Genomic DNA, 111,000 nt, shown 5'->3' on the forward strand with positions numbered 1-111,000 from the left:
ATAAGGTAAAGTTTTGGCTGATGCAGCTCTTCTACCTGTTACCTAGTTACATGGAGCTCAGCTCAGCATCAGCTCGCCTCTCCTCTCAACATCAGAAGAATGAACCAATCAGCCTTTTGAACTGAAACTTTCTGAAACCTTGACATCTTCCCAAAAAATTAATAATTTGAAGCTTGGCGCAAGGTTCAGGGTCAACGAGATATACATATGAAACAGGAGAAAGATTTCCTGACCATTTGGTCAGCACCTGGTTGACTGGAGGCGCAAGGATATGCAACTAGTCTCAATGTTATTTAAACATTTAAATAAATCAGTGGAAGCGAAAGTTGACTGTGCTTATTACTCTGTGTCCCAAATCAGTCATTCCTTTAATAAAAATATGAAGCAAACTTTGCTCATTGTTGGTAAAACGAGAAAAACTGGGCGGCAGGGTAGGGGGAGGGGGGAACAGAAAACTAAACATCAAAACACTGACATGCCATACTTTGTCGGAGATGTCTGTGACAGATGAAAGAAATTAAAATGAACAAAGTTCATTTTATTAGGACAGTTATTAGGAAGTGTGCTCAAGCTTTTACTGTTTGCAGGGTTTTTGTTATGTGACATATATTTTGGTTTTGAGCATTTTTAAAAGGGAAGCTTTTCTTTAAAAAATATTAAACAAGATTCTTAGTTTTGCACAAAATGATTGCATTTCTACAAACACATGAGACAGAAACACTTTTTAACATCTTGCAAAACTAAAGTTCTGTTGATGCCTATGAAAAGAACCTCCCTGGTGCCAGCATCCACAAGGCTGAGCCCACACCACATACTGTATGCCTCTGTGATGCATTTAACTATTAGAGCCAAAGGCCATTGGTAGGTTGGACAGTTCCAAAATGATCAGATTAACAGACACACATACTCTTAAGCAGATTCCCTTTGACCTAAACAAGATGGAACTGAAGGACTTTCTTGACAAAGCTACATGACACGTTAATTTTTTAGTGATTTGAACTTTGCACATAGATTTATCCTTACTATTTGAATTTCTGCTTCCTATAGATAGTCAGAGGTTTACAAGCTACACAAAACTGAATCCCAATTATATGTTCTTGCTACAGTGATTTGAAGTCAAAGTTTGGCAAATACTTGTCACACAACTTGTTAGAAGTTTCCAGTAAAATTCTTCTAGGATGGGATCATTCGGTTGTGTGTGGGTGTGCTGGACCTGTTTATCCTCTTTGTGGTATCTGAGTTTCCAGAGAACAAGTCAAAATTTTAAACAGAAACTTGGCATAAACAACAATGTGAACGTTCAACAAAGGTGAATCATCAACTGTCAGCACAAGAACAAATTCCAGTTTGTTCAGATATTATTTTCAACACTTTAATGAATGTTTCCTCATAAGTAAACAGGGCATGTCACTCCAGGACCATGCAAACCAAATCTTAAAGCAATGTCATTTTAAATGATTTTATTGTATATTCATACTCTAATAAAAAAATGTCAAAACTAAATCTAACATACAGCATTTATATCTTTATTATTATTTTTTTAAATTTATTTCGAACATGATAGTAGTATAAATCATGCACAAGAACAAGGAATGCAAAAGACATATTTTTGTATGACAATAATGTTAACATGCTCGAAAAGGAGAAGGAAGAAGTAAGAAACTCATGAACTCCGACCCCTAAACTCATACAATATTTTCAGATGGACCCTCATTAATGAATCCAATCAAAAACAAAAATAAACAGGTTAATTAATTTTCCATTTTATCTGGGTTTACATATGTCTAAATATATACATCCATACGCACACACTCATGTGCATTAGCCTCAATTAACATAAACACATTAGTGCTAATTCTCACTCATATTTCTATATCTTGTGAAAATTACCTCTTTATATTTCCTTTTAAATTGCATTAAATTTTGACTTTGTTTTAACTCCTCATTTTTACTAGTTCTGTAACTTTACCCCATGAATTGAAATACAAAAGCTCTTTCTAGTTTGTAAACTACGAATCTGTAAGTTTGAGTAACCCTTGAGTTAAATCTCCCTTCTCTTTCACAAAACATGCTCTGTATCTGCTCAGGTAGCAGTTTATTAGATGCCTTAAATATAATTTGAGCTATTTTAAATTCCACCAGCTCTTCAAATTTAAAAATGGTAGATTTTAAGAATAATGGGTTTGTGTGCTCATAATAACCAACATTATGGATGATTCTAACGGCTTGTTTCTGTATGATACTTAGTGGCTGTAAAGAGCTTTTGTAATTAGGCCCGAGCAGCAAAGCGCTGCGAAGGCCTATTGTATCTGTACTGTTTATTATTAGGCCCGAGCAGCAAAGCGCTGCGAAGGCCTATTGTATCTGTACTGTTTCTTATTAGGCCCGAGCAGCAAAGCGCTGCGAAGGCCTATTGTATCTGTACTGTTTCTTATTAGGCCCGAGCAGCAAAGCGCTGCGAAGGCCTATTGTATCTGTACTGTTTTATTATTATTCTTCCACCCATTTCGTGGGCCCATTTGGGGGCTTTATCATATTCAAAAACTCACCAAACTTGGCGGAAGCGACTAGGCGGTTTAAAAATTTTGAATTTTAAGGTCGCCGCAAAAATCGCAAAAAAAATTGCTCAACGGCGGCAACTAGCAATTTTCAAAAGACCCATTGCTATTCACTTACTTCATCGTAGAGACTTGAAATTCGGTACAGTTGTAGAGCTCACTAAGACGCTCAGAATTTACAAGTAATGTCATAGTGCAAGTATCGCAGGAAGTCGGCCATTTTGTATTGAAGGTCCATTTTTTACCTCGATATTGACGTTTACAGCCTTCGTATTTGATCGAACTCCTCCTAGGGATTTCGATTGATTGGCTTCAAACTCGGTCAGTCTGATCATAAGGCATGTCTGATTTAAAGTTATCAAATTGGTGAGTTTTGGAGCATGTTGAAGGGGGGTTAGCAGGGGTCAAAGTTCACCTACACGCCATGAAACAGAAAACTCTTATATTTCCTATACAAAAACACATAGAGGGACCAAACTTTCAGTGATTGGTCGTCATCGGGTGTCCTAAGATACCCTGTGGTGAAATTTTTTTTTTACGTAGGCCACGCCCCCTGAGAGCAGGAAGTGTAATGTTTTACTGTGAACGGTCGCTATCTTAGCCCTTTGACCTAATCAACATGAAACTGTGTCCAGAGACAGAAGACATGTTGGTGTGTTGTGGATTCCAACCCCGACCGGCTGCGATGAAGCAGGTGGGCGTGGCGGCGTTGCGAACGCCATCGAATTTCGTTTGGCTCTAAATTCCACAGTTTCGGGGTGAGCTGCTCCAAACTCACTAGGATGGATCCTTATCCATCCCCGAACAGGAATCCATAGCGATATTTGGTGGGCGTGGCCTAATTTTTCTATAGCGACCCCTAGAGTATTTTAAATGAACAGCCCCAAGCCATGCTTAAACCTAGAATTACGAAACTTGGTACACATGTGTATCTTGTCAGGACGTACAAAAAAGTCTCTTAGAGCCATGCTCTAAACCCAACAGGAAGTCGGCCATTTTGTATTGAAGGTCCATTTTGGACCTCGAGTTTGACGTTTACAGCCTTTGCATTTGATCGAACTCCTCCTAGGGATTTCGATTGATCGACTTCAAACTCGGTCAGTCTGATCATAAGGCATGTCTGATTTAAAGTTATCAAATTGGTGACTGTATGAGCTTGCTGAAGGGGGGTTACCAGGAGTCAAAGTTCACCTACACGCCATGAAACAGAAAACTCTTATATTTCCTATACAAAAACACATAGAGGGACCAAACTTTCAGTGATTGGTCGTCATCGGGTGTCCTAAGATACCCTGTGGTGAAATTTTTTTTTTACGTAGGCCACGCCCCCTGAGAGCAGGAAGTGTCATGTTTTACTGTGAACGGTCGTTATCTTAGCCCTTTGACCTAATCAACATGAAACTGTGTCCAGAGACAATAGACATGTTGGTGTGTTGAGGATTCCAACCCCGGCCGGCTTTGACATAGCAGGTGGGCGTGGCGGCGTGGCGAAGTGACCTGTAACGCCGTTGCCATACGTTTGGCTCTGAATTCCACAATTTCGGGCCCAGCTGCTCCAAACTCAGTAGGATGGATCCTTATGCACCCACCGACAGGAATTCATAACAAAATTTGGTGGGCGTGGCCTAATTTCTCTATAGCGACCCCTAGAGTATTTTAAATGAACAGCCCCAAGCCATGCTTTATCCTAGAATTACGAAACTTGGTACACATGTGTATCTTGTCAGGACGTACAAAAAAGTCTCTTAGAGCCATGCTCTAAACCCAACAGGAAGTCGGCCATTTTAGATTGAAGTTCATTTGACCTCGATTTTGACGTTTACAGCCTTCGTATTTGATCGAACTCCTCCTAGGGATTTCGATTGATCGACTTCAAACTTGGTCAGTCTGATCACAAGGCATGTTTGATTTAAAGTGATCAAATTGGTGAGTTTTGGAGCATGTTGAAGGGGGGTTAGCAAGGCTCAAAGATCCCCTGTGATTGACATATTACACAGTCAATTACAAAGGGGATATTTAGTCATTCCGTAGGGCAATGCTGCCCTCTGGTGTCGAATTACTGAAATAATGAAACTATTTCAGTAATTTCAGTAATTCGACACCAGAGGGCAGCATTGCCCTACGGAATGACAGAGTTCATTCCGTAGACAGAAGACATGTTGGTGTGTTGTGGATTCATTAGAGAATCAAGGTTCTCTAATCAAGAGAACCTTGATTAGGCTCTCTTGACCTAATCAAGGTGATTCTGTGTTGGATGACAGATAGGAAGTTGATCTTGCTTGCTTTAAAGTGCCAAGAGTTTTCAATGGCGGCAACGCCGTTCGTATACGTTTGCCTCTACATTCCACATATTTTGACCGAGCTGCATCAAACTTGGCCTGAGTGATCCTGGAGGCTTGCCCGTCAATCCTACGTCATCACATTATGACGTCATCTAAGCCCCGCCCCCTCGGAACCGGAAGTGCCGTTTTTTTCCTTGGAAAGCTCTGTTTATGGCTCTCTTGACCTAATCAAGTTGATTCTGTGTTGGATGACAGATAGGAAGTTGATCTCGCTTGCTTTAAAGTGCCAAGAGTTTTCAATGGCGGCAACGCCGTTCGTATACGTTTGCCTCTACATTCCACATATTTTGACCGAGCTGCATCAAACTTGGCCTGAGTGATCCTGGAGGCTTGCCCGTCAATCCTACGTCATCACATTATGACGTCATCTAAGCCCCGCCCCCTCGGAACCGGAAGTGCCGTTTTTTTCCTTGGAAAGCTCTGTTTATGGCTCTCTTGACCTAATCAAGGTGATTCGAATGATAAACTCTGTCAATGCTCGCTGCTGGCTGAACCGTGTAGGCGTGGCCAAATGGCGAATATCAGTCCCTCGCCATATGCATACGTTTGGCTCTTATTCACGCATAGATCATCCGATTGGCGCCAAACTGGATATGTATGACCTTTGTTCACCTCTAAAGAGCCCAACGAGGTTGAAATGTAATTTGGCTCCACTGTGCCCCCTAAGTTAATACATCGGCTGTATATCCTCGATGCATCGACCGATCTGCGCCAGATTTTTTGACAGTCGTCGGGGAGCGCTGCCGAACGCATTCACGCGTGTCGCCTGGTGGACTGGCGGGGAAAATGCGCGACAGCTTCTGCGGTGGCTGGCGGGCGGCGGTGCTGAAAACTGCGGCGGAGCTTCTGCGGTGGGGAGCGGGCTGCGGCTCTGGAAATCGTGCGAGAGCTTCTGCGGTGGCCGGAACCCCCGCGGTGGCCAACAGGCCGGAGCGGCGCTTGCTGCGAGGGCCGCCCGAGGCTGCTTGCAGCTTTAATTAGGCCCGAGCAGCAAAGCGCTGCGAAGGCCTATTGTATCTGTACTGTTTATTAGGCCCGAGCAGCAAAGCGCTGCGAAGGCCTATTGTTTTCATACTGTTTATTATTCTTATTATTCTTCCACCCAAATGAATTGCCTTTTTGGGGGCTTTATCATATTCAAAAACTCACCAAACTTGGCGGTCGCATAAAACGAGTTTTAAATTTAAGTACTGTAAGGTCGTCGCAAAAATCGCAAAAAAAATTGCTCAACGGCAGCAACTAGCAATTTTCAAAAGACCCATTGCTATTCACTTACTTCATCGTAGAGACTTGAAATTCGGTACAGTTGTAGGGCTCACTAAGACGCTCAGAATTTACAAGTAATGTCATAGTGCAACTATCACAGAAAGTCGGCCATGTTGGATTGAAGGTCCATTTCGGACCCTATTTTGGCCGTTTACAGCCTTCGTATTTGATCGAACTCCTCCTAGGGATTTCGATTGATCGGCTTCAAACTCGGTCAGTCTGATCATAAGGCATGTCTGATTTAAAGTTATCAAATTGGTGAGTTTTGGAGCATGTTGAAGGGGGGTTAGCAGGGGTCAAAGTTCACCTACACGCCAGGAAACAAAAACCTCTTATATTTCCTATACAAAAACACATAGAGGGACCAAACTTTCAGTGATTGATCGTCATCGGGTGTCCTATAATACCCTGCAGTGAAATTTTTTTTTTACGTAGGCCACGCCCCCTGAGAGCAGGAAGTGTAATGTTTTACTGTGAACGGTCGCTATCTTAGCCCTTTGACCTAATCAACATGAAACTGTGTCCAGAGACAGAAGACATGTTGGTGTGTTGTGGATTCCAACCCCGACCGGCTGCGATGAAGCAGGTGGGCGTGGCGGCGTTGCGAACGCCATCGAATTTCGTTTGGCTCTGAATTCCACAGTTTCGGGGTGAGCTGCTCCAAACTCACTAGGATGGATCCTTATACACCCGCCAACAGGAATCCATAGCGAAATTTGGTGGGCGTGGCCTAATTTCTCTACATCTCCCCCTAGAATATTTAGAAAAATCAGCCCCAAGCCATGCTTAATCCTAGAATTACGAAACTTGGTACACATGTGTATCTTGTCAGGACGTACAAAAAAGTCTCTTGGAGCCATGCTCTAAACCCAACAGGAAGTCGGCCATTTTGGATTGAAGGTCCATTTTGGACCTCGAGTTTGACATTTACAGCCTTTGCATTTGATCGAACTCCTCCTAGGGATTTCGATTGATCGGCTTCAAACTCGGTCAGTCTGATCATAAGGCATGTCTGATTTAAAGTTATCAAATTGGTGACTGTATGAGCTTGCTGAAGGGGGGTTACCAGGGGTCAAAGTTCAGCTACTCGCCATGAAACACGAAACTCTTATATTTCCTATACAAAAACACAGAGAGGGACCAAACTTTCATTGATTGATCGTCATCGGGTGTCCTAAAATACCCTGTGGTGAAATTATTTTTTTAAGTAGGCCACGCCCCCTGAGAACAGGAAGTGTCATGTTTTACTGTGAACGGTCGCTATCTTAGCCCTTTGACCTAATCAACATGAAACTGTGTCCAGAGACAGAAGACATGTTGGTGTGTTGTGGATTAAAGCCTTGACCAGCTGCGATGAAGCAGCTGGGTGTGGCGGCATGGCGAAGTGACCTGTAACGCCGATGCCATACGTTTGCTTCTAGATTCCACATGTTTCGACCGAGCTGCACCAAACTTGGCCTGACTCATCCTGGTGTGATACCTGACAATGCTATGTCATCATATTATGACGTCATCTAAGCCCCGCCCCCTCAGAATGAATTAGAGAGATCTTCTGTGTAATTACATAATAAACAGTCCATGTTCGTTGTTTGTAGGGCAATGCTGCCCTCTGCTGCCCACTGAAATAGTTTCATTATTTCAGTAATTCGACACCAGAGGGCAGCATTGCCCTACGGAATGACAGTTCACTGTTGTAATGGAGGAAAAAATTAAATAATTAGTAATTCTAACACAAAAACTCACAGAGACACCAAACGTTCAGTGATTGATCATAATCGAGTGTCCAATAATATCCAATGGTCAAATGATGACATCACTTAGGCCCCGCCCCCTCGGAACAGGAAGTGCTATTTTTTTACTTGGAAAGCTCTGTTTATGGCTCTCTTGACCTAATCAAGATGATTCGGATGATAAACTCTGTCAATGCTCGCTGCTGGCTGAACCGTGTGGGCGTGGCCAAATGGCGAATATCAGTCCCTCGCCATATACATACGTTTGGCTCTTATTCAGGCATAGATCATCCGATTGGCGCCAAACTGGATATGTATGACCTTTGTTCACCTCTAAAGAGCCCGACGGGTTTGAAATGTAATTTGGCTCCACTGCGCCCCCTAAGTTAATACATGGGCTGTATCTCCTCGACGCATCGACCGATCTGCACCAGATTTTTTGACAGTCGTCGGGGAGCGCTGCCGAACGCATTCACGCGTGTCGCCTGGTGGATGGGTGTGGAAAATGCGCGACAGCTTCTGCGGTGGCTAGCGGGCGGCGGTGCTGGAAACTGCGGCGGAGCTTCTGCGGTGGGGAGTTGGCTGCGGCTCTGGAAATCGTGCGAGAGCTTCTGCGGTGGCTGGAACCCCCGCGGTGGCCAATAGGCCGGAGCGGCGCTTGCTGCGAGGGCCGCCCGAGGCTGCTTGCAGCTTTAATTATTATTCTTATTTTTCTGCCCCCCCAAAGAGGCGCCTTTTTGGGGGCTTTATCATATTCAAAAACTCACCAAACTTGGCGGAAGCGACTAGGCGGTTTAAAAATTTTGAATTTTAAGGTCGCCGCAAAAATCGCAAAAAAAATTGCTCAACGGCGGCAACTAGCAATTTTCAACAGACCCATTGCTATTCACTTACTTCATCGTAGAGACTTGAAATTCGGTACAGTTGTAGAGCGCACTAAGACGCTCAGAATTTACAAGTAATGTCATAGTGCAAGTATCACAGGAAGTCGGCCATTTTGTATTGAAGGTCCATTTTTTACCTCGAGTTTGACGTTTACAGCCTTTGTATTTGATCGAACTCCTCCTAGGGATTTCGATTGATCGGCTTCAAACTCGGTCAGTCTGATCATAAGGCATGTCTGATTTAAAGTTATCAAATTGGTGAGTTTTGGAGCATGTTGAAGGGGGGTTACCAGGGGTCAAAGTTCACCTACACGCCATGAAACAAAAACCTCTTATATTTCCTATACAAAAACACATAGAGGGACCAAACTTTCAGTGATTGATCGGCATCGGGTGTCCTATAATACCCTGCAGTGAAATTTTTTTTTTACGTATGCCACGCCCCCTGAGAGCCGGAAGTGTAATGTTTTACTGTGAACGGTCGCTATCTTAGCCCTTTGACCTAATCAACATGAAACTGTGTCCAGAGACAGAAGACATGTTGGTGTGTTGTGGATTCCAACCCCGACCGGCTGCGATGAAGCAGGTGGGCGTGGCGGCGTTGCGAACGCCATCGAATTTCGTTTGGCTCTGAATTCCACAGTTTCGGGGAGAGCTGCTCCAAACTCACTAGGATGGATCCTTATACACCCGCCAACAGGAATCCATAGCAAAATTTGGTGGGCGTGGCCTAATTTCTCTACATCTCCCCCTAGAATATTTTAAAAAATCAGCCCCAAGCCTTGCTTTATCCTAGAATTACGAAACTTGGTACACATGTGTATCTTGTCAGGACGTACAAAAAAGTCTCTTAGAGCCATGCTCTAAACCCAACAGGAAGTCGGCCATTTTGTATTGAAGGTCCATTTTGGACCTCGAGTTTGACGTTTACAGCCTTTGCATTTGATCGAACTCCTCCTAGGGATTTCGATTGATCGACTTCAAACTCGGTCAGTCTGATCATAAGGCATGTCTGATTTAAAGTTATCAAATTGGTGACTGTATGAGCTTGCTGAAGGGGGGTTACCAGGAGTCAAAGTTCACCTACACGCCATGAAACAGAAAACTCTTATATTTCCTATACAAAAACACATAGAGGGACCAAACTTTCAGTGATTGGTCGTCATCGGGTGTCCTAAGATACCCTGTGGTGAAATTTTTTTTTTACGTAGGCCACGCCCCCTGAGAGCAGGAAGTGTCATGTTTTACTGTGAACGGTCGTTATCTTAGCCCTTTGACCTAATCAACATGAAACTGTGTCCAGAGACAATAGACATGTTGGTGTGTTGAGGATTCCAACCCCGGCCGGCTTTGACATAGCAGGTGGGCGTGGCGGCGTGGCGAAGTGACCTGTAACGCCGTTGCCATACGTTTGGCTCTGAATTCCACAATTTCGGGCCCAGCTGCTCCAAACTCAGTAGGATGGATCCTTATGCACCCACCGACAGGAATTCATAACAAAATTTGGTGGGCGTGGCCTAATTTCTCTATAGCGACCCCTAGAGTATTTTAAATGAACAGCCCCAAGCCATGCTTTATCCTAGAATTACGAAACTTGGTACACATGTGTATCTTGTCAGGACGTACAAAAAAGTCTCTTAGAGCCATGCTCTAAACCCAACAGGAAGTCGGCCATTTTAGATTGAAGTTCATTTGACCTCGATTTTGACGTTTACAGCCTTCGTATTTGATCGAACTCCTCCTAGGGATTTCGATTGATCGACTTCAAACTTGGTCAGTCTGATCACAAGGCATGTTTGATTTAAAGTGATCAAATTGGTGAGTTTTGGAGCATGTTGAAGGGGGGTTAGCAAGGCTCAAAGATCCCCTGTGATTGACATATTACACAGTCAATTACAAAGGGGATATTTAGTCATTCCGTAGGGCAATGCTGCCCTCTGGTGTCGAATTACTGAAATAATGAAACTATTTCAGTAATTTCAGTAATTCGACACCAGAGGGCAGCATTGCCCTACGGAATGACAGAGTTCATTCCGTAGACAGAAGACATGTTGGTGTGTTGTGGATTCATTAGAGAATCAAGGTTCTCTAATCAAGAGAACCTTGATTAGGCTCTCTTGACCTAATCAAGGTGATTCTGTGTTGGATGACAGATAGGAAGTTGATCTTGCTTGCTTTAAAGTGCCAAGAGTTTTCAATGGCGGCAACGCCGTTCGTATACGTTTGCCTCTACATTCCACATATTTTGACCGAGCTGCATCAAACTTGGCCTGAGTGATCCTGGAGGCTTGCCCGTCAATCCTACGTCATCACATTATGACGTCATCTAAGCCCCGCCCCCTCGGAACCGGAAGTGCCGTTTTTTTCCTTGGAAAGCTCTGTTTATGGCTCTCTTGACCTAATCAAGTTGATTCTGTGTTGGATGACAGATAGGAAGTTGATCTCGCTTGCTTTAAAGTGCCAAGAGTTTTCAATGGCGGCAACGCCGTTCGTATACGTTTGCCTCTACATTCCACATATTTTGACCGAGCTGCATCAAACTTGGCCTGAGTGATCCTGGAGGCTTGCCCGTCAATCCTACGTCATCACATTATGACGTCATCTAAGCCCCGCCCCCTCGGAACCGGAAGTGCCGTTTTTTTCCTTGGAAAGCTCTGTTTATGGCTCTCTTGACCTAATCAAGGTGATTCGAATGATAAACTCTGTCAATGCTCGCTGCTGGCTGAACCGTGTAGGCGTGGCCAAATGGCGAATATCAGTCCCTCGCCATATGCATACGTTTGGCTCTTATTCACGCATAGATCATCCGATTGGCGCCAAACTGGATATGTATGACCTTTGTTCACCTCTAAAGAGCCCAACGAGGTTGAAATGTAATTTGGCTCCACTGTGCCCCCTAAGTTAATACATCGGCTGTATATCCTCGATGCATCGACCGATCTGCGCCAGATTTTTTGACAGTCGTCGGGGAGCGCTGCCGAACGCATTCACGCGTGTCGCCTGGTGGACTGGCGGGGAAAATGCGCGACAGCTTCTGCGGTGGCTGGCGGGCGGCGGTGCTGAAAACTGCGGCGGAGCTTCTGCGGTGGGGAGCGGGCTGCGGCTCTGGAAATCGTGCGAGAGCTTCTGCGGTGGCCGGAACCCCCGCGGTGGCCAACAGGCCGGAGCGGCGCTTGCTGCGAGGGCCGCCCGAGGCTGCTTGCAGCTTTAATTAGGCCCGAGCAGCAAAGCGCTGCGAAGGCCTATTGTATCTGTACTGTTTATTATTATTCTTATTTTTCTGCCCCCCCAAAGAGGCGCCTTTTTGGGGGCTTTATCATATTCAAAAACTCACCAAACTTGGCGGAAGCGACTAGGCGGTTTAAAAATTTTGAATTTTAAGGTCGCCGCAAAAATCGCAAAAAAAATTGCTCAACGGCGGCAACTAGCAATTTTCAACAGACCCATTGCTATTCACTTACTTCATCGTAGAGACTTGAAATTCGGTACAGTTGTAGAGCGCACTAAGACGCTCAGAATTTACAAGTAATGTCATAGTGCAAGTATCACAGGAAGTCGGCCATTTTGTATTGAAGGTCCATTTTTTACCTCGAGTTTGACGTTTACAGCCTTTGTATTTGATCGAACTCCTCCTAGGGATTTCGATTGATCGGCTTCAAACTCGGTCAGTCTGATCATAAGGCATGTCTGATTTAAAGTTATCAAATTGGTGAGTTTTGGAGCATGTTGAAGGGGGGTTACCAGGGGTCAAAGTTCACCTACACGCCATGAAACAAAAACCTCTTATATTTCCTATACAAAAACACATAGAGGGACCAAACTTTCAGTGATTGATCGGCATCGGGTGTCCTATAATACCCTGCAGTGAAATTTTTTTTTTACGTATGCCACGCCCCCTGAGAGCCGGAAGTGTAATGTTTTACTGTGAACGGTCGCTATCTTAGCCCTTTGACCTAATCAACATGAAACTGTGTCCAGAGACAGAAGACATGTTGGTGTGTTGTGGATTCCAACCCCGACCGGCTGCGATGAAGCAGGTGGGCGTGGCGGCGTTGCGAACGCCATCGAATTTCGTTTGGCTCTGAATTCCACAGTTTCGGGGAGAGCTGCTCCAAACTCACTAGGATGGATCCTTATACACCCGCCAACAGGAATCCATAGCAAAATTTGGTGGGCGTGGCCTAATTTCTCTACATCTCCCCCTAGAATATTTTAAAAAATCAGCCCCAAGCCTTGCTTTATCCTAGAATTACGAAACTTGGTACACATGTGTATCTTGTCAGGACGTACAAAAAAGTCTCTTGGAGCCATGCTCTAAACCCAACAGGAAGTCGGCCATTTTGGATTGAAGGTCCATTTTGGACCTCGAGTTTGACGTTTACAGCCTTTGCATTTGATCGAACTCCTCCTAGGGATTTCGATTGATCGGCTTCAAACTCGGTCAGTCTGATCATAAGGCATGTCTGATTTAAAGTTATCAAATTGGTGAGTTTTGGAGCATGTTGAAGGGGGGTTACCAGGGGTCAAAGTTCACCTACACGCCATGAAACAAAAACCTCTTATATTTCCTATACAAAAACACATAGAGGGACCAAACTTTCAGTGATTGATCGGCATCGGGTGTCCTATAATACCCTGCAGTGAAATTTTTTTTTTACGTATGCCACGCCCCCTGAGAGCCGGAAGTGTAATGTTTTACTGTGAACGGTCGCTATCTTAGCCCTTTGACCTAATCAACATGAAACTGTGTCCAGAGACAGAAGACATGTTGGTGTGTTGTGGATTCCAACCCCGACCGGCTGCGATGAAGCAGGTGGGCGTGGCGGCGTTGCGAACGCCATCGAATTTCGTTTGGCTCTGAATTCCACAGTTTCGGGGAGAGCTGCTCCAAACTCACTAGGATGGATCCTTATACACCCGCCAACAGGAATCCATAGCAAAATTTGGTGGGCGTGGCCTAATTTCTCTACATCTCCCCCTAGAATATTTTAAAAAATCAGCCCCAAGCCTTGCTTTATCCTAGAATTACGAAACTTGGTACACATGTGTATCTTGTCAGGACGTACAAAAAAGTCTCTTGGAGCCATGCTCTAAACCCAACAGGAAGTCGGCCATTTTGGATTGAAGGTCCATTTTGGACCTCGAGTTTGACGTTTACAGCCTTTGCATTTGATCGAACTCCTCCTAGGGATTTCGATTGATCGGCTTCAAACTCGGTCAGTCTGATCATAAGGCATGTCTGATTTAAAGTTATCAAATTGGTGACTGTATGAGCTTGCTGAAGGGGGGTTACCAGGGGTCAAAGTTCAGCTACTCGCCATGAAACACGAAACTCTTATATTTCCTATACAAAAACACAGAGAGGGACCAAACGTTCATTGATTGATCGTCATCGGGTGTCCTAAAATACCCTGTGGTGAAATTATTTTTTTAAGTAGGCCACGCCCCCTGAGAACAGGAAGTGTCATGTTTTACTGTGAACGGTCGCTATCTTAGCCCTTTGACCTAATCAACATGAAACTGTGTCCAGAGACAGAAGACATGTTGGTGTGTTGTGGATCCAAGCCCTGACTGGCTGCGATGAAGCAGCTGGGTGTGGCGGCGTGGCGAAGTGACCTGTAACGCCGATGCCATACGTTTGCTTCTAGATTCCACATGTTTCGACCGAGCTGCACCAAACTTGGCCTGACTCATCCTGGTCTGATGCCTGACAATGCTATGTCATCATATTATGACGTCATCTAAGCCCCGCCCCCTCAGAATGAATTAGAGAGATCTTCTGTGTAATTACATAATAAACAGTCCATGTTCGTTGTTTGTAGGGCAATGCTGCCCTCTGCTGCCCACTGAAATAGTTTCATTATTTCAGTAATTCGACACCAAAGGGCAGCATTGCCCTACGGAATGAAAGTTCAATGTTGTAATGGAGGAAAAAATTAAATAATTAGTAATTCTAACACAAAAACTCACAGAGACACCAAACGTTCAGTGATTGATCATAATCGAGTGTCCAATAATATCCAATGGTCAAATGATGACATCACTTAGGCCCCGCCCCCTCGGAACAGGAAGTGCTATTTTTTTACTTGGAAAGCTCTGTTTATGGCTCTCTTGACCTAATCAAGATGATTCGGATGATAAACTCTGTCAATGCTCGCTGCTGGCTGAACCGTGTGGGCGTGGCCAAATGGCGAATATCAGTCCCTCGCCATATACATACGTTTGGCTCTTATTCACGCATAGATCATCCGATTGGCACCAAACTGGATATGTATGACCTTTGTTCACCTCTAAAGAGCCCAACGGGTTTGAGATGTAATTTGACTCCACTGCGCCCCCTAAGTTGATACATCGGCCGTATCTCCTCGACGCATCGACCGATCTGCGCCAGATTTTTCGACAGTCGTCGGGGAGCGCCGCCGAACGCGTTCACGCCTGTCGCCCGGTGGACGGGCGGGGAAAATGCGCGACAGCTTCTGCGGCGGCTGGCGGGCGGCGGTGCTGGAAACTGCGGCGGAGCTTCCGCGGTGGGGAGCGGGCTGCGGCTCTGGAAAACGCGCGAGAGCTTCTGCGGTGGCCGGAACCCCCGCGGTGGCCAATAGGCCGGAGCGGCGCTTGCTGCGAGGGCCGCCCGAGGCTGCTTGCAGCTTTAATTCTTCTTACGATTCTGCCCCCCTCTTCGTGCGCCTTTTTGGGGGCTTTATCATATTCAAAAACTCACCAAACTTGGCGGAAGCGACTAGGCGGTTTAAAAATTTTGAATTTTAAGGTCGTCGCAAAAATCGCAAAAAAAATTGCTCAACGGCAGCAACTAGCAATTTTCAAAAGACCCATTGCTATTCACTTACTTCATCGTAGAGACTTGAAATTCGGTACAGTTGTAGAGCTCACTAAGACGCTCAGAATTTACAAGTAATGTCATAGTGCAACTATCACAGAAAGTCGGCCATTTTGTATTGAACGTCCATTTTTTTCCTCGATTTTGACGTTTACAGCCTTCGTATTTGATCGAACTCCTCCTAGGGATTTCGATTGATCGGCTTCAAACTCGGTCAGTCTGATCATAAGGCATGTCTGATTTAAAGTTATCAAATTGGTGAGTTTTGGAGCATGTTGAAGGGGGGTTACCAGGGGTCAAAGTTCACCTACACGCCATGAAACAAAAACCTCTTATATTTCATATACAAAAGCACATAGAGGGACCAAACTTTCAGTGATTGATCGGCATCGGGTGTCCTATAATACCCTGCAGTGAAATTTTTTTTTTACGTAGGCCACGCCCCCTGAGAGCCGGAAGTGTAATGTTTTACTGTGAACGGTCGCTATCTTAGCCCTTTGACCTAATCAACATGAAACTGTGTCCAGAGACAGAAGACATGTTGGTGTGTTGTGGATTCCAACCCCGACTGGCTGCGATGAAGCAGGTGGGCGTGGCGGCGTTGCGAACGCCATCGAATTTCGTTTGGCTCTGAATTCCACAGTTTCGGGGTGAGCTGCTCCAAACTCACTAGGATGGATCCTTATCCATCCCCGAACAGGAATCCATAGCGATATTTGGTGGGCGTGGCCTAATTTTTCTATAGCGACCCCTAGAGTATTTTAAATGAACAGCCCCAAGCCATGCTTAAACCTAGAATTACGAAACTTGGTACACATGTGTATCTTGTCGGGACGTACAAAAAAGTCTCTTAGAGCCATGCTCTAAACCCAACAGGAAGTCGGCCATTTTAGATTGAAGTTCATTTGACCTCGATTTTGACGTTTACATCCTTTGCATTTGATCGAACTCCTCCTAGGGTTTTCGATTGATCGGCTTCAAACTCGGTCAGTCTGATCATAAGGCATGTCTAATTCAAAGTTATCAAAACGGTGACATTTGAACAGGTGGAAGGGGAGTTAGCAAGGCTCAAAGTTCCCCTGTGATCGACTGTGTAATACAAAGGGTATCCTTTGTCATGTGTAGGGCAATGCTGCCCTCTGGTGTCGAATTACTGAAATAATGAAACTATTTCAGTAATTTCAGTAATTCGACACCAGAGGGCAGCATTGCCCTACGGAATGAGAGTTCAATGTTGAATTGAACAGGAAAAAATTAAATAATTTGTAATTCTAACACAAAAACTCACAGAGACACCAAAGTTTGAGTTATTGATCATTATCTTGTGTCCAATAATATCCAATGGTCAAATGATGACATCACGTAGGCCACGCCCCCTGACAACAGGAAGTCTTGTATTTTACTGTGAACGGTCGATAGCTTCTGCACCAAATTTTGCACGAGTGACCCTGGTGGGATCCTTGACGACCCTATGTCATCATATTATGACGTCATCTAAGCCCCGCCCCCTCAGAACAGGAAGTGCCGTTTTTTTACTTGGAAAGCTCCGTTTATGGATCTCTTGACCTAATCAAGATGATTCGGATGATAAACTCTGTCAATGCTCGCTGCTGGCTGAACCGTGTGGGCGTGGCCAAATGGCGAATATCAGTCCCTCGCCATATGCATACGTTTGGCTCTTATTCACGCATAGATCATCCGATTGGCGCCAAACTGGATATGTATGACCTTTGTTCACCTCTAAAGAGCCCAACGGGTTTGAAATGTAATTTGACTCCACTGCGCCCCCTAAGTTAATACATGGGCTGTATCTCCTCGACGCATCGACCGATCTGCGCCAGATTTTTCGACAGTCGTCGGGGAGCGCCGCCGAACGCATTCATGCGTGTCGCCCGGTGGACGGGCGGGGAAAATGCGCGACAGCTTCTGTGGCGGCTGGCGGGCGGCGGTGCTGGAAACTGCGGCGGAGCTTCCGCGGTGGGGAGCGGGCTGCGGCTCTGGAAAACGCGCGAGAGCTTCTGCGGTGGCCGGAACCCCCGCGGTGGCCAATAGGCCGGAGCGGCGCTTGCTGCGAGGGCCGCCCGAGGCTGCTTGCAGCTTTAATTAGGCCCGAGCAGCAAAGCGCTGCGAAGGCCTATTGTATCTGTACTGTTTTATTATTATTCTTCCACCCATTTCGTGGGCCCATTTGGGGGCTTTATCATATTCAAAAACTCACCAAACTTGGCGGAAGCGACTAGGCGGTTTAAAAATTTTGAATTTTAAGGTCGCCGCAAAAATCGCAATAAAAATTGCTCAACGGCGCCAACTAGCAATTTTCAAAAGACCCATTGCTATTCACTTACTTCATCGTAGAGACTTGAAATTCGGTACAGTTGTAGAGCTCACTAAGACGCTCAGAATTTACAAGTAATGTCATAGTGCAAGTATCGCAGGAAGTCGGCCATTTTGTATTGAAGGTCCATTTTGGACCTCGATTTTGACGTTTACAGCCTTCGTATTTGATCGAACTCCTCCTAGGGATTTCGATTGATCGACTTCAAACTTGGTCAGTCTGATCATAAGGCATGTCTGATTTAAAGTTATCAAATTGGTGAGTTTTGGAGCATGTTGAAGGGGGGTTAGCAGGGGTCAAAGTTCACCTACACGCCATGAAACAAAAACCTCTTATATTTCCTATACAAAAACACATAGAGGGACCAAACTTTCAGTGATTGATCGACATCAGGTGTCCTAAAATACCCTGCAGTGAAATTTTTTTTTTATGTAGGCCACGCCCCCTGAGAGCAGGAAGTGTAATGTTTTACTGTGAACGGTCGCTATCTTAGCCCTTTGACCTAATCAACATGAAACTGTGTCCAGAGACAGAAGACATGTTGGTGTGTTGTGGATTCAAGCCCTGACCGGCTGCGATGAAGCAGCTGTGTGCGGCGGCATGGCGAAGTGACCTGTAACGCCGATGCCATACGTTTGCTTCTAGATTCCACATGTTTCGACCGAGCTGCACTAAACTTGGCTTGAGTGATGCTGGTGTGATACCTGAAAATTCTATGTCATCAGATTATGACGTCATCTAAGCCCCGCCCCCTCAGAACAGGAAGTGCTATTTTTTTCCTTGGAAACATTCATCTATGGCTCTCTTGACCTAATCAAGGTGATTCTGTGTTGGATGACAGATAGGAAGTTGATCTCGCTTGCTTTAAAGTGCCAACAGTTTTCAATGGCGGCAACGCCGTTCGTATACGTTTGCCTCTACATTCCACATATTTTGACCGAGCCGCATCAAACTTGGCCTGAGTGATCCTGGTGGGAGGCCCGTCGATCCTACGTCATCATATTATGACGTCATCTAAGCCCCGCCCCCTCGGAACAGGAAGTGCCGTTTTTTTCCTTGGAAAGCTCGCCCTAAACCATGCGAGAGCTTCTGCGGTGGCCGGAACCCCCGCGGTGGCCAATAGGCCGGAGCGGCGCTTGCTGCGAGGGCCGCCCGAGGCTGCTTGCAGCTTTAATTCTTCTTACGATTCTGCCCCCCTCTTCGTGCGCCTTTTTGGGGGCTTTATCATATTCAAAAACTCACCAAACTTGGCGGAAGCGACTAGGCGGTTTAAAAATTTTGAATTTTAAGGTCGCCGCAAAAATCGCAAAAAAAATTGCTCAACGGCAGCAACTAGCAATTTTCAACAGACCCATTGCTATTCACTTACTTCATCGTAGAGACTTGAAATTCGGTACAGTTGTAGAGCTCACTAAGACGCTCAGAATTTACAAGTAATGTCATAGTGCAACTATCACAGTAAGTCGGCCATTTTGTATTGAAGGTCCATTTTTTACCTCGATTTTGCCGTTTACAGCCTTCGTATTTGATCGAACTCCTCCTAGGGATTTCGATTGATCGGCTTCAAACTCGGTCAGTCTGATCATAAGGCATGTCTGATTTAAAGTTATCAAATTGGTGAGTTTTGGAGCATGTTGAAGGGAGGTTACCAGGGGTCAAAGTTCACCTACACGCCATGAAACAAAAACCTCTTATATTTCCTATACAAAAACACATAGAGGGACCAAACTTTCAGTGATTGATCGGCATCGGGTGTCCTATAATACCCTGCAGTGAAATTTTTTTTTTACGTAGGCCACGCCCACTGAGAGCAGGAAGTGTAATGTTTTACTCTGAACGGTCGCTATCTTAGCCCTTTGACCTAATCAACATGAAACTGTGTCCAGAGACAGAAGACACGTTGGTGTGTTGTGGATTCCAACCCCGACCGGCTGCGATGAAGCAGGTGGGCGTGGCGGCGTTGCGAACGCCATCGAATTTCGTTTGGCTCTGAATTCCACAGTTTCGGGGTGAGCTGCTCCAAACTCACTAGGATGGATCCTTATCCATCCCCGAACAGGAATCCATAGCGATATTTGGTGGGCGTGGCCTAATTTTTCTATAGCGACCCCTAGAGTATTTTAAATGAACAGCCCCAAGCCATGCTTAAACCTAGAATTACGAAACTTGGTACACATGTGTATCTTGTCGGGACGTACAAAAAAGTCTCTTAGAGCCATGCTCTAAACCCAACAGGAAGTCGGCCATTTTAGATTGAAGTTCATTTGACCTCGATTTTGACGTTTACAGCCTTTGCATTTGATCGAACTCCTCCTAGGGTTTTCGATTGATCGGCTTCAAACTCGGTCAGTCTGATCATAAGGCATGTCTGATTTAAAGTTATCAAATTGGTGACTGTGTGAGCTTGCTGAAGGGGGGTTACCAGGGGTCAAATTTCACCTACTCGCCATGAAACACGAAACTCTTATATATCCTGCACAGAAACTCACAGAGATACCAAACTTTAAATTATTGATCATCATTAGGTGTCCAAAAATACCCTGTGGTCAAATGATGACATCACTTAGGCCACGCCCCCTGAGAACAGGAAGTGTCATGTTTTACTGTGAACGGTCGCTATCTTAGCCCTTTGACATAATCAATATTAAACTGTGTCCAGAGACAGAAGACATGTTGGTGTGTTGTGGATTCAAGCCCTGACCGGCTGCGATGAAGCAGCTGGCTGTGGCGGCGTGGCGAAGTGACCTGTAACGCCGATGCCATACGTTTGCTTCTAGATTCCACATGTTTCGACCGAGCTGCACCAAACTTGGCCTGACTCATCCTGGTGTGATGACTGACAATGCTATGTCATCATATTATGACGTCATCTAAGCCCCGCCCCCTCAGAATGAATTAGAGAGATCTTCTGTGTAATTACATAATAAACAGTCCATGTTCTTTGTTTGTAGGGCAATGCTGCCCTCTGCTGCCCACTGAAATAGTTTCATTATTTCAGTAATTCGACACCAGAGGGCAGCATTGCCCTATGGAATGACAGTTCAATGTTGAATTAAAGAGGAAAAAATTAAATAATTTGTAATTCTAACTCAAAAACTGACAGAGACACCAAACCTGCAGTTATTGATCATTATCTTGTGTCCAATAATATCCAATGGTTAAATGATGACATCACTTAGGCCCCGCCCCCTCGGAACAGGAAGTGCTATTTTTTTACTTGGAAAGCTCTGTTTATGGCTCTCTTGACCTAATCAAGATGATTCGGATGATAAACTCTGTCAATGCTCGCTGCTGGCTGAACCGTGTGGGCGTGGCCAAATGGCGAATATCAGTCCCTCGCCATATACATACGTTTGGCTCTTATTCAGGCATAGATCATCCGATTGGCGCCAAACTGGATATGTATGACCTTTGTTCACCTCTAAAGAGCCCGACGGGTTTGAAATGTAATTTGGCTCCACTGCGCCCCCTAAGTTAATACATGGGCTGTATCTCCTCGACGCATAGACCGATCTGCGCCAGATTTTTCGACAGTCGTCGGGGAGCGCCGCCGAACGCATTCACGCCTGTCGCCCGGTGGACGGGTGGGGAAAATGCGCGACAGATTCTGCGGCGGCTAGCGGGCGGCGATGCTGGAAACTGCGGCAGAGCTTCCGCGGTGGGGAGCGGGCTGCGACTCTGGAAAACGCGCGAGAGCTTCTGCGGTGGCCGGAACCCCCGCGGTGGCCAATAGGCCGGAGCGGCGCTTGCTGCGAGGGCCGCCCGAGGCTGCTTGCAGCTTTAATTAGGCCCGAGCAGCAAAGCGCTGCGAAGGCCTATTGTATCTGTACTGTTTATTATTATTCTTATTATTCTTACCCCCCAAAGAGGTGCCTTTTTGGGGGCTTTATCATATTCAAAAACGCACCAAACTTGGCGGTCGCGACTAGGCAGTTTAAAAATTTTGAATTTTAAGGTCGATGCAAAAATCGCAAAAAAATTGGCTCAACGGCGCCAACTAGCAATTTTCAAAGGAAATTTTGCTATTCATTTACTTTATCGTAGAGACATGAAATTTGGTACACATGTAGAGCTCACCAAGATGCTCAGAATAAGGTATAGATTTAGAAGTGCAAATATCACAGGAAGTCAGCCATTTTGTCTTGAACGTCCATTTTTTTCCTCGAGTTTGACGTTTACAGCCTTCGTATTTGATCGAACTCCTCCTAGGGATTTCGATTGATCGGCTTCAAACTTGGTCAGTCTGATCATAAGGCATGTTTGATTTAAAGTTATCAAATTGGTGAGTTTTGGAGTATGTTGAAGGGGGGTTAGCAGGGGTCAAAGTTCACCTACTCGCCATGAAACACGAAACTCTTATATTTCCTATACAAAAACACAGAGAGGGACCAAACTTTCAGAGATTGGTTGTCATCGGGTGTCCTAAAATACCCTGTGGTGAAATTATTTTTTTAAGTAGGCCACGCCCCCTGAGAACAGGAAGTGTCATGTTTTACTGTGAACGGTCGCTATCTTAGCCCTTTGACCTAATCAACATGAAACTGTGTCCAGAGACAGAAGACATGTTGGTGTGTTGAGTAATCCAACCCCGACCGGCTGCGATGAAGCAGGTGGGCGTGGCGGCGTTGCGAACGCCGTCGAATTTCGTTTGGCTCTGAATTCCACAATTTCGGGCCCAGCTGCTCCAAACTCACTAGGATGGATCCTTATCCACCCACCGACAGGAATTCATAACAAAATTTGGTGGGCGTGGCCTAATTTCTCTATAGCGACCCCTAGAGTATTTTAAATGAACAGCCCCAGGCCATGCTTTATCCTAGAATTACGAAACTTGGTACATATGTGTATCTTTTCAGGATGTACAAAAAAGTCTCTTGGAGCCATGCTCTAAACCCAACAGGAAGTCGGCCATTTTGTATTGAAGGTCCATTTTGGACCTCGAGTTTGACGTTTACAGCCTTCGTATTTGATCGAACTCCTCCTAGGGATTTCGATTGATCGGCTTCAAACTCGGTCAGTCTGATCATAAGGCATGTTTGATTTAAAGTTATCAAATTGGTGAGTTTTGGAGTATGTTGAAGGGGGGTTAGCAGGGGTCAAAGTTCACCTACTCGCCATGAAACACGAAACTCTTATATTTCCTATATAAAAACACATAGAGGGACCAAACGTTCAGTGATTGATTGTCATAAGATGTCCTAAAATACCCTGTGGTGAAATGATGACATCACTTAAGCCACGCCCCCTGAGAACAGGAAGTGTCATGTTTTACTGTGAACGGTCGCTATCTTAGCCCTTTGACCTAATCAACATGAAACTGTGTCCAGAGACAGAAGACATGTTGGTGTGTTGTGGATTCAAGCCCTGACCGGCTTTGACATAGCAGGTGGGTGTGGCGGCGTGGCGAAGTGACCTGTGACGCCGTTGCCATACGTTTGGCTCTGAATTCCACAATTTCGGGCCCAGCTGCTCCAAACTCACTAGGATGGATCATTATCCACCCACCGACAGGAATTCATAACAAAATTTGGTGGGCGTGGCCTAATTTCTCTATAGCGACCCCTAGAGTATTTTAAATGAACAGCCCCAAGCCATGCTGAAACCTAGAATTACGAAACTTGGTACACATGTGTATCTTGTCGGGACGTACAAAAAAGTCTCTTAGAGCCATGCTCTAAACCCAACAGGAAGTCGGCCATTTTAGATTGAAGTTCATTTGACCTCGATTTTGACGTTTACAGCCTTCGTATTTGATCGAACTCCTCCTAGGGATTTCGATTGATCGGCTTCAAACTTGGTCAGTCTGATCATAAGGCATGTTTGATTTAAAGTTATCAAATTGGTGAGTTTTGGAGCATGTTGAAGGGGGGTTAGCAGGGCTCAAAGATCCCCTGTGATTGACTGTGTAATATGTTACACAGTCAATTACAAAGGGGATTATTTTGTCATGTGTAAGGCAATGCTGCCCTCTGGTGTCGAATTACTGAAATAATGAAACTATTTCAGTAATTTCAGTAATTCGACACCAGAGGGCAGCATTGCCCTACGGAATGACAGTTCAATGTTGAATTGAAAAGGAAAAAATTAAATAATTTGTAATTCTAACACAAAAACTGACAGAGACACCAAAGTTTGAGTTATTGATCATTATCTTGTGTCCAATAATATCCAATGGTCAAATGATGACATCACGTAGGCCACGCCCCCTGAGAACAGGAAGTGTCATGTTTTACTGTGAACGGTCGCTCTCTTAGCCCTTTGACCTAATCAACATGAACCTGTGTCCAGAGACAGAAGACATGTTGGTGTGTTGAGGTTTCCAACCCTGACCGGCTTTGAGATAGCAGCTGGGCGTGGCGGCGTGGCGAAGTGACCTGTAACGCCGATGCCATACTTTTGCTTCTAGATTCCACATGTTTCGACCGAGCTGCACCAAACTTGGCTTGAGTGATGCTGGTGTGATGTCTGAAAATTCTATGTCATCAGATTATGACGTCATCTAAGCCCCGCCCCCTCAGAACAGGAAGTGCTATTTTTTTCCTTGGAAACTTTCATCTATGGCTCTCTTGACCTAATCAAGGTGATTCTGTGTTGGATGACAGATAGGAAGTTGATCTCGCTTGCTTTAAAGTGCCAAGAGTTTTCAATGGCGGCAACGCCATTCGTATACGTTTGCCTCTACATTCCACATATTTTGACCGAGCTGCATCAAACTTGGCCTGAGTGATCCTGGAGGCTTGCCCGTCAATCCTACATCATCACATTATGACGTCATCTAAGCCCCGCCCCCTCGGAACAGGAAGTGCCGTTTTTTTTCCTTGGAAAGCTCTGTTTATGGCTCTCTTGACCTAATCAAGGTGATTCTGTGTTGGATGACAGATAGGAAGTTGGTCTCGCTTGCTTTAAAGTGCCAAGAGTTTTCAATGGCGGCAACGCCGTTCGTATACGTTTGCCTCTACATTCCACATATTTTGACCGAGCTGCATCAAACTTTGCCTGAGTAATCCTGGTGGTATGCCCGTCGACCCTATGTCATCATATTATGACGTCATCTAAGCCCCGCCCCCTCGGAACAGGAAGTGCCGTTTTTTTCCTTGGAAAGCTCCGTTTATGGCTCTCTTGACCTAATCAAGGTAACTCGGATGATAAACTCTGTCAATGCTCGCTTCTGGCTGAACCGTGTGGGCGTGGCAAAATGGCGAATATCAGTCCCTCGCCATATACATACGTTTGGCTCTAATTCACACATGGATCATCCGATTGGCGCCAAACTGGATATGTATGAACTTTGTTCACCTCTAAAGAGCCCGACGGGTTTGAGATGTAATTTGACTCCACTGCGCCCCCTAAGTTGATACATCGGCCGTATCTCCTCGACGCATCGACCGATCTGCACCAGATTTTTCGACAGTCGTCGGGGAGCGCCGCCGAACGCATTCACGCGTGTCGCCCGGTGGACGGGCGGGGAAAATGCGCGACAGCTTCAGCGGCGGCTGACGGGCGGCGGTGCTGGAAACTGCGGCAGAGCTTCCGCGGTGGGGAGCGGGCTGCGGCTCTGGAAAACGCGCGAGAGCTTCTGCGGTGGCCGGAACCCCCGCGGTGGCCAATAGGCCGGAGCGGCGCTTGCTGCGAGGGCCGCCCGAGGCTGCTTGCAGCTTTAATTATTAGGCCCGAGCAGCAAAGCGCTGCGAAGGCCTATTGTATCTGTACTGTTTATTATTATTTTTCTTCCCTACAAATGAATTGCCCTTTTGGGGGCTTTATCATATTCAAAAACTCACCAAACTTGGCGGACGCATACAGCGACGCTCAAATTTACGTATTTTAAGGTCGTCGCAAAAATCGCAAAAAAAATTGCTCAACGGCGGCAACTAGCAATTTTCAACAGACCCATTGCTATTCACTTACTTCATCGTAGAGACTTGAAATTCGGTACAGTTGTAGAGCTCACCAAGACGCTCAGAATTTACAAGTAATGTCATAGTGCAAGTATCACAGGAAGTCGGCCATTTTGTATTGAAGGTCCATTTTTTACCTCGAGTTTGACGTTTACAGCCTTCGCATTTGATCGAACTCCTCCTAGGGATTTCGATTGATCGGCTTCAAACTCGGTCAGTCTGATCATAAGGCATGTCTGATTTAAAGTTATCAAATTGGTGAGTTTTGGAGCATGGTGAAGGGGGGTTACCAGGGGTCAAAGTTCACCTACACGCCATGAAACAAAAACCTCTTATATTTCATATACAAAAACACATAGAGGGACCAAACTTTCAGTGATTGATCGGCATCGGGTGTCCTATAATACCCTGCAGTGAAATTTTTTTTTTACGTAGGCCACGCCCCCTGAGAGCCGGAAGTGTAATGTTTTACTGTGAACGGTCGCTATCTTAGCCCTTTGACCTAATCAACATGAAACTGTGTCCAGAGACAGAAGACATGTTGGTGTGTTGTGGATTCCAACCCCGACCGGCTGCGATGAAGCAGGTGGGCGTGGCGGCGTTGCGAACGCCATCGAATTTCGTTTGGCTCTGAATTCCACAGTTTCGGGGAGAGCTGCTCCAAACTCACTAGGATGGATCCTTATACACCCGCCAACAGGAATCCATAGCGAAATTTGGTGGGCGTGGCCTAACTTCTCTACATCTCCCCCTAGAATATTTTAAAAAATCAGCCCCAAGCCATGCTTTATCCTAGAATTACGAAACTTGGTACACATGTGTATCTTGTCAGGACGTACAAAAAAGTCTCTTGGAGCCATGCTCTAAACCCAACAGGAAGTCGGCCATTTTGGATTGAAGGTCCATTTTGGACCTCGAGTTTGACGTTTACAGCCTTTGCATTTGATCGAACTCCTCCTAGGGATTTCGATTGATCGGCTTCAAAGTCGGTCAGTCTGATCATAAGGCATGTCTGATTTAAAGTTATCAAATTGGTGACTGTATGAGCTTGCTGAAGGGGGGTTACCAGGGGTCAAAGTTCAGCTACTCGCCATGAAACACGAAACTCTTATATTTCCTATATAAAAACACATAGAGGGACCAAACGTTCAGTCATTGATCGTCATCGGGTGTCCTAAAATACCCTGTGGTGAAATTATTTTTTTAAGTAGGCCATGCCCCCTGAGAACAGGAAGTGTCATGTTTTACTGTGAACGGTCGCTATCTTAGCCCTTTGACCTAATCAACATGAAACTGTGTCCAGAGACAGAAGACATGTTGGTGTGTTGTGGATTCCAACCCCGACCGGCTGCGATGAAGCAGGTGGGCGTGGCGGCGTTGCGAACGCCATCGAATTTCGTTTGGCTCTGAATTCCACAGTTTCGGGGTGAGCTGCTCCAAACTCACTAGGATGGATCCTTATCGACCCGCCAACAGGAATCCATAGCGAAATTTGGGGGGCGTGGCCTAATTTCTCTATACGGTCCCCTAGAATATTTTAAAAAATCAGCCCCAAGCGATGCTTTAACTTAGAATTACGAAACTTGGTACACATGTGTATCTTGTCAGGAAGTACAAAAAAGTCTCTTGGAGCCATGCTCTAAACCCAACAGGAAGTCGGCCATTTTAGATTGAAGTTCATTTGACCTCGATTTTGACATTTAGAGCCTTCGTATTTGATCGAACTCCTCCTTGGGATTTCGATTGATCGGCTTCAAAGTCGGTCAGTCTGATCATAAGGCATGTCTGATTTAAAGTTATCAATATGGTGAGTTTTGGAGCATGTTGAAGCGGGGTTAGCAGGGCTCAAAGTTCCCCTGTGATCGACTGTGTAATATGTATTACAAAGGGGATCCTTTGTCATTCCGTAGGGCAATGCTGCCCTCTGGTGTCGAATTACTGAAATTACTGAAATAGTTTCATTATTTCAGTAATTCGACACCAGAGGGCAGCATTGCCCTACGGAATGACAGTTCAATGTTGAATTGAAAAGGAAAAAATTAAATAATTTGTAATTCTAACACAAAAACTGACAGAGACACCAAAGTTTGAGTTATTGATCATTATCTTGTGTCCAATAATATCCGATGGTCAAATGATGACATCACGTAGGCCACGCCCTCTGACAACAGGAAGTCTTGTATTTTACTGTGAACGGTCGATAGCTTCTGCACCAAACTTTGCACGAGTGACCCTGGTGGGATCCTTGACGACCCTATGTCATCATATTATGACGTCATCTAAGCCCCGCCCCCTCAGAACAGGAAGTGCCGTTTTTTTACTTGGAAAGCTCCGTTTATGGCTCTCTTGACCTAATCAAGATGATTCGGATGATAAACTCTGTCAATGCTCGCTGCTGGCTGAACCGTGTGGGCGTGGCCAAATGGCGAATATCATTCCCTCGCCATATGCATACGTTTGGCTCTTATTCAGGCATAGATCATCCGATTGGCGCCAAACTGGATCTGTATGACCTTTGTTCACCTCTAAAGAGCCCAACGGGTTTGAAATGTAATTTGGCTCCACTGCGCCCCCTAAGTTAATACATGGGTTGTATCTCCTCGACGCATCGACCGATCTGCGCCAGATTTTTCGACAGTCGTCGGGGAGCGCCGCCGAACGCATTCACGCGTGTCGCCCGGTGGACGGGCGGGGAAAATGCGCGACAGCTTCTGCGGCGGCTGGCGGGCGGCGGTGCTGGAAACTGCGGCGGAGCTTCCGCGGTGGGGAGCGGGCTGCGGCTCTGGAAAACGCGCGAGAGCTTCTGCGGTGGCCGGAACCCCCGCGGTGGCCAATTGGCCGGAGCGGCGCTTGCTGCGAGGGCCGCCCGAGGCTGCTTGCAGCTTTAATTATTATTATTATTCTTACCCCCTCTTCGTGCGCCTTTTTGGGGGCTTTATCATATTCAAAAACTCACCAAACTTGGCGGAAGCGACTAGGCGGTTTAAAAATTTTGAATTTTAAGGTCGCCGCAAAAATCGCAAAAAAAATTGCTCAACGGCGGCAACTAGCAATTTTCAAAAGACCCATTGCTATTCACTTACTTCATCGTAGAGACTTGAAATTCGGTACAGTTGTAGAGCTCACTAAGACGCTCAGAATTTACAAGTAATGTCATAGTGCAAGTATCACAGGAAGTCGGCCATTTTGTATTGAAGGTCCATTTTTTACCTCGAGTTTGACGTTTACAGCCTTCGTATTTGATCGAACTCCTCCTAGGGATTTCGATTGATCGGCTTCAAACTCGGTCAGTCTGATCATAAGGCATGTCTGATTTAAAGTTATCAAATTGGTGAGTTTTGGAGCATGTTGAAGGGGGGTTAGCAGGGGTCAAAGTTCACCTACACGCCATGAAACAAAAACCTCTTATATTTCCTATACAAAAACACATAGAGGGACCAAACTTTCAGTGATTGATCGTCATCGGGTGTCCTAAAATACCCTACAGTGAAATTTTTTTTTTATGTAGGCCACGCCCCCTGAGAGCAGGAAGTGTAATGTTTTACTGTGAACGGTCGCTATCTTAGCCCTTTGACCTAATCAACATGAAACTGTGTCCAGAGACAGAAGACATGTTGGTGTGTTCTGGATTCCAACCCCGACCGGCTGCGATGAAGCAGGTGGGCGTGGCGGCGTTGCGAACGCCATCGAATTTCGTTTGGCTCTGAATTCCACAGTTTCGGGGTGAGCTGCTCCAAACTCACTAGGATGGATTCTTATCCATCCCCAAACAGGAATCCATAGCGAAATTTGGTGGGCGTGGCCTAATTTTTCTATAGCGACCCCTAGAGTATTTTAAATGAACAGCCCCAAGCCATGCTTAAACCTAGAATTACGAAACTTGGTACACATGTGTATCTTGTCGGGACGTACAAAAAAGTCTCTTAGAGCCATGCTCTAAACCCAACAGGAAGTCGGCCATTTTAGATTGAAGTTCATTTGACCTCGATTTTGACGTTTACAGCCTTTGCATTTGATCGAACTCCTCCTAGGGTTTTCGATTGATCGGCTTCAAACTCGGTCAGTCTGATCATAAGGCATGTCTGATTTAAAGTTATCAAATTGGTGACTGTATGAGCTTGCTGAAGGGGGGTTACCAGGGGTCAAAGTTCACCTACTCGCCATGAAACACGAAACTCTTATATTTCCTATACAAAAACACATAGAGGGACCAAACTTTCTGGGATTGATCGTTATGGGGTTACCTAAAATACCCTGTGGTGAAATTATTTTTTTACGTAGGTCACGCCCCCTGAGAACAGGAAGTGTCATGTTTTACTGTGAACGGTCGTTATCTTAGCCCTTTGACCTAATCAACATGAAACTGTGTCCAGAGACAGAAGACATGTTGGTGTGTTGTGGATTCCAACCCCGACCGGCTGCGATGAAGCAGGTGGGCGTGGCGGCGTTGCGAACGCCATCGAATTTCGTTTGGCTCTGAATTCCACAGTTTCGGGGTGAGCTGCTCCAAACTCACTAGGATGGATCCTTATCCATCCCCGAACAGGAATCCATAGCGAAATTTGGTGGGCGTGGCCTAATTTCTCTACATCTCCCCCTGGAATATTTTAAAAAATCAGCCCCAAGCCATGCTTTATCCTAGAATTACGAAACTTGGTACACATGTGTATCTTGTCAGGACGTACAAAAAAGTCTCTTAGAGCCATGCTCTAAACCCAACAGGAAGTCGGCCATTTTAGATTGAAGTTCATTTGACCTCGATTTTGACATTTAGAGCCTTCGTATTTGATCGAACTCCTCCTAGGGATTTCGATTGATCGGCTTCAAACTCGGTCAGTCTGATCATAAGGCATGTCTGATTTAAAGTTATCAATATGGTGAGTTTTGGAGCATGTTGAAGCGGGGTTAGCAGGGCTCAAAGTTCCCCTGTGATCGATTGTGTAATATGTAATTACAAAGGGGATCCTTTATCATTCCGTAGTGCAATGCTGCCCTCTGGTGTCGAATTACTGAAATTACTGAAATAGTTTCATTATTTCAGTAATTCGACACCAGAGGGCAGCATTGCCCTACGGAATGACAGAGTTCAGTTTTGTGAGGAAGGGAAAAAATTAAATAATTTGTAATTCTAACACAAAAAATCACAGAGACACCAAAGTTTGAGATATTGATCATCCTCGGGTGTAGAATAATATCCAATGGTCAAATGATGACATCACGTAGGCCACGCCCTCTGACAACAGGAAGTCTTGTATTTTACTGTGAACGGTCGATAGCTTCTGCACCAAACTTTGCATGAGTGACCCTGGGGGATCCTTGACGACCCTATGTCATCATATTATGACGTCATCTAAGCCCCGCCCCCTCAGAACAGGAAGTGCCGTTTTTTACTTGGAAAGCTCCGTTTATGGCTCTCTTGACCTAATCAAGATGATTCGGATGATAAACTCTGTCAATGCTCGCTGCTGGCTGAACCGTGTGGGCGTGGCCAAATGGCGAATATCAGTCCCTCGCCATATGCATACGTTTGGCTCTAATTCACGCATGGATCATCCGATTGGCGCCAAACTGGATATGTATGACCTTTGTTCACCTCTAAAGAGCCCGACGGGTTTGAGATGTAATTTGGCTCCACTGCGCCCCCTAAGGTAATACATCGGCCGTGTCTCCTCGACGCATCGACCGATCTGCGCCAGATTTTTTGACAGTCGTCGGGGAGCGCCGCCGAACGCATTCACGCGTGTCGCCCGGTGGACGGGCGGGGAAAATGCGCGACAGCTACTGCGGCGGCTAGCGGGCGGCGGTGCTGGAAACTGCGGCGGAGCTTCTGCGGTGGGGAGTTGGCTGCGGCTCTGGAAAACGCGCGAGAGCTTCTGCGGTGGCCGGAACCCCCGCGGTGGCCAATAGGCCGGAGCGGCGCTTGCTGCGAGGGCCGCCCGAGGCTGCTTGCAGCTTTAATTAATATTATTCTCAACATAATTTAGATGAGTTGCTGTTTTTATTGCAGGTATTTCCTATATTCACAAAATAACCACTGGATTTACTTAAAACACTCTTTATATATTATATTAGAAGTTTTCCTTATAACATTATTTAAAATGTTATCATGTTGCCTTAATATTATTTTTACTACTATCCAATAATTTATTATAATATTCCTTTTTACATGCCTTTATAATATCACTTAACTCATTTTTATATTTCTGATATTTGTTTTATGATTCAGAAGTTCTACGTTTTATATAAATTCCCTAAAAACTTTGTTTTTCTTTCTATATGCATTTTGTATTCCTTTTGTAATCCACTGCGCATACACACACTTTTTATCTTATTTTCCTTAACTGTGCAGTTCTTATTCTATAGTAATTTAAATATTCTTATAAATTCTTCATATGCTGAATTCACATAATTTATTCTATAAATTACTCTCCAATCATGTCATCAAATCGGCTTTTAGTGCCTTCAATGACTCTTCTGACCCGTCTGTATTGTGATCTGATGTTTTGATTGGTTTCTCTTGCCGTTAGTCATTGACTGTAACTGCTCTAAGGTTATTTATTAAAAAATAAATTTAGAGCAGAATATTTCCACATATTGTATACTTTTCCCTAAGCTGATGAAGAGTAAGCTCAATGTTTTCAAATAATAGTACTGAGCAACATGTGAGAGCAGAGAGAAACGTTGTTTTTATAGGAGAAAACATCCAACAGAGATTAAATTACGTGCCTTTAAATGACATGAGTTGGAGCTATATATTGTTAGTAAACTAAATTGCAAGGAGTATGAAGGACAGAAAGGGAATTTAAAAAGCATACACACACTGGGATGCTAGAAGTGCCAGTCACTGGACAGCAGTTTTTTCTGTGAAAAACCTTTCAACAAAGACTAAGTATATAATAAAAAAGACTGAACCTTTAAATTCCTCACAAGCCACATTATACATGTAATAACCATGTTCAAATTTAAAAAACATTTTTGATATAATTTTTTTTTTACACTGCATTACATAGTACAGTAGAAACCTCCATATGAATATCTATAGGAGCTTAACTGGCAGAGAAGCAGCAAAGTGAAGGAAATCTAAACTGTCAGCATGAAAGCTGCCAAGCTGGTTTATGCACATTCTAACAGCCGCTCCCTTCACAACAGTCACAGCAACAAAAATTAAACACCTCTGTGAGGTTGGTACTTGGAAAAAGTTATGTTCTTCATAACCAGAGAAAAACGTAGTGGTTGGATTTTCAAGAATATAATGATCCTTGTGATTTTCCTACAAGGTAAGAAATGATTCTCTTAAAGGTCAACGGGTTGGGATAATTTTTAACCTTTTCTATTTAATACCCTCTAACAGATTGGTCATTTTGTACCTGGCAATTCACTGACGTACAAGAACATTAAAAAATTATCAGATTGTATTTTTCAGCTTGGCGCTAACAAGGCATGAAACTGTTAAACTTGGTTGTTCAGCTATGTCATTTCTTAATAAAACAACAGTATCAACCAGCATAGCTGGAAACTGTTTTATACCTTTAGAAGCTTAATAATAATAACATATAAATTTATTAAATGCATGACTAAAACAGACAGTGTTGCATCATGATGACTTTAGATAGTAATAATTTAATTTAAAATAAATTTTTGAGAAAATGCATTAACTAATTAAGTTAAAGGTATTTAAAAATAATTAAATCAAGCAATAAGCATTATTACTCCATGATGGTAATAAGTGTTCAGTAAGTGTTATTACTCCATGATGGTCTACAACAGGTTTTGTGCCATTGGGTAATAGACTCAGCAGATCCAGTGTAAAAAGCAATAATCAATCAAACAATGATCAATAAATTATAAAATCATTTATTAAATTTCTCAAAATTTTCAGCTAAAGATGAAAGAAGATAAATTAGTTGAGGGAGAGCTAGAAAATTCCTGATGCTTGGAATAGTAAGCACAATCAAACAGATTCAATTAATATTTTACTATATTAGAAATATTTTACTATATTTAAAATATAGTAAAATATTCAATTCAATATTTTACTATATCTATAATATAGTAAAATATTTCTAACATTTTACTATATTTTAATATAGTAAAATATAAACTTTAAGGTTTCAATCTCAGTGTTCCAGAAATTACCATATTATAACATAACACGGAGCTATGAGGAGTACCAGTTAAATTTGATGTAACTGATACCCCACCTCATGCTGAAAGCCACAGTTTCTGCCCAATCATATTCTACTTTTGAAGAGCTTGCAATGCCACAGTTGTTAAGTATGCTGACCTCTTGTTTGAACAACTTGGGTTCACAAAACATTTTAAATACCCGTGCCCATGGAGAATTAGTTACTGACTAATTCTGGTATGAAGGGCTGAAGGTGCCCAGAAAATACATAACTGGTGATTTATATACTGATGTAACCAAATGTCAGATAATTTGGCTTTGTTAATTTTTTGCTTTATTACGCTTGCTAAACTAAGTTTTAAGTTTTGGCAATATATTGCAATATAATAAGATTCTTGTACAATTAAACAATATTAAATATAGGTTATTTTGTAATGTAGAGCAGGGAAACTGGTACATGTTTACTGTTGATAGACCTTGCTAAAAGAATGTCACAAACATTAGCAATTAGGTGGATTGGCAGAGCTATAAAACAGCTTCAGCTATAAAACATCCACTACACCACTTTTCTAACCAAACCATTCCTGTATATCAACACTTTACGCTGCACTCTCTGAGGCTATAACTTAAACTTTTACTTAAATGATATTTGGAGAGCATGAAACCCAAAAAATATATTTTATGTTTCTCTCTACATCCCACAACATGCCATCCCATCTCATCCATGCACAGTAGCACAAATATAAGTTAAAAATAATTACATTTCACAGTTTAATACTGAGCTAAAGACTAACTTGACTATGTAACTAATGCTTTCATAGACTTGTTAACTGTCTGTGTTTTCTTCTCTTTAAGCCTCCCTGTATTCTTTTGCAATGGGAGAAAATGTTTTGGAGGGAGCAGAATCAGTTGTGCTGCCATGCCACTACTCAGGTATTTTACCAGAGCGAAACCCCACAGTGATCTGGAGACGCTATGATCTCAAACCACAAACTATCCATGTGCGCCGAGAAGATGATGATCTTCGTGGACAAAATCAACGTTTCAGTGGGCGAACGTCAATGAAATCTAATGCTTTAGATTCTCTTGACTTCAGCCTCACTCTGAGAAAACCTCACTTCTCTGACAGTGGTACCTACACCTGCAGCCTCAGGGACGACAGAGAAGATATCACACTAACAGATGTTCAACTGCAGGTTGAAGGTCGGTGCCTAATTTAAATGCAATACCTGTTGATGTGTTATGTTTACTGGCCATTGAGATAATGTTAGTGGCAGCACTGAATGGGGCTCATGAAAATTATGCAACTTATAAGTGCGTCCACCTCAAAAATAAATGGCTCAGCAATACTACACTGGAAATTTCACCAAGGGAATAGCAGCCCAACTAAAAGAGTGAGAGTTGAGCAGCCAAAGAGAAAAAAAGTGGATCCATGGCTCTCTGTTTCTTTCTCTGCCCATGCCTCTCATATGGTGTGGTCACTGCGCTGCTGTGTTTGTAGATCTTCCCTTGTACTGTAATGAAGTATGGCTCTCAGTGAGGAGTTGGCTCTATGAGTCGAAACATTTGTGACTGACCCATTGCTATAAAGCACAGATATACAAATAGTTTTTATCATGATTTGTGAAGGTGAGTAATGGATCAAGGTAGTTGCAACAATGGTTTCATTAAACTCTAAATCAGGGGTGCAACTTTTAGATGTATCTCTACTTCAACACACCTGAGTCAAATAATGAGGTCATTAGCAGGACTCTGGAGAACTTGACTGCACTTAGGAGGTGATTCAACTATTGGATTCAAGTGTGTTGGATCAGGGAGACATCTAAGAGTTGCAGGACACCGGCCCTCGAGGACCAGGATTGCCCACCCCTGCTCTAAATGCTACAGGATTCAAAGTCACAAGAGGAAGAGGAAGAAGGAGTAGAGACAGGGAGACAACGTAAGATCCAGGGAAAAACAATGACACATGGGAGACTATATACACACCGGGGCAATCAAGGAAATGACAAACAGTTAGAACCAATTACCAGAGAAACAATAACAAAAACGTTCAAGGTCAGTCTGGTGGCCTGATGTGCAGCCGGTGGAAACCACAAAGAGAATGTGGCAGTCGGCCAAATGGCCGGGGGCACCAATGGAGAACCTATGCAGGAGGCCGGAAGCATTGATGCAGGAAGCCACTGGAAGACTTGGGAACACTGGAAGGTTCGGAAAGAGCTGGAACACTTGGTGGATCACTGGAAAAAACAGAACCATGACAGTTCTGACATTTGAGACAGGATTCCGGAATTAGAAAATGTATTAAATTCTAGGTTAAAAATACTTTTTATAAAAAAAATTCCTCCTGCACTGAAAAAAAGTAAATAGTTAAACCAACTTAATTGAATTGTTTCAACTGGTAACAAGTAATTCAATTAAGTTTATCCAACTTAATTCATTAATTTGGTTTAACTTGACAAATTTAAGTCAGTCTTATGAAAATAACTTAGTTTACTTCAAATAAAGAAGCAAACTAATAAAATGTTTTTATAAAAAAAAATAGGTGGGGGGCATGAAAGGGGTTCTCAGGCAGCCTTTATTTGAGACTAGTTAGACAGAAACATGGATAATTAAAGAGTGGGAACACGTGCAGCAAAGGTATTCAGGCCAGGAATTGAACCTGTGACGGCCACATCGAGGACTAAGACCTCCTTATGTGAGTTGTGTTCTCTCAGCAAATTAGATGGGCTGTAGACAAATAAGAAAATGAATGTCTGAAGGGGCCGAATGGAGGTTTGGGCTCAGTCAGTTTTAAATTTTACCCACTCTCTAATTCTTGGCCACGACATATGTAATGCGCCAGTTCGACGCACTGAAGCTTACCGGAAATTGCCTGCACTGTAAACAACCAAGTGAGAAGCTCAGTCATCGGGGACGGACACAAAGTAGAGCAGCTGCTCCTTCATGTCAAGAGGAGTGAGTTGAGGTGGCTTGGGCATCTGGTTAGGACGCCTCCCTGGTGAGGTGTTCAAGGCGCATCCCATCGGGAAGAGGCCCCAGGGAAGACCCAGGACCGGAGGGACTACGTCTCTCGGCTGGCCTGGGAACACCTTAGGATTAGGTTTTTAAATAAACTGAACTGATTTGAAAAGCACCATGAGAAGTTAACTAAAACATGAACTGCTAAAGTCTGAACATTGGAAGAATATAATGGACAAAAATTTGCTCCACAGAATAAACTGCCTTTTTCTTTTATGAATAAGCCATGGCTCTACTTTAAAAAGTGAGAGAAGTGGGCAATAAAAATTGAGTCAGTTTCATTCTAAAATATCTAAGGAATCTTTAGGTTTGCAGTGAAAATGGACTCCTATTTACCTGTTACTTTTATGTTTTGTAGAGCTATATCTTTAACAATAATGTCTAGATAGAGATTTTATAGACATATCTATGTACTTTTATGTTGGGGTGCCAATAAAGAGATTGTGAAGAGGCCTGTAAATGTCCATACCTGAAAGTCATTCTTTGGTAAAAGTCAAGAAATGGTCAACTTCATTTTCCTTTATATTCCTGTTGCACTCAAAAAATCCAAGCTTTCAAATGACCAGATACCCTGACAGTGTTTTGTAAAGCTCACTTTAAAGAAGAATTTAAGTATTAGTAATACTTGTCATACCCATTGCAACTAGCAGTATGAATTATAGTCATGTAAAATTTAAATTAGCATTTTGTTTTCTCAGTTCAACAGGTAGAAGTAAAGGTGCAGGAGGGAGAAGAGTCTGGAGTTCTGCCCTGTAAAACAACAGCTCATGTGGAGGAGGATGACACTGTGGAGTGGACCCGTACTGAACCAGAATTCATGATTGCCTATGTGTATCAGAATGGCAGCAACAAAGCTAAAGAACAAGACAAGTTTTACTGTGAACGTACAATAATGAATAAAGAGCAAGTAAAAAGTGGAGACCTCAGTCTGACCCTCAAATACCCCACAGAGAGAGATAGTGGAGTCTACATCTGCACCTTCTACAAGAAAAGTGACGTCGTCAGACAGAAAGTGATTCTTCATCTTGTCAAAGGTCAGTGGTGCAGATGTACTGTACATGAAGCTTATCTTTGCAAGCTGGGAAACATTTCAGATGGAATCTATAGTTTTGAATGACTGAAGAGCTACAGTACCTGTACAGCACTCTGGTTTTTAAACCACTTTATTAATAAATTTTGATGATGATGATGATGATGATGATGATGATGATGATGATGATGATGATGATGAGGTAGGTTGCTAGAAAGAATATTTTTATGAACTTACAATGGAGTCAGTGTTTTTTTCCAGTTTTTATCCAGTCTTTTCAACATGTATTATCGTGAAGACAAACTTATTCCTTACTGTATTCTTATTAAACAAAGATCAAGAACAAGTCTTCTCTTTTATGCAAAAGCTCGTAGAAGCAGTTAAAGCTACAATAACTCTGTTGTTGTGTCCTGCTTGAATAGATGCGGAAGGAATTTGTAGAACTCCCATAAGAACCCATTATAGCATTTCACTACCTATACTTTGATTAGTGTTAGAACATATTGATTTTTTAGTTTAGTGGTTAATTTGCTGCTACACCATGATTGGGATTATTGTTATATTGATCACCCAGGACAGTTATATTGTTCTATTACATCATTAAGTGTTGTCATTTGATTAGAAAGGAGTTGTTCTTATTTGAATGTGCTAAGAGACATTTTTTGCTTTTTTACTTGCATATACGGTATATATGAAATTAACTGCCTCCCGGTCCTTGAATGCACCCTTACCTCCACCCCTCACACTATCCCCTCTTACCCCCTTCCCAGAGGTAGATAAAAATGTCTTTCTATCTTACTCTGGGACTTTGCATTGAATTTGTTCACATTCCACCCGTGAACAAATCAATTGTTGAAGTTATTTGCTTCAGTTCATTCACTCAAATGATTTATTCATTCGAACAAATTGCTCATGAATGACACAACACTAGTGTGTATGTAAAGGTAGGCTTACCAGTAAGCAGGCTGCTGGACGAAGCAAGTACACCAGATGGCAGACCAGTAATTTGGGGTTACCTTCCACAGAAACTTTAGCAAATAAGTTAATCTACAAATAGCTTATTAATGTGCAATCATTACAGAGATCTTACAAGTTTTTTGTTTGTCAACAGAAAAATTTCCACCATGGGCCAAAGCTTTCCTGGTTCTTTTTGTCGTTCTTCTTGTTTTTGGAGGCCTTTTCTTTCCCTTCCGCCAATATTTCAAGTCAGGTAAGATTTATTTTATAATGCTAACAGGTTCCTGTTAAGGTTTTGTGAGTGTTTTATTTTTTTTAGAAATTTCTTTTAGTATCAGAAATGATTTGTTAAGATATAGAATAAGAGACGCATGTTTGATAGTGAAAAAACCAGCAAGTCACCTCTCACACTCTAGGCAAGATGCCAGAGAGAACCAAACAACTGGTGTTTTGAGGTATTTAAATTAGGTATTTTATCACAGTTGTGTATTGCTGTGTATTGTCCATAGGTGCTCATGGAATAAATTATAACCACACAAATATTATAGAAAATGTATCTGATGCAACTATGTTGTCAAAGCAGCCGACTCTTTGGTTTGTGTTTTTTCAGTCTACAAGGTGGAGGTGGATTCAGGAATGAAGTCTGTTACGCTGCCCTGTAAAACCATAGTTCGTCTGCCCAAAGATGTAACAGTAACATGGAAAAATAACACCAGCCGATTAGTCCACCTGCATGAGGGCTGTGGTAAAAAGCTTGAAGAACAGCACAAGCAGTACAAAGACCGAACTGAGATGAAGGGAAATTTAAAATTTGGAGATTTTAGTTTGATCCTGAAGAACCCGACAGACAGAGATACAGACACCTACACCTGCACCATCTCCAACAGATGGGGGAAGATCTTGATCAAGAAACAAGTGCTGCTCTATGTCAAAGGTAAGAGCTGCACATGTAGGTTTCACAATTTACTTATTACTGTAGGTTGAATTCCAGCTTTCACCTACTAAGTGATAATGTGTCCGTGACCAAGGCACTTCCTAATTAGTTAATAATCTGTGTATCATATTTAAATGTCAGTGTGAATGGGTGAGCACATCGTTACGCCACTTTGAGTGGTCAATATAACAAGAAAAGCAATTTATAATTTTAGTCCACCTCCTGTTTTAGCTTTTTTGTCACATTTATTTCATTCATTTAAAAAAGCTATTCTGCAATAATAGGAAAATTGCCCAAACAGAACTTAGGAGAAGAGATTTTAAAAATCAATAGATTATCTACCAATCAAAAAAAATAAAAAATTAAGAACAAAAAGAGAAACAATGTAATTGGCATCTATAGTTTATCCCAGAATATTTACAACCCCTGGAAGATTTGGATTCAAATGATCCTCATTAAACCTGTTTTTTCCTGATAGGAAAGACAGAAAAATTGTACGCAATACAATATTATTCCCCTTTTACAACAACTTTTTTTGTGAGCATATTTTCACTTATCTTTTGACTGCCTTATGTGATGAGACAAATCTTTAAAGTTGGACCCACAATAAAATTATTGTTTGAAAATACAAATTATCATTTGGATTATTAGGTTAACTTTTTCTGATATTAAAATGTGTTTGCTCATTTGAAACATTTAACTGTGACAACAAAGAAAAAACAGGATATATATGTAATTCTTTCCCAGTTCAACTTGTGTAATTTGTTCAAATTTCAATGTGTGGTCTCCATTGTCTGGTTTTATGCAAGCAGGTTATGTATACTACCATGGATTGTCTTAAGTTTGATTATGCCATAATTAATTGTGATCAAAACAGTTCAGTCAGATCAACAGTCACTGTTTTTTTTCAGATTCTAACTTTCTTCTCATTTTCAACCAGCTGGAGCTGACTCTTTCATAATAGCCATAGACATTGGTTCAGGATACAGCAGCTATGCTTTCAATGTTAAACCCAGAGAGGAAGGAAGTGAGACCCAGATAAAGAGATGGGGTAAGGAACTTGGACTAGACACCCCAAAGACTTCTTCGTGCATCCTACTTGATGAACATGGAGGTTTCGTACATTTTGGTTATAAAGCCAAAACAGCATACACCAATATGACAAGAGAAGAAGCTGAGAAACATCATTTCTTTGAACATTTCAAGACGGCTCTTGATTGCGATGTAAGTTGAAAAAAGATCAGGGGCCTAATGTATAAATAGATGCGTACACACAAAAAATGTGCAGTGCCATATTATATGCACAAGTTGGCAGGTATAAAAATGAACGTTGAGTAAATCTATGCAAACCTCTTACCTGCCATGAAAATGTGCGGCAGCCATGCAAACTTTTTTTAGATGATAAAAAACTATGCAACTCCAAAACTCACCTAAATCCTGTGAAGCATGTCTTCAGTCATTGTTATTTAGACCAAGATGCATCAAACCCGATGTTATTCCATGATGTTATGGAGCCATATTTATATATGTAGGATCTACAACATGAGTCTATTAGAAGTATACTTATTAGGATTAACACAAACACTGGTTGGTGATTGTTTTTTGAATAATGTGCCACTTTATTACATTTTAATTTATGGATGGGCATAGCTGAGTATCAACAGCATAACCATTAAAATGTTTCCCATGCTACCTGATAATTTTACCAGTCAGAAGATCTTAATAGGTGTGTAATTCTATATAGGGCTGCTAGTGCAGGCTTCTATAAATCTGACAACGTAATCTATGTGTGAATACAATCTAATTTACTACTAAAATATATTCCCAGGACCTCAGGAATCAGAAAATTAAAGCAGCCAATAATAAGTCTCTTAAGGCCTTGAAGGTCTTCACAGAAGTTCTTGGATATCTAAAGGATGACGCTTTGGAAACCATCAAAGCCCAGGCCAAGGAGGGCGAGTTTACAGCCTCTGACTTCACCTGGGTGCTAACTATTCCTGCCTTCTGGGGTCATCCAGCTAAACGGTTTATGACAGATTCTGCAACCCAGGTAATATACTTTCAGAGAGCAGTTTAGGTCTGAAAAGCTGGGAACAATGACACTTTTAATATTTTTTTCAGGCTGGTCTTGTAACAAAAGGAACAAAAGGCAAACTGATGGTTGTTTTGGAGTCAGAAGCAGCTTTGACTTGGTGTTTGAAGCTTCAATCTGATGGTTTCATCACACAGAACCACAGCAGAGACTCACAGGATCAACCTGCAGGAGCAGCAGAACCTGATACCAGCTGTAACGGTACTGTGTGGATCTATAACATTAAGCATACAAACATTCAACATTTAACAGGTTTTAGTCTGTTTGATAGGACAAATGTAATAAATGAATGGATTCTTTATGTGATCTGTTTGAATTCATCCGATTGATAAACAATACCAATATATTTGTATTTGTTTTATATTTGTTCTGAAATGTTTTTGACCATCAACAGAATTTAATCAGGTAAATATAACCTGAGTAAGTACAAATAATAATTTTATCTTCATTGCCAAATCACTGGTTATGTCGCACGTAGCAGCTAAAACGTCTTTCTGGTTTTTATAAATCCAAAGCCTGCAATGCTTTATATGTTGTTTGGGTATGTTCTGTGAAAATCTAAATTTTTCATTTGTCTTTGAGTAAATTTTGTAGACCAGCAACTCCTAAGAAGGTTTAACCATTGGTTCATGCTTTCTCCAAGGCAATTCATTCATGTTAAGATAGAAACCAGAAATGTTTTACCTAAAATTAAAAGGAAGTAATTCTATGTTCACTTTGCATTTTTGCTTAAAGACAACCAGGAGAAACAAATACAACAATTATTTTAAAATGAACAATATCCAAAAATCAGTGTGCCATGTGAACACAAACAGTTTGTGGCTTTATTAAATTCAAACCCCTTTTAGTTTATCCACTAAAAAAATATTTTTATTTCAAACCCTTTAAGTGGAAACTTTGCTTCACTTGTTTTCCTTTAAATAACCCTAAATAGGAAAACATGGTATTAATTTCTTCACTACCTTTAAGATGAACATTCAGTAAAAGAATGAACCTGTGTGAAGGTAGATTGTTGCCTGTGTGTTCCAAAATGGCTGCCATGACAGAAAAAACCTACTTATACAATCTATGTCGTGTAACATACTGGAAAGTTTTAATACACAATGTTCTACATCCATCTTTCTCTCTGAAACAAATTTAATTGCAAAACTAAACAATACTTTTATTCTTCCTCCATTTTTAAGTAACTATTTTAATAGTATCATTCACAAAATTTGTTCAATTACCTTTATGAAATCTCTACAGAAAAATTTCACCACCATGAACGTTTGGTAAAAAAAAAATAAAAAAGAATTATCCATTTTAAAAATGCTTTAACAATCAACTCCTTAAACTTCACATTCATCAAATTCAAATAAAATTCATATGTAAACTTTGAAATTACTTGAGGTTGAGGAAATTGACCTCCCTTTTTCTCTTAAATTCAAATACACATAATGTTTACATAAATGAAAGAGGCTAAACAAAAACAACAACAAAATTTTTGAGGTAAATAAAATACTTGTTGTAAATGACTTGCTTTAGAACTGTTTTAGGCATCTTAAGTCAATTCTACCCAAGGTTTGGTGGAAGAATAGTCATGCCATTTATAAACATCATCTATTTTATGCTGTAAAACATCTGGAAGTGGTTTAACTTGAACAATGAAAGTCCATCTGCTGAATTGAAAATGCAAAATAAGTCAACAAGAAAACTGTATTGGTTTTAATTCAGAAATTAAAGTTCATGAAGTTGATTTAACAACAAGAGACAAGATGTCCAAACATAGATTATTTCTTTTCAAATTTATTTTGAATCATGAGTTTTAACTTAATGCTGCAATTTAAACCAAATAATTATTTTGCATTATGCAACAACCTTCACCTAGTTAAAGAGCACACATTTCTCTATTACTTTGCTCACATTATCAAGTTAAAACAACTACTTATTTTACTTCAGAATAATATAAATAATATAAACTGTTTCAAATTGCATGAACTTCATTTCTGACCTGATGAGGAATTTTATTAAACATCACAGTGATTTCTACTCAGAAACATTTTGTGTGAACAGAACATTATCCTTAAGCTTTAAAATAAACATTTGCTGTACAAAAGTCAGATCAATATAACACACTTCCATCTCACGGTGCAACACAGGATACAAAAATATGCCTCTAACTACTCGGAGATAGTTCCCACTTTTGTCTTTTACTTCTTTGAGTTTTTAAGTGCTAATCCAAAAAGCCAAGTTTATTCAACTCTTGTAGATTTGACTAAATTAATAAAAGGTTAACACAACTTAATGTGTAAGTTTATGTTTCACAAACACACATTTAGATTATAAATAAATAAATAAAAGATAGTTGGTAACTAAATGCAGCTTAAATCTTTTACACTGTAGGTGACACAGGAAAGACACACATTAACTGAGGCCTACTCAAAACAATCATGATCTGTCTAATATTTTAACATGCGCTAAAGTTAAACATAATTGAAACTAGCATAATTAAACTAATATTTAACCAACATACTGAAAAGAAATTACAAAATATCCAAAGATCTCACTATCTAGCTCAAATTTTTTCCTTAAGAAATTTATTTTTACACATTTGGTGAGGATGAAAATTTTCACTCTAAAGATGTGAAATTTTTAATGTACAAACTCTTCAAGTAATGCTCATCTGGGAAATTTGAAGAAATTATGTCTTAGAAAACTGGTGGGGCAACTGTGGAAGTCTATATCATAAAATGCCAATAGAGTGGAGAAAATATTTTACTAACAGACGTCTGACTAACACCCCTATCAGCACTTATCTAATTGTTTAATGGAGCTTCAGATGCATATTCTTTGTTTTTACAGGCTTACCCAAAAGTCAGGTGGCAGTAGATATGGTAATGAAACAAGAAGAAACCAAAGACCTGCTGAACAACCATCACAGAAACGGAAAAGGATATGTTGTTGTCGACTGTGGAGGTAACTGTTACTCATGATTATTCAAACAATTGACAAGTTAAACACTAACTGACATTTTGATGTGTTATGATGACACTTGGCATCTTTACACTGTGTTGTGTCTTCTATGACTTTGTATTTTTGTGTTTTTATTATGAAAACACTTTGAACTGGCTTGTTACTGAAATGTACTTTACAAATAAGCCTGATTGATTGAATTTTAGAAGGTTGGAACCAACAGGATCCCATTTCAAAGAGCGGATAAGTGAAAATCAGCTCAGCTCCACAGTCACATGGATGATAATTGGAGGGCGTGAGGTGGGAAGGAGCGTTATGTTTACATATCTTCAAGGAGATTGGACATATGCAGCCCAGGCAACACGGGAAAAGCCAATTCAGATACAAAATGTCTTAGGGCAGGTAGATAATAAATTTCACTCTTCCCTAAAGTCTCTCTGATGCATCTCAGTTGCATAATTATCCAAATTAGTTTGGTTGTTCCACTGAGCGGAAACTAGCAACTTCTCCAAGATCAATTCCATTCCGTTAGTGAGTGTTGGAGTCATCAGCTGGGCTGCAAGTCTCGCATCCAACTTGAGTCTCTGTACATACCAACAGCCTGAGTGTTGAGAGATCAGTTGACCGGCTCCATGATTTGTAGATTTGAAGGATGTGCAAAGAAAGGCAACAAAAATATAAAAAAAGACAAAAACAGAGCAAGCAGGGCAGGCAAGGGCAGTGAGGGAGCAGAGCAAAAAAGCGTTTGCCTTCATTGAGAGCAAGACAAAAAGAAGACCTGAGAGATCTGGAAGGTTGATGCAGCAACAGCTAGTGTTGTAGTCAAAACCATCTAACACGAGACCGAGACAAGACCAAGACCATTAGGGTCCGAGACCAAGTCGAGACCAAGACCGGTGTCCGGTCTTATTACATGACACAATAAAATGTGAAATATAATCAAAACTGTTTCCGAATGTGATTTGGAAAGATCCACATTCTCATTAAAACACCTAGATATTAAATGTTTAGAAGTGAAATAAATTGAACCAATATCACTATCAATTCAAACTCTTCATTCTGCTTTGCTTCCATCTCTGTGCCACAATCTGTGGAGGTCTCCTGCCATCCCTATAAAGATAACAACCTGAGCATTTGCCCATATCACCCATGTGAGAAACCGCCACTGTCTGCACTATAAAACATAGCGATTAATGTAATACAACTAACAGTAAACAACACTCAACTATGAACACTAACCAAGGGGCAACAAGCAAGAAGTAACCAAGCACAATGTGCGCACCATGACTGTTCTCACTCTGTCTCCTGCTGCATGAAGCCAGGCGGCGCACAGTGCTGTAATACCTGCCACCATGACAGGTGACGAAAACAATCAAAGAACTATGAGGATGCTCTTACGTTCTTGGGTTTTATTTATTTGCTTTTAAAATAAATATAAATGTATATAATTAAATAAAACAATAATGGCTACCGCAGTGTACGCAGAGCATTACAAGAACAAAGAACGGCTCTCAGTGAGGCTCCAGTTCTATCTTCTTAAGTAAAGAGAAGTTCAGAAGACTCGGATCGTTTGTGAATGTCACATCACTATATAGCAGACTTTTGGACACAATGTTGTCCCATATATGCGACACCTCAGTCAACACCGCCGCACAATAATTCAGTGCAGTGAGTGACAACATTTTTTCATAGCAAATGTAATTTGTCCCTGCACAGCTAGCTTTGCAGGGACATTAATAGGGATTTTAATATGTGTGTTTTGCATCCAGTGAAAACAAGGATGTTAACAAATTACCTGGACAAGATGCTGGTAATTTATTGACATTTCCATAGTTGTGGTCTTGACCAGTCTCGAAATAAAATCCCGAGTCCTCATCGCCCGAGACCAAGACAAAACTGAGACCAAATGCAGTCGAGTCCGAGACGAGACCCAGACCATGAAAAATGGTCTCAAGACTACAACACCAGCAATAGCAGATCTTTAATGTATTGTGCTATGCTGTTCAGTGATTTTTAAATAACAGTATTTTAAAGTCTACTCTGTGAGCTACAGGGAGCCAGTGTAGGGACTTTGGAACTGGGATGATGTGCTCTATCTTTCTGGTTTTAGTCAGAATGCTCAAACAGAGGATTTTTCAAACAGAGGAAGAAAAGATTGAATAATTGTATAGGAGACAAATCTAAAAAACCTTTGCATTGACACTAAAAATACTACGACATGTATTGATTATAACTTTTTGAGTGTTTGTTGAATGTGTAACTCCTTTTTTATTGAGGTTTATCCATTAATCAATTCTCTTACTGTTTGTAAACAGATGAAACAATTGACTTCACTGTTCACAAAGTTATGGAAGGAGGATCCCTCAAGAAGCTGTATGAGGCCCCTAAAAACGAACTGGGAGGACAAACTGTGGACAAAAAATTTAAATTGTTTCTGAAAGAAATTTTCTCTAATGGAGTCTGGGATGAATACGAACAAAGCTTCCCCAGTGAGGTTCAGAAAATCATGTATGATTTTATTTGTCTTAAACAGCTGGATGAAGATGTTCAGATCAACTGTCCATTTAACTTGGGAATGTTGGCTGAGGAACATAAAGAGATTGAAACGTTCTTTGATTCAGTGGAAGGAGCTTCCTGGGATGATGGATCTATCAGAATCTCCAGAAAGAAACTGAAATCTTTCTATGATGAGAGTCTGCAGGGAATCACCAAGAGCCTTGGAGAAATATTAAAAAAAGATCTCAACATTGGTTATATTGTGTTGGTGGGGGGTTTGGCTGAGAACCAGATTCTACGTCAGCACATCGCTGATCAGTTCGAACATCAGTATAAAGTCCTGTGTCCTCTTAGACCCCAGGAAGCGATCCTGAAAGGAGCCGTAGAGTTGGGGAGAAACCCAAAGTTGGTGGAGTCTCAGAAAAAATATCCAGCTTGGTTGAATTTCTTTTTTGAGAATTTTAAAGAGTAAAAAAAATGTGTTTCTTACTGTACTTTAACCGTGTACTGTACTGATAACAGTGTTCAGTATCTAGGAAACCAGGTGTAAAGAAGTTTGTTTTTTTTTGGTCAGCCTCTTTATTAACACATGTATCATCACCATACTACATGTGCATGTGTCATTGAATTTAATCAAATTAAGGAAATAAGAGGCATACTTTCAGAATTAACAGTCATCTGCTGCTGGAAAATTCTCCAAACAATACATTCTGTACAGTTACTATTTTCTGCTGTCAATTTATGTATCACTCTTTAACCTTTTTTGTTATGTTTGAGGAGAGTCTGCAAGCCTCAGTAACTGATGTTTGAACTTCTTTTTGAACTTGATGTGACATGCTAAGATTGGATCTATTTGTGTAAAGTGATATTTAAATCCATCATTTGTACATGACTGCTATAACTATCCAATAAAAATTTTGCAAAAAAAATTGTTTGGAATTGAAGACGGAGATGATCTGGGAATTTTTTGATTTTGTCTCTGTTCTCTGATTTTCTCTCTCAACTGTTCTTTCTGTATAATTAGGCCTTCCACTGATCCACTTTCAGTAGTATGTATTCCACTTTGAGTGTCAGTAATTAGTTTCAATCAAGAAACAGATTCTTCAATCAAGACGGCGGCTCGGATGTCTTTTCCTGAACACTTCTGTTCAGTTTTTTATTGAGGAGAAAACGGAGATAGCTGTTCGTTACCTAGCAACCAAATCAACAGAACCAGTTCCTGTTAAGTATTCTTTAAAAAAAAAAATTTCCTCAATCCAAATAAATTATAACTTGCACTTAAATATGTTTCACTTCAGCTTTTGTAATTATATACAATCATGCTAAATTCAAATAATAATCATCATCATATAAATTATGCTTAACATATAAATGTAAATCAGTCACTTATCATTCAAATTATACTTAACAACAAATAAGTGTAAAGAAGTCAAAACAGGTGCTTCATCTTTTGTTTGTCATCTATCATTTCTTGCCTACTTTCTGTTTCAGGTTCAAAATTGGCTTTTGGGGGGATTCGTGTCTGTGTTTTAGTAAGTTTTGTTTTATTAAATCAGCCTGACTCCATCCTTTAACTGCATTTGACTCCAACAATTTCTACAATATCACTAAAGTTTGCCATTTGGAAACAATTGTTCCTTCACGATCTGAAAAGTCAGATCTTCCACCTCAAAGATCTCCCCTGCAACTCAACCTTAATAAAAAGATAGTATATTATGTTTTCCATGCACGTAGTGCAACAGTATAGTACAATCAATTAACTACGTTACCTTTAATTGTTATAAAAATGCCTTATATATTAAATATGACTAAAATGAAATTTTACTTACTGATTTTATGCCTTTAAGTTGGGCCTCTGTCTATTTAAAAACTCCTGTTCTTTTGAAACTCTGCTTTCAGAAAGTCATCACATGTCTCCTCTATTAAGCCTTGAACAACATTGTTTCCTGTGTTGCACTGAGAAGTAGCTCGCTTTTTTAAATTCGCAGTTGTTCAGCTCCACCAGATGTTTGCTAATATCTGCTGGCTAGTCTGAAGGAGCTGAATGTGAGACTTGCAGGGGAGATTTGCTCTTTGAGGTGGAAGATTGGAAACTGCAGCTCTGAGGAGGAGCTACACCTCGAAGGTGTTGCTAGATTAATCCAGGTGTTTTGCACAGCTGAATGGTTGCCATGGAGATTAAAGGATTTCTCACACATCTGTGAATTAATCAAATTAACACTTCAGGTATGTTTTGGATGAGGAAGCAACATCGTAACATGATATAAAGCTCAATAAAGTCGTTTTTTCACAATGCTGCCCCTTTAAATCCAAAAACTAGTACAGAGGAAATAACAGCTTAAACTTACCAGACCTGCAACCACATTTTGGTCTGGCATATTCAAAACTTTATCAGATACGTTCCGCACAGAGTTGAGGCTGGACCCACTTCTGATTGTACTCGGAGTTTCTGTTCAGCTTTCTCAATTTAATAAATACCAACGACAATTATTATCTTATGCCTTTAACATAGGAAAAAAGCTAGTATTGAGAGGTTCCATCGGTTAAATTGTGGCTGGAGGAACTGGTAGGGCTCTCTCATCTGGAAAGAATACATTTCTCATTAGCAAATAACTTAAAGCGATTCAATAGAACTTGGCAACCCCTTCGGCAATATATTGATAACTCTATTTGTAGAGAATTTGATTTGATTCTCGGTGTGATAAGATCTAAGTCCTAGGGAAAGGGGAGGAGGGTCTAGAGAATGTCCTTGTTTATTTATGTCATTTTTGTTTTGATTTTGTATTGTCTTTATGTTTTATGCTCACATCAAAAAGAGGACAAATTTGTATTGTTGATGTTTCAATTTTTATGTCTGATTCCTCAATAAAACAGTTTGAAAACTGAACTTACCAGACCTGCTGAATTATTCCACCTAAACAGAAGAGGCCCAGCAGGTGACAAAAACCTTTTGATCTTCATCTTTTATTTAAAGTAACAAATGCTAGAACTTTTAAAAAGAACCCTGTTAAATTATTTTATCACATTAAGGGTTATAATTATACATTTGCACATGCAATTGTACATCCATAAATTATTTACTACTAATGTTGTGTAGCTGTTGATGTCATAATTAATGTAAATAATGTTTTTATGAGGAAAAGTAGGAAAATTGCTAACAAAGATCAAATTACACAACTTGGTAATTTGAGCCTGCAAGCTGCCCAAGTCAGAATGGCCTAGATCTATCTAAAGTCTAGATCTACTAACACAGAGAGCAGCTCAACTTGTATGGTCACAGTGAGTTTTGTTTTCGCTGTGGAACTTTAATGATGTTCGATCTCCAAACAAAAATCTCACAATATCACAAGTCTATAAGTGATATTTATACACAACTATATGAGTGGTAGAAATAAAAGACATACATTAATCTGAGTATATAAATCTCTTTTAAAACTTAAACTGAAGTTTCTGCATGTGAAACCAACCTTTCCTGTCTGAGCAGATAAACGGCTCCAGGGAGGAGGAGCTGACAGATAAAAAAAGAGTTGTTAACGTTCCCACTGGTATTCTGGTTTTCATCCTGACTTGCAGAACACGATCCTACAATGGGTGACTCCTATGTTATAGCCTTAGACTTTGGTACTGCTTACAGTGGATATGCCTTCAATATCACAACCAGCGAGCAAGAAAGTGATCCCAGAATAAAGAGTTGGGGAGCAGACCACGGACTGGACACCCCAAAGACTTCAACCTGCATCCTGTTTGATCAAAATGAAGAATTTCTGAAGTTTGGATATGAAGCCAAAACCACATATATCAAAATGAGAGGAGAAGAAGCAAAGAAACATTATTTCTTTGAAGGATTCAAGATGGCTCTCTATGGCAAAGTAAGTAAAGATTTAAATATTTATTCTTAATATTTTCTAATTACTGCTCAAGGTAACTGAGGAAGGGGTGGAGTCTATCCCAACCGACACTGAGTAAGATGCCTGTGTAGGACCTAAATGAAAATGTATGTTACACAGTATATTTAGTACATTAAGTAAGGTCTAAACTCCTGTCTTTTCCACACACTAAAACAGAAGCTTATGGTGAGTTGAGTAAAATCACAGGAAACATAATATGTGATATTTTATTACTTGCAGTTAATTGTTAGCAGAGCAGATGAACTGAAAACATGTAGGCTGCTGAAAATTACAGTTATTAAATTAAAGTATTTGTTATATTGTTCCCAGTGTAAAGCCAAAATTTGTTCACAGAAGGAATAAGATTAGAAAAATGTTTTCTGTGGAAAATCTGCCTATTTCACAAACCTGGAAGTAAAAGCAGTGTGTTTGTTAGTGTTGTGTACACAAAAAAAAACACTGCAATGGATGATTTTACACATTTTCAATGAAGTTGAAAATAACTAAATTTCATATGTTTAATAAATTTTCTCATAATTGTGATTTTCTAGGATCTTAACAAGAACTTTAAGATTAAAGCAGCAAATAATAAGGAAATGACAGCTCTGAAGGTTTTCTCTGAGTCCCTGAGATTCCTGAAGGATGACGCACTGAAAACAATCAACTCCAAGGCACCAGGACAGAATTTCACTCCCTCTGACTTCACCTGGGTTCTGACGGTTCCTGCCATCTGGGATGAGTCAGCAAAACAGTTCATGAGAGAAGCTGCAACTCAGGTAACATCAGGTTTTACAGAAACCAATAAAGTTCTGAAATGTTCAGCATTGATTAGATTATATTTCTCTTCCAGGCAGGAATTGTAACTGAAGGAACTGAAGACAAACTGATGATTGCACTGGAACCAGAAGCTGCTTCAGTCTGGTGTAAGAAGCTTCCATCAGATGGTTTCATCACAGAGAACCACAATAGTAACTCACTGGATCAGACTAAAGGATTTCAGACTATTATTGTTGATTGTGGAGGTAAGTGTGTGTAAATCTGATACAGTCTATAGTAACACTTTTAATAATAGTGACAGTATTGTTGTGGAAAACTAACAATTATCTACAATATGGAAAGTTTTATCACATTTTGTGGGTTTCAGGAGGAACTATTGACATCACTGTTCACAAAATCCTGAACAACGGAGCCTTAAAGGAGAAGCACAGAGCCTCTGGGAATAACCTGGGAGGACAAACTGTGGACAGAAAGTTCCAAGAGTTTCTGAGAGAGATATTCACTGATGGAGTCTGGGATGAATATGAAGAAACATATCCCAGTGAAGTTCAGAAAATGATATTTGAATTTAGTCGTCTCAAACAGGTAGATGAGGATATTGAGATCCCATGTCCATTTAATCTGGGGAAACTGGCGCGGAGAAAGAAAGACATAGAAAAGTTCTTTGAGTCAGTACAAGGAGCTTCCTGGAATAAAGGAGTCATCAAAATCTCCAGAGAGAAACTGAGATCTTTCTATGATGAGAGTCTTCAGGGCATGACCAAGAGTCTCAAAGAAATATTAGAAAAAGATCTCAAAATTGACTTCATTCTCTTAGTGGGGGGGTTCGCAGAAAGTAAAATACTGCGGCAGCACATTATTGAACAGTTTGTAGGAAAATATAAAATATTGTGTCCTGCTAGACCTCAGGAAGCGATCCTTAGAGGAGCTGTAGAGTTTGGAAGAAACCCAAAGATAGTGACATGTCGGAGAAGTCGCTTTACTTATGGGGTGGCCGTGTTAAAAAAGTTTGATGAGTCTGAACATAAACAAGAGAAGAAACTCTTAGCTGATGGAAAAGAGTGGTGTAAGGACATTTTTAAAAAACTGCTGGAAGTAGGTCAAGATGTAGCCTGGGATGAAACCAGAGAGCATCTCCTTAATGCAGCAGATCCAAAACAGACACAGATGAGTGTTAGATTGTTTAGGACTGAAAAAAAAAATCCAGAATATGTAGATGATAGTGGGGTGGAAGAAATAGGTTCATTTGTAGTTAAACTATGTAATTCTAAAACAAATCAAGAACGTAAAGTGAAAATAGAACTAAATTTTGGCTCAGCGATTAGAGCAACAGGGACTGACTTGAATACTGGAAAGAAAAGCACACTTAAATTTGAGTTCAAGAATGTCTGAAACATTTATAATATCACACTGCAGTGGTTTACAGTTGAAGGTTGATGTCATACCACAGGCCATAATGGTTTTATCTTATTTGTAATGACTATCAGCTTGTTTTGTGTTCAGGTTCACATTTTTACTTTTCACTTTTAGAAAACAAAGAACACATTGATTTGAGTATATTATATAGCAGAAACCTGTTTTCTGTGTTCTGTAAATTTGCTTTAATCTTTGTCTTTTCTTTGCTGCAATGTATTACTAAACCTTGTGTCATAAAATGGTTAGTTGGGTGGTCAGGATTAGATGCGGTGGACCCAGGTTGTAGTGGAAAATTATGGTTTTAATGAACAAAAAGTGAACAGAAATCCAGACACGGGTAGCACTAGAAGAGATGACACAGGGACAACGCAGCGAGGACAATGACACAAGAAAACTATAACGTACGATAATACTCGACAAGGATCCGATGAGAAAACACAGACACAGGTGAGTATGAGGAGAGGAGATAATCAAGGGAACGAGACACAGCTGAAAACAATAACATGGGGTCAGGGGCGCAACTACATACTTTCTGAGGAGTATGCGAACATGTCATGGGCTTCACTGTAATTGTTTAGCCTGGAATGTGTGTCTTCCCACTACCATCTGTATTTATGCCAGAGGTTTTGCTTCTAAGGACGGTGTAGCATCGGGTGGACATTTTAAAAAGACGTGGGTTGATAGCAGCTCACCGCGGCTCCGTCTCTAAGCAACCATGACAACAGGGTCAGTTCGTGGGGTTTGGGGAGGGGGGTTCTATTTAGGTCCTGCAATTTATTTGACCTTAATATTTCCTGTGTTTTGTTTGGGTGGTTATTATTACAATTATTATTGAGATGTGTGTGATAGGTGTGTCTACCAGACACTCTCTTGTTGATACACTGACATTACTTACCTACTGTCTTTCAGTCACTTTGAAAAGCTTTTCTTCGTCTCTCCAACATCTTTATCCCTCCCCCTCTTCCATTTTCTATTTTGTGCCCCAGAGTTTTTTTTTTTTTGCCGCCCCATCTTTAGCTCCCTGTTGTCGAGGCATTACTACAATTAAAATTTAAAAGAAAACAAATACGCCTCAGTGCGTTCTCAATGGGACGTGTGCCCAAGCTACCTGAATAGGAGGGGAGAGTGGCTGGTAGGAGGGCCTAATCAGTGCTGTTCCTCTGTTATTGATCATTTCATACACAAACAGCTGTTAAGTATATAAAATGCTGATTAGAAAAAAAATTCCCCACATCGTTTTTGTGCCCCCTCTAGTGCAAGTATCCGTTGCAAACGGTGCATACTCACTTTTTGCGCCACTGCATGGGGTCTAAATTAACCAAAAACACACATATCCTCACACCTTGTTCCAACCATGATATTTGGAAAACGTTTGCCCCCTTGTCTTTTGCCTCCATCCCAATTATGCCAATGGCGCATTGGTGACAAGTTGTTTCTTTTAGAAGTTTGGTTTTGACAAAGGGATTATCCACGTCTTTATTACATTTACATACATTTATTGATTATTAGCTATTATGTTTTACTAGTCAATGATTCACATGAGAGGCTACCTTGTAATGTGTGTGCATGTATTTGTGTGTTTTAAGTCTTGTATTCCTTCAGTGGTTCCCAAAGTGTGGGGCGCGCCCCCTAGGGGGGCACAGTGCCATTGCAGGGGGTGGGGGGCAATGGAAGCGGTATGGATGAGTGAAAAAAAAAAAAACAGTTAAGTGTTTCACTGTAAAAAATGGTTTGTATTGTGTTTTGTTGCAACCTGAAGTGTGAAATAAACTTCATTGGTGTAGTGATTTGAGTTTTTCGTTTTTCTGTGTGTTTATTTTAGGTTTCTGTGTCTGTGGAGTCTCTATGTTGTTCTCTCTACCCCTTAATTAATAACACCTGTTCCTTGTTTCTCCTGATTGTTTCCCTGTGTATTTAAACCCACCTGTGTTCCTTGTTCCTCGTCCTTTGACTCCTTCCAGTCTTGTTTCCATTGTCACCACAGCACAGAGACTGCCTTGTAAAAATGTTCAATAATATCCATGTACATAGGTGTAACTTCCTGAAGGACTGGTGTAGGCATGTCCCCACCAATATTTCCTGCACCTTTTTTTCTTTATGTGGCTGCATCTATGTAACTCGACAGCAGTTGCACGTTGTATTCAAAGTATTAACAGCTAGGTAATGCTTTTTAAAATTCACATAAAATGGTGCCATTCAGACAACTTGTCAAAATAATGAACGAGTAAATATACATGCAAAATATACATGCAACACTCTGCTGCATTAACTGATGTAAGTTATATGTGGTATTTTCATTAATACACAGCTGGTCTTTGGTAAGAACGTGATTTATCATCAATCACAATGACCTCAATCCTCTAGCTATTCTATAGTACCTTATTTTTCGGATTATAAGGCGCACTGGATTATAAGGCGCATAAAGCGAAACAAAATACAGTAGTCGGATAGGTCAGACTTTATTCAAATCATTAACAATAACTGTCAATATTACACAAAAAGTACACTCGCTTTTTCAATCATTCATCTTCTAAGATTCCATCAAATTCCTCGTCTTCAGTGTCAGAATTTAACAGGTCATCATCTTGTTTCCTCCACATCTGTACCATTGATTCATTAATGTTGAATTGTTTCGCAGCTGCTCTATTCCCATGTTGTACTGAGTGGCTGATGGCCTTGAGTTTGAAATCCAGGTCGTAAGCATGACTCTTAACAGGTGCCATTTTTCATATCAGAAAAAGTGGTTTGCCAACCCAAAACAAGTCTGTCTAGACAGCATAGAAAGCTGACTCCACGAGGTCTCTGGCCAGCAGCGATTATGCTTAGACAATCAAAGGGAGTGGCTTCGCCGCTTACCAAAGTCGTAATAAAACACACGATATACTGTTAAGACGCACCAGAATATAAGGCGCATTCCCGATTTTTTGGCAAATATAGGGATTTTATGTGTGCCTTATAGTCCAAAAAATACAGTAAGTGCCATGAAATATCAGCAAACAGGCCACTATCAAGACCACAGGTGTCAAACTCCAGTCCTGAAGGGCCACTGCCCTGCAACTTTTAGATGTGCCTCTCCTGCACCACATCTGAATAGAGTAATTAGGTCATTAGCAAGGCTCTAGAGAACTTATCTACACAAGGAGGAGGTAATTAAGCCATTTTATTCCAGTGTTTTGTACCTTTGGCACATGTAAAAACTGCAGGACAGCGGCCCTTGAGGACTGGAATTTGACACCTCTGATCAAGACAGTTCACAACTGAATTTGTTTTGAGGAGAAATTATTTTTAAAAATGTCTCTGACTGATTAAAAATAATAACCTAAACTAATTTTTGATATGTAGAGCCTGTATTTTCTACAGTCATGCATCAGTGTTAAACATATTTCATTCTGTTATCAAAAGGAGTCTCTTTTTTATGGATTTAAAGAAATTTTGTTCCAGAAATGTGTTACCCTCTTTGATCACATTTAAAAAAATAATCTTAGCTAAAGACTAGTTTCATGGAGAAACTTTAGAGCTGATATCAGGTTTGGCAAAGATGAGAAGGAAACAGCAGAGTGTGGATGTGTTGGACCTGCTGATCCGGTTTCTGGCTTTCTTTCCTTGTTCTTTGCGTTTCCAGAGAACTCACCTGAGGGTAAAAAGTGTTTTTCAGAACAGTGACAAAGGAGAGTCATCAAACTGATATTTGTTTTCTTAACTTTAACAGTTTTATCTGTAGACAAAATTCACCCCGTATGTTTTAGGAAACACCTTTAGTTCCCAAATTCTGCAACCATCTTATTTTATCTTCATTGTCTTTAGTGCCTTTCAATATACTGTAATTATTCTGTGACAGTTTTTCTCTTGTGATCCAGTGGTGTTTGATTTCCATTTATTCTATTCTGATCATTTTAGGTTGTGCATTATTGTTGTCAAGGTCTTTCCATCTAGGTTAATTTCTTTGTTTCAAGGTTGTTGCTTTTTTTTTTTTACTTTTTTCTTGTTCTCTGTTAATTTTGGTTTATATTTTTTTATCTTTAGGTTTGTGGAGTCTTTATATTTTGTTTAGTTCTCTCCCTAATAAATACTAATCTTTAGTATGTATTAGTCCTTCACTCAGTTTTGCGGTTCTACGTTGTCATTCTGCATTCCTTGATTAGACTCACCTGGTTTCCATGTCACACTTTCTCAGTATTTACGTTCCTTGGTTTCTGTTGTTTAGTGCTGGTTTCTTCCATTGCGCCCATCTTAGTTTTATGTCCAGATCTTTCTTATTATAAGTTTTATTTGTTGTCATTATTACTCCCTATTATTAAATTTCTCTGTTTGTGGTCCTCCTACAAACTTCCCTTAACATATTCACCTGATCTCTTAACCCTCTGAAGTCTGGGTTCTAATTAGCTGCTTTTGACTAATTTTGATTTTGCCCTTATATTTTCATTTTAAAAATGTGGCTCTTTAGTTAATTTCAAATGAATGAAACTGTAGGTAGCAGTTAGACTAATTGCAAAAAGTGTCAGATGTGTCATTATCAATTAGTTTAAATGTGATCAGCTTATTTGTAGACTCTTTGCATATTTTGACAAAACTCCATAAGATTACAATGTGGGCTGCAAGGAGACCAACAAACCCTGCTGCAAGTAGGCCATCAATTTTCTGAAAGGAAAAGGACGAACAACAAGTGACAGTAAACTTAGTACACTTTAAATTGTGCTTTTCTACAATTGAATTACTATTAAAATACACTAAGTACAAACTTAGTTGTTTCAAAATAACACACTTCAAGTATACTGATGATTAGTCTGGCTTCAAGTGCTCAAGTATGCTAAACTTTAACATGCTTAGTATATTTATTTTTCACCAGGGTTTGTCAAAGATGAGAAGGAAATATCTGTGTGTGGGTGTGTTGGATCTGCTGAACTGGTTTCTGCCACTCCTGTTTTATTAATCTTTGTGTGTCCTGAGAAGTCACTGTCAATCAAACCAGAAACTTCCTTGAGGGAAATTTGTTTGTTTTACAGCACAGTAATAAAGAAGAGTTATCAAACTGATCTTTGTTTCCTAAACTTTAAAAGTTTTGACAACATTCACCATGTAAGGATTCTGCAACTATCTTATTTTATCTTCATTGGATTTAATGACAATCAGTATCCTATAATTATTCTGTGACAATTGTGTCATAATCTGCTGGTTGTTTGTTTTCTATTGGTTTCCATTCTGATCACTTCTGGATTATTCATTACTTTTGTTATGATCTTGCCGACTGTGCTATTCTTTTGTTTTTAAACTTATTTCTTGTGCTCTGTTTTCTGTTCATTAATGTTGCTTCCTGAAGATTGTGTCCAATGGTGAGGCAACATGTGAGGCCTTCAGAACCTCAATGTTAAGCATTTTGTTGCTGTTGTATCTTTTTTCCTTTAAAAATATAATGAAATCAAAACTCTGGGAAAAATATCCAGTTAAAATTGATGAAAACGTATCATCCATCCATCCATCCATCTTCTTCCGCTGATCTGGAGTCGATTTGTGAGGGTAGCAGCCTAAGAACCGAGGCCCAGACTTCCCTCTGCCCAGCCACTTGTTCCAGCTCCTCCGGGGGAATCCAGAGTCTCCCCAACACACATCTAAATGCGTCTCTGTCCCACAGTATGTCATTCTGAGTGTTCGGTAGTTCATCAAAGTCCATCACAAATTTGTCAATATGTCAGGTACACGCAAGCTCCAAACAGCAGAAATTCTGTTATCATGAATAAATAAATGTACCTCGCTGGGTAAGTCCCCGCAATTGACATGACGCCGGCTTCGAGCAGTCCTCCGACAACCACACTGTTATTAAGGCAGACTAACGGACCTGAATGTGTTACCCTAGACATTTTTTAAGTCAATTTTGCCTTATAAACCAATGCTGAGGCAAAGACGGCGGGCAAGAAAATTCTGTAACTAGTCCTACGTCCGATCTGTAATGTTATTAGCGGGAAATAATGGAGAAATCAACAATAAAGACCAAGAGGACAAATGAGGGAGAAAAAGTCTGATTGGATGTAAGTGTGAACGCTGCGGGACAAAATGGGTGAGTAATTACTGAAATAATACCGGCTTGTGAAAATCTGCCTTCAGGAAAATGCTTAGAAATAAACAATAGTAAGAAACGGTGTTTAAATGCCAATATAGCAGTTAGCGCAGTCTGTTCTCATGATGCCATAGAGGTATCGTTGGAATCTACACGCATAAAATCCAGTATAACTACCTTCACTTATTGATCTGGAAATGATTAGATGTTAATATTGCTGTTTTAATTTAACTGAGTTGTGAGTCGATAGCACAGAGTTATTAGTAAGAATCGTTACTGAAGGTAATTACTACCAGTTACCTTCGTGGTGCTGACTAACGATGTAGTTCCCATCCATCAGTTTCATTCAAATGGACGTGAGGTCGGCTGCAGTCCATGATCCATTTCTTGCGTTATTCCAGACTCCTTTTTGATTTTGGAAATGTAATAAATTGTATTGGGCCCTCTGTATGTTCTGGGTGACGGCTGTTGGGATTGTATATTACCCACTGTCAAGTTGGACCGTGATTATCTATTATTTTCCTCAAAATCTCTCTGACCCCACCGTGTTTTCTATGGTAGATACTGTCAATATTGTCGGAGTACTGTACTTGGAACGCTGATTGGTCAGTTGCTGACAAATGCCCTGGAATGATTGGGGGAGGATTGCTCTATGTCAGCATGGGGGCAGAGCCGGCGTCATGTCAATTGTATTGAGTGACTAGTTAACCAGATCCATAATTTGTAGATTTGTAAGATGTGCAAAGAAAGGCTCCAAAAAAAGAGTAAAAGACAACAGAAAAACAAATCCAGCAGGGCAGGAAAGGGAGGAGAGAAAAAAAGCGTCCGCCTTCACAGAGAGCTAGAGGAAAAAATAAAAAAATAATTAAAATACCATTTATAATTTCAAAGTATATTGCATTTCCTCCACCTACTTCATAAGTTTATGGGTAAGTCAGCTCATCTTTTTATATATGATGATTTTTATGTCTCCAAATAAAATTAAAACTATTTATTAAAAGCATTAATCATCTTGGTCAATACAGGAAAAAAACAAACCGAGTAGAATCCAACCAAAGATTGAGCTGTTCCTCTGTAGTCACTTATTAGAATCAAATTTGGGTTCTCAGTACTGAGCATTGCAGGCCCTTGATCTACTAACAAAACAGTGCAAAATATATATTTTCTGTTGTATCATGATCCCCTGGGGACGAGTTTCAAACTTCACATTCCAGCACTAACAGTAGATGCAACAGACAGGATACTTTAAAGTGCAGTAAACAAGGTGTATTAAGTAAACTTGTATAAAGACAGTGAAAGTTTTATTCTTCAACAATTCTGGACTTATCTAATCTCTTAATAACTGTCTCACAATATCACAAGTGATATTTATAAAAACATAGTGTGACCAATACAAATGTCAAATTAACCTGAGCATATAAACCTCTTTTAAAAGTTAGACTGACGCTTTTGTACGTGAAACCAACCTTTCCTGTCTGAGCAGATAAACGGCTCCAGGGAGGAGGAGTTCAGAGTAAAAAAAAGAGTTGTTAGCGTTCCCACTGGTATTTTGGTTTTCATCCTGACTTGCAGAACATGATTCTACAATGAGTGACTCCTATGTTATAGCCATAGACTTTGGTACTGCTTACAGTGGATATGCCTACAATATCTCAACCGGAGAGAAAGAAAGTGATCCCATTTTAAAGAGATGGGGAGCAGAACAACGACTGGACACCCCAAAGACTCCAACCTGCATCTTGTTTGATCAAAATGGAGAATTTCTGAAGTTTGGTTATGAAGCCAAAACAGCATACATCAAAATGAGAGGAGAAGAAGCAAAGAAACATTATTTCTTTGGAGAATTCAAGATGGCCCTGAACAATAAAGTAAGTGAAGATTTAAATATTGTTAATGATTGTTTTTCCTGTTCAGAGTAACTGAGGTAGGAGTGGAGCCTATCCCAACAGACATTGGGTAAAATATATATGCAAGTACTAAATGGGAAGGTATGATATTTAGTGTATCAACACACATATGTGGGATCAATTTCCCAGGTAGATTTTCTATCTGGGTAAACCCAGGTAGGGCCACCATGGAAACCACCAACCAAACCTTTTGGGACTCATATTGTTTTCCCTCATTTATCTCATTTGGGGCCCTCGTATGCATGCTGACTGAAGGTCTTCACTCTTAAATTTTCCACATACTAAAAAGAATCTCATGGTGACTTAAGTAAAATAATAAGTATATATAAAATGTAATTACTTGCTACTGATTGTTAGTAGAGTAGATGAAGTGAAAACATTTTTGCAGCTGAAAATTACAGCTTTAAATAATTTTCATATTGTTGTTAGAGTAGTTCCCAGTGTAAAACCAAAACTATGTTCATAGTTATAAGAATAAAAAAAAAAGGGCAAGAGAAAAATCTGGCTAGCTAACAAACCAGGAAGTAAAACCAGTGTATTTGTCAGGTTTGGGGTTATAGTTTAATTACAGTACAATAACATATGTAAAGTTACAAAGCATTAAAGTTTTTTAAGAATTTTACAATATCTCCAAAAAAGTACCCCAAAATACTGCATTGGGTTGTTTTATATTAGTTTCAATTTTATACAGGTTTAATAAATATTTTTTATATAATTATGATTTTCCAGGATCTTAACAAGAACCTTAAGATTAAAGCAGCAAATGATAAGGAAATGACGGCTCTGAAGGTTTTCTCTGAATCCCTGAGATTTCTGAATGATGACGCACTGAAAACAATCAATGCCAACACAGCAGGTACAAAATTTACTCCCGCTAACTTCACCTGGGTTCTGACGGTTCCTGCCATCTGGGATGAGTCAGCAAAACAGTTCATGAGAGAAGCTGCAACTCAGGTAACATCAGGTTTTACAGAAACCAACAAAGTTCTGAAATGTTCAGCATTGATTATATTATATTTCTCTTCCAGGCAGGAATTGTAACTGAAGGAACTGAAGACAAACTGATGATTGCACTGGAACCAGAAGCAGCTTCAGTCTGGTGTAAGAAGCTTCCATCAGATGGTTTCATCTCACAGAACCACAATAGTAACTCACTGGATCAGACTCCAGGAACTCAGTATATTATTGTTGATTGTGGAGGTAAGTGTCTGTAAATCTGATACAGTCTATAGTAAAACATTTAATAATAGTGACAGTATTGTTGTAGAAGACTAACAATGATCTACGATATATGGAAAGTTTTATCACATTTTGTGGGTTTCAGGAGGAACTATTGACATCACTGTTCATGAAGTCCTGGAAGGAGGAGCCTTAAAGGAGCTGCACAAAGCCTCTGGAAACAATATGGGAGGACAAACTGTGGAGAGAAAGTTCAAAGAGTTTCTCAAAGACATATTCTGTGACGGATTCTGGGATGAATATGAAGAAAATTATCCCAGTGAAGTTCAGAAGATAATGTATGATTTTATTTCTGTCAAACAGGTAGATGAGGATTTTGAGATCCAATGTACAGATAATCTGGGGCAAATTATCGAGAAAATGGAAGACTTGGAAACGTACTTTGAGTCAGTACAAGGAGTTTCCTGGGATGAAGGAACCATCATAATCTCCAAAGAGAAACTGAGATCTTTATATGATGAGAGTCTTCAGGGCATCACCAAGAGTCTCAAAGAAATATTAAAAGAAAATCGGAACATTGGCTACATTCTCATAGTGGGGGGGTTCGCAGAAAGTAAAATACTGCGGCAGCACATTAATGAACAGCTTAGTGAAGAATTTAAAATCCTGTGTCCTGTTAGACCCCAGGAAGCGATCCTTAAAGGAGCTGTAGAGTTTGGAAAAAATCCATAGGAAAAGTCGCTTTACTTATGGGGTAGACACGTTAGAAAGGTTTGATGAGTCTAAACATAAACAACAGAAACACACAGATGTTATGTGGGCTGGGATGAAACCGAGGGGTATGTCCTTAATGTGTCAGATCTAAGTCATAAAATGATAATCATTAGTTTCTTTAGGATTGAAAGCAAAGATCCAAAATATGTAGATGTTTGGGGGTAGAAGAAGTAGCTTCACTTAAAGTTCTACTACATGATCCTTAAAGAAACAAAGAACGTAAAGTGGAACTGCAAATAAAATTTATTTCCACAGAGATAACAGCTACAGTGGCTGACTACAGAACTGGAAAGAAAAACACAATTAAATTTAATTTTATGAACTTATAAAAACATTTATCACATTGCAGCTGTTTACTGTTTAAAAAACTGAAGAAATGTTTGGCAACTGTTTTCATATTACAGTCCTCATGGCATAAATCAGATCTGTAACATCAAACAGTTTTGTGTTCAGGTTCAAAATTATGCTTTTCACTTTTTTAAAAACAAAGTGCCTTTATTGGAGCATATTAATACAATAAATGTGTTTTCTATATTTATAAGAATAGTGTTGCTTTTCTGTTTGCTTCTGTGTACGAATAAATCATCAGACAAAAACTTCATATTTTCTTTCTCCTTCATCTGTATTATAGGCCATCCATGCTACATTTGAGCCTCCTTTTTTCCCTTGAATGTTTTCTTTTGACAGACTCGGGAATCTCTATTTTAATTTATCTCGTCCATTATTGGATATATATACTGTATCTCCAGGAGTTAATTTCTGATAAGCCCTGGCACATAAACCAGGGTTCAATCTTTGATTACATCCAAAGCAATTATGATGATGATTGAAATTCTCTTCTTGTTAACTTTCTACTAAGTCACCAAAAATCAATAAAGATTTGTTGGAATAGTAGCCTGTTTGTTCCCATTTCCTTGTTTTCTCTATAGGATTATGCAGAAGTTGGCATATAGATATTAGCGTGGGTAGAAGGATATTTCTGCTTAAAGAAAATCTGCTCTACATCTGAACAGCTCAAAGTAAAAAAAAAATCTTCCTTGTTGCCAAAATTGTTCTGGAACATGGGGGCGTGCCGTGGTGGCGTAGCGGTTAGCGCGACCCGTATTTGGAGGCCTTGAGTCCTCGATGCGGTCGTCGCGGGTTCAAGTCCCGGACTCGACGACATTTGCCGCATGTCTTTCCCCGTTTCCTGTCAGTCTACTGTCATATAAGGGACACTAGAGCCCACAAAAGACCTCCTGGAGGGGTAAAAATAAAACAATTGTTCTGGAACATTCTAAACAAAAGGCAGAGTACAAAACACTGTATGACTGGCGGCATTTTTATTCTACTTGTGAAAACAGAAAACCTTTAAAGGTAAAAGGAAATCTAATTTACATGTACTACAAAGCTTTTGATAGGAGCCATGTTGTTATTTAATGTGTGAAGACTAATTCTGTCTTTTTTGCACTAGTTTAAATATAGGTTATTCATAAATGTGGTAAAATAGTCATTTTAAATCAATGGTTTGGATGAATAAACAAATACTTTATTTTAAGGATTTACTCTTCTGTGTTGAAAATTAGAATTATCTTACTTTGACAAAGACCGTGGATAAGAAGCAGTGTCACAAAAAACAAGCAATCTTTCTGACAAGAAATTGAATTACGAAGTGCCCCAAATTAAAATGTCAGGAATAACTTGACAAAACATCTGAATCCTTCCTTTGAGGCCAAACAGTTTATCTTTTGCCCTGGAAACTCTTAGTGTCCCTGTCTGGAGGAACCTTATTTGGAAAGTTCAATTGTTCATTTTAAGTCCATGTTTGTACGTTTTATTTATTCAATATGATTGTTCAGTCACCGACCAAGCCCCAGTTGATAAGGACCCCCATCCATGGCATCTTCCGCTTTCCAGCCGCGCTCATTCCAGCACGCATTCTCCATGTCTGACTTCGAGTCTGATATCCCACCGGTTTCTCCGGTTGCTTCTCTTAGGGATGTCAGTCCCCCCACCTCTTCCCCAGCTCGCCACAGCGCTCGCCTAGCCTCGCGCTCGGATCCCTTGTTCCCCACTTCTATCCTCATCAAGAGGGAGATTAGGCATTGCCCTCATCTCCGGTCTCCTTCAGTTGCCTCGCTTGCTGCTCTGCTACCATTCGGTGACTCTTCTCCGTCCCTTCCTCCACTAACATCCTCCCTGCCGCCTCCGGTCAGCGGAAAGAGATCCAGCAAGTCCTCTGCCCCTCCTGCCAAATGCCACAGGGGCCGTCCCTCCTCCTCTCAGTCGGCTCCATGTTCACTTGGACCTTCCTCACTTCCTGTTTCAGATCTTTCCACTCATGTTTCAAATCCAACCCCAGAAGCTCCCGGCCTGTCTTCAGGTCATCGCTCTCTATCCCCTCTCCTTCCACCCAGACGCACCTCTTCACATCCGCGCTTCTCACCTCCATGGACTCTCTCCAGCACTCTATATCTTCGCTCTCAGCTCTCCTACACCACAGCGTTCCCGACGCCATGAACACGTCCATAGTTCCCTTCACTTCCTCACCCGTCACCTCTCAGACCGCTCCTCAACTACCCCCTATGGCTTTCACCCTCGCCACCGCCCATCCTGCGCCCCCTCTAGGTAATTGCATCTCTCCTTTTTCCCCCTTCTCTCTATTTTCCCAGCTCATTAGCACGGCTTATACGCCTCTATGCTCAGATATCTCTGCCAGGCTCCGTACAACGATACTTCAAGGGCAGTATGTAAATCTGGCTTCCATGCTCTTACCCTCCCCCAAAGTTGACCAACTCGTCACTTCGACAGATCATTTTTCCACTATTCTCAAAACTTCAGACCCCTGTCTCCAAGGATCCAAGGATCTTTCCATTGGACAATTCCCAGTTGCATTCAGTGTTTTTAGAGACGTAATATGTTCTGTATACCTCGAACGCAGAGTTGAACTAGATCAGGGGTGTCAAACTCCAGTCCTCAAGGGCCGGTGTCCTGCAGTTTTTAGATGTGCCACAGGTACAAAACACTGGAATGAAATGACTTAATTGCCTCCTCCTTGTGTAGATCAGTTCTCCAGAGCCTTGCTAATGACCTAATTATTCCATTCAGGTGTGGTGCAGCAGAGGCACATCTAAAAGTTGCAGGACAGCGGCCCTCGAGGACTGGAGTTTGACACCCCTGAACTAGATGCTTATTTGGCTCTAATCGCCGACCTCCATATGCAATACGGTCGGTTGCTGTTCTATCAGTACCACAAAGCTTTTGCCGCAGTCCTCTCCCGTTCCGGTCAGTGTCTTAATTGGTCTATCCTGGATATGGAAATTCTCATCATGCTCACACAAGCAATCACATGCTAAATGTGTGGCTTTATCAGCCATCAGAGCTCGTTTTGCCCTTCTTTCCCTTTCAAACCTAATCCCACCGCCGTCACTCCTCCGCAGCCTCTTCTAAATCTTGACCCGCTTGATCACCACAGAAGAAAGTTGCAGGTACTTAACAATATGGCCATCTGTAATAACTTCAATGAAAGCATTTGTTCATTTCCCAATTGTGCTTTCCTTCACTTATGTAGTCTCTGCAGATATGCCCATCCAAAGTCAGTCTGTCCCGCCACCTGCTTCCCAACAAGAACCGTTGAGGTTTCAGGAATTAGTTTCCCGTTACCTCTCTACTCCTATCCTCGCCCCCGAATTAGCCACTCTTTTACAATGCCACCCAGATTACCCATTTGTTAATTTTCTAATTACCGATCTCTCCCAGGGTTTTTTAATAGGTGTTCCTCATTTCCCCGCCTCTTCCCTCGTCATTCCCTGTTGGATAAATTGTATTATTAGTAATTATCAAATATTTGTTGTATCATGTAGCCTTGTAGTTACATTTTAGATAATGTTTCTGTGTGTTAAATAACTTTGATTCTATCCTGAGACTTCCCTGGGAAATAGAGGTGACAGCTACTCTCGGCAGCTGTTGCCCTGCAGGACTTCCTACAAGACGGAGGTGTTAATTGCTCCCAGCAGAGTTTTACAGGCCTGACAATAAACTCTGCTCTGTGCTGCTTTGTGATACAAAGCCGTTGCTTTGAAGCTATTCAATGTGTCTTGTTCCACACCGGGCTTGGAGCAAGAAAGATTTAGAGTATAGATAACGTGTGTCTAGACTAGTGAATGTTATTTAGCGCTGCGACCATATGATGAATGCTTTGACCCCACCCCATAGGGTTGCAGCGCCCCGTGTGGCAGGGTTTCCTGAAATCAATAAAATAGAGGAGCGGGAGATGTGTTTTTCCAGAGCGGTTGGAGATTTGTAACTGGAAGCACATCTCTGTCTGCTCTCCTCGCGAGAAACAAAGAATCTAACTCTCTTGTCTTTCTTCTGTTTTGTTTAATTAGGTATTTAGACCTGACATTCCCAATCTCCAATCAGCTCTCCATGAACCGGCTAGAGTTTCCCAGCTCTTGCTGAAAGAAGTGTCTAAAGGTTAAGTGATCGGCCCCTTTGATTCCCCCCCCTCCACCCCTCTACCGCGTCAATCCTCTCGGCGTGGCAACCAGAAAATATTCAGGCAAAAAACGCCAAATCTGCGTTCTCTCTGCGCCTCATTCCAGTCCTCATTCTAGTATTAATAGTCTCACCCCGAAGCCACCCTTTTCCCTTTTTTACGCCACAATAGATCATGCTATTTCACTTATTAAAACTGCCAGTTGGGGCGCGTGGCTGGCTAAAGCTGACATTACTGATGCTTTCAAGATCATGCCCGTGCATCCCTCTCAGTGGCACCTACAAGGTGCTAAATGGGACGCCAAATATAATTTTTTCGTGCGCCTGACACAATTTTCACAATTTTATTTTTATGTCAATCTAGATTATAACATTACATCAGACAAATTCAAAGTATTTTCATGCAGAAATGTGGCTTTAAACTGTTGAAACTTTACTCAACAGTGTTCAGCCTCCCTGTCTGACCCTATTATTAGCTCTAGATAAACTGGTGAAGCATGCTGAAAACAAGCATGGAACGGCTTCATGATTTTTTAATACCACTGAAATTAAAGCAGAAAAAAAGAGGAATTACCAGCAAACCCACACTACACCAACTATGCTGTGCTGCAAAACTACTTTTCCTCTACATAACAGAAGCAGTTGTAATGTTTCGAGGGAAAATGTCCCAAGGATCCATCGAAGGAACGAGGTTCTTCCAGTCCGGCTGAAGAGGAGGATTGTTTAAAGCCATCAAGCAGCTCAGCCAGTAGCATTCAGATATCAGAGGTCTCAGATCCACCTTCACTTCCTCTGAGTACGGACCTCCAAGTTCAGGGAAACCAGGCTGTAGAGAAAATATTCAGTGTTACCTGTTTATTGTTCAGTTTTATCTCTGAATGAAGCTCTATGCTGTTTGGGTTAAAACTCTCTAACATCTATCCCACATACAGTACCTTCAGAAGTTCTTCTTTGTTTGTGTGGAACAGCGCCATCTGCAGGTTCTGAACTGTCAGCTGTCTGTACTCTTTAACCTGGAACACAGGAACCACACTGATGCTGCAGAAGTCTGCTTCCAGAGAGAAGCAGATTATTGCAGGGAAGATAACTGTCCTACAGTCCAATACCTTCTGTGCAGTCAGTCCACTGCTATATTCACTGAGTCCAAATGCCTCTTCAATCTGCTGGTTCCTTTTGTTTGCTTCACCTGCTGCAGTCCTAAAGGTTTCCTGCAGTTTAAATTTAAGACATTAAAACTGGATCATAGCCTAATAAATTAAAATGATTACTTTGGTTTTAGGTTAATCGTCTTATTTTCAGCAAAGCTGTATTCACTGGATGTCAAAACAACCCTGAAGTTTTGTCTAGCACCATGAACAGGGGAGAACGTAATTAATGTACACATGCAAAGAGTCTGGCCAGGTTGAAGTGTTCTTGAGTCAATGAGGGGAATGTAGGAACTACTCCTTTCTTTCTTCATTAGCTGCAGCTTGCATGATTTTAGTTTGGCCTGTTATCACAGATGAACAGATCACGGACAACACATCACTCTAAGTCCACAAGGAGCTAAGCAGAGGTGATTTGAAAACAAACAGCAACTTTAGTTTCTGGAAAACACCTGTATTTGCAAAATCAAAACCAGTATAAGTGTCAATATACATAAATTAATATAGTCTTTTCAACAAATACATTGTTCTTAATCTTATTGAGTATTTTCAGTTCAAGTATGTTACATATTAAACAAAGCAAGTAAACTACTTATTGAAACCCTGGCAGCAGTTTACTGTACCTGAATCAAACCTTCAACAACCTTTGATTGGATGTTTGTGGACTTCAGCTGATCTTTGACTTTTGGCCACTGCAGCAGTTTCAGGTTGTCGTACATCTCAGTCAGTCTGGTTTTACTGGCCGGGTTGTTCATGCTCTCAGTGTCTCCAGATTTAAATAAATATGACATGGATGCCAGTCTGAATAAAAACACTCTGTGATTAGTTAGGAGAATAGTTTATAACCAGGAAAACATGTTTTAGTTGTCAGGAGGTTCAGTACCTGTCTTTAATCGACTTTAGCTCTCTGTCTTTTTGTTTCTGAGCAACTCTGCAGAAAGAAATAAAGCACAGAAGGTTTTTTGTTTTACATAGAAAATAATGTCATTGACAAAAATCAAAGCATGCATCAGCGATGCAACTAATTGCCAAATAAATAATTGGCCAACATGTAGAGAAACACCAGTAAACTTTTGATTATAGAAAAGAAACCTAACGTGGCCTTATGAAGCTGCTCTTTAAGGGATGCTTCCATCTTGTAGGATGTTGTGTTTTCTCTTGAAACAGTGAGCTGGGCTGCCAATCTGTTTCAAGAAGAAATCAGATTCAGTCATTTTACTCAAACTGAAAGAGGCTGCAAACACTAAAAGATAAACTTTTACTGATAAGCAAAAATTCTGTAAGGGCAAATTATGTAAATTAAAATTCATGTGAAATTTAACAGTCAAGCAGGAACATCCAACAACATTATTTACTGATGAAATTTAATCCATAAACAAACTGAGGGAATAAGCTGATGTGAGTTAGGGAAAAATATCATGAAATAAATCAATAATCAACATCTGAATGATTAGCTGCAATAACTTTTATTTTTTTACCTGTCTTTAAAGGATTTCAATTCTTTATCTTTTCGTTTTAGAGCAGCACTGTTGGAAAATGAATAATGCGAAATGATTATTGGAACAGAAATACAATATTTTCTGAAATAAACATTCCTGAGCTATGAAAGTGATCAACAAATGAAAATACTGTTTATACAAGTAATAAAATATATAAAATTAACATCAAACAAATACACACCTCACTTCATCCAATTTCCGTTTGTAAAATATCTCAATCTCAGCAACACTGTAATTAGAAACATCAGAGGATAATGTTTAAACTTTTAAGAAACATAAGAAAAGCTGAGTAAAAAGTTAATCTGACCTCAGAACTTCTTATTTTTGAATTTGGTGAAGTTGGTCCAGACAAATTTATTACATGTTGTCTATTACATTTGCCCATTTAATTTCCTTATAGAAACAAACTTTGATTTTAAATGTAAATCTTATTGGGGCATGAAGAAGGTAACGTTTTGCTCCTAAATTTGCCTACCTGCATTTGATTTCTTCACGACTGTTTTATGACACACTGTGCATAGAAATATTTGTACCATTACAAATCTGCAATCTTTACAAAACTAAAACAATTACAAAGTGTAAGCTGGTGGTGTGACTACTCCAGTCTTTGCCTACCTTATTATATTACTTTTTGTTTATCAGGTAAAGTGGGTTTGGGGTGAACTCAACTAGGAATACTTGGACCCAATGTTTCCAGTCTTATTTAAAGCTGGCTGGTCCTCATCATCCTGTTTGTTTTACGCCACACACCAATTGTACATTTGCTCTTCTTCAAACATCCACACCACACTGTTGAGTCAAGGTTTATTTTGTGTCCTACTGCCTGGAAACATTTGATCCCACCTGTTAAAAGTTTTACATTTTAATTTCAAAGCTGCAAATGCAGCACAACTCTGGAAGAAACACACAAGGTTTGAGTAGAGGAAGAAAAAAAACAGGTACCATGAAAACAAGAACAGTGTAACAATCATTTAATAAAACAAAAAAGTGACAGATATTTTAGGAGACTATAGAAAAACAAAATGAATCGTTACCATGTAAATATTGGTAGCTTTCAGAAGCAAACTTAGAATTAAACAGCTGAAGGATTAAAGTGGAACAGACCCTTTCTCCAACCACCAGATCCAAACACCAGTTCTCTATAAAACAGATAATAGATTTAAAAGCCATTGAGAGGAAAACACCAATAATTTATTTCTAAAAAATACTAACATGACTGTAAATTTGGATAATGTTGTGCAGATCTGCTCATGTGTTCAGATGTGGCTGCATGAACACACACATTAGTGTGCCACGCTGCAGCACTTCTCAGCAGGTGAAAGAAATCTGGTCCAATCAGCAGCACCTGAACTCAGGTGATATAAGGAATCCACCAAACATTTGGCTGGTTTTGCAACAGAGCTGAGGAAAGCAGACAGTCTCCAAAGCAGCATTTCATGGGAGAAGGACTTGGATTTAACAAGGACTACCGGTAAGCCGTTCATTGGACTCAGTTGGAATTTGACTTTGGTTTTGCATTTGAAAAAAAGAAATGCAGAATTTATTGAAGGAACAGTTTGCACTACTAGTTTTTACAGTTTGGCTCTATTAAATGCATATTTAAGATATTTAATGTAAAAACTTTTGTCCTGATTAAAAGTAAAAAATCTAATTCTAAAATGCTTGGATTTGTTTGATTCAACCAAACATAATTAAATAATTTAATTCTTGAATTCATGATTAAAATTGTGAAGGAAATGTATGTCTAAGGTTAAAAATGGAATTGGTCGGGGCGTGCTGTGGTGGCGCAGGGGGTTAGCACGCCCCACGTTTGGAGGCCTTAGTCCTCGACGCGGACGTCGCGGGTTTGACTCCCGGTCCCGACGACCTTTACCGCATGTCTTCTCCCCTCTCCTCACCCTCCTTCCTGTCTGCCTATTGTACAAAAAATACGAGCCACTAGCGTTGCAAAAAAAAAAAAAAATGGAATATGTCATTAAGATAAATTATTAACTTTAAACCAAACATCTAAAATGTATGTTAAAGCTAGGTTTTTCACCTCGTTGATTCACACTCACTGGTGAAAATAAAAAAGTTTGAGTTAAATCCTGAAGTCTCTTAAAGTCCTAGTTTTTAAATGTGGGAAGCCATGAAATTATAAAACACTTGACAGAAAACATAAAGAAACCACTGAAATACCCACCAACTTTAATCAAGAGGTCAAACTGGAAAGATATTTTATATTGTACCAAACAGTTGTCATAATATCCACACTCTCATGGAAGTTCATAAAACAATAGATGTATGTCTCACAGAAAAACCTCATAATAAGTTACCTTGTGTCATAAGGTTTAAATCTGTACAATGTCTCAATCCCAGCAGCTCCTTTGTTTGCTGATTGGACAGTCATTGTGGAAACAGTGAGTCTGCTGGTCATCCTGAAACACAAACCCATGAACACAGAGAAGCGTCATTATAAATAATGTTCTACTATTCCTACTAATTTGTAGTCAATGCTCCTCTTCCTTTGTGTTTCAGCATTTAAGGAAAGGCAACAATCCAATGTCCTCATTGCTGTTTTTGTGCATTTTATATCCCCAGTTTTTACCCAAAGCTCAGGAGGGGTGCAGCAAATGTCACAGCCAGGAGACGGGTCTTCTTTTCTGTTCAGATTTTTTAGTTTGGGAAACTACACAAAAAAAAAAAACTCAGAAAAAGGCATATGGGGTCAGTTCGACCCTGCAGAACCGCACAGAGGGCGGGTCTAAATGACCCCATCTCTTAAGACCACAGGAGGATTCATTACCACAATAGAAACCTGAGAATAATGAAAAGAGGGTTGGATTCGTTTGCTGACTCTGTGGAGGTTTTAAACTGAGAACACATTTATTTTCCCTGGCTTTTCTGTCATGATTTTACTGTGCTTTTTATGCTTGTTTTATTGTTGTATGATTTAATGTTGTTTATCGTACAGCGCTTTGTGATTTTATGCCTGTGAAAAGAGCTTATCTACTTACTTTTTTTCCATTCCAGTCAATCTGTGTGAAATCAGAAGTTCACAGAAATATTTAAAGACAAAAAGAAAACAAAGGAACCATGTGAGTGAGACAGAAATATAAATGTTCATATTTCTGCATCATATTATGTTTACTACCTCTGTTTGACTGAGTTCAGCTCATTATCCTTTTGTTTCAGAGCAGCTCTGTGAAAAAGTAATTATTGTTTCCCATTGGTTACACCACAATATGAAAACAAAACATCAATTAATGTGTAATTCATTGGTTGATTTACAGTGAGTCTATTGAAGAACTGTTTTGAACTGTTTAGTGTTATAAAGCTGTTAGTGAAAATAAGATTTACAGACATCAGATGAAATACTTACTCTGCCTCACCAAGCCTCCCTTTGTACCATGTCTCCATCTCAGTCAACCTGCATGAAAGTAGAAAATGTGCAATAAGTTTAGTGTCAGGTGGATTTTTAGAGACAGAGTTGAAAACTGGAAAAGGAAATATTCTAAATGTTCCCTACCTGACTTTGACTGAGCTCAGTTCATCTTCCTTTTGTTTCAAAATGAGTCTGTGGGAAAATATTCATTAATGTTTTCTATTGGTAATAAAATAGGAAAACAAAGTATGGATTACGTCCCGTAGAAACAATTTTATCATGAGTTGTCTTGCAGGACTTTGTGATGATTATTTTATTACATTTTAGTCAATGATTTGGTTCTGTAACTTTTATTATAGTACTTACCCTGCCTCTTCCAGTTTTTCTTTGTAAAATGAATCCATTTGGGTGAAACTGTGTTAAAGGTAAATATGACATTTTAAATGGAGAATAGAATTCCCAAACAGTTTTATTAGACTTCAAATATAGAGTTGTTTACAATAACATCAGTCACAATGTACAATTAACACAAAGAACATCAAGAATGATAAAACTGAATTGCTAAAACATTTGTTGTGGAGAAAAGAAATTTGCCAAGTAATGTTGGACAAAACTCTTAACTTTGTTTAATACCATTCGCTGATGATACGAGAGCCACAAAATCAAAAACTCATTGAACAGGTCAGATTTAAACTCCATGAAAGATTCATAGTAGAGTCTAAGTCAGGGGTGTCCCAACGTTTTGCAAAGAGGGCCAGATTTGATCAAGTGAAGATGCCCGGGGGCCAATAGTTTGTTTGGACATTTTTTAACTACAAAAGTTTCATGCAAATACACACCGTTATAGAACAATTTTCATTGTCACAATTATCTTTATTTTTCAAATGACAAAAAAAAAACAAATAAAAGCCACTCAGGCAAATGAGAACAACTCTAGAAACACAAATTCTGCTTTTCTTTCATATCTGGAGAGTCAGATAACATTGAACAAACTGTATGAAATACCTTAAATTTACATGAGTTTAAAAATATCTGCCTCAAGAACATTTTAAACAGGAGTTATAAGTAATGCAAAGTTGTCTGTTATTATTAAATCTTAAAACAAGTGAATTTTGCTCTTGTCATTTACAATATCTTTCAGAAAGTAATAGTTTGTGTCACATCTACAGGTTCATAACATCAACAGTAATAACCAAATCTTACTCAAGAGTTTAATAAAAATAAGTGTCATAAATCCAAGTGCATAAATGTTCGATTGGCTTTTCACTGCTGATAGTGACAGATGTTACTATTCAAAATAATCAGTTTCATGTCCTCAGCTCTCAGTGCCACACTGTTACTGCCAGGCAAACATTCGCAAATTCTTGCTTCTTCTCAGGGCAAAATGTTCTCCACCATTTTCATAACACAGTCTTTGATAAATGTACCTTCAGTAAAAGGTTTGCCATGTTTAGCTATTAACATTAACATCGTAGCTTGCTTTGGTAGTATTTTCTTTTGACTCAGGCCCAAAGAAATCGCTGTTGTGATGCCAGTGCAGCTTGGAGCTGCTTCACTTTTTCAGCATGGTCACTTCCTGTTAGCTTGTTGTATGTGTTAGCATGTTTAGTCTGGTAGTGTCTCTTTGCGTTGAAATCCTTAAACAAGGCAACCGTCTCACAAATTAGACAAGCACAATTGCCTTGATTTTCAGTGAAGAAGTATTATAATTCCCATCTCTCTTGAAAGCGGCGGCCCTCACTGTCAACTTTCCTCGTTTTCTTTGCAGTGGCCATGGCAGAAATGAGCGGAGAGCGGTTCGCTGCATGGAGGCAGAGACTGATAGTATTAAAGTGGTGCTGCCACCATTTGGTGAAAGGAGGAATTACTGTTTCAAGTTTTATCATTTATTTATTCTGTTTGACAGTGCAGGCGGGCCATAAATAATACATTATAAGACCGAAGCTGCCAACCGTATGAAATCTGACCGCGGGCCGTGATTGGCCCCGGGCCGGACTTTGGACATGCCTGGTCTAAGTTAACACTGCATGGACTCAGAGTGGCTCTGAGTTGAACTCTGACAGCAGGCAGACAACAAAACAGTTTTATATCAAGGATAAGAAATTATAAACAACTGATACAAGAAAATAACATCCAACATTGTGTGTGCAACACAAACTGATCATTTTGAGAGCGTTCTTAAGAACTTAAAATAAAGACACAACATGACTAGCAAATGTTACCTGATAATAAAATTTTCCATCACACATTGTCACTTAACAAAACCTAATTTAGTGAGCAATAATAATCAAACTATTTGGAACCAGTAGTTTTATATAGAAGCACGTAGTAATGGGAATACCTGCTTCTAGTTGAGTTGAGTTCATCTTCATTTTGCTTCAGAGCAGCTCTAAAGGGAAAATACACAGTGAGAAATATTTTATATTTGCATCTGAGCACATTATACCACAGATTTATCAGTTGATTTACAATGAGTCTAATGAAGAACTGTTTTGAACTGTTTAGTGTTATAAAGCTGTTCGTGAAATAAAGATTTACAGACATCAGATGAAATACTTACTCTGCCTCACCAAGCCTCCCTTTGTACCATGTCTCCATCTCAGTCAACCTGCATGAAAGTAGAAAATGTGCAATAAGTCTAGTGTCAGGTGGATTTTTAGAGACAGAGCTGAAAACTGGAAAAGGAAATATTCTAAATGTTCCCTACCTGACTTTGACTGAGCTCAGTTCATCTTCCTTTTGTTTCAAAGTGAGTCTGTGGGAAAATATTCATTAATGTTTTCCATTGGTAATAAAATAGGAAAACAAAATCTGGATTACGTCCCGTAGAAACGGTTTTATCATGAGTTGTCTTGCAGGACTTTGATGATTATTTTATTACATTTTAGTCAATGACTCAGTTCTGTAACAGTTATTATAGTACTTACCCTGCATCTTCTTGTCTTTCCTTGTAAAATGAATCCATTTGGGTGAAACTGTGTCAAAGGTAAACAAAATGCCAATTGAAATGTAGAATACAACTGCAAAACAACTTTATTAGATTTCAAATATAGTTAGTTAGAATAACATCAGTTGTAATGTAAAATAAATACAAAGAACATCAGGAATGATAAAACTGAATTGCTAAAACATTTGTTGTGGAGAAAAGAAATTTGCCAAGTAATGTTGGACAAAACTCTTAACTTAATTTAATACCATTCGCTGATGATACGAGAGCCACAAAATCAAATCTCATTGAACAGGTCAGATTGAAACTCAATGAAAGATTCATAGAGTCTAAGTTGAATAAAGACACAACATGACTAGCAAATGTTACCTTATAACATTTTCCATCACACATTGTCACTTAAAACCTAATTAAGTGAACAATAATAATCAAACTATTTGGAACCAGCAGTTTTATACAGAAGCACATAGTAATGGGAATACCTGCTTCTAGTTGAGTTGAGTTCATCTTCTTTTTGTTTCAGAGCAGCTCTAAAGGGAAAATACACAGTGAGAAATATTTTATCTTCGCATCTGAGCACATTATACCACAGATTTATCAGTTCATTTACAATGAGTCTATTGAAGAACTGTTTTGAACTGTTTAATGTTATAAAGCTGTTAGTGAAAATAAGATTTACAGACATCAGATGAAATACTTACTCTGCCTCACCAAGCCTCCCTTTGTACCATGTCTCCATCTCAGTCAACCTGCATGAAAGTAGAAAATGTGCAATAAGTTTAGTGTCAGGTGGATTTTTAGAGACAGAGCTGAAAACTGGAAAAGGAAATATTCTAAATGTTCCCTACCTAACTTTGACTGAGCTCAGTTCATCTTCCTTTTGTTTCAAAGTGAGTCTGTGGGAAAATATTCATTAATGTTTTCTATTGGTAATAAAATAAGAAAAGAAAATCTGGATTACTTCCCATAGAAACATTTTTATCATGAGTTCTCTTGCAGGACTTTGTGATGATTATTTTATTACATTTTAGTCAATTATTTGGTTCCGTAACTTTTATTATAGTACTCACCCTGTCTCTTCCAGTTTTTCTTTGTAAAATGAATCCATTTGGGTGAAACTGTGTCAAAGGTAAATATGACATTTTAAATGTAGAATAGAATTCCCAAACAGTTTTATTAGACTTCAAATATAGAGTTGTTTACAATAACATCAGTCGAAATGTACAATTAACACAAAGAACATCAAGAATGATAAAACTGAATTGCTAACACATTTGTTGTGGAGAAAAGAAAATTGCCAAGTAATCTTGGACAAAACTCTTAACTTTATTTAATACCATTCGCTGATGATATGAGAGCCACAAAATCAAAAACTCATTGAACAGGTCAGATTTAAACTCCATGAAAGATTCATAGTAGAGTCTAAGTTAACACTGCATAGACTCAGACTGGCTCTGAGTTGAACTCAGACAACAAAACAGTTTTATATCAAGGATAAGAAATTATAAACAACTGATACAGTCTGGCTCACATGCAGATGCAAGAAAATAACATCCAACATTGTGTGTGCAACACAAACTGATCATTTTGAGAGCGTTCTTAAGAACTTAGAATAAAGACAAAACACAACATGACTAGCAAATGTTACCTTATGACATTTTCCATCACACATTGTCACTTAAAACCTAATTTAGTGAACAATAATAATCAAACTATTTGGAACCAGCAGTTTCATACAGAAGCACATAGTAATGGGAATACCTGCTTCTAGTTGAGTTGAGTTCATCTTCTTTTTGTTTCAGAGCAGCTCTAAAGGGAAAATACACAGTGAGAAATATTTTATCTTTGCATCTGAACACATTATACCACAGACTCATCAGTTCATTTACAATGAGTCTAATGAAGAACTGTTTTGAACTGTTTAATGTTATAAAGCTGTTAGTGAAAATAAGATTTACAGACATCAGATGAAATACTTACTCTGCCTCACCAAGCCTCCCTTTGTACCATGTCTCCATCTCAGTCAACCTGCATGAAAGTAGAAAATGTGCAATAAGTTTAGTGTCAGGTGGATTTTTAGAGACAGAGCTGAAAACTGGATAAGGAAATATTCTAAATGTTCCCTACCTAACTTTGACTGAGCTCAGTTCATCTTCCTTTTGTTTCAAAATGAGTCTGTGGGAAAATATTTATTAATGTTTTCTATTGGTAATAAAATAGGAAAAGAAAATCTGGATTACTTCCCGTAGAAACGGTTTTATCATGAGTTGTCTTGCAGGACTTTGTGATGATTATTTTATTACATTTTAGTCAATGATTTGGTTCTGTAACAGTTATTATAGTACTCACCCTGCCTCTTCCAGTCTTTCCTTGTAAGATGAATCCATCTGAGTGAAACTGTGTCAAAGGTAAATATGACATTTTAAATGTGGAATACAACTGCAAACCAACTTTATTAGACTTTAAATGTAGTACCGAATGAAAGTAGAAGTAGGAAATTTTGCATTGACTTTAGTCTCAGGCAGATTGTACAGACGAAGCTGAAAATTGAAATATGAAATGCTCTAAATTACCCCCACCTGGGAACGTTCCTCTTTTTTCTAACTCAAAGTACCAGAGGTTCTTTTTAGAACCCCCTCTCCGCTGATATGCCAGCCTTAACATCTGTTTCCTAAAAGGAATGTTTTTTTCCCCTTTCCCATCAACGTTTGGGTTTTTGGACATTGCTTTGACCCGACCGAGGAAGGAATCGTCTGAGTGAGATGGTTCCTTTATCTGGGCTGAATTAGTTGTTTAAAATAAGGTTGTCAGTAATTACTTTTCTATTATATGTTTGCTGAATGTTTTGCTGGTTATATGTTGTGATATTCTTATGTTATTGCTGTGTTGGTTTGAGTCTGCTATGTTTTACAGATTGTTTGGTATCGGAAAAATTAAATTCAACGCTGCTGGAATTCATTGGCTCCTTTCTCCTCCAATCATTCCTTCTCCTTCTCCCTGCTGCTCCTTCTGCACCTTTATTTCTTTGTTGTTTTATTAATAAATGCATATCCACTTTGTGCTCAGACAAGGTCTAAAACCATGTTTCCTTTTTCTAGCTTGAGGTTTTCCAGAAACATTGATTGAGCTGAGTTTTATGACGAATAAGAGTTTCAGTGATCTTTCCTTGTTGTGTGCAGAGTTTCTTCTGCCTGTGGCCTGAATTCCTTCCTTCCTGAGAGTCTGAGTTTGACTTATGATTCCGCAGACACTGGAATTGGTGCCCCGATTAAACAAAAGATTTATGACTTTATTGATCATTTAATTAATAACAAATTTTTGATGGCAATTTTTATAAATACCCTAAATGTATTTTGTTATCTGGATTGTTCCTATACCTGACTAAACATCTTAGAAAATTTGTGGTTGTTGTTTAGTGTATAAACTAAGTTAACTGCAGAGTTTATTACTAGATTCCATCAAGATATTCTTTAAGGCACTGACATTAAATATAAAATTGTGTTTTATTCATCCATTTTACAGTTTTCTTCGCTGCATTTAAATGAGGTCAAGCAGTAAACTATAAATGTTAGTACATGCTTTCCAGTGTTTATGCCGTTGTTACACTGACATGAGAAAACTGAAGCCATAGAGGTCACTGTTGCATCTTAAACCAAATATTTCTAGTGTATTCAGAATAAATATGTTGGCCATTATAACTTACAAGATGTACAATGGAGTACATCTTGTACAATGTGTGATATATTCTGTGAACATATTACACATAATATGTTCTGTGTAACATATTTGTAATATTTGTGTAAAGACTGACCAAAAATATATTATTAGCATTATTATACACATTTATACATAGCTACATAGAAGATTAAAAAGGCTCATAAAAGACTGAAGAAAGTAATCAGTGATGGTACTAAATAAAATGAAAGTGCACATGTTCAGATTGAGGTGTTATATCTTATAGCAGAGGGAACAAAAGATTTCTTAAATCGCTCCATTCTGCAGCGACAGGAGAGGAGCCTGTTGGTGCAACTACTCCTTTGAGCAGACAGATGTTCTGTAGACGTTTCCTGATTTTACATTTGATGAGAATCAAAATTTTCTCCAGCATTTCATTAATACATAGCTTTGGTTCCCAGTTTAACATTCCTCATTTCTAAGTCTGATTTTCATAAACTGAAGTTTGTTTCCTCTTACCTCGATGTAGGCTTCTTAAATTTACCTTTATTCCTTTTAGGCATATTGACTTTTATTCCTGTTGACAGAAAGAGCTACACTCAGAAAACAAAAGACAGACGCTTTCTGACTGCCACTCACTGACTCTGTGGTTTCTTAGAGCTACTCAGACCAACTAGACCTGTTTCAACAACAAGTGACTCATGTCACAATCCCCAGTCAGTTCTTTAATGCCTCATATCCTGATGGGATAATTGTGCTACACATTTTCTGCTCAGCAGGGGGAGAGATGAGACACCTCCCCAGGGAACTGAATCAGATGAGGTGTCGTGTGAACAGCTGATGTCTGGTTGAATAACTCAGTTCACAGTGAAGCTCAGTAACATTAAAACAGAAACAATTAGAATAGAAATAATATTGTCCCACGCTGGGGGAGTTCAGGTGTAGCAGCAGTTATCAATTCATTCCTCAACCCACCCAGAAAATGTACCTCTGTCAATCTTTGAAAGTTTATTTCAGCTCTGCTTCCTGTCTGGGTTTTTATTTTGTTATGACACCCAAAGATCACTGGCCCCCATTTAACCCTCTTAAAAACATTTTTAGCTAGTTTTTATGGCAATCAGAGTTTATCCTCGGGGAGACAGTTTGGCTTTGGCTAATTCAAGCTTTGTCACCGCTAGCAAAAACATATTCTAACTGAAACATTGTCTTAAACTAATTCAGTTGGTGAAGAATCTTTCAAAGGAACTTTGCCCACATCACTTCTGTCAATAAGACTTAAAGGTTTCAAGTTATAAGCTAAAACAAATATTTTTTTTTTAATACAGCGTCACTCATGGGTGAATGCCGTTGAACTGTTGCATGTGAGTAGAGATGTGAGTATTTAAAGCTGCAGTATGTAACTTGTATAAAAAAATGGTTTTTTTTACATATTTATTAAAACCATCACCATGTCATGAGACAACCTGTGAAAAGTCATATTGTATCATATTGTCACGACATAGTGATGGTCTGAACATATAAGTAAAAGAAATACTTTTGGTAAAAATACTACTTTGTAGAACTTGTAATGGGTCTTGGGGTATAGGCTGCAGTAGTCCACTTTAGCAAAGAATAATATAGTAGTAGAAAAAAAATAATATATAATCTTCAGATACTTTTGGTAGAGAACAGATTGTAGCAATTTTTCAAAAGTTGCTATTTTTAGAGCTGAATTGAGAAAATAATTAAGTCCATATGATCTTATTTTAAGGAATAAAAATATTCCTTATTTTCTTTGATTTATTATTAAACCTTTGCTAAACAGATAAAATCCCTCTGACCTCTATCAAAAGGATGGCCTGGCTAAGAAAAATTCAAAATATATAAAGTTCAAACAATTTGCCAATAATATGCAGTAGTTCCTACAGTGACGATCTAAATTTTAAAAGCAGAGATATTAAAGGTTTAAAACGCAGGTATAGTTGTAAGGACATCTGTTGTTAGTTTGTTTTTTAAAATGAAGTGGAAATGTTCACTGACTGGTTCAGCGTAAAAGTCATTCCAAGCAGAAGGAGCAGAGGAACTGAAAGCTTTTGCGGCAGTTTCTGTTGGAACATGAGGAATGTAGAGATGCCGGATGTCATAAGAGGATAAGGCTTAAAGGTCCCTGGTTTTCTGGAGGAAAGTGCATAAATACATTTTAAACAGTCCAATAATAGCCTTGAACACCAGAGTCATGCAGAGGGAATGTTGTACATTCAGGGGAGGCATGCCAGCTGTTGTGTTCATTTCAAAAAGATGAATTTACTACGACCAGTAATGAATCTCGGAGCACACAGTCTTTGATTCAGATACACCAGAATCAAAGAGCGTAAACAACTGATTAAAGAACACATGTAACATGTTATGCATGCGTATTTAATAAAACACTCATTGCCATTGTCAAGTATAGGCACAAAATTAACAGAAAAAGAATCTTTTGAGCTCTGAGGGAGAAACATGACTTGATCTTTGTTTTTTCTCTGTGTTGGCTGGAGATATCAGCTCATGAACCTTGGCGTTAGAATATAATGATTTGTTTTCATTAAGAAAACAAATCCACAACTTTATTCAATTCAAATTAAGACATACTTTATTAATCCCACGAAGAAATTATATATTGTTGTAACTCAAATCATACAAGTATCTTCAAAAACACTTGTGAGCAGGAAGGCTCTCCAGTAGCAGTCACTCTTGCAACAAACCTGAAGGGGCCTCTGACTGAAGACTCTCAGGTCTGTCATGACATGCTAAGAGCTCAACATCCAGGAAGTTGAGAGCCGTATTTCACAGTATCATGTCCTGGACAACACCAGAAGTTGTTAGCTAGCACTGCTAATCCACCATAAAGATAAGAGCACAAGTCTTTCCAGTTGCACAGAATCTAAAAACAGATGATGTAGAGTCCCAACCAAAAACAAAATTATGAACATAAGTTCACAAAAAGAACAAATCAGAACTAATCTGACAGCTGCTCCAACATACTGCCACCATGACCAACACTTTAAAAAACATATTTATCATCTTATGTATTTAAAATTAGAATTTACCAGAAAGCTTTGCCATAATAATGTTTTGAAACAATCATTGTTTTGATTTAGTGTTGGGGCTCTAAGACAAAGAACAAAAAATGTTGCTGGGAGATAAAACATAAGAAAATGAAAATGCAGTGTGAGTGTCAGTCATACCTTTTGATGTGATGATTCATTCATTCTGCTTTCTTTTTCAGGCCACACTGAGAAAATAATTACCTTCCTTCTAACTTACTGATCTATTTCCTCATTCCAGACATTTTCATTTAACTATTGGAAAAACAATAAGGCTGCATAATGGTGCAAAACAAATGAACTTTTAGTTAATTCTCATTAGATGTGAGTGTGTGTGGTTATTTTTCCTGGCTATATCTGTGTTACTCTGGTTGTCCAGGGTGACCCAGCCTCTTGCCCAATGACTGCTGGTGATGGGCACCAGCACCCTGGCAGCCCTACAAGGATAAGCATGTTCTAATGGTCAGGTAATTTTATTGATGAAGCACATTTTCAGCAACAAGGCAATAAAAAGTACTTTACATGAATTTTAAAAAAATACAAACAAAATAAAAATGAAGGAAAGAGCAAAAGAAGAAAAAAATCTAATAACTGATCTAAAGTATATCAGCTAGATATTTATTTATTATTGACTACCTTAACAGCTCCTGTTCTGAGTTGCTTAGGTAGTTTTTCTGGATTCTAAATTTTGGAGTACTTGGGTTGCTAAAGTATAAGTAAGTATCCTCTGGACTTTCTAAGTATGTTTATAAATTTGCAAAAGTAGTGAGTACTCCACAATTTCTAAATAAAAATAAAAACTAAATGTTCCTGTTCTGGAAGAATATTTTCTGTATTCTAAGTTCGTTCTAATTCCTTTTCTCAGTTGCAAGAATAGGAGTCTCTGCATAATAATTTAGAAGTATAATATTAGTCTTAATACTGAGTACTCCACAATTTCTAAAAATACTACTGAACTAGAATAATCTAAAAATTATAGTATTGGTCTAAATAGTGAGTACTTGTTCTAATTCCTTTTATGGGTTAATAGTGAATACCCCACAGTTTCTAAAAGGTAATGAAATAAAATAAAAAGAGGAAAATACACTTTAGGAAAATATGCACATAGCAACATTCAGACAAAACAAAGACATGAGTGAGAGGTGGTGACATCACAGAGTCATGAACTGTGTAGTTCCCTCTAGATCTGTTATTTATTTATTTAGCTTAATCCCTCCTCCTCATCAATGAGCCCCCTGCTGTGATTAAGAAGCAAAAGCAGCTGTTGTGGTTGATCTGATTGTTTGGTGAAGGAATGAGGTGTAAAATAATTTTGTGGTAGGAAATTAACATATTTAAATTTTTGTATGACGTCAACTCGAAGAATATTTCTGTTATTTTTATAAGTAATAAAAACATTCTTGTGAAACCAGAAAACTCTCCGCGAATGCTTTTTATTTTGAGTGAGTCGAAAAGCTCCTCCTGAGAGACTGTTCTGGCATTTATGTTTTTTGGACCTTAGTATGATGAAGAGTAGCCACAACACATTCAGATCAAGATAATATATTTAAGCTAAACAGGTGTGGTTGTTTGAGACACTGTGTATTGACATTAACTTCAGTAAGTACTTGTCAAGGGAGAAATCAATCAATCAAGTTTATTTGCATATAACATTTCAGCAGAAAGGCAGATTTACATCATAAAATACAAAAATACAAAGTTATAAACATAATACAGTCAACAATTGAGCAAATGTCACATTTTGATTGTCATCACCAAAATCATGCACATCAAATATTTACATTGATTTAATTATTGTTTTCTTTATTTTGTAGCCCTAACATCCCTATGTAATGTACTGCAATATAGCTGAGGTACAAGAAAATAAAAAGCACAAACTGCAAAAAACTTCATTTTCAACGGTAGAACTGCTGCTTTAAATAACATCAACACACTTATCACCTAAAACACATTGAAAACATAGAATAAAACATCAATTAACTGATTTAAACTCAATTTTTTTGTTTCTTCATGTGAATCCCCAATTGCTAAAGACATGGTTCATGTTATGTGTGATTAAGGTTGATTTTTGATCATTCTTACGAAGGTCTGCAAAGTTTCTTCATTTACAGGTTGCAGATCATGATAAACTCGTTTAAGAAATTCAAGGACTTTAAAAGTCTTTAAGCAAAAGTTGATATTTTTACCATTTCACATTGACAACAAAGTTTCATACTAAGAAAATAAGGACAAACAAAATCAGCTGTACAGTTTAAAAAAAAAATCAGTGATTACAGTTATTGTTCTACATTAATCTCATTCTGGTAGTGTTTTTCCATCTGGAGAGTAATATAAATAAGGCTCAACACACCTTGGATCATCTGTCCTAATAAAGTCAAACTTGATTAACCCTTTTGAACCAGAGGTCATGTCTGTGGCTGTAGCTGTTATCTCTGTGGAGCCGAACCTGATTTCTAACTTCACCTGGCGCCCTCTACCTCCACTAATGTTAGGCATTGGAACATCAAATGAACCAGCTTCCTCAACTCCCAAGTCATCAACATACTTAGGAAAGATCCTTTCTGTGCGATAAAATCTCATCTTCATGCATGTCTGATCTTCCTCTAACGGACGAAGGATGTGTTCTCTAATCTCATCCCACCAGACATCTTCACCTGCTTGCACCAGTTTTATGAACCTATCACAGCACCATTTCTCCTCACCAATCATGAATTTCTTTTCTGGCTTATGTTTGAGCTCATCAAAGCGCTCACAGAGAGCCACCCCGTATGTGTAGGGGCTTTTTCGAGATGCAACCCAGGACGGTTTTCTTCCAAACTCAACAGCTCCTCTCATGATTGCTTCCTGAGCTCTGAAAGGACACAGAATCTTACAGGTATCACTAAACTGATCAATAATGTACTGACGCAGAATCTGGCTTTGAGATAAACCCCCAACTAACAAAACGTACTCAATTCTGTAATTTTTATCAAGGATTTCCCTAAGATTCCTGGTGATGCCCAGCAGACTCTCCTCAAAGAAATATCTCATTTTTTCTTTGGAAATTTTTATTGATCCCTCGTTCCAGGACGCACCTTTCACAGACTCAAAGAACTTCTCTAAGTTTTTCTTTTTCTGGGCTACATGTCCCAGATTAAATGGACAGATGAACTGTACATCTTCACCTGGCTGTTTGAGAACAGTAAAATCATACATCAACTTCTGAACCTCACTGGGATATTTTTCTTCATATTCATCCCAGACTCCATCAGTGAATATTTCTCTAAGGAACTCTTTAAACTTCCTGTCCACAGTTTGTCCTCCCAGATCGTTTCCAGAGGCTTTGTGCAGCTCCTTTAAGGCTCCTCCTTCCAGGACTTCATGAACAGTGATGTCAATGGTTCCTCCTGAAAAAGAAAGAATTAAAGACTATTTTCACACCTTGATTCTTCAGGTCATACATTCTGAAGGGTATGATGATGAATTAATTATTTTCTTGAGTTTGTTCTACCATGTCAAACTGGATCAGAATTATACAAAGTACCTCCACAGTCAACAACAATGTACTGAGATCCTTGACGTTGATCCAAAGAAGTGCCGTTGTGTTTTTCTGCGATGAATCCATCTGATGGAAGCTTCTTACACCAGATTGAAGCAGCTTCTGGTTCCAGTGCCATCACCAGCTTTTCCTCATCTCCTTTTGTTACAATACCTGCCTACAAAAAGACAAATTCTCATCCATCTGAACATTTCAGAACTTCATTGGTCTCTACCTGCCTAAAGTGGGAAAGAAAGTAATCTAACATCTGAATGTTTGTGAGGAAAAATAAAGCTCTGAAAACCTGCAGTCACCTCCATTGCAGCTTCTCTCATGAACTGTTTTGCTGACTGATCCCAGATGGCAGGAACGGTCAGGACCCAGGTGAAATCAGAGGCCAAGAGTACCATACCTGCTGCATTGGAACTAATGGTTTTTAATGCGTCGTCCTTCAGAAATCTCAAAGCCTCTGTAAAAACCTTCAGGGCCGTCATTTCCTTCCCATTGGCTGCTTTGATCTTCATATCCCTTCTAAGTTCCTGTTAAAAGTGAATGCAGACTTAACAGACACATTGCAATTTAAACTAAAATTTTAAAATGTATAATAGGGTGATGTTAAGCAGCTCTTTATGGAGTTACTGAAATATTTTTTTCTTCTTCTAACATGTCGGCCCAAACACCAATGACAGAAGTGCAACTAAAACGTTTTAACAACTGTAACTGTGTTTATGTCTTCATGAAATGAAGCACTTGTTGAAACAATTTATGAAATGAAGACATTACTACAACATGTCATTTAATGGTGAAGTTTACTTACTTTTCCATAGAGAGCCATCTTAAAATTTTGAAAGAAATAGTGTTTCTTTCCAGTTTCCCCTCCCATGCAGTTGTATGTTGCTGTGGCCTGATAACCAAAAGCCACAAATTCTTCAGATTCATCAAACAAGATGCAGGTTGGAGTCTTTGGAGTGTCCAGTCCAATTTCTTTTCCCCACATCTTTAAGTGGGGGTCTGGCTTTTCATCACTGGGTGTGATATTGAAGACATACCCACTATATGCAGTTCCAAAGTCTATTGCTATTATGTATGACTTTTCCATTGCTTGAACTGGTCTGGCTTGTTGCTGTAAAGAAAGCAGATGAAATGCCAGTAGGAGGAAGTTGCTGCAGCATTTTCATAGATCATATCTTTGTAAGCCCCATCCTATTTCTTCTCTACGTCAGTAAACTGGGAAAGTTTAAGTTTAACCCTTTGTTTCTATTTAGAATAAGTGAATTATAATTTATTCTTTACACTTCATTACATGTAAGTAATACCAGGAACCCAGCTTGGGGGTCAGGTTGGGTTCCCTCTTATATTTGGAGACTCTGGTGTTCATCCCATCTCATACTAACAGTTTTTTGTGATAACTGTCGGCCAACTCACACTGACCAAGACGTCCTGTGACCGGGAATCAGGTGTAGAATCAGAAAAAAGTCAGGGATAAAATCATGCAGGCTCACATCTCACTTGTTTTAAACTCATTGCATTGGATCCATCTCTTTAACTGCATTTCTTGAACTGGGTAATTTGGGCTCTGTTTATGAATTTTCCATAAAATGTTCATGAACATTTGCCAGCTCTACACCCAAAATGTTTATGAATTTTCCATAAAATTTATAACAAAATTACAAGATCCAAAAGAAGATTGTGTTCATGTGAAACTACTTTGTAGAAGAATCTTTCTTTAGTTTCTAAATACTAATTCTTAGCCATTAACACGCAACATTCTTAGCCCAAGTAACTAATAATCATTAATGTCTCAGAACATTGATCAGTCTCTCGTCATGAAACAGATATTTGTATTTTAATTAAAGGAGATACTTTGTAATGAAAGAGAAAGTTTGTCACACATCCTCATGTTTTAGTGACATCTGAGTTGCTTCCAGGGAACTGAAGCGGTTGGAGGAAGAAAAAATTTACAACTAAATTCCAGTTAACAGCTCTTTAAGTTTCTATTAATTAATGTTTTGTTTTTGTTAATTACCCAGCACGTGCAAACTTTATTGGATTTGACTGAATAAACATGAAAGAATAAATACAGTTAAGAACTAAATTTTAACTGTAAATCTTTGCTGTCTTTTACAGACTCAGTGTTGTATACATTGGTTAAAAATAGCGGAGACATTAATTTCTATAAAATCTCGTCGACATTTGACCAGTTTAAGAAAAGTGTTCATCCACGCAAACCCACTGAATTAGACTACTGAGCATTGTTGTATTAACAAAAAATAGATAAAAATGTATATTACAGAAGACACATTCTCCACAACAAAGTAGGTTGCTATACATCAGTGTTTACATATTTGTTTTGTTTCAGCCGTTGTTTCACCTGGGAATTAAAAACTGTAAAATCTGTTAACATTTTATTGCTGATTGGAAACAATTTCAGACATGAGCGCCTCTGAATGATGTTTTGTATTTTGCAGGTCTACAGTCTCCATTAAATCCGTCTTAAGTGACAACTCCTGGGCTGCTGGCTTTTAAAGTCATTCTGCTAATCTGGGACAAGACAGTTGATATGTTTTAAAAGTCAATTTCAAAAAAGAAAAATGTATAAAATTGTCAAAGCTGAAAAGATTTTATTTCTCCAATGTTTTGCAGTCTTGTCACGTCGTTGGTTTTTAAGTTCTTTTTGTACAACAGCATCATAGGTTTTAAAGCAGATTGAGTTGCTTGACTTCAAAAATAGATAAATTAATTAAATGTTACAAAAGAGAAACATACACACTTCTAAGATATATTTGGATTGGAATGTTCTTTAGTTTATCTTGTTCATCAGATGTTTGTTTGATCTTGGCCCATGAGTTTAGTACTTTTCTTAAAGGATTCATTTTGGCTCTAGTGGCCTTTGTTTGACAGTGAATTGACAGGAAAGTGGGTTGTGAGAGAGAAGGAAGACATGCGGAATAGATAGAAGGGCTGGGACTCGAACCCATGATGGCTGCATGGAAAAATGGAGCTTCCGTACATGGGACGGATGTTTTACTCCTGTGTCACCTCTGCGCCCAATACTTTTCTCATTACCTCACCTGCCTCCCCTCAGTGATCACCACTTCCTGTACTTATTCTTCCTGGTTACTTCAGACATTTCTTTCTGAAACATTTTGACTTCTTGGTCTTTGATCTGTTCATTAGGGAATGTTCTACCTCCACACCTACAGCTTTACTGCAAAAGAAGCAGTGCTGTGAATAAAAGGAAGTTCAACTTTAGTTTTTTCCCTGTTGCTCAATTTTATTCAAACGCTTTCATTATCCTTTCAGAGAATTGTTGTGGCTTAAAGTATGAAAAAATCAAAGCACCGTCACCAACATTAAGAAAAAAATTTATCGGTTTCATTTTTAGAAAGTAATTACTTCCTCCCAGTTTGAACACAAGCAGCTTTAAGTTTACAGTCAGTCTGAATTCTGATCAATGAATTTAGCTTTGTAGGATTCAAACATGATACAAAGGAAAGAAAGAAAAAAAAAATCAAATACGTTTGAAGATTTTACAGGACAAAAGGTTTCTCAAGAATAAATAACCAACACACGTTTAATAAAACAACTGACAAAAATGACAAATATTTGAATAAAAAGTTGCTAAGGAAAGTAATTTATCGAGTTTCTGACTTATTTCTCAATTTTAAATCCATGATTTTCTTAAACTTTTATCAAACATACTTGAAAATTTGGTTTTATATTTTGAAGTAATATTTTACTGCCTTATTGAAGTAAAACATTTTACGTACTTTTAATTACAAGTAAGTAAACGCAGGCAAGTTCATTTTATTTATACAGTACCTTTCTCAGACAGGAGTCACGGTGCTTCACATTAAATATGAGCAAAAGCAATAAAAAAAACACACAGAAAACCAACATACAGAGAGCTAACAGTGTAGAGGATAGAAATTATAGACATTAAAAATCTCAATTTTCACATACAAAGCTGAATCCTTATATGTACACTAAATTCTAAAGAGAAACACTGCAAGCACTTCTAAAATTATTGGAATGGATATTTATTGGAAATAGTTTGTACACTTTCATTTGTTTTTATTGCCTTTTCAAAACTCTTAACTACTGATCCTTAGATTTGTTTATTGAAATGTTATTCTGTAAATGTATTTCAATGATAATGTGGAGCTGTTCACTCTTGCAGAAGAGAACATGAGTCTTTACTTATTTCTAAACACATTTATTCTCCAACAGGAGAATAAATGTCTCTGTAGACCATGAGTTGCTGGCGCCCTCTACTGGCAAATCAAGCTATTACAGATAAACTGAAGATGAAGGTGGTTTATGGCCAAAACATTCAGAGGGTTTCAGGTTTAGTGTTAATTTGACAATAGATATTTTTCCTTTTGTTTAGCCACCTATAGAAAATGTTTTAGACACTTTACAGATGAATTTAAATGAATAATTTCATGATTTTATTTAAAACTTGAAGTTACAATAGTATTTTAGTAACGTGTTCTGCTCTGTTTCCTCTAATGTTCCTGAGGGCTGTTTCACAAAACCAGGAGAGTGGATTAAGCCAAGATTTCATCCCATCTTCCTGTTTGTCAACAGATTAAAATGTTAACATAACTGTTTATGAATTCCTGGAAGGAAGAGCCATGAAGACACTGTACAAGGCTGCAAAAGACAAACTGGGGGGAAAATGTGTGGAAGGAAAATTCAATCAGCTCCTGAGAGAAATATTCAGGAGATGGAATCTGGGAAGAATATGAACTAAAATATTCTATGGGGGCTAAAATAATAATGGATTAATTTACTGGTCTCAAACTAGTAGATAAAAATGTTCAGATCAATTTGGACATCAGTATAAAGTCCTGTGTCCTCTTAGACCCCTGGGAGCAAAGAAATTAGCTGAAGAGTTGGGGAGAAACCGAAGTTGGAGTTTCAGAAGAAAAGTTCAGCTTAATTAAAATGTTTTATTTTTGTATTTTATGAGATTTCTTTTGTTTTGGATAATGTCTCTGATTTATTTATAAAAACGGTATTACAGGATGGAGGAAGTGTTTGTAATGTTTCATTTTGCTTACTGTTTCACCAAATTACTGGTGAACCAAAATTAACTACTTAACTATCACTAATAAAAACAATAGTAACAATTACCGAGATTTTGATTCAAAGATACATGTGTAATTTCATTTAATTACCTGATGGAAATGATAAATTTTAAATTCTTAATATAAGAATTAACAATCAGCTCTTTAAATGTGTCACCAGGTAGTTTTAGTCTCTGATTTCTAGTCGTACAGATGAAATATAGTGATTTAAAATACTGTGGCATGTAGTTCATAGTTGACTGGTGAATCAATACATTGTGGTACGAATTACTGATAATCAGTATAGATAACTTTTTTTGACTGATTCAGTTATGAAAAATAAAGTAAAGAAAAGCAGATCAAGTATTTTAAAATACATGCAAAGTTTTGATCCAGTATTTCTAGTACTTTGATGTATTGCACATCATATGTCACATGTGTGAGATCATCTTCTATACGTCTATTTAATCTGTCATCCTGGGTTCGTCCATCACTGCATGGTTTGGCTTGAAAGAGTTCAGACTGCAAGGAACATTCAGGTCTGCAGAGAGAATCATCAGAGCTTAAAGTTCCTCCATCAGCAGCCAACATCTCTGCAGATCCCACACATGCTAGACACAAACTGCTCAGACTGTCAGTGCTATTTCGACATGTTCAACCTAGTCGTTCTTTTGTAAAACCATTGAAGAAAACATATTTTTATTTTTGCCATTTTAATACACTTGTTATACTTTAAATGTCATGAGATAAAAGTGGAACCAAAGTAAAATCCTTTGTTTCCACAAACTTGGACACTAAAGCTGATTTTGATTCTTATGTGAGTGAATATTGATGGGGCCAAGACTTTTACTCTCATAGATAAAATGAAGATGTCTTAAAGTCTTGGTTCATGTGTTATTGCTTAATTTGCAGACCTTTTATTCAGAAACCTCTTAGTCAAAACTTCAGCCTAAACTACTTTTAAACTAGAGGTTTTATTTGTCATTCGAACAAAAAAAATTATCTTTTAGTAAAATCATTTTACACGAAGTTGCCCAACCTTTATGAATTAGATCAGGGGTCTCCAATTAGCTGAGACTGAACATTGAAAGATGGTCTCTGTGTTTAAGTGATGAATTATGTATCCAGAATATAAACTGTTCATCAGTTTTCATTGCAGACATTTTTTCTTGCTTTTCTTGCAGACAGTGCATTTTAATGAACAGCCATACAAATGTTATGCCAGATTTAGCCACAAGGACTAAATTGTTTGTTTTTATAAATAGTGTTGAATTACATGTGGTAATAGTTTTATCTATTGAAGAATAAATTGCACCAAAAAATTACATAAATAATTTTCCCATTAGTTTATGCCCGCTTTCACTTTTATTAATATCTGTTCAGAAAGATGTTTCCCAGGAGCTAAAAGCAAAATCAACTATTGTTCTGTAATCTTAGATACCATCTTTCACCACTAGAGGACACTGTCAAAAAGGAAATGGACCATTCAACCAGCTTGTCAAGATGGTAAACATTAATGAAACCTTTTGCTGTATTTACTGATGTACTTTCTATGTTCAGTAATAGACATTTGGTTCTTGATAAGAACTTGGTTTATTATCAGCCACCATCATTACATCAATCCTGCAGTTATTCTACAGTAAAAGTCTTTAAATATAGGAAACAGGCCACATTTATCAAGTTAATTAACTGTAAATCAGAACTGATTTTGTTTTGGAGTATCTGTAAAAATACTTCTAAATGAGTAACAATATCTAAATGAACTAGTCTGTGGGTATGTGTGGAGCTTGTATATTATAGGAAAAGTGTCATCCTGTTAACAATAGTTTTCCTATTTACTTAAATTTAAAAAATGCTAATTGTCCTATCACATCTAATCTTTATTAGGATTAGATTTGGTTTCAGTGAGAAGCTGTTGAGTTGATTTAACGGTTTGGCAACTACCACAGTATTTTGAACCTGAGAAAGAAACATTAATATATGTATCTTTCGCTATTCTTCTAGGACCATTTCTGGCATATTTACCAACTTCATGAAGTCCAAAGGGCTTAATGGGAACCAAAACCCCGGTCCTAATAGAGTGGACCGTCTTGTTTAGGGTTAGGGAAAATGTCTGGGTCAAATCCACATGGTTGGTACATCTGATAAAAAGCAAGTGTGTTTAGTAAGTTCGTCTGAGAGTGAAAAATTACAACTACTCTTTGTAAGCCACTTTAAAAGACGACTGAGTGCAACCAGGAAGGATGTTAATCATTAAAAGGACATTTTAAGGGTAGAGGAAGATCAGATAACATTTTGGCTTCTATACAGACTGAGGAACGGGGATGAAACAAGACCAGTTAAGACATATTTTCCACACTAGACTGAAGTTCAGTGGAAAGTAACAACAAGCAGATCTGGAATGTGACTGAACTGTGTGAAAAATCTGTTTGGATCACTGTTTGTGTCAGAATGAAGCAAGAACTTGTCCTGTTTTGACTTATTTCCAGTTGCCAAGAGATAAAGCCACACCCTGAAGATTTGTTCCAGCGTCTTCACTGAATTACATGCTGAAGTCCAACTTTCCAAATCAGAATATAAAATCAAGACAAAGGTTGACGTGTTCTTCTTTTGCCTCCTTCCTGACAACCTGAGAGCAGCTGAGAGTTTAGTCATACTAAAATCAAACTTAAGATTCATCTCTTCAGTTCATTTAGTTGAAGTTTAGTTTTAGTATTATTATGTATTATAACTTATTTCAGTTCTTTAAACTAAATAGGAAAAAAAATAGTTTAGACTCCTTGATTTTTGCTGTTCTGTGTTTGTCTCCTGCGATACATAACATTCATCTCTCTCCTTTTCTGAACCAGAATCAGAATAGCTTTATTTGCCCAGGTTGTGTGCACAAACAAGGAATCCAACTTCGATTTTTAAGGATTACAGTGTAGAGACACAGGTATTTTAGAGTAATTAAAATAAGGATAAATGCACAAGGTGTATTTGCCGTAGTTTTTTCTCTTTTCCATAATTAAAAATCCTTTCACTCCCTGTATGACTCCCAAACTCGTCTTTAACTGTTTTCCAAAGGACCCCTCCCTAATGGCTGCTACCCTGAAGAGTTTAGAGGGCAAAGGGGCCCTTGGTGGGAGTCAGAAAAAAACAAAAAACAGACTTTAGATCAGGGGCATCAAACTCCTTTTCATTTTGGGCCATATCAAAAATCGAAATGTTCTTAAAGGGCCGGTTGTGCCAGAATATATTGATAAAACCAATTAAACTGCAAAAATATCAATAAATAGCTGTTCCTCTGGGATTTTGTGATCAGTTTAGGTTTTTTTGCAATCAAAATGACAGATTTTGTGGTGAACATTTAGAAATGTTTGTAAGAAATTTTTACAATATTTGTGGTAACGTATGATATTAAATGTTATTCCTTATCACCTGTCGTATCAGTTACAGATTCAATGATTTTGACCAAATTTGAGAAAATTTGCAGTAAAATTGGAAAAAGTTTGAAAATGTGTTGATTTTGTGTGAATTTTGCAGATTTGTGAAAAACTGGAAGGACTTATTGATGTAATTTAGAGTCTAGAGGGCCACATAAAAAGCTGCGGCGGGCCATATTTGGCCCCTGGTCCTTGAGTTTGACACCTGTGCTTTAGATGGACGACTGGGAGAACCAATGAACTTCTGTCAGGAGGCATAGAGAAACTTATCAGGAGGCATGACGAATCCTTGGTGGACCTCTGGATTGTTTCCACTGGTTACTGGAACCCACCGAGTGTCGAGCGGCACTGGAGGGTTCGCTGTAGTCAATCTACAAACATCATGCTGCACCTACAGAAAAATTACAGTCAGACTGCATTTTTAATAAATCCTAGCTTTATTGATAAATGTATGGGTATAGTATTTATATGTAAATGCTGTCAAACTTGACCATTCATGACAATGCACACATACTATAAACAAAGCGTGGATTTGATTATGAAACCTATTAAATTATGCCCTCTTGCTCAAGTAGAAGCAGATGAAGGCAGATAATATGAGAAAGCAATGGAGGAAGAAAGATTCAGTTTGGAAGTTGAGAACTAAAAGATTGTGAGACCACTTGTCCTTTTATTGTTGGGATTTCTAGCCTCTTGTAGTGTAAATCTGGCTGTTTGATTCTCATCTTTTTTCATAGCTACAGTAATTTGTTCTCTTTTACTTTGTTTTATTAAACATTTTCAAGTATAATTTATTGTATTTTCAGGTGAAAGGGTTAAGTGAAATTGTTTCTATACTTATACTGATTGGACAAAGGATATTTTATTGAGTTGACCTTTGATCACTAACAGAGGGAAATTTTGATTAGGTTTTAGTTCACTCTGTGAAACACTGTCAATGATTTCAAGGTCTTGGTGTTTGAACATGTAGGAAAATGGAGCTGTTTGTTGTGTTTCTGTTCCTTCTTTATGGTAAGATCTTCTTCTTTCTAAGCTTAGACTTCTTAAAATTATTTTCATCCCTCCCCCACTTTTAGCAGGCGATAAAGTAATTACAAGGTACATTTAAATGCTCTGTAATTCTTAACTATGTACAACCTTGCTTTCAATAAGGCAAATCGGTGTCAATTCATTGCAGTATATCGTGAATAATGTCATTCTCAGAATAAACATATGTAAAAGAGTATTTTGATAGTCACCGCATTGTGCAGACATACAGCATCCTTCTTGCATTATGCTCTTGCAGAAACTTAACACCATGTGGATCCCAGAATCAGAACAAAATGGGAAGAAGTATTATTCACTTTTTATCTTTCTTTAATCTGAAACAACCTTCCTTTCTTTAAATCAAGGCTAAAAACCTTTTGTTTTGTTTCCTTCCATTAATAATTACTGGAACCTTCTGAATTTAGTCTGAAGTCCAACTTTTAATTTCACAGTAAAACTCAAACCTCTGCAAACTGTAATGTCTGTTGGTGTTATTGACACCTTTTTGGCACAGTGGCACCTGATTTCTAATCAGTCCTGCTAATTGTTCAGCAATCAACTCTCCTGCATAAAGAAATATCTCCCAGTCAGGCAGCTCTTGGTCAGATGCTCCTGTTAACATCATGTTCATCCCTTTACTTTAGTTTGTGTATGTTTTGTAAGTGTAAATTTTTTTAGTTTCGCCAATGTGTGTCCTCCTGCAATTCATTATTTTATGAAACATACCTTGTGTTACAAATAATGCATGCGTTTGCTACACAAAGTACATTTCAACCACTGGGAGAGAACTTTTCCTGCTTTCTCCCGTCCTCATCTGATAGCTCTGCCAGTTAGTTATTTAATATACTCAGTTTTTATAGTTTCTCTTGTATTGTCTGCCCTCATAACTGGATTGCTTCAGATTTGAGGACAGTGGGATTTTAAATTTTTACTTTTGACTTTTCTTTTAACCTGTTTTTTTTACATCCAAGCTGAACAAGAGCAAGATGCTTCAGATCAGCACTGGCAACATTAGCAATATTATATGTTGCTAATGTTACAACATTAGCAACATAAATCTATTTAAATCTATTTCAATAGATTTAAATCTATTTCAACACACTGGTTTAAAACACGCCTTTTGTTTTTATACCCTTCCAGCATCTCGGGAGTCTTTGACTGTAAAAGTGGAGGTTTATAAGGGAGAACAGTCTGTCGTTCTGCCCTGCCAGTACAGCCAAGTATTAGAAGAGATTCTCACAGTGAAATGGAGCCGCTATGATCTCAATCCCAATACTGTACATCAACAGCGAGAAGGAGACGACCTACATTCACAAAATCAACTTTTCAAAGGACGAACATCAATAACGCCTCATTCTCTAGATTCTGGCGACTTCAGCCTCACTTTGAAAAAACCCCAACTTTCTGACAGCGGGATCTATATCTGCAGTATCACTGATGATGAAGGAGAAAAAAAGCTATCAGACGTGCAGCTCCATGTCAAAGGTCAGTAGTCAGTAGTCACCTGTGTGTATACATACACACACACACATATATATGTGTGTGTGTGTGTATATTCAAGTTATTTATTATAATTGAATATAAATGTGTCTTTTGTTTAGTTTTGCTCCCAGCCTCTAAGGATGCTTTGACCGTAAAGGTGGAGGTTCAGTGGGCCCAATTTGTTGTGCTTCCCTGTCAGTACCATCAAGTATTGGAAGAGATTGTTACAGTGAAATGGAGCCGCTATGATCTTAATCCCAACACTGTCCATCAAAGACGAGAAGGAGACGACCTACGTGGACAAAATCAGATTTTCAATGGACGAACATCAATGAGAGCCGATGCTCTGGCCTCTGGTGACTTCAGCCTCACTCTTAATGAACCCCCAGTCTCCGATAGTGGGAATTACACCTGCACCATCATTAATGAAGAAGAAGAAATTAAGCTGTCAGAAGTTCAGCTGGATGTCAAAGGTCAGCAGTTTTGTTTCAAAAAGCGCACCTCAAGATGGTATCAAGGTTGATTGCTTGATCGACTTTATTAAATCAGATGAATCAACTACATTTATGAAATTGGAACTTGTGTTTGGATGACCTTTAACAATTTGTGTGGGGATTTGAGTGAGTGGATGCATGGATGTCTGTGTATTTAGAGTAGTTGTGTTTGCACAATTGTTGTTGATAGAATTGTGGGAAAGGTATAAATCTTTCAACATTTATGGCTCCTGAAGGAGGTATTTTAATCCCAAAATGCTTTCACAATTCACAAACTGGCATTAAGAAAATCTTAATGTTCTCATTGTCATTAAGAAAATTAATAAGATTAATATTCTTAATTAATGTTGTTAATTAATGGCAGTAATCAACAATTAATTATTCATTAATTAACTAATGATTAATTAATCATTAATTATTGTAAATGTTAATTAAAATGTAAAGATTTTGCATTGGTAAAGATTTTACCAATGTTCAAAACAATTCTAAAGGTAACTGAGATATGTTAAGTTAATTATGCAATTAAAGCTAGAGATACTATTAAACTTTCCAGAAAATAAGAACTTCAGTTCTGGCTATGTTTTCTAAGATCTAACGTATCTTTTTCTTTTCCATAGCAATTCCAACTTGGGTTAGAGTTCTGCTGGTTCTGCTGGTTTTGCTGGTTCTTACCATTTTTGTGAGCCTTTTTTTTAAATTCCGACAATATTTAATGTCAGGTAAGTCCTTTTACAACCATTTCAATGCTAATGTTTACATGCTGAAGTTTTGTGAGCTTACTTTGGGAAAATTGAGCTGATACAGAAACGTGACTCAGAGAAGTCTTCATTTTACATTAAAGAGTTTCATTTCCTAACATAAAGTTTTAAAGTTTTAGATAAGCTGAGTTTTAAATTTTGAACATAGGGAAATTATATTACATGAACAATAACATATACTGCCGTGACTGAATGGGGGTACAGATAATGTCTAAGTTTGTCATGGAAATGTAAAGTCTGTAGTATTCCATAAACCCAGGATTCCCTTAAGACTGGATGTATTTTTGAACAAACAAGTTTGAGTTCTTAAAATGCTACTATTTGTGCAAAATATGATGTTTTAACTATATAACTTCCAGTATACTTGCTTTTGGCCATTTAACAGTCGTTTTTAGGTACTTCATGAAGAATAATTACAAAAACACAGAACAGTTTTCACACATTGATATTAGAACGTTAATATTTTCACAATGATCAAAGACTGACATATGCAAAGAAAATTGTTCAATCTACAGCAGTAATCTGTTAAAAAAAAGAAGCCTGTACATTGCAAGCATTTCTAAGATCTAACTGGTTTCTATGTTTTCCAAAGAAATTTCTACTCGGGCCAGAATCCTCTTGGTCCTACTGGCTTTGCTGGTTCTTGTTCTTGTTTCCGGGGCCCTTTTATTCTATTTCCAACATAAATTTGAGTCAAGTAAGTATCTTTTCCAACATTTTCATTGCAAATCTCTAACATGTGGAGGTTTTGTGAATTTGCCTTTGAGCAATTGTAACCATTTCACTTTTGGAGCCATAAAAAATCAAATGAAGCTTCAGAGTCGCTATGGATTCGAGATCAAGAACCCTGCATTGTTCACACATCATGTAATCTCATTTAGTAACTCAGCTTCATAAAAGCCACTTCAATTAGACACATACATTATGAAAATGCAAGTATTTGAACAAAGAGTGGGGTTCTAATTGCATAAAGTCAAACTACATATTTTATTTTTTGACATTTGAAAGTGATTTTAAAGTATTTCATAAAGCAGACAAACAGAAACCGGAACCCTGAAAAAACTGTTTTATTTACTAATATTAACAATATTAATACTATAGATTTTCAAAATGTTAAAAGGCAACTGTGTTTTAATTTTTTTAGAAAAATGATATGCATAAAGAATAAAGAAAATTAAGAAATATGTTTTCTTCTATTTTCAAAAAACATAACAATTCTGTATTGGACATGCATTTCTAAGATCCTAACTTGTTTATATTATTTTCCATAGAAATTCCAACTTTGGCGTTAGGTGTCCTGTTTCTGCTGTTGTTTCTCACTATCAATGTGAGCAATTTGTTCCATTTTCGACAACGATACATATCAAGTAAGTTTGTTTTCAGCAGTATAAATGCTAATGTTAAAATGTTGTGGTTTTGAGTTTTCCTTAGATTATGACCAGTTGCTGTAGTGGACCTTGAGCTCTTTCAGAAAAGTGAAGGAAGCTTCAGAGTTGCTATGGTCTAATTCAAAATTATTATGTAAAGTTTTCAGAGTTTCTATGATCAGGAAGTGAAACCACATTAATTTAGATTGTACAAATTCATTATAAAAGTAGCACAGTATTCCATAAAAACACCCACTTATCCAATTCTTGTTGTGAACTGGGTTTCTACAAGCGAACAGAACATAGTGCTTAGCAAAAGTATTCACACAATTTTTACTTTTTATATTGTGTTTCACTATCAATTCAAAAATAATTAAAGTGACAAAGTCTTTTTTTCTGTCAAATGTTACAGAAGACTGGAAAGTGGATCAGGTTACTAATCATATTCAGGTATCATTGTGGGTAACGGACTTTGTTTCCAGTTGCAGGCAGATTGTACTTAGAAAAAATCAAGGCTATTCTCTTTAAAGCCAGGAAATTCCCACTAATCATGTTTTATAGATCACTTAAGTTGGTACCTTGAGATGAGTTAATTGTTGAGCAATTAACTAAAATTAAACATGTGATCAGTCAAGACAATGGCATTATTGTTTCAAAACAAAATCTTACTCCATAAATTATATGATCAATTCATGGAAAAGAAAGGTACAGTTGAAACCATAAGTTTACGTAAAAAAGCTAAAGACATTTATTTTCTCATTGACTTTAAATCAGACTAAATGTCTCTTGTTGTTGGTTACTTAGAATTACCACAATTATTTCTACTTGCTAAACTTAGCAGGAACATATTGAGATTTTTTTAATAGCTTTCTTCAAATTCAGAAATTTGTATACAGAATGATTATTGTCAGACACATTTGAATTATTTACAGTAAATGTATTTATATCCACACCTTTAAAACACTTCTTTCTTGTTTGACAAAAGTCAAAAGAAATCAACCAAGATATGAGGAAGATAATTGTAGAGCTTTAGACGTCTGGTTCATCTTAGGGAACAATTTCCATAAGCTTGAAGTTTACACAAGTATTGACATGTGATGTGAATATCCAACCATTATACTGTTAAGAATAAATAATTTGGTGTTTTTCTTCCATCTCTTTTAGCTAGCTGCAAAGCTATAGCTAAAGGAAATGACATGTTAGGAAACACCCTCAAAGCTAAGATTATAGGATATGACACACTAGGGAACGTCCTCCTCAGGGCGGAGCTTAGATAGAGGCTAACAAATAGGATTTCAAACTGTTCTTTGATGCCATTTACTCCTGCTAGCTCCTAAAGGTAGCATGTGAAATGGACCAGCTGTATTTTGGTATTAATAAATGGAATTCATAAATTCAACTCACTGACTCTTCTTTAACCTCATACATCAAGAAACATAAAACAAAGACTCTATGAAGATGCTACTCAAGCTGGTTATCCGCAGTCACACATGTCCTGTACTGACATGGTCTGAAGGAGGAAGCCATTACTCCAAAAGAAACAAAACATACACCAGACTGATGTTTGAAAATGCACATAGCGACAATGACCACATCTGGAGACATGTCCTCTAGTCTGATGAAACTAAAGTGAAACTATTGTGGTTTTGTTTAGATGTCTTTTGCACAAAGCTCCACAGAGAACAGTAAGATTTTTAAAAGTTTATTTATAAAAACAATTAATCATGAAACTGTCTATGGAGATTCCTGGGCTCAGGACTACTGCTTCTCTGTGAAGAGAAAGAGAGAGTGATGTGTAAGTGTAGGTTTGTTCACTGAAGTTAAAGGTCCATAGTGAGAGAGGAGAGGGAGAGAAATTTCTCTATGTAAAAGTAATTATTCTGACTATTAAGCTTTCTGCAGAAAATATGTTAGGTCTGTACTGGGTATACATGTTTAATATTTAACTTTTTTTCACAGAAATTTCATTTTGGACCAGAATTCTCCTGATTGTGCGGGTTTTCCTGGTTCTGCTGGGTCCTGCTGTTTCTGTGGGCTGGTTTATTGATTTTATACCAGGCAAGTCCCTTTTTATGACAGTATTAATGCTAATCTCTGGCATGCTGAGTGTTCAATGTTATGACTGTAAGAAACTGAATCCACATCAATATGCTTTTGATGTGGGTTCACATCAAAACCCACTTTAATAACTTAATATTTCTTTTTTTTATTTCATAGGAATATATTTAACATTTTTAGGAATTGCTGTTGTTGTGATGGCTGTTCTTGCTATTTGTGCTGAAATTGTATTTCATTTCAAAGACTATTTGCTACCAGGTGAGTCTCTTCTACAGTATAACTTTAAATAGAGCAGTCTTCTCAGAGTCGAAATAAAAAAAGCTCCTGCAAAAAAAGACTGTTCAACAAACATTTTCAAATTGTGCTTCATTAGGCTTTAGATCAGGCCTAAAAAAAATCCAGCCCAGCTCAAGCACATAGGTATTGTGTTAATTAAGTTACAGGCCCAAGCCAGAAGTAATATTTATAATGAACCTCTTACTGCCTTCATTTTTAGAACACCATTTGACAAAGCAGTGTAACTTCTCCTGTTTTTAGCTTTTATTCAATAAACTTTCAAATCACACTTCACCTTCAGTCCAAAATACCATGAATTCCTCTACAACTTCTTCACCTACAGTTTTCAACATAAATGGGACTTTTACATGACACTTGAGGTGATGAATATCTTTGCTTTTATTTTGCCTGGCAGCGTATGTATCACATTTACTGATGGTCTGTAAACATCCCAAGTGTAGAAATGACAATATTTCACATTTTAAAAAATCTTATCACTAATCTTCTTTGCATTTTCTTTTCAGTAACCATTTACAATTTCTAGCCAGTAATTAATTGAATTAATCACTTTCTCTATGATGCCTGACCTCAGTCAGTTTCCTGTAAATACTGAAATTCAATTAACTACATTAATAAAGTTGGATACTGTCATGTCATTTTCTCTTAGTTATTTTTCTTCTTTTGACTCAGTCACCAGAAAATTTGTAAGTGGGTTCTGAAAATTCTTATTTATGTGTTCTGATTTCAAATATTTACTTAGAGTTAGTAAAAGTAATAATGTCTTAGTCTACTAAAATTAAAAACATATGAAGCCTTGTTTACTGATTGGTCAAATTGTTTTATATTATTAGACAAACTTCAGGAACATGTCAAAACAGAGTAATGGATGCCTTTTCTCTGCTTTTTGTTATTAAACATGACGTAGCTGTGATGAACGTAACTGGTCTATGGTGGGTCGAATTGGAATCAATCCACGTGCTGCACCTGAAGTCTTATAAAAGTCGTTAAAGGTTCAACCTGCTACTGCTTTAGCGCCATCTACACGTGTAGTAAACTCTAGCAAGGCGCCATCTAGCGTCCAAAACGTATAACACCAAAAACACCTCTAGCGTCGCTTATCAAACCAAAAGTAGTTTATTCTCGGAAGTTCGCAACAAATGCAGAACAAAGATGAATTACACATAGACAAAAATCATTTTAAAAATAACATCCGTTATAGAAAACCTTTTAAATTACATAACAGTGATGATTATTATTGAAAAAGTTGAGTTTTTAAGTGAAAATGAGCCTTAGAAAATCCACTACAAATATTTGAGGCAAATAATATATTTTTGTTTTTGTTTTCCTCATTCAAATGTTCAGCAAATTCACTCTTTAGCTAACATATCCAGAATGTCTTTATCCTTTACTTGATTTATAAAATGAAGATTATAGTTAAGAAAATTCTGAACTTATGAAAAAAGTCTGTCACTGAAATGCATCACATCACAATTTCACCACTCCTGGGACTAACTACATTTCCAAACAGTCTTTTCTCCGGAAGTTGCAGTCAATGCTCCACAACAGGCTACAACTATTAGCTGTGCTTACTTTCTATTAACTTCCCTGGTGTTATGATTTAGTGACGATACTGTTTGCTTCAATAAAGTTAAAATTGATCCATACATCAATTAATTTAGTTTTTTTCTTATATTTCTTTCTTTGCGCTTGAGAAAAGGTTCCTTAGATCAGTGTTAGCCAGGATTGTTGCCAGCCTTTTGGATGACAAATTACAATTCACATTTTGTGTCTGTTGCAAACCCCTAAAAATAACAGAAAAGTTCTGATTTAACAGGGGGGAAACTAACCGACAGAATCATAACGTTTATTGTTTGTTTCTTTATTTTTAATGAGAACGATGTAATAGGACGAGATGATTAAAACGAAAAACTCTTCAGTATGGAGAGGTTTTGCACCTAAAGATGAACAGATTATAGATTAACAGAGTAAATCTGAACACCGTTCAGCCGAACGGTGTTCAAATTTACTCTGAACACTGCTGTTCAGGGTAAATCGTTTTGAAGCAGAACAGATGTAAAGGCTGAACTGAAAGACTTTGACTTTAGTAGTCACTATTTACTAAAGTCTGCTGCTTGCAGCATATTTTATGCTGGTTTAAAAGCGAACTATGCATGCCACGTACATTTCAGGGAGGACTGGTTTGACTGACATTTCCGCAGTGGAAACTGGATTGAGCGCAGATTATCACCTGCCCTGTTGGAACCTTCCTCTTGCGGTTCTTTCTTCACTCCGCGCAAATTGTAAGCGTTTTTTTAATTAAACAACCTTAACTTGTCTTATAAGGCTATTACTGTCTAATGTAGCCATGCAGGTGACAACAATGATATTGCAAGTAGTACTACCTCTCTCTCTCTCTCTCTCTCTCTCTCTCTCTCTCTCTCTCTCTCTCTCTCTCTCTCTCTCTGTCTCTCTTTCTCTCTCTCGATTGACAAGGTGAACAGCGTCGTTGAGAGGGGATTTGTTTTGAGAAAAATGCAAACTACTGTTTTCCCTGTAATGATAAAAAGATCATCCTGTCTAATTTGCCACCTTTCATCAGCGATGATGTGTTGCTGAAGGAATTAATGTCACGTCACGGTCAGATCGTGTCGACAATGAAAATGAAAATGCTCCCGTCGGGTTGCAAATCAGCAAAGTTGAAACACTTTTAAAATTTTACCCCAAAGTCTTTATTGCTTTGTAATTTTCTTAAGAATGGTCCCATTTCCAAATAGGGTGTGAGACTGACATGTGGTCCATCCCCCCCTTTCTGTTTGCTGCAGTGAGGTCCTTCTCCTAAAATCTGACACCGCTACTTTTTGTGAAGAAGGAAGTTGCGCTGGTCTTCTTCAGAGGTTTTTGTCGATTCCCTCAGTAGTTCTTGGTGCACCTCCACAACAGGCATTTGGGGGGAGGAGCACAGTGTGAATGCCAACTACAGTTATGAAAATGAAAGAAATGTTACAATTTTAGTCCCCAATCGAACCGAGTCTACTGGACTATCCAGTGTGAAAACAACCTTAAGCTATGGATTTGTGAATGATGAGACTGTTTTAGCTCCATAAACTCCTCACTTCAACGGCTGCTATTGCTCCTCCTTAGAGCATTAACTTATGACTGAAGACTCTTTGGTCACACTTTTGCAAAGAAAGAGAAGGAAATCAGTTTGGTTTATTAACATAAGAAATCACAACAAAGTATTCACACTTCACTACACATAAAAAAGGAAAATAAAACAGGTGAACTGCATTAAAATTAGATGATCATAATTTGATAAATGAATAAAGCACTGAACGATGTTCCTGATTGAAATCAACTTTGCACAAAGAAATCAACTTGCAATATTTTATCATTGACTTTGAGATAATTTCTTGTTTTTAAGAACCAGATCGACCTGGTTCATGAGTTTGTCGACCTGATCTGGATCAGACTTGCTGTTCTCAAACAGAACACACCTGTTGTCACATTTTGCAACTATTTCTTTCAGTTTATCCTGACAGTCATGAAGAAAATCCCTGAAGCTGATCTCAGCCTGCCACAGGTCATTTCCACGAGTGAACAGGATCACAGTTTGCTTACTAACATTTTCCCCAAACATCTTCTCTAATTTTTTCAGGATATCTCTCTCACCATCTGTAAATCTGCTGACATGCATCACAAGTACAAACACACAAGGATCTGACTCACAGAGTTCGTTGCACTTTTTTACATGTTTGCCTTTAGCTGATTTTTCCATCTCATCGTCAAACATATCAGGGGTGTCAATAACTCTTACATTGAGAAAATTTATCTGAGCTTCTTCCTTCTGACACTCTTTGGTGACTGGAATGGAACTGATTTTGGATTCGAAGACTTTCTTTCCAATGATTGTGTTTCCACATGCACTCTTCCCCGTTCCGGTCATTCCCAGCAGAACCAGGTTCACCTTAGTGTCGGGGTGTCTTCCTGCATAAATACATAAAAAGGGAGTAATCCAAAGTTTCTCACTGCTCACATGTCAAGTATCATCAAAGTCCAGTAAAGGGTTTGCCAGCATGAACAGCCTGTTTAAGATCATACCACAGTGTTTGAGTCAAAAGTAAGTCCAGATTTTGACCAGGTCACAATTTAGTATTTTAAGCCCTACAGAGGTTGGAGCTTGATGATCACAATTTTGCATTTCTTTCTAAACAAAGATTGCACCATATTCTCTGGACTATAGAGCTCACCTTACTATAAGCTGCATCTACAAAGTTTTTTAAAAATACTGGAAATGTACATATATATAAGCTGCACCGGGCTATAAGCCACATGGTTCAAAGTGTGTGTGTGTGTGGGGGGCGGCTTATAGTCCATAAATAGTTTGTTTCTCATTTCTTTAGATGAGTGCATGATGTGTTACTTTTTGAGGTCTTTTAGCTTCCTGATTCTACAGGTCTGACAGGAATCAGGCCAGTGTTAGTGGTAAATTTAAAGTTTGCTTCCTAATCTGGTTAATAACGTTTCCTGATTAACCCAGGGAGGTAATGACCTGGTCAAATAGGACCACAGTGGTTCGGATTTCCTCTTCTTCCCTTAATAAATAGAATCTAGTGATGATTAAATTGTTATGGCATGTTGCAGCTTACCTTTGCTTCCTTCAACTGTCGGCAAAGAACTACAGCATAAGAGAAGAGTCATATTAGTTAATGTTACATGAAGTTATTTTTATTGAAATAACATCAAATTAACACTACAACATCAGAATTAATTCTGCTATGTTTTATTTCTTATCAAACTGTATAACTGTATCCATGTTTCACCTTTACCTTGAAGCTGTTGATTTCTTTTCGAGCTCACTCAGTTTTGACTGCAACTGGTCGAAGGTGTAGAACTTGAACGGGTAATGAGATTCAGGTACCTGTTGATGCTGTCGTGGAAGTACGACAAACAAGTTTTCTGTTTCTACTCCAGTCGTCTTGCTCAGCTCTTCAATCAGAGCCCAGGTATCTTCTGGTGATAATCCTCTTTCTACCACCACCAAATGCATGTCATAAAATTGTTTATCAGAAAATAGTGCCTTTATTTCTGAATGGGATGTTTCAAAATCCGGCGTACATATGAACTCAAGTTCCTTGGTTTCATAAACTGTGATAGCATTGATTTTTCTGTTAGTCAGTGAATCCAGATCTTTCTCCAGGAAATTAGTTATCACAGCTTCCTTTAGAGACGTTCCTTTTCCCAAGATCACAACTGAACTCTTATCTGTGAAAACAATTAACATAAAAGTCTGTTCAGCAACAGCACATAAAATATAAAAGTCTACCAAATGAATTCACATTCTAAACTACTTTATCTAACCCAAAGGGAAATTAAATAAGTAAGTAATCAAATGTTACAAGCAGCTCAGAATCCTGAAGAACTTACTGTCAGACATTGTTCTCTGGTGAAGTGCAGCACAATCAGCAGACAGGCTCTGTGGAAACTGCAAGCTGACTTGGGCTCTGCCTCTTATACAGCTCACACCATTAGGGGCGGGTCACAGTTTAAGGTATAAATAAAACTGCTCTCACAATACAATTTAAACATTTGTCTGTGGCTTGTGTGGTGTCTCCAATAAAGGAAAAATGGCCAGACCGGGTGAGCGTGAACCTTTTGTTATTATTGATATTATTGACACACTCCACATCTAAACATCCAAACTGACCCTTTTTCCTCCGATAAACTTTAAACTTATGTCGTCTACTGTGTTGCAGGTTCTGCTTTAAGAATTGTGATGATTGGAAAAACTGGTGTGGGTAAAAGTGCTGTTGGAAACACTATACTGGGAGAGAAAACATTCCAGTCTAGACCTTCGTCTACATCAGTGACAGAGTTTTGTGCAAAATCCTTTAAAAATTTGGAAGGCAGAGAAGTCACTGTGGTTGACACGCCTGGTATCATTGATACTGACAGAGCTCCAGAAATGCTTAAAAGAGAAATTGTGAGATGCGTTGAGGTTTCATGTCCTGGTCCTCATGTCTTCCTCCTGGTGATGCAAGTTGGTCGCTTCACCAATGAGGAGAAAAATGCCGTAAGAGGTCTGCAGGAGCTGTTTGGTGAGAGGGCCAACCAGTTCATGATTGTGTTATTCACTCGAGGCGATGACCTTGGAGGCACAAGCATCCAGGACTATGTCTACCAGGGGCACCGTGATCTTCGAGGCATCATCCAAAGCTGTGGAAGCAGGTTCCATGTGTTTGACAACAACAACCCAGACAGAGACCAGGTCAGAGAGCTGTTCAAGAAGATTGATGACATGGTGGCAGCCAATGGAGGAAATTACTACACAAATGATATGTACCAAGAAATAGTGCATGACAGAAATCAGGGTAGACCAGGTGAAATTGAGTACATATTTATTGGACTGCTTATGCAACGGATCTTCAATTTTATGAGGATCCTCCAGGAATAACTTAGCAATATCCTGAATCTATTAAAGCAAGGTTTTTAAATAATATTTCTTGCCGCTATGAGAGGACCTGTTGATTTATCCATGTCTGTACTTATGACACTGTCCAATGTTTTCAGCTGTGAGATGTCACCTGAATGAAAATGTTTGTTTTAATTCTGTTATCAAAGCTGATAAAGAAAAATAACAAATAAACTGGTATCTTTAAATTCTTCAGAAGTTACTTTTTATTTTCAACTTTTCATTTAATAATTTTTTTGTAACATTTATTCTTGTGATTAACCAATGAAAAGCTGCTCGTACGTGTTCTTATCCCGATGTAATATTATGTGCTGTGTTGCTGATTGCTGTGGGCAGATATTATGTAATGTTGATCTAATCAAACTATTCTCTGACTAAAAAAAGAAATTTGTCCATAAAGATGCTTAAATGTGCAAAATAAAATACTTGACTTCATGTTCATTAATTATTTTGGCTATTGAATGAACATTGTTTGTGACAATAGTATTAAGTTCGTGACATAACAGGGATCCAGGAAGTAGACGAGCGTGATACATAGTGTGTGTGTGTGTGTGTGTGTGTGTGTGTGTGTGTGTGTGGGTGTGTGTGTGTGTGTGTGTGTGGAGTTACTGGAGCTGAGTTTGTTTAGATCAGCAGTCTCAAACTGCATTCCTTGAAGGCCAGAATCTTGCAACTTTTAGATGTGTCCCTTATCCTATAGTAAATTATAAAACTGTCTCAACAACATGCAGTCAAGCTCTACAGAGCTGCAATACTGGAGTCAAGTGGGCAGAAACAGAGAGACATCTAAAAGTTGAAGAATGTAATGTTGTGAGACTTTTAGAAAAGGAACCTTGACCTTGGGACTGATCAACCAGAGGGGATCACTGTTGTTTTGGCAAAGGCTTGATTTCCTTTTTAGTTTTTGTTATTCTTTTGGTTTTTGGGATAAAGCTGGCTGGATGCTCTCAGATTGTTGCACCAGGGAGTTCACACACCTGCTACTGCTAACCTCTGGGGAAATCACCTTTGATATTTGTTTTAGGAATAGAAAAAAAAACATAAAAATAAAAGCCCATTATTAATAGGCTGTCATGGGCTGGTATTATTAAAGATGAGCTAGTTGGACCTTTTCAGGTTGAAGATGGACAAAATCAACTCCCAAACCTACTGCCAGTTTTTAAAAGGCACTTTCTTCATGTAGACCATACATTTCATGCAGGACAATGCTCTATGGCATGTATCATAGTTATCCACTATGTGGCCACTATGTGGCTAATAAAGGCCTTAAAGATAAAAGAATAATCAGGGGTGAAAATAGTATTAAATTCTTGCTGGTTCAAAAATCATCAGTGGTTCATTGTGCAAACCAAAACAAAAAACATAAATATTTTACTGTACTACAGGCTAGCTGTATGGATAATGCAGAAATAGAACAACTTCACAAAGTGGAAAAATA

General features: G+C 38.9%; 7 protein-coding genes across 12 annotated transcripts; 4 read left to right on the top strand and 3 right to left on the bottom strand.

Annotated features, from left to right (window-relative positions):
- The first annotated feature begins 32,870 nt into the window (after positions 1 to 32,870).
- On the top strand, positions 32,871 to 48,379 carry LOC111609291 (heat shock 70 kDa protein 12A-like). Its single transcript, XM_023336666.1, has 10 exons — positions 32,871 to 33,128; positions 34,832 to 35,179; positions 37,693 to 38,028; positions 39,136 to 39,234; positions 39,592 to 39,915; positions 40,856 to 41,139; positions 41,744 to 41,965; positions 42,037 to 42,208; positions 44,849 to 44,962; positions 47,275 to 48,379. The coding sequence occupies exons 1-10, from the start codon at positions 33,053 to 33,055 to the stop codon at positions 47,925 to 47,927; spliced, it is 2,628 nt and encodes an 875-aa protein (XP_023192434.1). The 5' UTR covers positions 32,871 to 33,052; the 3' UTR covers positions 47,928 to 48,379.
- Positions 48,380 to 51,005: 2,626 nt separating this feature from the next.
- LOC102218061 (heat shock 70 kDa protein 12A-like) lies at positions 51,006 to 64,291 on the top strand. Of its 3 annotated transcripts, none has more exons than XM_023336674.1 (4): positions 51,006 to 51,324; positions 62,224 to 62,448; positions 62,523 to 62,694; positions 62,819 to 64,291. In XM_023336674.1, exons 1-4 carry the CDS (start codon positions 51,043 to 51,045, stop codon positions 63,403 to 63,405), a joined length of 1,266 nt encoding a protein of 421 aa, XP_023192442.1. In that variant the 5' UTR covers positions 51,006 to 51,042; the 3' UTR covers positions 63,406 to 64,291. The 3 variants fall into 3 exon arrangements, with proteins under 3 accessions (XP_023192442.1, XP_023192440.1, XP_023192441.1); XM_023336672.1 differs by lacking the exons at positions 62,224 to 62,448; positions 62,523 to 62,694; positions 62,819 to 64,291 and adding exons at positions 51,894 to 52,118; positions 52,193 to 52,364; positions 52,487 to 55,163; XM_023336673.1 differs by lacking the exon at positions 51,006 to 51,324 and adding an exon at positions 61,141 to 61,455 and having other exon boundaries at positions 62,819 to 64,269.
- A 3,648-nt stretch (positions 64,292 to 67,939) lies between these two features.
- LOC111609293 (early endosome antigen 1-like) lies at positions 67,940 to 81,219 on the bottom strand. 3 transcript variants are annotated; one of them, XM_023336668.1, is made up of 27 exons: positions 81,073 to 81,219; positions 79,228 to 79,275; positions 79,006 to 79,053; positions 78,859 to 78,906; positions 78,640 to 78,687; positions 77,949 to 77,996; positions 77,727 to 77,774; positions 77,580 to 77,627; positions 77,361 to 77,408; positions 76,859 to 76,906; positions 76,639 to 76,686; positions 76,492 to 76,539; positions 76,273 to 76,320; positions 74,298 to 74,345; positions 74,076 to 74,123; positions 73,929 to 73,976; positions 73,701 to 73,748; positions 73,564 to 73,584; positions 72,883 to 72,984; positions 70,749 to 70,796; positions 70,547 to 70,594; positions 70,166 to 70,252; positions 69,952 to 69,999; positions 69,692 to 69,869; positions 69,030 to 69,131; positions 68,859 to 68,936; positions 67,941 to 68,749 (listed from the first exon to the last, which is right to left on the bottom strand). In XM_023336668.1, the coding sequence occupies exons 1-27, from the start codon at positions 81,114 to 81,116 to the stop codon at positions 68,549 to 68,551; spliced, it is 1,725 nt and encodes a 574-aa protein (XP_023192436.1). In that variant the 5' UTR covers positions 81,117 to 81,219; the 3' UTR covers positions 67,941 to 68,548. The 3 variants fall into 3 exon arrangements, with proteins under 3 accessions (XP_023192439.1, XP_023192436.1, XP_023192438.1); XM_023336671.1 differs by lacking the exons at positions 77,580 to 77,627; positions 77,727 to 77,774; positions 77,949 to 77,996; positions 78,640 to 78,687 and having other exon boundaries at positions 67,940 to 68,749; XM_023336670.1 differs by lacking the exons at positions 76,273 to 76,320; positions 76,492 to 76,539; positions 76,639 to 76,686; positions 76,859 to 76,906.
- Positions 81,220 to 85,288: 4,069 nt separating this feature from the next.
- Positions 85,289 to 88,252, bottom strand: LOC111609292 (heat shock 70 kDa protein 12A-like). The gene is made up of 4 exons (XM_023336667.1): positions 87,953 to 88,252; positions 87,450 to 87,674; positions 87,142 to 87,313; positions 85,289 to 87,004 (listed from the first exon to the last, which is right to left on the bottom strand). Exons 1-4 carry the CDS (start codon positions 88,232 to 88,234, stop codon positions 85,914 to 85,916), a joined length of 1,770 nt encoding a protein of 589 aa, XP_023192435.1. The 5' UTR covers positions 88,235 to 88,252; the 3' UTR covers positions 85,289 to 85,913.
- An 8,311-nt stretch (positions 88,253 to 96,563) lies between these two features.
- On the top strand, positions 96,564 to 106,174 carry LOC111609294. 2 transcript variants are annotated; one of them, XM_023336675.1, is made up of 7 exons: positions 96,564 to 96,643; positions 97,799 to 98,143; positions 98,260 to 98,613; positions 99,252 to 99,353; positions 99,985 to 100,089; positions 100,664 to 100,759; positions 102,719 to 106,174. In XM_023336675.1, exons 1-7 carry the CDS (start codon positions 96,607 to 96,609, stop codon positions 102,943 to 102,945), a joined length of 1,266 nt encoding a protein of 421 aa, XP_023192443.1. In that variant the 5' UTR covers positions 96,564 to 96,606; the 3' UTR covers positions 102,946 to 106,174. The 2 variants fall into 2 exon arrangements, with proteins under 2 accessions (XP_023192443.1, XP_023192444.1); XM_023336676.1 differs by lacking the exon at positions 99,985 to 100,089.
- A 102-nt stretch (positions 106,175 to 106,276) lies between these two features.
- Positions 106,277 to 108,613, bottom strand: LOC102218324 (GTPase IMAP family member 7-like). The gene is made up of 4 exons (XM_005814093.2): positions 108,518 to 108,613; positions 107,920 to 108,355; positions 107,740 to 107,768; positions 106,277 to 107,077 (listed from the first exon to the last, which is right to left on the bottom strand). The coding sequence occupies exons 1-4, from the start codon at positions 108,525 to 108,527 to the stop codon at positions 106,482 to 106,484; spliced, it is 1,071 nt and encodes a 356-aa protein (XP_005814150.2). The 5' UTR covers positions 108,528 to 108,613; the 3' UTR covers positions 106,277 to 106,481.
- Positions 108,614 to 108,630: 17 nt separating this feature from the next.
- Positions 108,631 to 109,997, top strand: LOC102217811 (GTPase IMAP family member 7-like). Its single transcript, XM_005814091.2, has 2 exons — positions 108,631 to 108,730; positions 108,847 to 109,997. Exons 1-2 carry the CDS (start codon positions 108,718 to 108,720, stop codon positions 109,542 to 109,544), a joined length of 711 nt encoding a protein of 236 aa, XP_005814148.1. The 5' UTR covers positions 108,631 to 108,717; the 3' UTR covers positions 109,545 to 109,997.
- Positions 109,998 to 111,000: the final 1,003 nt, after the last annotated feature.

Source organism: Xiphophorus maculatus, chromosome 7 (assembly GCF_002775205.1).
Source record: "Xiphophorus maculatus strain JP 163 A chromosome 7, X_maculatus-5.0-male, whole genome shotgun sequence".
NCBI classification, from domain to species: Eukaryota; Metazoa; Chordata; class Actinopteri; order Cyprinodontiformes; family Poeciliidae; genus Xiphophorus; species Xiphophorus maculatus.

What these genes read in the sequence shown, in the direction of transcription:
- LOC102218324 (XM_005814093.2), bottom strand. An exon ending in AAGAAATCAACAGCTTCAAG is followed by an intron (nt 107,769 to 107,919) that starts GTAAAGGTGAAA and finishes CTTATGCTGTAG; the next exon opens with TTCTTTGCCGACAGTTGAAG. An exon ending in GACAGTTGAAGGAAGCAAAG is followed by an intron (nt 107,078 to 107,739) that starts GTAAGCTGCAAC and finishes GTATTTATGCAG; the next exon opens with GAAGACACCCCGACACTAAG.
- LOC102218061 (XM_023336672.1), top strand. Translation starts at nt 51,043, where the DNA reads ATGGGTGACTCCTATGTTATAGCCTTAGACTTTGGTACTGCTTACAGT. An exon ending in TGAGAGAAGCTGCAACTCAG is followed by an intron (nt 52,119 to 52,192) that starts GTAACATCAGGT and finishes TTTCTCTTCCAG; the next exon opens with GCAGGAATTGTAACTGAAGG. An exon ending in TATTATTGTTGATTGTGGAG is followed by an intron (nt 52,365 to 52,486) that starts GTAAGTGTGTGT and finishes TGTGGGTTTCAG; the next exon opens with GAGGAACTATTGACATCACT.
- LOC111609292 (XM_023336667.1), bottom strand. Translation starts at nt 88,234, where the DNA reads ATGGAAAAGTCATACATAATAGCAATAGACTTTGGAACTGCATATAGT. An exon ending in TGAGAGAAGCTGCAATGGAG is followed by an intron (nt 87,314 to 87,449) that starts GTGACTGCAGGT and finishes GTCTTTTTGTAG; the next exon opens with GCAGGTATTGTAACAAAAGG. An exon ending in CATTGTTGTTGACTGTGGAG is followed by an intron (nt 87,005 to 87,141) that starts GTACTTTGTATA and finishes TTTCTTTTTCAG; the next exon opens with GAGGAACCATTGACATCACT.
- LOC111609293 (XM_023336668.1), bottom strand. Translation starts at nt 81,116, where the DNA reads ATGCCTAAAAGGAATAAAGGTAAATTTAAGAAGCCTACATCGAG. An exon ending in GGGAGGCTTGGTGAGGCAGA is followed by an intron (nt 76,321 to 76,491) that starts GTAAGTATTTCA and finishes TTTTCCCTTTAG; the next exon opens with AGCTGCTCTGAAGCAAAATG. An exon ending in CTAAAGTCGATTAAAGACAG is followed by an intron (nt 69,870 to 69,951) that starts GTACTGAACCTC and finishes GTTTTTATTCAG; the next exon opens with ACTGGCATCCATGTCATATT.
- LOC111609291 (XM_023336666.1), top strand. Translation starts at nt 33,053, where the DNA reads ATGTTCTTCATAACCAGAGAAAAACGTAGTGGTTGGATTTTCAAGAAT. An exon ending in TGTTCAACTGCAGGTTGAAG is followed by an intron (nt 35,180 to 37,692) that starts GTCGGTGCCTAA and finishes TTGTTTTCTCAG; the next exon opens with TTCAACAGGTAGAAGTAAAG. An exon ending in CCGCCAATATTTCAAGTCAG is followed by an intron (nt 39,235 to 39,591) that starts GTAAGATTTATT and finishes GTGTTTTTTCAG; the next exon opens with TCTACAAGGTGGAGGTGGAT.
- LOC111609294 (XM_023336675.1), top strand. Translation starts at nt 96,607, where the DNA reads ATGGAGCTGTTTGTTGTGTTTCTGTTCCTTCTTTATG. An exon ending in AGTTCAGCTGGATGTCAAAG is followed by an intron (nt 98,614 to 99,251) that starts GTCAGCAGTTTT and finishes TCTTTTCCATAG; the next exon opens with CAATTCCAACTTGGGTTAGA. An exon ending in CCAACATAAATTTGAGTCAA is followed by an intron (nt 100,090 to 100,663) that starts GTAAGTATCTTT and finishes TATTTTCCATAG; the next exon opens with AAATTCCAACTTTGGCGTTA.